At 46.6% G+C, this 144179-nt stretch overlaps 2 protein-coding genes across 2 annotated transcripts in view; both read right to left on the reverse strand.

The window, feature by feature from the left end:
- Positions 1–33828: 33828 nt before the first annotated feature.
- On the reverse strand, positions 33829–95251 carry C2H8orf82 (chromosome 2 C8orf82 homolog). Its single transcript, XM_075581232.1, has 3 exons — positions 94993–95251; positions 91588–91636; positions 33829–36818 (listed from the first exon to the last, which is right to left on the reverse strand). Exons 1-3 carry the CDS (start codon positions 95143–95145, stop codon positions 36385–36387), a joined length of 636 nt encoding a protein of 211 aa, XP_075437347.1. The 5' UTR covers positions 95146–95251; the 3' UTR covers positions 33829–36384.
- Positions 95252–132392: 37141 nt separating this feature from the next.
- ARHGAP39 (Rho GTPase activating protein 39) overlaps positions 132393–144179 on the reverse strand; it is a 346600-nt gene continuing 334813 nt past the window's right edge. Inside the window, exons 9-10 of the mRNA XM_075581235.1 lie at positions 143287–143456; positions 132393–137160 (exon numbers count right to left, since the gene is read on the reverse strand). Of these exons, the coding sequence (XP_075437350.1) occupies positions 136966–137160; positions 143287–143456 (365 nt within the window). The 3' untranslated portion in view covers positions 132393–136965. The remainder of the gene's footprint in view (positions 137161–143286; positions 143457–144179) is intronic.

A 144179-nucleotide genomic window follows, 5' to 3' on the forward strand; every position in this document is an offset into this window, starting at 1 on the left:
GTTATGTTATGGATTAATTTCTATCTTTGTTGGGGTGAGAGAAGGAAGGAATTCCTGGCCAATCTCCCATCATACATTGCCCCACTTAGAAGTCGAAGCTGGGTATTTTCAGTTTGCTGGCTCTGTTCCCCAGCTCTGGGCACCACAACTTCCCAGTGTTAATTAGCTGGCTTGGAAAGACGCTACCAATCCAATAATAGACTTTTCGTTAATTTCATTGTGTTATGTTTCAAGAACATTTAACATTGTTACTGGGGGATGGAGCTTATTCTCTGTTACATTATGGGCTCTTTAGACAGGGGATGCATTATTTGGAGTTACTAAAGTACAGATAAATCATTAGCAGGGGAGCAGAGCTTTAGGAGGTCTATGTATCGAATCCAAAGTGATGCAATTCTGGGTGGGAATGAACGGGAATGTGCAAGTATCAAATACCAAAATCCCATTGCAATTAATAGGATTTTATTCTTTGATACTCGTGGTGCAATTGTTTTGCCTCAGAACCGCTCCACTTGTGACTTGGTATGTACAGTCTGCCTGTTCCTTGTTGTCTGATGTCACGGTGTTCAACAGGAGTTTGCACTGGCAAAGCTCCCATCTGTCCCCCTCGTCTTATCTTTCTTGGATGTCTGATAAGGGCAGGGTGGCTAAGGGTTAATTCTAAAGAAACAAAACCAACTCTTTAGAAAAGGTTTTTTTTTCGTCTGGCTACATGGGATTGCACCATTAAAGTTGCGGTAGCCGGATTGGCCTGGAGAAATGTAGATTTGTTGTAGGTGGCGATACCTATTATGGGACCTACAATACAGTCCTTTCCAGGTGATATTGTAATCTACAGAGGTTTCCAAATGCCACAGGTCTCTTCTTCATGTGTACTGACGCAGCGGCCGTTATTCGAACACTTCACGCGTCATGTACATCGGAATCCCGATTTGAAACCGCGGGATGAATTCCAGCCTTCCCGCACTTAGATGCGAGCGCGGCGAGAGCAGAAAAACCAATTTTAGTGATCTGGCTTTTAAAAACATGAAAGTGACACAGTAGCACAGCGACACAGTAGCACAGTGACACAGTAGCACAGTAGCACAGTGACACAGTAGCACAGTGACACAGTAGCACAGTAGCACAGTGACACAGTAGCACAGTGACACAGTAGCACAGTGACACAGTAGCACAGTGACACAGTAGCACAGTGACACAGTAGCACAGTAGCACAGTGACACAGTAGCACAGTGACACAGTGACACAGTAGCACAGTGACACAGTAGCACAGTAACACAGTAGCACAGTGACACAGTAGCACAGTAGCACAGTGACACAGTAGCACAGTGACACAGTAGCACAGTGACACAGTAGCACAGTAGCACAGTGACACAGTAGCACAGTAGCACAGTGACACAGTAGCACAGTGACACAGTAGCACAGTGACACAGTAGAACAGTAGCACAGTAGCACAGTGACACAGTAGCACAGTGACACAGTAGCACAGTGACACAGTAGCACAGTGACACAGTAGCACAGTAGCACAGTAGCACAGTGACACAGTAGCACAGTGACACAGTAGCACAGTGACACAGTGACACAGTAGCACAGTAGCGCAGTAGCACAGTACTGTACACATTACAATTCATCAATGTTATTGCAAACGAAGAAACAGAATCCATGAAATTCGACCAAAACATCCGCGATAAGCGCGGGTGCCTGGGGCGATTAGCGCGGGTGCCTGGGGCGATAAGCGCGGGTGCCTGGGGCGATTGGCCGCGTTCATGCTGCGTGGGGAACAGCAGAGAAATCAAAATCTGCGCCGTGATGTGTTCGAATAACGGCCGCTGCATCAGTATACATCAAATCTCTCTTTCCGGGAGATTATAAAAAGGCCATATAGGAACCCGCACAGTGCTGAGCACTACATAGGGTCACTGTGACAGGAGGGGGTAACCAGGCTATCTAATAAAGGTTAAGCCCTCTGGTTACCCCTGAATCTGTGGGGTTCCTGGTAGCTCAGTAAACAAAGGACCAGGGATATACATGTGGAAAATAAAGTGACCCCGGCTTTTTCCTGTTTTTATGTTCCCGTAGCCCTAGAACTCTGAGATTTCGTGTGTGTCAGTTTTAGGTGGGGTATTTGGGTGGAAATACAATTATTTTGTTTGCAGGAGTTCGGGGGCCAAAGTTACCGGTCGTCCTTTAATTCTCCCCGGCGAGCAGGCATGATTTGCCGGTGCGCGGGGTGAATTACACCGGGGCTTCCCAGAGTCCCCCAGACTCCTGAGATATTTACCTTCAAAGGGGGTGCCGTATCTCTCTGCAACTTACGCCAGCTTAAAGCGCCCGCGTCTCCTGGGCCAATAGGAAGCCGGGCTGGATGGCGTTACAGCTTCCTATTAGCCCACAGCGCCCAGGAGCTTTGAAAAGCGACCATATAGCGAACCCTGAATGCGAGCCAGAGCGGCTACGCGCACCCACTTTGGAGGTAAGTATCTTCAGAAGTAGGGGGCCCTCGGAGATGAAATTAATGGGGTTCAGCTCCGGAGACCCCCTGCTTCAATCCAATTAAGTATAACAGCTTGGATTGCCGCCTTAACCATTTCACTGCCAAATGGGGACTGGTTCCTTTGGCTGCAAAATAATCACTTTCCTGTGGTTGTCTAAAAACGTTTTTCATCAAAGAACTGCAATACCGCTCTGGAAGCAATGGGGATGAATGAAATTAACAAGCATAAAGAGAAGCCGGTGCATGGTGAAGTGCTTTCCTTTTATTAGATCTCCAGCGTATACTCCTAATCCGGACTGCACCAAAAACAGGCCCGGGAGGAGAGGCGATATGGCTGGCTGGCTCTTTGCAGACAGGAATAGTGAATAAGTTAATAACAGTATTTGTCGCCTTACTCTGCAATCAGGGCCAGCTGTATCACTCCGTGCCTTGCATTTGTCTGTGTTTGTGGCTGATTTCTGTGAAGCGGAACAGCTGGTAAGAGCCTGGATGTGTTCCAGATTCTCATAGATAACACAGCGCCCGTAGAGGGGGCGACTGCTTGCAGCACGCAGCCAGTCACCTCCCTTAATTTCGCTGTGAGACGAGAGGGAGCGGTAATGCCAGCCGCAGTGGAAACTAGTGAGCAGGGTTTCAATGCCAGTGTCTGCTGCCCGTTACCCTGGGCAAGACGTTTTATCTCCCCGAACTTCAGACAACAAATTGTATTTTATAAAAAGGACAAGACGCCCATGTGCCACATCCAATATGACAAATTATATTGTTACATACTTCTGTTTCATACATCTGTTTTCCTTCTCATAAGTGAGGGTCAGTTATAACTTTATTGCATATAGCGCTTTTTTAACAATGGGACTCAGAGCGCGTCACAATTACAGTATAGCGCGCGGTACGCAACGCAAATGAATATTACAAGCACTGTCCTTGCACAGATGAGCTTACAACCTATGTTTTTCGTGCCTGAGGCACAGGGAGCTAAAGTGACCTCGCCCAAGGTCGCAAGGAGCAGCCGGCACCGGGATTTGAACCAGATTCCCCTGCTTCATACTCAGTCGTGGTTTTCAGAGTCAGTGGGGCTTATTCTGAAAACTCCGTTAGCGCTGTACCGAGCGATCTGCACGGAAAGTCCCACTGACTTGAATGCAGAGTGCACGGTAATGCAACAACGGAGCTTACAGAATAAGCCCCAGTGTTTTTACTCACGGAGCCGCTCCTTCAGGCCGAATTCTCAGGCCAAATGCTACAAATTGTAGTTCAATGGCACATTATGTACAGTCAGTGGGGTGTTTGCAGAGAATGATGGTGCTCGAGGCCTTAAATGAGCACTTTAAGCCTTTTCCTTCTGTAAAGGTGTTCCCCCTCCCCCCCCCAATCTCACATTGGCCCCTTACGTGAGGAAACTGCCCCATGTTACATGTACTATAGTGTGGTGCACCTGCTAGCTTACAGAACTCCTGAGTCTTCCGCGGTGATATGGGGAAATACATCAGGACTGGCTCATGAGGTAATGCTGAGAACTACTCACTTCTGGTACAGTGCCTCCATCTCTTCCAGGTCCCCACGACAGCAGGGAGGAGTCTCTGAAAGAGAACCTCTGGGTGCAGCTTCTCCCTGAATGACTCCACTCTCAGGCAAGAAGGTTCTTTCATGTTGGACATTCTTTATTAACATCATTAGTGGCCGACTGCCCATCATTGCGGCCGGTCTCTAGCCGCTCATCATAAAGGTTACCCACCTCAAGGACGTCCCTGTACACCACTCCTAGCCAGGGCCCTAGAAGCTGTCCTTGCTCTTCTCTTACTCTCTAATAGAGTAAGGGGAATAGTCTGCCCACCTCTCCCCTAGGGGAGGGCCACAATCCTTGCCAGAGCCCTGGCAGTGTGTTGGGTCAGACAGTCTCATTCAGGTGGGATGAGACACTCACACACAATAAATTCAGGAAGTGTTGCATATTATATAGTTCCGTAGGCACCACCCCTGTGTCACTGTAATTGGACACAGAGCATGATGTCACTTCCTTCACTACACAATACACATCACATGGGGATGAGGGCAAACCTCATGATTACTCCTGGCAAACCTGCCCTTTTAACAGGGATTATTGCACAGGAGGAGAGAGGCATGTAACCCCAAAATTACACAGGGCTACAATCTCCCTCTGGTGGATCCAATGGTCCCCACTTGGTCCTAAATTTGCAGGACCTTCCTTCAAACAGGCAACTGCAAAACATACAGGAAACAACAGTATCATCAATACAAAAATACATTGGCACACACCATACATAATTCAACATAACGCCTAATCACCATAACTGCATTACTGTATTCAGAACCATCATATTACCATAGATAGTGTACTACTAAGATTACTCCCTAGGAGAATCCAAACTTCAATAGTAATGTCTGGGGTCAGGCTTCTTTACCTCTCGCCCGTTGTGATCAATAATTGTAATACTGTATGATCTAGGCGGCCCATTTTCTGGTCTATACTCCATCTTATGCATGTAAATGTTGCGCCCGACACTCCAAACCCTCATCAGATAACATATCTTAGCCTCTGTTCGGTGTTCAGAGTAACTAGACTTTGACTTGAGGTAGTCCTCCACTGCTTCCCTTAGCCAGGTACCGCGATTGTCCTCTATCTCCTGCATTAGAGGCTCGGGAACATAAGGATACTCCAATCCATGAGATTGCTTATATCTCGTTACTATGGCCCTCTCAGACCTGCTAATCCTCACCAGCCTCTTATTCCCTGCTTTGCCAGGCAGTACCCATGACAGTAGTTCTTCAGGGGCAATGAGATCATATAGTATAGAGGACCCCTTTGGGATGACTATTCCCTTCTGGATTTCATCCCACCTCCTCACTAACTCCTCGTGGCTTTCCTCAGCCGAGTATTCACCCACATCCCACCAGTGATCAACTACATCTCCTCGCATTAAGATGAATCTGGTGCGGTCCAACCACTCAGAATACCCCTCATACAACGGAGCCCACCACTTGGTGCTATGCTCCGAGGACTGCTTCTTTACTGCTAACGCAGTCTCAGACTCCTCAGTCTCTCCACCAGAAGAGACACCAGATGTAGTATTTGAACGGGTGGCAGTCCCATAACATTTTGGCCTTCCCCTTACAATATGGGTATAATTTGTGGGATTCATTTTCGGGGGTGTCACAGCAGGTACTACTTCGCTCGCCGACCCCTCATCAGACGTAAAACAGTCCCCCCAGTCCATGGCCGACCCAGGCCGTTCCTCCGACGTGTCCCGTGACTCCCCAGACCCCCCTTAGCTCAAGCAGGACCCCGAGGGAGACGTGACAGGGGCAGGGATAGGGGCAGTGGCCTTGGGCAAAGGGAATGGGGAAGTGTTCTTACGTTGCAGCAGCGTAATTAACAACTTGGCTATGCCACGACCCGTTGTGCCTTTGGGCAGACAGACTTCTTGTTGCCCCGATTCTTCACCGCTTGCCGATAACTGTCCATTTCTTCCTGGGACAGACTGGTACTAATCAGCTGCGATGACGGATGCTTCCGGTCGGCTCCGCTGTGGCTACCGGAAGTGACATCATCATTCTCTCGCGAGGGTGCACCATCTTGGGTGGGGTCCCCCACCTGAACTTCCTCCTCCATATCGACGTCCAGCGCCGGATATTCGACATCGCCCCTCAGCTCCACTTGGGCCTTGGTCGGGCCTTTCTCTTCGGCCGCCTCCATCGGAGCCTGTGGGAGGTAACAGGGTATCTCACCACTCCACTGGCTTGCGATGGGATCTTCTTCCTCCGACACGCTGGGAGTCGCCACGGCCGTGGGACTCTTCCGCTGCTCTGGCCGCACCAGCGCGTGCTGTCAGGGAATTTCTATACTCAACAGCTCGAGGTCACTGGTAAGTAACTCTTCCTTCTTTTCAGCACTGCTATAGTGGCCTGCCGGTAGGCGCATCACCGCCGACGCACGGCTCCTGTTCTCATCGTCCAACGAGGCGGATGCTGAGGACGGTAAGGGTACTTCCACAGGGGACCGACAGCGAGGTTCCAGGTTCTCGCTGCGGTTGCAGGCCTCAGCGCCATCCTTCTTGGGCACCATCATTAGTAGCGATCCCCATTCTCCGGGATCGACCTCCTCTTTCTTGATTTTTGGCAAGGCCCCAGCTGTCAGCATGGCTGTATCTCCTCCCGCCTCCGCATGGCCAGGCACGAACGGCTCCACGGCCCACAAGTAGTGGATGCCGCATTGAGGGCATCTCGCCGTCGTACTGGCTTCTCCACCCGGTAGTCTACACTGCATACATAGACACCGTAGAATCTCTCGATCACCCGTCTTCATTACCAGGAAGCCTCCTGGAAGTTGGTAGGGGTGTATGTCAAAGTCCGACATGGCACAGCTATTAGTTGCACTGGTTAAGGGAGACACACGGCACAACAGTCTCTCTTGCTCACCAGCTCTTCGCAACTGATGGACAGGAAGCGCACATCCGGCTCCTCTCTCAGTCAGTTCAGACTTCCATTGGCAGATGCAGGGACCCCTCCCTCTGGTGGAGATTAGAGGAGGGTCCCACAGCTTCACGTCATGACCCAGAATCGGCTCTGAGCCTGTCACATCCCGGGAGGGCGCGGCCACGGCTTTCGCGCCACTTCCCCGATCAGGGTGGGGTTCTCTTTTTCGCGCCACTCCCGGCCAGGTTCCTGCAAAATCATTTACTGCACACAGCCCACGTGGTCTCCCAGGGAAGCGGGAGCCGCCATTTTGGATCGCTCTGCAATCCCTACTAACAGCAATTGTGACTTGAGTAGTAATCACCGTCTGGCAATCAGATACTCCATCCGCCTTCTCACACATAATTGCAATGTCCTCACAGCTATCCTCCTGGGTTGCACACCGGGAATTCAGGCAGGACAATAAAGGCGCGGCCACGGCTTTCGCGCCACTCCACAGCCTACTCAGTATAGGCGTCTCTGCACACGGTTCCTCCGCTGTCCACACAGCACGTGCGCTTCCTATCTCTGGCGCGAACCGCCATTTCGGGCTCGCCGCACTGCGCGGGACCTCATCCCTTATAGTCGCCATCTTTACTTTTTCTTTGCAATCGCACATGGTGCTCCTCTGCTGAGCAGTCGCCATTGTGATGCAATAAAGTATGCCAGTGCACCTCTACATGTATCGCAAGTGTGTCTTACTCAGTTGTGTTGCACTATCTCAGGCTAGGCTAAACTCTTTCTTGTGTATGCTGCACACAATATCAGTCCAGTATACTTACGTGCTCTGTGGTTAGTAGTCTAGTTACTGGCTAGAAGTACTCTGGGCTTCTCCATGCAGTACTTAGGGCGTCACCTACTGTTGGCTACACATAGCGCAGACCCTCCCAGGAGTTCCTGACCCAAGTTAACCAGGCTACCCCCTAAGGCATCCTACGACTAGCTGCCTCAAGGTGACTAGAACAGCAATAGCCCTGTCTCCAGATCTACTTCACACCATACAGGGGCATCTAGGGTGCACTTTGCGAGCAGACATTCTACCCCTGACTACCCCTAGGCTCCCTTCTCTCCGCAGCACTTTCCTGGTAGCATACATGTTCCTACATCAGTTGGCCTAGATAAAGCCTGTCCTGATGATCTCAGCAGCGCCTCCAAAAATGTAACGGTGTTTCCCTCCCCCAATCTCACATTGGCCCCGTACGTGAGGAAACTGCCCCATGTTACATGTACTATAGTGTGGTGCACCTGCTGGCTTACAGAACTCCTGAGTCTTCCGCGGTGATATGTGGAAATACATCAGGACTGGCTCATGAGGTAATGCTGAGAACTACTCACTTCTGGTACAGCACCTCCATCTCTTCCAGATCCCCACGACAGCAGGGAGGAGTCTCTGAAAGAGAACCTCTGGGTGCAGCTTCTCCCTGAATGACTCCACTCTCAGGCAAGAAGGTTCTTTCATGTTGGACATTCTTTATTAACATCATTAGTGGCCGACTGTCCATCATTGCGGCCTGTCTCTAGCCGCTCATCATAAAGGTTGCCCACCTCAAGGAAGTCCCTGGACACCACTCCTAGTCAGGGCCCTAGAAGCTGTCCTTGCTCTTCCGTTACTCTCTAATAGAGTAAGGGGAATAGTCTGCCCACCTCTCCCCTAGGGGAGGGCCACAATCCTTGCCAGAGCCCTGGCAGTGTGTTGGGTCAGACAGTCTCATTCAGGTGGGATGAGACACTCACACACAATACATTCAGGAAGTGTTGCATACTATATAGCTCCAGTAGGCACCACCCCTGTGTCACTGTAATTGGACACAGAGCATGATGTCACATCCTTCACTACACAATACACATCACAGGGGATGAGGGCAAACCTCATGATTACTCCTGTCAACCCTGCCCTTTTAACAGGGATTATTGCACAGGAGGAGAGAGGCATGTAACCCCAAAATTACACAGGGCTACACTTCTTTCTTCTTTTTTTTGTTTTCATTTTTGAATACAGGTTTGAAACAGGGGGTCTCCGGAACTGAATCCCGTTAATTGCAGCTCCGGGAACCCCCTGCTTCCAGAGATATTTACCTCCAATTGGGGTGCCGGTATCTCCTGCAGTTTTCTGCAGTTTAAAGCCTCCGGTTACAAGGGCCAATAGGAAGCCACCCTGGATTACATCACCACTTCCTATTGGCCCGCAGAGCCCAGGAGCTGTGAAAAGCAGCCATATAGTGAAGCCTGAAGTGGCTCCTGGCACCCATTATAGAGGTAAGTATCTCCGGAAGCAGGGAGTCCCCGGGGCTAAAATTAATGGGGTTCAGCCCCGGAGACCCCCCGCTTCAAACCTGCATTAAAAAAAAAATCCCTGGATTGCTGCTTTATTCAATCATACATTCAGTTACTGTATATCTAAACGACATTATATAATCCAGATGGCAATATGGCAGAAAATGCATTTATTCCTCCATATTTCACGATCATTATATGACATCTCTTGTAGCAGTGAGGTTATTTACTTTAATAAATGGAGTGCAGTTTTGCTGACAGGACTGTAACCCCTTTTTACCCGTCTCAAAAAGACAGCGTCACAGCAAAGTGTATTTACTTATGTATAGTGGGTGCTCAGCATCCCTCACACCTTCTCGGGGTGCTCAGCATCCCTCACACCTTCTCGGGGTGCTCAGCATCTCTCACACCTTCTCGGGGTGCTCAGCATCCCTCACACCTTCTCGGGGTGCTCAGCATCCCTCACACCTTCTCGGGGTGCTCAGCATCCCTCACACCTTCTCGGGGTGCTCAGCATCCCTCACACCTTCACGGGGTGCTGGCATCCCTCACACCTTCTCGGGGTGCTCAGCATCCCTCACACCTTCTCAGGGTGCTCAGCATCCCTCACACCTTCTCGGGGTGCTCATCATCCCTCACACCTTCTCGGGTAGCTCAGCATCCCTCACACATTCTCGGGGTGCTCAGCATCCCTCACACATTCTCGGGGTGCTCAGCATCCCTCACACCTTCTCGGGGTGCTCAGCATCCCTCACACCTTCTCGGGATGCTCAGCATCGCTCACACCTTCTCGGGGTGCTCAGCATCCCTCACACCTTCACGGGGTGCTGGCATCCCTCACACCTTCTCAGGGTGCTCAGCATCCCTCACACCTTCTCGGGGTGCTCAGCATCCCTCACACCTTCTCAGGGTGCTCAGCATCCCTCACACCTTCTCGGGGTGCTCAGCATCTCTCACACCTTCTCGGGGTGCTGGCATCCCTCACACCTTCTCGGGGTGCTCAGCATCCCTCACACCTTCTCGGGGTGCTCAGCATCCCTCACACCTTCTCAGGGTGCTCAGCATCCCTCACACCTTCTCGGGGTGCTCAGCATCCCTCACACCTTCTCGGGGTGCTCAGCATCCCTCACACCTTCTCAGGGGGCTGGTATCCGGGCTGGCTGGGAGGTGTAAGCGGTCGGTGGAATAAAAGGACGCCGGGAACTTTATTTAGACAAACAGGTTTTCTTTATTCTACATCTCAGACATCATACACTCTTCTTCCCTGGGTGCTCAGGCAGCTTCCCAGTGAGGCACACAGCTTGTCACCTTTCTATACACTTTGGTGGGATAAACGGCAATCCCTTGCAATAATGAACATGAGGTTTTCCAGACACCTACCAGGACTCTGTGCGTGGGGTGCACGGTTTCTATTAAGGGTCCCATGTCCTGTCGTCCTGCGCATATCCCTGCTAGTCCCTACTTTGGCTGTCAGGTGGGCGATTAGAGCTTGTTGTAGGCAAACCCCAGGTATGGCACTGTTAATTTATTTATTTATAACGTATTACCAGGAAGTAATACATTGAGTTACCTCTCGTTTTCAGGTATGTCCTGGGCACAGAGTTATGATGACAAATAATACATGGTTACAAATACATAGTTACATACTGTAAGTAAATACATACTCGGCAGAATACAGACGGTGTTGGGGGTAGCTAGCCAGGCTTCACCTTTATTTTATGAGGCCAGCTACCCCTTCGGTCACACAGTTATTGTATTATATCGCCCTATATTGTTTCTTTTGTAAATCCCTACGTACACTGTGGGCAATATATAAATAAAGATATATATTTAATACACATGGAAGCAGGGACACTTCACAACAAGCAATTGACAGCCTCACTGCAGACATCCAAATGGGGCGGCAGCTGGAAGGGGCGCAATGTTTTTAGGAAGGGGGCAGCTGCCTCCCCAGTCACCTCTATAGACATTTGTGTAGACCCCCTATGCTCCTCAATGAATGTTCTGCTGTATCTTTCGTTTTCAATCCAATTTCAGGCGCCGAGGACCAAATGGAAAAGGATAAATGTCAGCCCATGTTTCCATATTTGTTACTAAGTGAAATCAAGTGTATCACTTGTAGCACAGAGCCAGGTGTCCCTCGGACTTACAGAAAGGGATTTCTCTCTAGCAGAATGGTCCGTCCCCCGGGAAACAGCAAATGTACAAAACCCAAGGCCATGATTCATCCTCTGTGCTGCCTGCTTCGTTTGGAGCAGGAAGGCCATGTGGAGCTGATCAGTTCTGATACGTGTGCTGCAGTGAAGCCAGGTAATGTAATGGTGATTATTGTAGATTCCCCGGCCAGAGCTCATTACTGTGCTATACCTTCATTGCAGCTGGGAATCTCTTTATGGGATGTACAGCACTATAAATGAAGAAAAATAAGTTATTTTGTAGGTGTAGGAAAGGAGGAAATACTGCACTGAGCATCCACGTCTAGCCTCCAACTCTTCAAGGGGGTAAGTGTCACAATAATGCAGTTTGCTCCGCGGCAGAGAGGAGAAGAGGTTTGGAAATCTTCTGCGCACTCTATTATATTTATGAAGAACTCCCACGGTGACCCATTAAAAGGTATCACAACTTAAGACAAATAAACAATTCTACTGGGCCATTTTGCCTACAAGAACTATGCAGTACTGTAGGTCATTTTTTTGATTTATAACCGATTATAACTATCTATAGCAGGCTGACACAAACGTTATCAGAAATCCAAGTCATTACTCGTACATGAAAGATAACAGCTGGTGTTCTACATCTGGTCTGTAGAGCTGCTTAAAATGTGACATTGAGATATGAAAGCAGTAGGGTTATGTGCAGGATGGACGGCTGGAGTTCAGGAAGGCATTATCCGCTCAGTGACTGGTTATCTGTCACTTCTGACCAGCTGGTCTATACTGAGGTCTTCTCAAAGCATAGGAAGGGTTTCATAGGTTCACTTTGGTTCGAACCTGTAGACTAACATGTTGGCGCCCAGATTATATAGGAGGAATTAGAAATCCCCATACATCCTCGGGTAAGGATGTGGGTCACCATGTCACCAAGGCACTCGGGATAAAGGATAAAGCGAATGAGGCCTGCTTAGGACTGAGTATGGTAGTTAGAGACATTTTAAAGGTGCCCCTTTTAGTCATCGAACCTGGGACAACGGCATCATTGACACACCTGTTTTGATTTAGTTGAATTGGTTCTACAAATTGTCTTTAATATTATTTTTTTATTATAAAATGCTAATAGATTCCACAGAGCAGTACAATGGGGGATGCAAAAGGCATTAACATTATTAACCGTGGCTGCATTTATGATGTACCCTGTACAGGCATACTCCGCATTAACGTACGCAATGGGTCCAGAGCATATATGTAAAGCGAAAATGTGTTACGCCGGTGCTGCCCACATACCAGACCCGTCCCTTATACTGAGGTGGGACGTATAAAGACACGCACCCGCAGCAGAAGGAGCGTGTCCGGAGTGTGATGTTTTGGCATTGCCAGGCCAGGTGAAAATAGCCGTAGCAATACTTGCCGGTACCGGTACAAGAAGAGACGTCGTGTAGCCGTTAGCCAAGGTCAGGGAGAGGAGAGATCCGGAAGGTCGGTGTCCAAGCTGAGGTCAAGGGGCGAGAGAAGCAGCGAGGTCAAGTGAGAGCCGAGGTCCAGAGCCAGAGAGTGAAGTCTGCCAAGCCGGGTCGTAACCTGAATAACGAAGAGGAGAGAGAGAGAGCCAGCATAGGCATCCGCTAGAAGAAACTATGTCAAGCGATGTGGGAATGGCAAGACAGGCATTAAATAGTGCGGCTGGCGAATAGGCAGAGGGGGCAGACCTGGAGGAGTGCATGGTGCTGTCCTGGATAGGCTGCCTTGAGGAAGATGCAGGAGCAGCTTTGAGGCATAATTGCTGCCTGTGTGTGAGCTGGGAGCATGGCTTCACTGCAGGAGCAGTGAATAAATTAACATGCTTTGGCGCACGCTCCGTAATGAGGGGGAGCGCGCAACCATGACACATTACAGCAGCCGGAGCCCCAGCTGCCCGCGGAACAGCGGCCACCCGCCGGGGACGAAGGGGGAGTCCCCCAACCATGGGGACCGGAAGGGGCCGGCGAGGGGGGGCGTCCCGCGGCAGCGGGTACAATGAGAGGTGAGGGGGGGTCACGCTGCGACTGCTGTGACCCCTGAATCCTTACAAAATGTACTTAAAGTGAAGCACTACCTTCTCCCCACTTATCGATGCATGTACTGTACTGCAATCATCATATACGTGCATAACTGATGTAAATAACACATGTGTAACAGGCTCTGTAGTCTCCCCGCTTGCACACAGCTTCGGCACAGGTGGGGAGCCGGTATTGCTGTTCAGGACGGGCTGAAAGGCGCATGCGTGAGCTGCCGTTTGCCTATTGGGCGATATGTCCTTACTCGCACTTAAAGTGAGTGTCCTTAAACCGGGGTATGCCTGTATTTAATAAGGTCCGGACCGAGTGATGAGCAAACATATCGGCGATCGGCTCGCAAAGCTTTTGCCAACGTTTTGTAAATTTTGTACCAGCATATTTTTTATGGCTTCTGGTGTCGCATATAGGAACCCCCAAACATAATTTGCACCTTTTTATACTGTGCCATTTTGCAGGTGGAGGAGCCAGCAACATCCTGTTAGCAAAAGGGTTAAGTAACATAATGCACAAGTCTGTATTGGGAGCACATTTGGGGGTCATATAAATATACTAAGGGGTGCTATGAAATAAGTTTACTACCAGCATCATGTGTCTTATTGAGTGTCACAGACACTTACGGTAAGTACCTATTGGGGGAGCTGTTTGCTCTTGTTTTGATAAGTTCCCCCACTATTCTAATTCCCCAAATCCCTATTAGCCAAATGTGGCTAATAGTGGTTTTGGGCATTAAGCATAAAAAATACACATGTACCCAGTAAGAATACAGTATATATAATAAAAAAACATTAACAATATTATAATACAGAAATACATGCATATTTCCCCTTCATTAACTTAGCCGCTAACCGCTATGGTAATGAAGGGGTTAAACAGTCCAGCCCCCCCCCCCCCCTGCTCCTGGGAGGCATTATCACCCACCCCCGGGGCAACTCCCCAGGTGGTGTCCTCCGGATCAATTGTTTTACCAAGGTGTGATCCACCTGATTAGGGGTGATACCCTCATTCCTCACTACCTTCAGTAAGGCCACCTCCAGTCTGTGCAAGAACAGAATAGTTTCTCGCTTTCATGATGGTACATTCCCCGGAATCTAAAAAACAGTTCCTGTCCAATTTCAGTGGCGCCAAATGTATTTTCTAATACCCTCAGGTATTCATTAGAGGTGTCAACTGCATTTCCATCTCTGATAGCCCTCACTATGGCTAATGCGGGCCCCTTTAGGCTTTCCACAATCCGGACCTTCTTGTCTTGGTCGGGGCCTCCCCATTACTGCAACATCTGGGTGGCATGCTCTATCCAACTCCTGAGAAGATTCGTAGCCTCCTAAAATAATTGTTCCCCCCCTGTGGAGTGCGTGGATTTCTCCACTAACTGTCTCATGGCTGTGATAAGGGCCTGGGGGGTTATCGGTTGCTTCCCCCAATAAGAGGTGGATAACTCAGGTTACATCTCGTTACAGAACTCTTCACATAAGGCCTCCCAATCCTGGGTATTCAAGCCAATATTTGAGGTACTGGTACACCGTTGGAGCTCATGTCTGTAACTGCATGTAGCAGGCCTGCACTTCGCAAAGGTTTGTTTCGGTACCGCTATATCCGAGGATCATCGGGGGATCCCCTCCGTCGACTGTCTCTCCTCTGTACCGCTTCCGAATCTCGGCAGCTGGGCTGTCCGTCTCTTTAGGCTGCTCTCTGTCCTCTCCGCTGATCTGCAGTCACACCCACACGGGATGTGGGACGCTCCCATCACACAGGTTACTCTCAACTCAGCCTCACTCCTCCAGGCCCGCGCAGACCTGACTCTAACTGTCATGGCTGCCCCCTTTTAGCAACTCCTCTCTCTCTTAGTCCCTCCTCCTTCACCAGCCTCTCTACTGGCTCATCATTGTCACATGGCCATTGGAGAGGAACCTGCTAGGGGGCAGTGTGCATGTGTTGCTTGCCATACACAGGGGGTTACATAATAATAATAATAATAATAATAATAATAATAAACCCGAGACTTGAGAGAGGAAGTTATTTTTTTATTAAATAAATGAAAACCAAGAAGCAGATCAGCACAAGTTAAAGTAGCAGGTTATGCTGTGACTTAATTTTGCATTGTAAGCAAAAGATACAACAAGGTATCACGTTTAAATGTATATATTATTTAATGAAAGGAGATATAAATATAAGTACAGTAGATTACTCAACAAATAATAATGTTAGCATTGTATTAAAGCACGGTCAGTAGTACATTACTGTAAAGTGTTGTAACTGTTATGAGGAAAGGAAGGAATGAATAAATACATATAAATACATTGTACTCTATATAAAATAACTGGTTTAATCAGAAAATGAACCCATATATACACCTATCTGGCACCAGGTTATTACTGCTGTTCTGGAAGTGCATTCCAGATATAGCTTTTATATATATTTTTGTTGTATTATTTGTCCTGAACACTTTGGGCTCATTGACATTCCAGGAAGGGCTTTTAGAGGCTGCCATAAATTGCACACACACTTCTCTATTCAACTTACATGTAGACATACACAGTCCTGGCAAGCTTAGAACCTAAACCCCACTACATTGTGTGTGAGTGTGTATATATTTGTCTCATTTGCAGGGCTACCGGGATTTGTGAGCTAATGTATACCACAAGAGTCAAGATCCCCAATGCTACATCCAACATGACAAATGGTTTAGTATATTACAGTACTATGTATTTTATCTATATTCTTTCTTCATAAATGTGGCTCATTTAGTTAAATACTTTGGCCAAAACATTTTATGCCTACAACCACGTCACGGTAACCCCATTTCAGTAGGTCCTACACTACCAATATTATATTGTCTTATGTATTTCTTCCCCTGCATAGAGAGAAGGAGAACAAGATACTGCAGCCAACAGCATGGGGTGTGTGACATACACACAGTGCCTACAGGGTTAACATGTTAGAAGCACTATATGTGCTATGTATGAGCTACACGGCGGGTAAAACTGGTTACAAACCAGAAGTGCTAAACCCAGAGAATCCTAGCAAGCTCAAGAAACCCCAAAACATACCATACAATATATACAGAATCTATACTATAATTCTAAGTTGGATTCTGTTTTCCGTTTGTTTGTATGTCCGAAGCATCGATATCTAACAAGCGGCACCCGGTAGCACAATGAAACTTGGACTGGACATTCTGCGGTGGATTTGTAGGTCAACGCAACTGTTTTGAGGGTCCAATGTGACTCACCTCCTAAATTATGGACATTCGAAGTTTCCCTCGGCTGTCCAGCAAATCTGTTAGAGCAGGAGAAACGGGCGGGGGGGCGTGGCTACTAAGGGAGGGGGCGTGTCCTTGCCTGGATCGGGGCTGTGTGTGATGTGAGATGTGCGGAGATGTGTTAGCGGGGGGGGGGGGAAGAGAGATGTGCCAGCTAGCGGGGGGTGATGTACCAACGGGGGGGGGGGGCTGGGAGATGTGCCAGCAGCGAGGGGGGGGCTGGGAGATGTGCCAGCAGGGAGGGGACATGCCACAGCGGCGCGGGGGATGTTCCACCAGCGGGGGGAGGGGGGTGGCAAAGACATGTTCCAGCAGCGGGAGGAGACACACACACACAGACAGAGAAAAAAATCTCACCCCACACTACATCCAGCAGCGGGGGTGGGTGTAGGGGAGGGGGGGGGCGGGGAGATGTCCCGGCAGCAAGGGGGGATGCGGGGGGGGGGGCGGGGAGATGTATTAAATATTACATTCCCCGGGCAAAGTCGGGCACAAAAGCTAGTACAGTATGTATATAAGTGTCAAAAGGAGTGCTACTAAGCATGGCCAAATGTATACAGCAAAAGACAGAAAAGCCCAAAGCTACATCCAATATGACAAAAATACACAGTGAAATACCTATATATTCTCTTGAAAAAGGGTAATTTAGTTAAACCCTTTGTCCAAAGTGTTATAAGCCTGCAAGCCACATCAACGCATGACCAAATTTGCAGGTCCTAACACTACCTGATTAAAATTCTCATTTAACTCTATATTAGAAGGGATCCAATGTGATCATTCTCCCTCCTAATATAGAGGTAAATGAGACTTTTAATCAGGTAGTGTATATATATTCCCATGCCCTGTCGCAGCAGCAGCAGCAAACGCACCTCCCCGTTCCCTGGAGGGGTAGAGATCTTTTAATAAGCTATTCATTCACGGGACACACTGATTGAGTGGGAGGGGATGATCTTAAACTAAGGAGGATGGTCACGGGACCTCCCTAAATTATTACCAACTTACATATAGACACACAGTCTTAGCAAGCGAAAAACATAAACCCACTATATTGTGTGTTTAGGTGTGTCATTTGGAGTGCTGCTGGGTGTGTGACCTAATGTATATAAAAAAGACCAGATCCCCAAAGCTACAACCAACTTGACAAATTATTTATGAAGACAGAATACAGATAAAATACATAGCAATGTACTAAATAATTTGTCAGGTTGGATGCAGCTTTGGGGCTTTTCTCCATCCAGCTACTAATATTAACCCGTTTGTCGCCAGAGAGGTCTGCAGTGCATTGCTCCACAATGGGTTAAAAGCAAAGGACAAGGTTTCCAATGCAGGTTGATCGTTGCCAGTGGCCGAGGCAGCAATTGTGGCTCTAACAACAGCGTCCACTTATTGATGTGCACACTGGGCTCCCCAAAACATGGTGCTCAACATAGGGCTTTTAACGGGACTTCCCAGCGGTGATCACTGCTCACTCACAAGAAGATAGCGCAGCTTTTGAAACCTTGTCTTACAAAGATATTTTGTTAGTGCAAAAAAAATGTCAGCATAAAACAGGTACATCTATCAGCTGCTGTATGTCGGTTCTGGCGCAATTGTGCAAATGCACAAACACAGCCACCGCAATGTAATTCAGGATAAACTACAACCTGGTGTATTCAAGTAGGGACTTTCTCGTCACGCCTCGTGCCTGGGATAAGAAGGGAAAAACACACCATAAATAACAATTACACTGACATCAAAAGAGCAAGTATAACAAGAGGAATCATTTTAATTAGCTGTCAGAACAGTGCTATCTCGTTTTCTTGCATTATTTGTTAATTAATTCAAGGCAGCTTGAGGGGGGAGGGGGTGGGTTCCTTCTTAACCTTTCCAAAAATGACCCTGCTGCATTGTACAGTGATGTGTGTTTATACAGCTTCTTCCTCTTAGAGGAAGTAAAACTGTATCCATTTTCTCCATAACATGCAACAAATATTTGCATTCGTGTCAGGTTTGCGTAAGCGACGTACGTACGAGTCTGGCTAACCCAGCTTCTTACGAGTGGCGCAGATCTGCAGATCTCTCTGGTGCACAGGCTATCGCCACCAAAACCAGCAGATTTATTTGGCCCAAAAGAGACGCCGGTTATCAGCGAAAACTTGGATACTGTACAGTACATCTCATGATTATGCTCTGATAATCTCCCTCTGGGGTTGCCAGGTGTCCAGTATTGAACCAAACTGTCCTGTATTTGGACACTGTCCAGTAAAAAATACTGGACATGTATGTGTATATCGGTATTACCTCTCTGGACATAGTGACCTGACCGGCTTGGGGGGGCGGGAGGGGGGAGAGGGATGGGGGCATGGGCGTATCATCTTAGGAAAGGGAACCCGTGTCAGCAGGGGGGTTCTGAAGCGTTGTCTAGACCCAATGGAAACCCACCCAGGGGATTGCCCCTACGACAGACACTTCAGTATCCTGTCAACGTATACAGCTGACACCATTTTATGCAAAGTAACAAGCCTGCAACTATCAACACATTCACACGAGCGCCAACACTGTACTGGTACCAACAGTGACTCTTTAGGCCTGGGATATGGTGCAGGGAGCGACGCTGGGCAGCTCTGACGCTCATGCTCTCCTGCTCAAGCAGGAGATTTTTCTTGTCCCTGCATGAGCGTCAGCGAGCGCTCTTGTGTACCGGGTGGGAGGCTTTCGGGAGGCGGGCCTGGAGGTGGATCGGGAGGCGGGGCTAGCGCGCCACGTCACGACGCCGACGTCACGGACTGCCATTGGCTTCTGGCTTCAGGCTTCTGGCAGTCACGTGACCGGCCCTGCACTTGCATGAGCGGCAAAATTTAAACTTGCCTGTCTCCTGCATTTCCACACGCCTCAGCACGCTGATAGGGATAATGTTTCCCCTCAGCGCGCCTCAGCACGGTCTTTTTGACCATGTCCGAGGCCGTAGTTAGCTGATGGGCCACTGGGACTGAATAAGAGACTTTGTGGGACAATTGTCCAGCGGGGTACATTACTATTCTCTCTGTACGATTGCCATAAGTAGTGTTCATGGTCCTCCGATTCCGGGGGCCATTGTATGTGATCCCTGTGTGCTTCACTTTTAAAGGACCGTTATTCAAAAGATACTGCACTTGTCCCGCTGCGTTGTCTGACCCCTGTCTGGTTTCTAGGTGGCTGAATATTTTCCCATGGGTACAGTGGAGGTAAACTCAGGCCCTACATATTAATACTAGGGAAATAAAGAGGGGTAACAATTATATAGCACTGACTGTGCACGTGGTGCTGTACATAGCATTTTGCTGGCACCTTGAATCATTGCTATATAACGCTTACATTCTAGTAATATAAAGGAAGCATTACCACCTGTTATAACCTATACAACCTATACAAAATATATATCACCTATACCCCATAAATGAGGAGTGCTCCCTCAGATATATAATATGCTAAGATTACAATAAGGGAGTCCCCGTGGTGCAGAAATCTCCACGTGAGGAGCACTCCAAGGTGCGTTCAAATATATATAAATCATTTATTACAACAATCAAAAACAGCGGCACACGCATATCAAACATGTAAGGATCACCACAAGGTGCTACAATATCTAAATAAAGTCACATGGATAATAAGACAAGTGATCTCCGGCGGAGACACCCCCAATGGACCCCACACTAGAGATCAGGTATCCGGATACTCGGGGGAGGGGAGGGGGGAATAAGTCAGTGTGGAAAAGAGTGGCAGTGCATTCATTCCCGGGTTTAAAAGTATCCCCAGGGGTAGGCTGACAATGTTATGGCGGAGGTAAGAAACACCACTAGGTAGCAGATATATCATACTGCACATACACACATAGTCCTCTCAGGCCAAGATGGACATTTCTGTTAGGAGCACTTCTGGTAAAAGACCTGGGGCCGTACATCACCGGGAGATGAATACATTAATTCTGGGGTTTGTTCTTCTTTTGATGGGTAGGTCTCATGGCCAAGGGACACTGATAGAAAAGACAGAGAGCGAATCGGCACCTTGTTTCCTGCCATCCACCCATACTGTCGTGTATTTGCATTGTTAGTTTGCTGGTTAGATGGGGATCATTATTGGATCGGTGACTTACTGATGAGCTGTCACCTTTATATTTACTACACATTCTATACATTTACTGTGTTTGTCGTGGTGACGTCTATTTTGCAGAACAACTTTAAAGTACCAACTTGGAAACCCCTCGGGGATCGTCCTGCAGTATAAATGTACTCGGTTAATATGGTTTTCTTCTTTCCCCGGAGAGAAAATTGGAGGTTTTATTGGGTTTACTGCTGGAACATTTTAAGACAAAACGGCTAAGCTACAAACCAGATGTAATAAATTGCAGTGATGGAAGTGGAGCCTGACACACAGGCGTTAGGATAACTAGCCCAGTGTTGCCTCAGTGTGATGAGGACACGACAATGAAAATGAATCTCTCCCCAAGCAAACATTATCCCTATTTCTTTCTCCGCTCATTCTGCGCACGTGTATTTCCCGCCCCGGTTTTATCTTCTGGGATCAGCTTCCCCTACGTTCTTTATCTTCTGCATTCCTTTAGGATAATGTGCACAAGGGGACATCCATAGTCCAGTGTCCACAGCCCGTACCTAGGTCATGTAGTGTCGAAGGGCTGTAATATAGTGCGCGCGTGTGCACTACCGTGCGTGCGCGTCAATGATAATTGGCTGTGTAAGCCTGATGTTTGTATACTTGTGACACGCGCGTGCGCGGCCGTGAGCGGTGGGGCGGCAGATCCGAGAAAATGCAAGAAAATTTTATTTTCGCGCTGTTGCCGTGCCGCGTCACGCTATGAACCAACCACAGCGCGACCTAACGCTGTGATGTCATAGCCACACCCCATAGCCGCGTGCGTCACCGCTTGCACTTTAGAAACAAAACGCGCCCACACGCGCACCAGCTTTCACTATATTACAAGCCTAAGGAGGGGCAGTTGAAAGATGAGGGTTGCTTGTCTGGAGATTTACTTCCATTCTGTCAGCCTTCCTGACCTCCCGTATGGTCTAGCCCACGAGTGGCCAACTCAAGTCCTCAAGGTCTACCAACAGGTCAGGTTATCAGGACATCCCTGCTTCAGCACAGGTGGCTCAATCAGTGGCCAAGTCTGAGACTGGGCCAGAATCAAACTGAACATTAACCCCTTTTGTGGCAGAACGCAACACACCAGGTCATACGCCTGTCTCTTTTATTGTGGTTCCACAATCCAACATGCCATTACTCAGGATACGCCTGCTTCAGCACAGGTGGATCAACCAGTGGCTCAATCATTGACAGCTACCTGTGCAGAAGCAGGGGTATCCTTAAACCCCGATCTATCGGTGGCCCGTGAGGACTGGAGTTGGTAGTGGTCTTTGACTCAGTCACTGATTGAGCCACCTGTGCTGAAGCAGGGATAGCCTGAAAACCTGACCTGTTGATGGCCCTTGAGGACTGGAGTTGGCCACTCCTGCTGTAGATGAAACGCTCCTATTATTATAAAAAAATATATCATCTTATTTGATTTTAAAAGTGAAAAATGTAATTAATTTCAGCACAATGATTTCAATGACACAGCTGCAATAACCGTTCTGAAGCAGATTAGGGAGAGAGAATACGCCTCTTCTTTCATTCTTTAATGAGTATCATTTTTTATTTAAATAATTAAGTTAAAAAAAATAGATGAAAAAAATAGTTTTCCTAGTTAATTCCTAATCTTTGTTTAATTTTACTGGGGTTTTTTTTTTTTGACGATTCTTTATTCTTTGATCATTTTCAGGTAGGTACTGTGGGTGTATTTTGCCCTTAAATCCAAAATAAACATTGAAAATATGGTACAAATCCAAATAAAACAAACACGTTGCTATTCAGTCCTTTCATTGCTAGAGAAACAAATGTTATTTATACCTTATCCTAGGGGGGCTCAACTGCAGTCCTCAAGCCCCCTGTCCCCCCCAAAAGTCAGGTTTTCAGGATATCCCTGCTTCAGCACAGGTGGCTCAATCAGAGGCTAAATCCCGAGTCTCTATCTGAGCCACTTGTGCTGAAGCAGGGATATCCTGAAAACCTGACCTGTTGGAAGGGGGGCTTGAAGACTGGAGTTGAGCCTCCTTGGCTTATCCTATCATACTGTTTGCATTCTTCCACACCAAGTCCCTTTACCTCTCCATTCATCATCGGCTTCATCCTGCGGAGAACATACCGACAAACCCAGAAGAATTATTACCATCGGCAAACAAAAGGATGAATGTCTGCTCAGCGTAGCTGATTATACCGAGGTTATCAGGTTACATTCATCATTTCCTGTGAGAGTCAGCACGGCGACGGCGGTGAGAGCAGGAGGAGGGAGCAGGCGTCTCTGTACTCGGTGAGCACTGAGAAATGCTGTTTGTAATTGTATGTACTGTATGTATAGCGTTATTTATATAGCACTGTCCCTGTACTCAGCGCTTCACAGCAGTGATACACGTGTCATACTAATATAACACATAGTGGGAAGAAGCGCTTCAGACATAAAAGTAACATTAGGAAAAGGAGTCCCTGCCCCGAAGAGCTTACACTCTAATTGGGAAATTGGAGGAACATACAGAGACAGGAGGAAGGTGTTCTGGTAAGTGCGTCTGCAAGGGGCCAAGGTCGATGTATGAGGTGTAAAGTATCGGTCATGGAGCTACAGTACTCGTATACTTCGCCAAGCAGGTGTGTTTTAAGATGGGTCTTACAGGTGGGTAGGGTACCAGTTGGATATTGAGGAGGAGGGTATTCCCGAGGTGTGGGGCAGTAAGTGAGAAAGGTTCTAGGTGGGAGAGGGCTTTAGATACAAAAGGGGTAGAGAGAATTACCTTCTGCTCAAGGAAGTAGAGTCGGGCAGGTACATAGCAAGAGATTAGGGCAGAGATGTAAAGAGGGGCAGAAGAGGGTATAATGAGAGATTGGGGTTGATATGTAAGGAGGGGCAAGGAGGGTATAATGAGAGATTAGGGCTGATATGTAAGTATGGGCAGAGGAGGGTATAATGAGAGATTAGGGCTGATATGTAAGTATGGGCAGAGGAGGGTATAATGAGAGATTAGGGCGAGATGTAAGGAGGGGCAGAGGAGGGTATAGTGAGAGATTAGGGCGAGATGTAAGGAGGGGCAGAGGAGGGTATAATGAGAGATTAGGGCGAGATGTAAGGAGGGGCAGAGGAGGGTATAGTGAGAGATTAGGGCGAGATGTAAGGAGGGGCAGAGGAGGGTATAGTGAGAGATTAGGGCGAGATGTAAGGAGGGGCAGAGGAGGGTATAGTGAGAGATTAGGGTTGATATGTAAGGAGGGGCAGAGGAGGGTATAATGAGAGATTAGGGTGAGATGTAAGGAGGGGCAGAGGAGGGTATAGTGAGATATTAGGGTTGATATGTAAAGAGGGGCAGAGGAGGATATAATGAGAGATTAGGGCTGAGATGTAAGGAGGGGCAGAGGAGGGTATAATGAGAGATTAGGGCTGAGATGTAAAGAGGGGCAGAGGAGGGTATAATGAGAGATTAGGGCTGAGATGTAAGGAGGGGCAGAGGAGGGTATAATGAGAGATTAGGGCTGAGATGTAAAGAGGGGCAGAGGAGGGTATAATGAGAGATTAGGGCTGAGATGTAAGGAGGGGCAGAGGAGGGTATAATGAGAGATTAGGGCTGAGATGTAAGGATGGACAGAGGAGGGTATAATGAGAGATTAGGGCTGAGATGTAAGGAGGGGCAGAGGAGGGTATAATGAGAGATTAGGGCTGAGATGTAAGGAGGGGCAGAGGAGGGTATAATGAGAGATTAGGGCTGAGATGTAAGGAGGGGCAGAGGAGGGTATAATGAGAGATTAGGGCTGAGATGTAAGGATGGACAGAGGAGGGTATAATGAGAGATTAGGGCTGAGATGTAAGGAGGGGCAGAGGAGGGTATAATGAGAGATTAGGGCTGAGATGTAAGGAGGGGCAGAGGAGGGTATAATGAGAGATTAGGGCTGAGATGTAAGGATGGGCAGAGGAGGGTATAATGAGAGATTAGGGCTGAGATGTAAGGAGGGGCAGAGGAGGGTATAATGAGAGATTAGGGCTGAGATGTAAGGAGGGGCAGAGGAGTGTACAGTATAGCCATAAAAGAGAGGAGGAGAATTTTAAACGTGATACGGCATTTAATAGGAAACCTTCCAAGAACCTCGAACTATTGAGAGGCTCCACAAATACTATGGCCCAGAATTGTATTTTCAATACGTAGTTCTACCCAAATGCAGCAAACATTACTTAATTATCATTTCAAAAAATTGTATTTGTTGCTGTGATTACAACAGTATATTGCTTTTCATTTTATAAAAAAAAATGTATTCAAAGACATTGTTTCTACAGTTTTGTATGGAATATGTAGTTTGATTGGTTTGTAAAAAAAAAAATTATGCACAACAAAAACTAGATACATCTTTAAAACTATAAAAGTGAAGGAGGCCAAGCACAGTATGCCGAAATCTGCTACCCCACACATTGGGTGAGGCTGCGATACTTTGTGGGAGGGCCCCTCCTAATTTACACAGCCCAGGGCCTCAAACATTCTTAAGCTGGGTCTGCCTGTTCCTCTGAATAATGCAGCAAAGGGTGAACAAATCTGTAATTAATGTAATTTGATCACAAACATGCTGGTTCTGTTTTCCCAATGCAAAAGGCATCCAGAAATCAGAGCAAGGGCAATGATGCTGAGGCAGTCCCGGAAATAACAGCAGTGTTCATACTGCAATAACTTCTAAAGATTCATTAGAAGTGTGCAAATAAATGTCCCACCTTTCAGTGATATATCAAACAGTCCCCGATCCGGGTCTTTTCTCAATGTATTCAGAGACAGACAGAAAACAGCTTTTACAGCACCATTTCAGCCGGTTACATCAGGTTTGCAGGCACACATACAGAATTTGGTGATGGAGTGCAGAATCCTTCGTTTGGCTGGTGTTAAATGATTCCGCTTCAGCTCGGTGATAATGATTCTGAATTCCATACACCCAAGCACAAACTTTTATACATTTATCTTAACCGAGCAATCACCTGTTTTCCTCACTGTCGGCCAAGCGTCCGTAATCACGCATCAATGTTAGAACAATGTTTCTTCATTTAGCAATATTTACTTTGATTTACAAAACTCCCTTGTTCTGTCGCTAAATATCTATAGGATTAACTGTGCTCCTAATCTTCAAAATGGATCTCTATTGCATTGTTTTACTAACTATTTCAAACTTCCCCAATATAATTTGCAACGTAATACTATATTCCTTATTGTAACTGGTTACATACTAAATATATATGTACATATACAATGTAGGGTGATTATAATTCAGGCTTGACATTGTCCTATCTTCAACTGTTCCTGCGCAAAGTTGGAAATGAACTCGGTGGTATGAAATATTTGAGGTTGTTGTGTTGATTGGCTTTTAGTGCATATGCTTATTTGTGGTATTATTAGAATTTGGAGAAGGAGCGGCTCAGTGAGTAAAGACACTGACTGGCACTGAGTGTGAAGCAGGTGAAGGAGCGGCTCAGTGAGTAAAGACACTGACTGGCACTGAGTGTGAAGCAGGGGAACCTGGGAGAAGGACGGCTCAGTGAGTAATGACACTGACTGGCACTGAGTGTGAAGCAGGGGAACCTGGGAGAAGGACGGCTCAGTGAGTAATGACACTGACTGGCACTGAGTGTGAAGCAGGTGAACCTGGGAGAAGGAGCGGCTGAGTGAGTAAAGACACTGACTTGGCACTGAGTGTGAAGCAGGAGAAGGATCGGCTCAGTGAGTAAAGACACTGACCGGCACTGAGTGTGAAGCAGGAGAAGGAGCGGCTCAGTGAGTAAAGACACTGACTGGCACTGAGTGTGAAGCAGGGGAACCTGGGAGAAGGACGGCTCAGTGAGTAACGACACTGACTGGCAGTGAGTGTGAAGCAGGGGAACCTGGGAGAAGGACGGCTCAGTGAGTAATGACACTGACTGGCACTGAGTGTGAAGCAGGTGAACCTGGGAGAAGGAGCGGCTGAGTGAGTAAAGACACTGACTGGCACTGAGTGTGAAGCAGGAGAAGGAGCGGCTCAGTGAGTAAAAACACTGACCAGCACTGAGTGTGAAGCAGGAGAAGGAGCGGCTCAGTGAGTAAAGACACTGACTGGCACTGAGTGTGAAGCAGGGGAACCTGGGAGAAGGACGGCTCAGTGAGTAATGACACTGACTGGCACTGAGTGTGAAGCAGGGGAACCTGGGAGAAGGACGGCTCAGTGAGTAAAGACACTGACTGGCACTGAGTGTGAAGCAGGGGAACCTGGGAGAAGGACGGCTCAGTGAGTAAAGACACTGACTGGCACTGAGTGTGAAGCAGGGGAGCCTGGGAGAAGGACGGCTCAGTGAGTAAAGACACTGACTGGCACTGAGTGTGAAGCAGGGGAGCCTGGGAGAAGGACGGCTCAGTGAGTAAAGACACTGACTGGCACTGAGTGTGAAGCAGGGGAACCTGGGAGAAGGAGCGGCTCAGTGAGTAAAAACACTGACTGGCACTGAGTGTGAAGCAGGGGAGCCTGGGAGAAGGAGCGGCTCAGTGAGTAAAGACACTGACTGTCACTGAGTGTGAAGCAGGAGAAGCAGCGGCTCAGTGAGTAAAAACACTGACTGCCACTGAGTGTGAAGCAGGGGAACCTGGGAGAAGGAGCGGCTCAGTGAGTAAAGACACTGACTGGCACTGAGTGTGAAGCAGGGGAGCCTGGGAGAAGGAGCGGCTCAGTGAGTAAAGACACTGACTGGCACTGAGTGTGAAGCAGGAGAAGCAGCGGCTCAGTGAGTAAAGACACTGACTGGCACTGAGTGTGAAGCAGGGGAACCTGGGAGAAGGAGCGGCTCAGTGAGTAAAGACACTGACTGTCAGTGAGTGTGAAGCAGGGGAACCTGGGAGAAGGAGCAGCTCAGTGAGTAAAGACACTGACTGGCACTGAGTGTGGAGCAGGGGAACCTGGGAGAAGGAGCGGCTCAGTGAGTAAAGACACTGACTGGCACTGAGTGTGAAGCAGGGGAGCCTGGGAGAAGGACGGCTCAGTGAGTAAAGACACTGACTGGCACTGAGTGTGAAGCAGGGGAGCCTGGGAGAAGGACGGCTCAGTGAGTAAAAACACTGACTGGCACTGAGTGTGAAGCAGGGGAGCCTGGGAGAAGGACGGCTCAGTGAGTAAAGTCACTGACTGGCAGTGAGTTGGAATTCCAGGTGTCGGCTCCTTGTGACCTTGGGCAAGTCACTTTATCTCCCTGTGCCTCAGGCACCAAAAACATAGATTGTAAGCTCCCCGGGGAAGAGACCTGCAAAATGTCTCTGTAAAGCGCTACATAAAACTAGCAGCGCTATACAAGAACATGCTATTATTATTATTAAATGCCAGACCTTGCTTCCATTATCGCCTCAATTACCAGAACAAATAATTATTGATATTATTGCAAAGTAATTGCTCTTGCGGTTTACATCAGCAATCCCCCTTATTAGAGGGATTATTTTGCTTTTAGGATTTTATTTAATCTCCCACCGAGCAGGGTTTGGGATTGGTCCTGATCAACAGAACTGATTAAGCGGATAATCCCTCCGTCCGGGCAGAAATTCAACCCCTGAATGCCTTGGAAGAACAGCTTCCCCTCACATTATCAGCGGAGTGCTAATCCCTGTGAGGAATGCTGCTACAGTGAGTGTTTGGCACTCAGACATGTCCTGGACCACAGGGCTGGTCACCGTTAAAAACAAAGCAGCAATCTTCCTCTCCCCAGTGCAGGTAATGGGCCCTACAGTACAACGTATTGGTGAATACAGTGTATCACTATCGAAAGATGCAGTCCCAAAGAGGATCAAATTAAACTATGGACTAGATTAACGATGCTTTAAAACCATTTCTAAGTATTTTTACATTCTTCTTGAAAGACTGAAAATAATCTTCCTTTTTATGACAGGGAACCTGGTCGGGAGCAGGAGAGCTGCAGCGGTTACAGTAATTGAATGCATCACACCCCTGTCTGGCCCCCAATCAGTTAAGAGATATGGGTTCTAAAAAAAAAAAAGCACTGGTTTGACCCCAAAAGGTCTATAGTTTAAGACCTATTCAGCCTTATTGGGGTTAATCTTGACCCTCTTGTGATGTCCATTGGGGCAGAAAAGAGAGGAGATGGAGGCATGGCAGACACACCTGCTGTTCTTTCCTCCCCTGCTCTCCTTGTGCTGTGATGACACATACTGTACATCTCAGATAATTTCCCAAATACCGCTCTTCTCTAAATGGGCTCTTACAGCGTCTAAGCAGCACACGCTACACACCCTGCCGCTCCCGCCACCCCAATTTCCCAACCACTTCATTGGGCTTCTGTAGCAAACAGACATCTCCATACCGGGAGTGGTCAACTCCAGTCCTGGAGGACCACCAACAAGCCAGGTTTTAAGGATATCCCTGCTTGAGCACAGGGAGTGTAGTCAAAGATTGAGCCCCCTGTGCTGAAGCAGGGATATCCTTAAATCCAGCCCTTGGGGACTACAGTTGCCCACCCCTTCTCTATACACTTTAGGGCAGGTCCATACTGCCTTTGCCCGCGCGGAGGCGTGTGCGTCCGTGACGTCACCCGCGTGAAGCGGCTGCATTTTTCAGACATGCTAAATGCGATGTCGGGGGCGTGTCTAGGGGCGTGTCAGTGACGGAGCTGGTTCACCCTCATTGGGCAAACCGCTCACGTGACTTGCCTGTCGCGCCGAGAAAGCAGTTTCAACTGATTCCTCGCGCACCGTGCGCCCCCCTTCCTGCTGTCGCGCGTTCTCCCGCGCAGTCTATGGGCGCGATCCATGCCTTAAGGCAATGTGATCACGCCTCCGCACGGTCTGCGGCAGCATGGACTTAGCCTTACCCTGACAGCGGAAAGTCTGCAGCCGGCTGGGTTACATTGCAGGTCATTGCTCTAAATTGATTTCCAATTAGATATGAAAACCGTGCTCACAGCACACAGATGTTTACCCAGCACACGTACAGATGTATTCCTTGCTGAACCCAAGGCTTATTGTGCAATTAATAATTCTGCTGCACACCGTTGCCAGACAACAAAGATTTTTACCCTTTTGCTGCCATAATCGGTGTACATGTAGTCAAGCCCGGTCACGTACACGCTCTCGCCCACGTGGCCGTGTGCATGTTAGAAACGGGTGAAGCAGTTTGTCTCCCACCTCCACGCACTGAAACGAGCATGCTCACCCCCCCCCCCCAAATCATCCCACCACACCCCAATTACGATGCAACCCGCCAATATTCTTCTTAGGGCGATCCACCTCCCTAAAAGAATATACACACTCAACAAAATCTCAAATGAGAAAACAGGACGGTAAAATGGATCAGAACATTGGGACAATCCCGTCCCAGGAACAAGAGTGGAATTAAAGCTCAAAGACAGAAATAAAAGCAGCAACTTCCTCCAGTAGCCTACGATTAACTCATACAGTATACTGCTGGCATTTTGTCCCCTTAGCATGTCCTGCTGGGTTTTTTTTTTTAATGTGTTTTATTATTAAAAATGATGATTTACTTAATCTCTGGCTCTTGAAGTTGCGATGGTAACTTCGGAACGCACTGGGCTCTGGAGAGAGCTCCATTTTGACCTCCTGGACACTCAATATGTCAAATGCTTTTATCTCCAGAATGAAGCATCAGCTTCAAGAAATAAAAACAGCATTGAAAAGGAGAGATCTCTTAGAAAAATGGCGGTCAGCGCAGACTGCTGCTTCACACTCTGGGTGTAATATATAACTGGAACAGTTACAGTACTAATACAAAAACATTACAAAATAACATACAGTAAATACCGTAGGTTCAGACCGTTTAAAATAAAAGGGAATAAAACCGTGTACACCCAAGATGAGACTGCTTTCTGGGTTTCAGAAATGTATCTTATACCAAATGTCTCTTTTTGTACTGTACCAGAACACCAGACCCTAACAAGCCTGTTAGAATGTGTCCTGACAGTCATCAATCACTCTCCCTCAGCTATACGACAGTTTCATGACCTGCGGTCAGGGAGAACAATTTATTTTATTTCAAGTTTAAATCATAGAGTATATAGTCACATAGTTACATAGTTACATAGTAGATGAGGTTGAAAAAAGACATACATCCATCAAGTTCAACATATGATATAAATTTGGACGACAGCTACTTTATCATATATTTGTGCTTACAGTATATTGATCCAGAGGAAGCAAACAGAAATCCCCAGTGACACATCATCTAATTATATCTTATAAGGGGAAAATACATTCCTTCCTGACTCCAAATATTGGCAATCAGATAATTCCCTGGATCAGCATCCTTCCCATGTTTACTTATTTGGTATATCCCTGTATACCTTTCCTTTCTAAAAAGATGTCCAACCTATTTTTTTTGAAGATATCTATTGTATCTGCCATCACAGTTTCCATGGATAATGCACTACACACTGTAACTGCCCTTACTGCAAAGAACCCTTTCCTTTATTACTGGTGAAATCTCCTTTCCTCCAACCTTAAGGGATGGCCCCGAGTCCTTTGTACTGCCCGTGGAATGAATGGTTATTTTTAAAGCTCCTTGTACTGTCCCCGAATATATTTGTAAATAGTTATCATATCCCCTCTTAGACGCCTCTTTTCTAATGTAAACAAATCTAATTCAGCTAGCCTCTCCTCATAAATCAGATTATCCATCCCCTTTATTAATTTGGTGGAAGTAAATATAAAGTCTCAATAACTCCCTCCCAGTAGTTAGTAGGTTAATTGTAACAATGAGGAAGAAATTGTCCAAGTTAGGAATATGGTGCTGAAAGAGGATAAAAGACAGATGTTGATTTTTCCCATATATGAAGAGGCAATAATAAGGAGTCCCTTGTTGAGTGACCAATACAAAATGATGATATGACTTGTGCCTAGAAAATAGCGACTACCTGCACCTTTCACAATGGAAAAACACAGCAATCAGGAATAACAGCGCCAGAGATTTCTTCTTCAGACATCTGGTTTAAGACACAGCCGTTATGAGAATAGACCAGATGAATCGTATAAATGGCCAAACACTCACATGCTGTAGTTGACAGTATGTTTTAGACAGCTCTGTGGTCAGGAAGAAAGCCTCCAGTGTACAGGTCCGCAGAGAGCAGGAATCACGAAGAAAAAAATAAGGAGAAGCGGTAGAGCGCCATGGCGCAAAACGCGTAGGTGGGTCTTTGTGTGCCTCCGTTTTTTTTGCATATGACCAAATAAATATATTTTAATGGAAGTCGCCCTCTCTGTTACTTTATGGTGGGGCACATTTTTTCTTCATACTGTAATTGTAACAATGACAACATACTCCAGATAACCTCGCTGATACAGTACATACATAGATGGTACTGCAGATATGCGAGAAAAGCTTTTGTAGCCAGCCTAGAACAAAAATGTAACTTTTTGGTCTAAGATCCAAGCATTATATATCTGGGCCAAGCTCAACACTGCACCCAGTCACCACCATCCCAACTGTCAGGCATGGTGGTGGTAACATCATGTTATGGGGATTCTTCTCTTCAGCAGGGACTGGGAAGCGTGTGAGGATAGATGGGAGAATGGATGGTGCAGAGTACAGGCGAATCGCTGGGGAAAACCTGTTTGAGTTCAGTCAAGACTCTGATACTGGGGAGGAAATTCACATTTCAGAAAGACAATGACCAGAAGCACAAAGTCACAGCCCCCCTGGAGTGGTTGAACAAGAAGAGAATTGATGTTCTTGAGCAGCCCAGTCACAGTCCTGACTTTAATCCAATCGAACGTTTACGGCGAGACTTCCAGATCGCCGCCCATCGCCAATCCCCAACAAACTTATCAGAACTGGATCCATTTTCCCAAGCAGAATAGGCAAACATATCACCATCCTACTGTGCAAAGCTAGTATAGAGCGATCCAAAAAGATATGCCGCAGTAATTGCAGCAAAAGGGGCTTCTACCAAGTACTGACTTAAGGGGCTGAATACTTATGCAAAGAATACGTCACTTTTTTCTTCTCTCCTTTTCTTTCATTTAACCTCCTGCTCTTATAAGACTTTCACCACTGCAGCTCGTAGCTTTGAATAAAAATAGTTCATTTAAATAAAATGCACATACCTGTACAGTACATTATTTATAATTCAACAATGTGTGACATTGTGGGTAGGGGGTGAGTAATTCTGCAAACCTCTATACATATGCAATGTGTCAAGTGTCTTTTTTACCCTGAGGGTGAAATGAATTATTGGCCACTTGTCATAGCGGTGGTTTATTTATTTATATGCTATAGTCAGATTATACATTGTTAGAATTGACGCTGCCGCAGGCTGTTCAAAATTCAATGTATTCATGTTGGCCTGCTCTGAAATGGATATATCATCCTTTGTATAACCTTTTAGAGGCTGATCTTAGTGAGCATTTTATAACTCTATGAAGTTACCAAAAAGCAGATAAGCATCACTCACATAAACACATTTGGGTACCTGGGATAAGTCACTCCGCCCCAGCGGTCATCTAAGTATTGACAGCTAGTTGTAAAACTGCCTTGCGTCCTTTTCAGAAGACAGAGAACCTCAACTGTGAATTACTAGTACAGGAGTGGCCAACTCCAGTCCTCGGGTCAGGTCTTAAGTCTATCCCTGCTTCAGCACAGGTGGCTCAGTCATTGACTGTGGTCCTGATTGAGCCACCTGTGCTGAAGCAGGGATATCCTGAAAACTTGACCTCTTGGTGGCCCTTGAGGACTGGAGTTGGCCACTCCTGTACTAGTGTCACGGGGACTCCAGAAGAAGGTAGGACGTCGATGGCCGGAAAAGCAGGGAAGGCAAGGATTGTTGGAGTCACGGGCTGAGGTCGGTGGCAAGCAGGATTGGCGGGGTCAGAGGCAGGGTTCTGTGGCAGGCGGCAAGCAGGATTGTTGGGGTCACAGGCAGGGTTCAGTGGCAGGCAGCAGGCAAAGATCGTCGGGGTCCAGGCAGGGTTCGGCAACATGAAGGCAGGAACAGGGCAGGGGAGCAGGAAATGAGACCAGGGACTCACAAGCAGGAAACAAACAGGGACAAGTCAGAACACTAGAAAGGGCCTTTAATATGTACAGGACTAAACAGGAACAGAAGCAAATCAGGGCATGGCAGAAGGAGTCTGGACACAAAACAAAGGCAAGGGAGGAACAGGAAACTATAAAGGACAGAAGACAGCACCAACAAGATGAGACAGACAGACAGAGGAAACCCAGAACAAACAGAAACAGCAGCACACCCGGTGGACAGATAAGGAACAGAAGGGGAGAGGAAGAATTAGGAATACATGCCAGGGCCATTTCCGGACAACTACAGTAGGAGCTTAAAAGAACATACTAACCCCTCAAAAGTCAACCCCCTCTCTGCTAGAGCAGGGCATATTACTTTTTGTTGGTTAATCCCTTGGTTTCTATACTGCACTACACATGGCTATATCGTGATACCTTGAAAATGAGCAGGCTGCATACCCAAGCAATTGTGAGTATAACATTACATTCCCCCCATCTAATGTTTCCTTCTGCAGTTCTGGCTGCAATTCCTCCCCACCTCTATTTTATCGCAGGACAGTAATCCAAAATTGTAGATGTGTTCCTAACATTGGCAAACACAAGGCCACGTGGATGTGCAGGGGTTAGTGGATTTGGTGGATGCAGCCCTTGTGAAGAGTAAAGTGTTTAGGCGTGGTTTGCTATTCAGGCAAAGTTCACATTGCATCTACTGGAGCTTCTCCGGGAGTGAGTTTCCCTCAGCAAAGATCCATTCATACATCACCTCCTAATTTAGTTCTCTCTGTGCACTGTCTACTTTTTTGTCTTAATTGCAGTTTTTCTTTTGCTTCACACCCCTCTAGAGCAGTGCTTCTCAAACCTCTCTCCAGGGTCCTGACTCAGGTGGGATTTTAGAGTTTAGACAGAGCAACCAACCAATCTGTTCATTGGCATGTAAGGTATATTCCTGTTTCACATGCAACATGTTATTTATAAAATCCTGGTTTGACCAGTGGTCCCTAAGCAAGGGTTTTAGATCAACTGCACTAGAGGTGGGCCAATCAGATGCTGTTTCTTGGTTGGCTGGTCTATACAGAGCCAGACTATTCCCAATTAAATATTATTCTTGAACATTTCTGTCCACATTTTTATGACCCAGAATGGTAAGGCAAGGGATCCCTTAACGACCTTCTTATGATTGGACACCGTTAAGCAGAGTCTGGTACGGGTGATCCCCAGGAGAGGTGTCGCTGTTTCTGGCGAGTACGCACCTGAGAGTAGTGTACACATGACATATCTATCAGGATTGTGTCTCAGTATGCCAGATCTATCAGGACTGTATTCTCAGTATGTCCCTGTTTGGCTTGAACTGTATAACTGTTATTTCTGGTTGCTTTTAATTGTACTCCTGAGACATGCAGTTCAACCCAGCAGTAGAATCCTTGTACATTGAATTGGTTGACCTGTGTTTGGAAAGTGTTGGAGAGCGTTAGGGAAGAGTAGTGGGAGTTAATAAGTAACATTTACAGATGGGGGTTTTGGGCTATCTAAATGGTGCTCATCATCACTTACTAAATGTAAACCTTTGTGTCTAAAATCCCTAGATGTATTTTTGTATCCATTGCTATTGTATTTATTAGGATATATTACCAGGATAGATACATTGTGATATAGTCATTGAGTTTTGATATGTCCTAGGAATGCACAGGGAAAGTTAAGTTATTTGCCCAAGATGACACACAGAGCAAAAGGGCAGGAATTGAATCCACAAACCTGTATAATTAAGACCCTCACTTTATCCACTCCACAATTCCTCCTCCCCTAATAATGTGTAATGTCTTCCGTTTCTGCATGCTCATTCTCAGGTGTGTTGTGGGGTACGGGAGGTATTGCAATACCCCTATAAAGGTGCATCAGAAACTCACTGTTATAAATTCATAGGGAAACAGAATACCTTCATTATCATGTATAACATTTTAGGAAGCTTGGTCATTATATCTGACCATGACAATACCACACCTAACTCAGTGTCTTTTCACGCACCCGCTTCTTTTCTCTTTTCCTGTTATACTTCCTAAATGTTTCTATCAATAAGCTACAGATAAGACAGAAACACTGTTGTGTTTAATAGTTTTAAGAAGGGAAAACACATGGTGACTATTTGTGGTGACATGGTACTAATGTAATCTTTAATGCAGGTTTTGATAAAGCAGACTACAATAAGGGTAACCTGGATGTAAGGACATGGCAACGCATACAGAATCTTCTTTTATTGCAAGGCAATAGATTGCTGAACCCTATGGCAGTGTAGGGGTTAAAAAATACTCTGGGGAATTTGGACCTCCCTGAGTAGCATGGCAGTAGTCCTAAACTGGGAGACCTCCTGGCTTGCCCTTCACAAACATGGTCATTGGGAAACGGCTTCCTGTAAAATGGTCTTTCCCTATTACTGACGGCTTGTTGGCAGGAAGCTGCTCGGCTGCCATTTTTGACTATTCCTCTAACCTCTCTAGTTTGGAAATTCTTTGCACTGTGAATTTTACCCAACACCCAAACCAAAAGAACAAGTGGAGCAGGCTGAAGCTGTAGGGGCTTGTTAGTTTGTCAGTACCTGGCTCAGTTGATGAGCCGAATAAGGTCGTTCGTGAGGGTATAACGATTACCGTTCCAATGGAAAGAAGTGGGAGGACCACTGTCGGGGCCTGAAGTGTATTCAAAACCAGGGCTCAGCTCAAAAGCCAGAGATGATTTCACTAGCCCCACGCTACCGTATTTCTCAGGGGCTGGGTGATAAACCCGTCCGTTTTCTGGTAACATCACGAGCTTCTCTGGCTCAAATTTCACGGCCAGTTTCTCTCCTCCTCCGCAGTAGGACAGGAGCTGGTTTCCTGAACCCCCGTCAGGAAGGAGGTGAGTGAAGACGATCGGGCGGTCGTCACAGCGGATGAAGTTCCGCTCTCTGCCGCAAGGGGAGACGTAAGGAAAGTCCTCGTATCGGCCGGTTTCGTTTCGCCTCACTTGTTTGAAGAAAAACACTAGAAACTGCTTATCTGTGAAAAGAAGAAAAAAAAACACGACATTGTGGTACAGTGTCCATCACCGAATGTTATTAGATGAAATATTATAACCATACGCTTTATGTAATATAGAAAACTGTTCGTTTCTTTCATAAACAGAAGACCTACTGCAGCTTTAAGATCTTTAATTCCATGGGGAAAGTGTTCAGCGGTCCGACGAGGTCACAGTAGATTTGTAAAGGGTTTTGCAGCTCTCAGAAGGTTGAAAACCACTGATCTGTAGGACTAACGACCTGATTCAATATTGCCAAAAGCGGCAGTCACAGAAAACCCCCAGTGACTGTTCTGTCGGCCCCAGCTTCGCACAATGTTGAATCAGGAGGTGTATGCCGTTGTTTGATTCTACTGATGTTTTAAAGGGGCATTCATGATACGGCTTGTTGTTTTTCATATTGCCTTTATAAATCATTCTGTTTTCTAAGTCTCGCAGTGCTCGTGTTGTGCGTAAAACTGATGTAATGAGAGAGATTCTTAGTCATCATTGTACAAATGCCTTTATGACTCAACCCTAAGCATTGCAGCTTTGGAGGTACTTTCAAGTCTTACAGACAATAAAACTTCACAATGTTTTCAAAGATAAAAACACGTTTATACTATTGGTAACTTGTTTAATTAATACTCGGTCTGCATTTCACCTCTCTGATGCAGGTGGAAGCACACTGAGGAGCATTATACCACACTATTGAGCTTACTCAATCAAGTTCAATGCTGTTTATTCGGTGTTGCCGCTCAGAAAATGCTCTTGAAGTCATGCCCCTATAAGCGAACAGCTTAGTACATGTGTTTTGCAGGTGTTCTGTATTTAATAATAAGCAGCACTGAATGGTGTATAAGCTGTCCAGGAGCATACAATACATACACTGGTGAGAATGCAAGTTACGTCTGGACAACACGATCCACAATCCAATGCATGTTTATTTTCCCAAGATTTATTCACCATACTGTACACACAGTCTGTCTTCACCTCTAGTTTATATCCAGCTCATTGATTTATAAATTGTTTTATTCCTAAAAATTAAGCCAAAACAGAACTAAAGATTATTACTTGTTGAGCTGTGGGAGGGGAGGGGGGGGAACTTGTTTAGCTGGGGGGATAAGGGGAGGGGGGGGAGTTTGAGTGTGGTACTGTACCTACTGGTTTCATTTTGGCCCGGAAGTCCAACTGTCCGGAGCCACCCTTAACCATTGGACCCAAGACAGTTAGCCCAGCATTCCCCTCCCCCCTGGTGTTGGCCATGTCTATACCTCAGTCAGATAAATGTATAACAAACGCACATCAGATACATGTATCACTTATGCACGTACACCAGATACACATAGGGTTGCCAGGTGTCCAGTATTGAAATCAACTGTCCTGTATTTGGACACTGGCCAGTACAAAATTAGAGGTGATACTGGACATGTATGTGTATACCGGTATTACCTCTCTGGACAAAGTGACCTAATTGGCTTGGGGGGGCCACGGGATCTCCCCGAGCAGGGATAGAGCAGGGCTGTTGCTAGGGGGCTGGGCAGCTGCCTCCATCCTGATTGGCTGCTACTGGGTAACAAGCTCCCAGCACTCCCCCTCTTTACCCCTCACAACAGGTTCTCAGCACTCTCCTTTTTCCCCACTCAACAAGCTCTCGGCACTCCCCCACTCAACAAGCTCTCAGCACTCCCCCTCTTCCCCACTCAACAAGCTCTCAGCACTCCCCCTCTTCCCCACTCAACAAGTTCTCAGCACTCCCCATTAACAAAATAACCCTTACTCATGAGAATACTAACATTGAAGTATTTTACTATGTATTTTGTCACATTGGATGTATCATTGGAAAATGTTTGCCTTGTAGTGAAAGGAACAATATATACACATATTTCTCTTATTTATGCCAGTATGTTATTGCACAGACCTACAGATCCCATTATGCCGCATTCATTTAACCCTTTGGACACTTTCACATATTTCACCAAGTTTAGTCCACAGGACAATGAGAAATAATACACATTTAGTGCAGGTACCTGCTATATTGGAGTTTACCTTCACGGGGTTTGCCGGTTTGAATAATTTTTTGATGCAACTAAATATCTCCTTTGTTATTAGACTTAGGATCAAAATGTAGAAATCTCCCTAATAAATTGCAAGTTAACATGAGAGGAGGCCAGGAAGTGCATATTTGTTTTCCGTGACTGTAAGGCCAATCTTTTTAACCAGCAGCATACTACTAAAGAGGAGCGCAGGTTCGATGTATTTGCACTCCACTCCATGTCTACTGAACAAGCTCTCAGCACCCCCTCCCGCCCCATAAAAACCAGGGTGCAGACTTCTGCACCGAGTCCCAGGATTGCTGATGGTGGGGCTGTAATGTCACATGATAGACCCCTATTAGTTATGCTGGGAAGCTGATTCTCCGTGTCAGAGGCTTATTCATTTGAAAGGGTCTCCGAACTTTCCCCGACATGGAGAACCCACTTTACAGCATACTGCACAAGGGCCACAGAGTCAGAAAGGGAAGAGGCTCTAACAAACGCAGCATACTCTGCTACATTTGTTACTGTGAGTATGTAAATCTACTAACCATCAAATTAAGCATTATAACATACGAAACATGGTACAGAATGTATGCATGTCGTTATTTATATAGCGCCATTAATGTACATAGCGCTTCACAGTAGTAACACACGTGACAATCATATAAATAACAAATAACTACAAATAACAGATCATGGGAATAAGTGCTTCAGACATAAAAGTAACACTGTGGAAGAGGAGTTCCTGCTCCGAAGAGCTTACAATCTAATTGGTAGAAGTTACATACAGAGACAGTAGCAGGGCGTTCTGGTAAGTGCGTCTGCAGGGGGCCAAGCTTTATGTATCGTGTATACTGTATAGTATTAGCAACACTGCTACTCATATGCTTCTGTAAGCCAGTGTGTCTTAAGGTGGGTCTTAAAGGTGGATAGAGAGGGTGCTAGTCGGGTATTGAGGGGAAGGGCATTCCAGAGGTGCGGGTCAGTCAGTGAGAAAGGTTTAAGGCGGGAGAGGGCTTTAGATACAAAGGGAGTAGAGAGAAGACATCCTTGAGTGGAACGCAAGAGTCGGGATGGTGCATAGCGAGAATGTGTTACATGAGTCCTACAGTGTCCCACATATATTATATTAGGGATGCTAGCTCCCTGCATTGTCTGGTCGCCATTCTATTTTTACTTCACACGTCCCATTCCTGTCCTCCACCACCAGTGCCTATCTTCAAGTCCCAAGTTGTCCTCTTTGGTCAGAGGAAGCATCGTTTTCTTACTGTCCTCAGTATTCCCAGCCTGTGTCATTATGGAACTGAAGTATAGTCACTTTCCATAGAAATCCAGGACTACTCAGAACCAAAATGCATTGGGTCTTGTTAAACGGAGGGAAGAAGCCAAGGACTGTATTAAGATCGCATGATAACATGGAGTCAGGTTGGCAGTAGTGTTGCTAAGTAGGGATGCTCCTCTGGAGTAGAATATTGTGTGTGGGCTGTGTGAAGCACGTAGGCACAGTTCGAATTGCTTTTTCTCTATGCTGTCCTTTATTCAGTGAAGTGCTATTGTCATCGCCTTGCACTACATAACCTTCTGGTGTCTGCCGTCACAATGAATGCGTTTGTAGAATTGCTGAGCTGTTTGGGAGCCGTGTTCTCTGCTCCCCATTAATACAGTACACGGTTATATCTGTATTTAAGTGTAAGGGGAGTGTCAGCCGTGCAGAAAAGCATTACCAAAGTAATAAAGGAATGGAAAGCATATACTGTACCATATAGAAACCTTTCCTTTGAACGCCACATCTATAAACAGCAGCTATAAAAGTAGGTATGCACAGTGTACATCTGTCCGCTACACTTCTAATTCCTTCGTTGAGGGGTCTGTGTATATTTCAGGCCCCTTTTGCAGCAGAGGGGTTAACCCAGGGCTTCTGAAATCCAGACCTCAGGACCCCTCAACAGGTCGGCTTTTCAGGATATCCCTGCTTCCGCACAGGTGGCTCAATCAGTGGCTCAAAGACTGCACCCCCTGTGCTGAAGCAGGGATATCCAGAAAACCTGACCTGTTGGGGAGTTGGGTCTGGAGAACTGGAGTTCCCCCCTGGGTTAACACTGTGGAGTCATTAACACATGGACCGATGGAGAACTGAAATCTTAACCCAGTTGTAATAACAAATACGCCCAGCCCTTCCGTCTGGTATCTTCAAGGCTATCCGAGAAACACAATCTCGTTTGAATTCACAGGACATTTTGATTTCACATTGAAATTCCACTGCAAGTCACTTCCCTGTGAAATTATCAAGTCTGCTGCGACTCCATATATCTCAGGGGCTCTGGGAAATAGCGAGGACCATTGACTTTTGACTTGTAATTAATTCTTCCCCACTCCGAGCCTTTTCATTTATATTTGCTGACTACATGTCATGCATTTTGAGCAAACCTGTGAGCAGACGACAGTGCTCTCTGTATGTTATTAATATACTGTATAATGTGGTATATCTGGATTTCACTGACATTTTGGCATTTGGATTATGGATTCAATTTATAAGGTGCTAAAAAAAAGAATAATAGAAAAACGAAGGTGTTTAAAAGGCACAGTTAAAAAAAAAACAGAGAGAAAAATGTACATAAGCCCATTTCCCCAGATAATACAACATATTCCAGTAGAACTGAGTATCATAGATCTTCTCATATCAATGTTCCAACATATCACACCAGAGAATGAACCCCCCCCCCCCCACTACATCTGTACATACTCCTTATTTCAATTACAAATGTAATTACATTTTCAAAAATATAAAACATTGGAGGAATTCTTACATGATGTTCCAACTTTTCAATATAACAACACATTTGTAGAATATTGTTTATTAAAGCATCAAACTCTCCCTTTTTATATACAGAGGTACTGGAATTGACCCTTTCTATTTCCAGCTCCAACAAACTCTCATTGTCGAGATACTAGTGAAGTTACTGGTATTAGTCACTGGTTTTGAGCGAGGAGATTTAAATGCCATCCAATAGGAAACCAATAATGTTGGGTCTTCCTATTGGCCTATGGTTTAGAGACCATTTTGATTCCCCTGGAGGGAAATTTAAACTGGATAACTTCCCTGGTAAGTATCTTGAGAACCAATTGGGTCCTTGGAGCAGAAAATAGAGCGATCCAGGTCTAGGGTCCCCATGAGTCCTATCATTTAAAAAAAGGAGGAGGAATAGCGGAATTGCTCCTTTAGGATCTTATACTATATCCACCAACGGGGACGATGGAACGTTTTTGGCAGAAATTCCCTATTGACTTCAGTGGGTAACGTCGTATGAAAACAACCCGATGTGCCCGCTTTGGCAGATGTAGAAAAAGCTCCTTAACCTTTTTGGTGTCGGAATGCCCAAAGCACCATAGTACCATGGACACTCTAGCACTGGGTCGTGTGATCTCTTGTGATGTCACTCCAGGGCCATGTGATCACAATGTCAGGAACGGAGGGTCACCTCCATCATTCCAATAAAGCAGTGTTTCTCACCCTGGGTTCTGCGGTACACTGGAGACCCATGAGAGGATCAAAAAGGACCCAACAGCCAATCAGGAAGAGGTATCATGAGCCTGGGAGGCAAAGTCAAGCAGAGAAGGAAGCAGCACGGGCAGGAGAGTTGTGAGCAGAGGGAGGTGAGGTTTGTTGTCTGTCCTATGTGTATCTGTTCTGCTGCATGTGTGCAGCTGTTTGTACTGTTGTAGGGGTTCCTCGGCAACGGAGCATTATGAATAAGGACCGAGAGAGAAAAAAAAGATTGAGAACCATTGTAATAAAGCATGTAGCTTCCTGCTGACATGTCCATGCTGTTCTGGCAATGTCATAAGAGTTGTATAAGACTACGGCACTTTAAATACCAGTCACAAAAGGAGGGTGCACAATGACAGACAGGATACGAGGAGGGGGCACAATGACAGACAGGACACGAAGAGTGGGCTCAGTGACATACCGGACATACAGTATGAAGAGTGGGCTCAGTGACATACCGGACATACAGTATGAGGAGTGAGCTCAGTGACATACCGGACATATGAGGAGTGGACTCAGTGACATACCGGACATATGAGGAGTGGACTCAGTGACATACCGGACATATGATGAGTGGGCTCAGTGACATACTGGACATATGAGGAGTGGGCTCAGTGACATACCGGACATATGAGGAGTGGGCTCAGTGACATACTGGACATATGAGGAGTGGGCTCAGTGACATACCGGACATATGAGGAGTGGGCTCAGTGACATACTGGACATATGAGGAGTGGGCTCAGTGACATACCGGATATATGAGGAGTGGGCTCAGTGACATACTGGACATATGAGGAGTGGGCTCAGTGACTTACCGGACATATGGGGAGTGGGCTCAGTGACATACTGAACATATTGGGAGTGGGCTCAGTGACATACCGGACATATGAGGAGTGGGCTCAGTGACATACCGGACATATGGGGAGTGGGCTCAGTGACATACCGGACATATGAGGAGTGGGCTCAGTGACATACTGAACATATTGGGAGTGGGCTCAGTGACATACCGGACATATGGGGAGTGGGCTCAGTGACATACCGGACATATGGGGAGTGGGCTCAGTGACATACCGGACATACACTGGCGACACACTTTATTCGAGCTCGGCTAGTCCCACGAATTCGGGTATACCCGGGTGTATTGAGGTTTGTGACTGTTTTCTGCCCGAGTGCATTGAGGTATTTTCCAGGCAGGGATTGAAGCATTTTATTCCAGCTGGCTGCAATACTGCACAGTATATATATATACTGCATTACAATTCATGAATTTATGCCATCTGGTAGACACGCGAAGCATTGCAGCCTATTATATCCTAATCATTATCATTTAACAAATCAGCCGCCCATCAGCCAGGCATGAACCCAGGCTGGGAAGGCAAATGCAACGGGGCTTGTCAGAGGTGAGGAGCGGCGCATTCCAGGTATCTGCCAGGTACATACCGGGTATTTGCTCGAATAAAGTGTGTCGGTGCAGTATGAGGAGTGGGCTCAGTGACATACTGAACATATTGGGAGTGGGCTCAGTGACATACCGGACATATGGGGAGTGGGCTCAGTGACATACCGGACATATGGGGAGTGGGCTCAGTGACATACCGGACATATGAGGAGTGGGCTCAGTGACATACTGAACATATTGGGAGTGGGCTCAGTGACAGAATACAAAACAGGCTGCATGGTGACAGAAGGCAAAAGAAGAGGAAAGTACAGTGGCAAGAGAACAAAATAAAAGGATGCAACTCTGTATGTAAATAAAATAACGGCATATACACATACAGTAAATATGAAAAAACACGAGAGAATAGAAGAGCACGCCAGAAACGCCTGCATGGTGCAGTATCTTTAATACAATGGTTAAAAAAAGGACAACAACACACTTGCAGTATATCAAAATATTCTAGGCATATTTCCCCTGGCGAAGCAAGCGAGGCACGTGTGAAATGCGTAGGATGGAGCGACACTGCAGGAGGCGGAGGCTAAGCTCGGGCTCCCCGTGTGATATCACCCCCTGAATTTCCTCCCCACGCAGCGGCTGTAGCCATTGGAGCGCTCGGGAGAGTTCAGGCAGAGAGGACACAAACGGAGGAAAACAGAGACTAATGAGAAGATACTGGAAGCCCATGCAGCCCTCTCAGATGTGCCTAGAATATTTGGATATACTGCAAGTGTGTTTTTGTTATGTTTTCATAATCATTGTATTAAACACACTTCCCCATGGAGGCGTTCTAGTTTCTCATATCTTTCTTTACTTTTGTAAGTGCTTGGGGAATGCACTTGAGGAGGAAGCACCCAGTTTCTAGCTGAGATTACAGACTGGTCTCGGGAGCACAGTCCCGAGGCTTCCGCTCTCCTCCCCATGCTGCCGGGTGCCATCCGCCTTCCAGGGTTTGCCGGCCGGCCGCAGCACACTGCATGCTGCCGGACTTCATAGCTTCACCCAGGGCGGGGACCTGACGGGAGGGGGTAACCAGGCTCTCTAATAAAGGTCAAGCCCGTTTTGGTTACCCCTGATTCGTGTATAAGGTTCCCAGAGAGTCAGCTCTTGGAACCAGTAACAGTATCACTGTGTTATACTGTATGTAATAAAAGCATTTTTTGTGTTTTTCCCTTTCCATGCATGCACTCAAGCAGGGATTGCTGGGGTATGAATTTCAAGGGGGGGTTTTGCAGAGGAACCATTGACAGAATTTGCCTAGAAGGTTGGGGTCCGGAGTTGTCGGTTCCCCTATAAATGTACCCGGGTTTTATTCCTGATTCTCGGATACATGTAGGCACATTGTCCCGGCAATATCCCCCTGTAAGAGATGTGTGCAGAGGTACCCAATGGAAACTGGTTTTAAGGTGAAATTAAATAAGGCTTTATTGCGCCTGTTGCTTTAAACACAGCAAACATGTGAAAATCCACAAAACAGAATCTGCTCCACATTGGAGTATATTTACACTTGTAGTCCAGCGATTCACCAGCCCAAATCATAGAGACATTTATATATATGCAAGACATGCAGATGAGCATACAGTTGTATTTACATTTGTGTATATATATATATATATATATATATATATATATATATATATATATATATATATAGACAGACATAGATAATCAGTCTTATAAGAAAAGTCTTATCTGTCTCGTAGTTGTAGGGGGAAGGCTTCTCTCTTTCCTGGGTTGCTGCCTTCTCCTCAGGTTATCTCAGCGTTCAGGTGTAGAAGTCTTGTGAGCTCCAGAGATCTGTGATCCCTCTGTCAGTCTCATCTGTGAGACTCAGGAACCTCTGCTCTGTCTGTTTCCTTGGTCAGCCCAGTTGTGGACTAAGGAATCTCTCTTCCTGTCTCAAAGGCAGGCTTTTCTAATCAACCTCTAATCAGCCAGGTGGTGTTGGTTAATTGACTACCAGCAGTTAACCACCACACTGCTGGATTAGAGACACATTTTTGAAGAGGGACAAATCCCCTCTTACATACCTCCCCTGTTTGTGGGAAGCTCGGGCTTGCCACGGCCAAAGCCCATCCTTCCACTCTCATTCGAGATATCTCAGTGACTTGAATGAGAGTGGATGGAGGAGGAGAATCCTCAGTCCCACTGGGATTGGAGCCCTTCCTCCAGTTTAGTAGTGTCTCCTCTAGAAGGTGCTTGAGATCAGCAGTCCTCAGTTGCTCAAGGAGAACCTTTTCCAAGTCCAGTGTTTCTACTGACCACATGGTCATGAGCTTTCCCCTGTGTCGGGTGCTCCTCTTTTTGTAGGCAGACTGTATGGCGACAGTCGCAGAGCATATATGGATATTGCTTTCTTTTGCCATCTTTCCCATATACTCCACTTTAGCACCAAATGTCCACTTCATGGTATCACAAGAGCGCCCAAGAACAGCCCCCTGAGCCCTCAGTTCTTGAAGCTGTCTTCCTGCACTTTTCCCATTCAATGTAGTTGCCAGTTCAGTTTCTTTGGGATTGAGTTGCGATTCCAGCTCCATTTCCAGAGAACGTCCTATCTTTTCAGCTTCCTCAGCTAAGGATTCTTCTGGCTCAAACTTCGTAATCTTGTTTTGAATCTTGTTTAATGCCCTCACGGGCATTAGTTACTGTGGGATACCGATGCTTGGGCAGAGCCAATACCTTTTTCCGTATTGGAGGCATCTGTAAGTTACTGGTCTGCAGACTCTCACTCTGTTTCTTGAGTGTATCCTGCCATTCTCCTTTCAGGGTCTTTATTTCTTCCCTGTGCTTTGTCTGAGCTTGCTTCCACCTAACATTAATTATTTTTTCAAGCTCGTGCAGCTTTTCATTCTTTCCATTGACGTAGTCTGTCAACTCAGAATTTTCTTTTTTTAATCTTAAATTTTCTCTTTTTTCAGTTTCTGTACTATTCAGGGCCTCATTGTAGGTCAGCCTTCCATTTTCGCACCTCTGTTTGGAGACTGTCTCCTGGCATGAAGAGATGGGAAATGAATCCCCAATAGGTGCTTCCAATAGCCATGATAACAGTATCAATATAGCTAAAAAGTCCAGGGAATAGTATATCTTCTATGCGATAGAACATGCATTGTATAGGCATGAAAGCTCACAATATAGCCATGATATGGGACTCCAAAATTAGGATAAAAGCCCCACAGTGCATGTGTGAAATGAATACTCCACAAAGAGAACCCACCACACACCCACTAATGGGAGCAATAAACCTATATCCCTAGGCTAGAACACATGGAATAGCCTTTCTGCAAATACTGCATAAATTGAAATGAAAGTCACTCACGATCTGTGAAGCATCCTGGTAAGCATGGCGTGCCTCCATCCAGTAGTAATGAATCGAAGTGAAGAAAGTGTGGTGGAGCACTGCATAAGAAAATAAAGGGCTGGAGGCCCTTTATTTTCTTAGGCAGTGCTCCACCACACTTTCTTCACTTGTCTCCTGGCGTGAGATTTTCTTCTTTAGGTTGAGGGTCTGAAGCTCCTTCTGAGAGACTTTAAGATCTGTATTAAGATTGACAATAGTTTCTTTAGAATTGTCCAGCTCCTCTGCGAGACTGTGACGTTCCTTTTTGGAGACTTCCAGTTTTGTCGGCAGATGCCGATCTCGTGGTGTGAGGCATCCAGTGCTATGCGGAGTGTATGAATCTCCTTCTTGGATACGTCCAGCTCTGTCCGGACACTGTTGACCTCTTGTTGTGAGGCATTCAGTTGTACGCGAAGAGTGTGAACCTCTTGCTGAAAGACTGTAATCTCCTTCAGTGCCTCCTCATACTTCTGCTTCAGCTTAGCCATCATTTTATCAGATTGGCTCTGCTTTTCCACCATGGTGGTATTAGTAGTGTTTGTAGCATCTAGCTCAGTCTTGAGATCATCCAATTCTGTCCTGGCCAAAGAGTACATTGTGAGCACATATTTCTGTAGCTTCACGTTATTTTTCATTAGCTCTGCATAATCATCTTTCTTTTGTTTCAATTGTTCACGGAGCAGATCACAGTCACGCCTGGCAATTTTCAGGGCATCTTCAGGGCTGGTCAAGGGATCGTCACTCACTGGTTCCGGCTCCGCTTCCCTGGTATGGTTGGTTGAGGGTTTCTCACTATTAGCACCGAACAGACACTTCTTTGGGGTACATGACTTCTGCCTTGGGCCCTCTGGATAGTCGGTTATCTGTGGGACAAATTCTCCATTTTCTCCAGGCTGCAGGGCATCTTGGTCCCCCTTTTCCTCTGCAGGATCTGCGGACATGTCTATTCCTTCCACGGTAAGTGAAGACCCACTTTTCTTTTTCTTTTTTCGCCTCTTTGTTTTGGATGACTCCGTCCCATCAGGAATACTGGAGTCTCCATCTTTATTTGGAATTTTAGCAGCTTCACTGGATCCACCATGCTTTTCTTGCGATTGTATTAGCTGGCGTATATATTCGGTGATCTGCTGCTCCTGCTCTTGCCGATCGCATTCGTCATCATAGAGAGCGGTCTTTTCGGTTCGTAACGAGTTCAGGCACCCCCACCATTCTTGGGGTTTTTGTGGGTGTGACTCGGTTCGGGTTCCCCATAAGAGATGTCATCCTCCTTATCGGACTGGAGGGCCACTCTTCCATGGGGTACGGTTCATTACAGGAACGCTGTATCTTGTCCTCCATTTTGGGGCTATCAGGTGTATTTTTCTTCCTGACCTCTGGAGGCGCTATTGCAGCTGTTGCCACTGTATTTGCTAGAACCCCAAATTTTGGCAGTCCTACAGGTGGGCAGACTTTGCTTGTAGAGTTCATAGTTCTCACAGGCGTCTCTGTTGACTTTTTCTTTTCTTTGGTATGTTTTACAATATTAGCATTACTGTGCATGCATTCACTCTCATCGTCTGAATAAGGCCTGAAGGGACACTGCTCCGTGTGGTGGGGTTCTTTACACCAGGAACACATTTTCTTCCCCATTTTTGCAGAGTCTGTATTTGACTTCAGCTGGGTGGCCATTTTAAATTCCCAGAATCGGTACCTTGTGTCGGTCACCGTCTGTAAAAGTTTCCCTGCTTCAGCACAGTCGTGCATCAATTTTCACACTTTTCTGCATATACTCCATTCACAGCTGGTAGTCCTATGCGGTGTGGCAGCTTTTACTTCCAGAATCCGTACCTCTTGTGGGTCACCGTCTGTATTCACTGCTTCAGCGCAATTTATTTATTTATTTTTTAAAGAAAACAACAAAGCCTAGCTCCTCTGGAGCGCTAACTCACTTCTTGAACCCTGACTACGGCTGGAAGGCAAAGCCCCTTTTTCAACAACCATATTACACATTATTGTGATAGGCAAGTAAGGTTTACCTGCTTCAGCAGTCTCTCTCTCTCTCCTCTTCGGATTGTGGAAAAGAGTCCATCTGTGGTTTTGTGGCTTTCTTCAGTGCAGTGTAGATTTCCTGCCTGGATGTGTATCCCTTTAATTCTGGTCTCTGCTGCATGTGATTCTTTGCTTTGTTGCTCAGGCTGTTTGCAGGAACTATGCAGGCAAAAGCACAAAAAATTTCACAGGCAGTCCCCGGAGCCCCTTTGAACTTCAAGGGCCACCTCTCATCCCAACTTCTGACACCATATGTAAGAGATGTGTGCAGAGGTACACAATGGAGACTGGTTTTAAGGTGAAATTAAATAAGGCTTTATTGCGCCTGTTGCTTTAAACACAGCAAACATGTGAAAATCCACAAACAGAATCTGCTCCATGTTGGAGTATATTTACACTTGTAGTCCAGCGATTCACCAGCCCAAATCATAGAGACATATATATATATATATATATATATATAGACAGACATAGATAGTCTTATAAGAAAAGTCTTATATATCTCGTAGTTGTAGCGGGAAGGCTTCTCTCTTTCCTGGGTTGCTGCCTTCTCCTCAGGTTATCTCAGCGTTCAGGTGTAGAAGTCTTGTGAGCTCCAGAGATCTGTGATCCCTCTGTCAGTCTCATCTGTGAGACTCAGGAACCTCTGCTCTGTCTGTTTCCTTGGTCAGCCCAGTTGTGGACTAAGGAATCTCTCTTCCTGTCTTAAAGGCAGGCTTTTCTAACCAACCACTAATCAGCCAGGTGGTGTTGGTTAATTGACTACCAGCAGTTAACCACCACACTGCTGGATTAGAGGCACCTTTTTGAACAGGGACAAATCCCCTGTTACACCCCCCTTGAAAACGCAAGCGCGACTCACCACTAGGGTACCCTGCTTCAGCACAGCCCAGAAAGGAGAATGAGGCACAGGAATAAAACATGTATTCCTGTAGCCGAGGGAATCCCTAGGTTAAGGGGCGTACCCCAGATAGTGCCAAGGTGACCCACAACCAGTATAGGGCTTGTGGGTGCCCCAATGTATATAAGGTTGGGGGGGGGGGGGGGCGACTTGGAGTCCAAGGGAAAGAGTGTGGGGGAATAAGGCAGATAGAAATAAAACTACCATATTTTTCCTTTTCATGTCCCCTGTACCCAGAGACTCAGAAGTGTATTCAAATAAACTTTAATATAATGTAATCTACTTTTTACATTCGGAACCGATGTCCAAACAAGCTGCCCGAGCTAACCCATAGGCGCCGGTAAGTCTGCTGGACATCGGAGTTCAAAGCAGTCAGAGAAAGCCCAGAGGTGTGAATAGCGTTTGGTCGGTGGGGAAAGGCGGAGTACTAGGTCAAGAGATCAATGGCAGTCCTCCGGGATGCCACTTGCTCTGCCAGACCTTGTGGAGCCTGCCCAGCGGGTGGCATTGAGATAGCCAGGGAGAGAGGTGGCAGGCTTGCGCATATCTCTTGGCTATTTCAGATTTCCCACTGACCCAGCTTTTCTAGCCGGCTTGGCTCTGATTGGCTGCTTGGGAAAGTTCCCAGGTGATGATTAGCTGTTCAGTTTGTGAATTAAACTGAAAATACTACAGGCATACCCCGCATTAACGTACGCAATGGGACCGGAGCATGAATGTAAAGCGAAAATGTACTTAAAGTGAAGCACTACCTTTTTTCCACTTATCGATGCTTCGGCACAGGTAGGGAGCTGGTATTGCTGTTCAGGATGTGCTGACAGGCGCATGCGCCAGCTGTCGATTGCCTATTGGGCGACAGGAATCAGCGCGTCACTACTACGGCGGTCTGTAGGGCAGAATAATTGTCCGTACTCGCGAAGCGAGCGTACGGACACAGTGGTATAGAGCAATTGAAAATATGTCCTTACTCGCGAGTGTACTTAAAGTGAGTGTCCTTAAACCGTGGTATGCCTGTATAAGAATCGATGAGCCAATCAGATTCGGGGTTTCCTGTAGTAAGAGCGCAGGTGGGCTTCTGTGTGAATAGCAGAGCAACCAGCTTCGATTTTGAGCCTGAAAAGCCTGCCCGCCAGAGTCCCGACTCTTGCAACAAGTTCTCAGAAACTAATGTTGCGGTCGCGGCCGGGATTTTATGCCGATTTTAGTTCCAGGAGATTTGGACTAACTCACGGTCAGGAGGGACCAAGTTCTCAGAAGAGAACGTACAGTAGCGGTGGCGTGTGGTACTTTATGCCGATTTGGGTTCCAGGAGATTCCAGGCTAAGTCCCGGTCAGGGTAAAACTCTCCCGTAGGGTTCCCTGCCCCTAAGAAAGTCTAGTTTTCGACCCCAGTCCCAAAGTAAGTGTGTGTTTTTGTCTGTATTTTGTGTATCATTGTGTGTAAGCGAATGTATGCGAATAAATTACAATTTTTTTCTCTACCTTGTTTTGCTCAATGAATGATCCCGGTAAAAAGGTGTCAATAACCTGGTCTCCCGTGACAGGGGATGCGGAGCACAAAGTCACAGTCAAGACCGGAGCCTTGCGGGGGACGGGGGATTAAAAAGGACCTGAAGCCAAGGGGGCACGTGATGAAGCCGTGTCTGATCTTGGGCTGTAAAATCAGAATCTCAGAATCTAGCCGACACCACATTGCACTGGATTCTGGTCTTTTTTATGAGCCTTTTATACTGTTTTTCAAAAGCAAGCACTCATTAAAAGCCATGTTTAATGTTAAGAGCTGGAGAGGAGCAGCCAGTTGTGTGATTAGCATTTAACACCTTTGTAAACACATTTTACTGCCTCGCTCTCTATGCAGCCGTGAAATCGCTCCCTTAATGTGTTCTCGTAAATAGTATTTCGCATAAGCTCTCGCCTGCTAATACCTTCCTAATGCCAGGCAGCTGTTTGAGGCTCTCGCGCGGGGCTCGGAGAACATATTTTATCCAACCCGGAGTTTACCTCTGACATTTTTCAACATTTCCTTGATGCGCTAAATTGAATTTTAGTGCGGTGCTCCTGTGAGAAGCTGGAGAGGACATTGGGCCAGTTTCCGACAGCTCCCTCCTCACGCCGGACTCCGTATGCTGCAAAGCCACTTCCCAGTGCTGGAACAACGCTTAGCTCCATTACAAAATACTAGTGGTGGAAGTGTAATGGTGTGTGGGGGAACTGAGCACCCCTGCTTTTTTTATTATACATACTGACAGAGTCCTGCTACTGTATTATATATACTGACCCAGAGTCCTGCTACTGTATTATATATACTGACCCAGAGTCCTGCTACTGTATTATATATACTGACCCAGAGTCCTGCTACTTTATTATGGTGACTGTAGGGCGTAACCAGGCTCTCCATAAAGGTCAAGCCCATTAATGCTTACCCCTGATCTGTATAAGGGTTCAAGAGAGTTAGCATAAACTGGAATAAATAGTATTTTTTGTGTTTTCCCTTTCCGGCATGTCAGCGAGCAGGGATTGCTAGGCCATGAGTTTCAAGGGGGTTTTGCGGAGGAATTGTTGTCAGAATGTGCCTACACTGGCGACACACTTTATTCGAGCTCGGCTAGTCCCACGAATTCGGGTATACCCGGGTGTATTGAGGTTTGTGACTGTTTTCTGCCCGAGTGCATTGAGGTATTTTCCAAGCAGGGATTGAAGCATTTTATTCCCGCTGGCTGCAATACTGCACAGTATATATATATATACTGCATTACAATTCATGAATTTATGCCATCTGGTAGACACGCGAAGCATTGCAGCCTGTTAAATCCTAATCATTATCATTTAACAGATCAGCCGCCCGTCAGCCAGGCATGAACCCAGGCTGGGAAGGCAAACGCAACGGGGCTTGTCAGAGGTGAGGAGCGGCGCATTCCAGGTATCTGCCAGGTACATACTGGGTATTTGCTCGAATAAAGTGTGTCGGTGCAGTAGGTAGTTGGGGTCCGGAGTTGTTGGTTCCCCTGTAATTGTACCCAGGAATCATGCCTGATCCCTGGATACATGTAGGCACATTGTCCCGGCAATATCTCCCCTTGAAAACGCTTGCGCGACTCACCGCTAGGGTTCCCTGCTTCAGCATAGCCCACACAGGTAAATGAGCACAGGGATGAAAAGTGTCCCTCCTTGCAACCTTATATACCGTTGGAGCACCCCCAGAACCCATATACCAGGTTCTGGGTGATCAGGGCATTAACTGGGCATCCCCTCTTATAATAGGGACACCTTTACCGCTTCAGGGATACCACACATCCCTATGCCCCATTTACCTTTCTGGTCTGTGCTGAAGCAGGGAATCCTAGCGGTGAGTCACACAAACGTTTTCAAGGGGGAATTTTGCCGGAGCAATGTGTCCCAATGTATCCGGGAATCCGACCTGATTTTCGGGTTCATTTTTGGGGTATCCAGCAACTCTGGACCCCGACTAGCTAGACACATTCTGACAAGACTTTCTCCGTTAAACCCCCCTTGAAACTCATGCCCAGCGTTCTCTGCTCGCTGGCACTCCCTGCACGCTGGCACTCCCTGCTCGCTGGCACTCCCTGCTCGCTGGCACTCCCTGCTCGCTGGCACTCCCTAAATCTTTATGGTCACATAGTTTTCAGAATGCATGTACAATCACTGGGCTCAAGAGCTGACACTCCGGAACCCTAATACATGGATCAGAGGTAACCAGGCGGGCTTAACCTTGATTGTTGAGCCTGGTTACCCCCTCACCGTCACACACACCCACTCACACACACTCTCTCTCCCTCCCATTTACACACTCTCTCTCCCTCCCATTCACACACACACACACTATCTCTCCCATTCACACACACACACACACACACACACTCCCATTTGCACACACACACACACACACACACACTCTCTCTCCCATTTACAATCACTGGGCTCAAGAGCTGACACTCCTGAACCCCAATACATGGATCAGAGGTAACCAAACGTGCTTAACCTTGATTGTTGAGCCTGGTTACACCCTCACCGTCACACACACTCCCTCCCTCTCCCATTTACACACACACTCCGATTTATACACTCTCTCCCATTTACCCCCCCCCCCCACACACACACACCCATTTTCAGACACACACACTCCCAGTTACACACACTCTCCCACTTACACACACACACACATTCTCTCTCCCACTTACACACACACTAACACTCCCACTCCCACGCACACTTACTTACACAGCACAGGTGGCTCAATCAGTGCCAGCTTCTGCACAGGTGGCTCCGACTGAGCCTCTGATTGTACTGAAGCAGGGATATCCTGAAAACCTCACCTGTTGTGGGGGGTCGGGGGGGAGGGCCTTGAGGACGAGAGTTGATCACCCATGACCTAGAGCAGGGTGAGCAAACTGAAGGGGGGTGGGGGGTGGGGGGTGGGGGGCGGCATGCGGCGCTTACAGATGCCCCGTGCTCTTCCCCCAAAGCATTTACATTAGATGCCGGAGGAGCATGCGCGAGGCCTCTGTAACTCCTTTACCTGATCTCCGGGAGCTTCTGGCGACGTGTCTCCACGGCAACGAGGCGGGATCACATCGTGATGTCAGAAACGCCAGTGACAAGGTAAAGGGGGGGGAGTGGAAGGGGGGGGGGGGGCGGCGAACAGGGAAGGAGAGCAGACAGGGGGGCGCAGACTAAAATGTTTGCGTACCCCTAGCCCAGGGAATACTCGCTGATATTATACACTGCACGGAGGCCTTTTTTTGCAGCCACTGGAAATCCCTGTAATGTCCTTTTTATGTGAAAGCTCACGGCCTGCTCTGGCAGAGGCCGTGTTACGGGGTCTCAGACTAAGGCTGTGTCCACTGTGCCGCTGACCACGCTCATGCTTGAGAGCGGTGACATCACCAACTCTCCACGCATGAGCGCTCGGCTGTCCGGCATATTTTTTTTCAAGCATGAACGGGGGCGCCGTGGGCAGGGCCGAGCAGTGACTGACGCGGAGTGGTTGAGGTCATGTGACCCTTCAGCGCCCCTAGAAGGCAATTTAATCTGTCGCACCTAGCACCTGTGAGCGCCACGTGAGTGTGGCCGGACACATTCACATCCATTGTACTCAACGCGCTAAGCGCCAAGCCTGGTCAGCGGCAGGGTGGACGCAGCCCGACAAGTGTTCCACCACAGGAAATGAAAGTATGGTGCCTGTACAGGCATACCCCGCATTAACGTACACAATGGTACCGGAGCAAGTATGTAAAGTGAAAATGTACTTAAAGTGAAGCACTACCTTTTCCCCACTTATTGATGCATGTACAGTACTGCAATCGTCATATACGTGCATAACTGATGTACATAACGCGTTTGTAACAGGCTCTATAGTCTCCCCGCTTGCGCACAGCTTCGGTACAGGTAGGGAGCCGGTATTGCTGTTCAGGACGTGCTGACAGGCGCATGCGTGAGCTGCCATTTGCCTATTGGGCGATATGTCCTTACTCGCGAGTGTACTTAAAGTGAGTGTCCTTAAACCGGGGTATGCCTGTATATAAAACATCTCAAGATGAGCGTGTATAAAGTGGCCATCGGTACATTTTGAGTACTGGAGCGCTGTTTTCTTTATGCGGGTATTTCTTTTTCCAAGTTACATCCGTGTACACTGTAGTATTTCAACATCTATAGTCAGAAGAAATGCGCCGTCTGTCTGCTTTGCAACGATAAGGAAACGAGACTCTGACATTTTATTTGAGCATTATTTTGAACAATTTTGAAGAACTTTGTGAACAAAAATCGGAATCCAATTCAAACAATTAACTGCACATAGCGCCCAGTCTCTGGTTTTAATTAAACCTCTCATCGTCTTATTTCCGCCCCTTTCCACGGCTGCTCAATAGACCGATTTTACTGTATTGTTGATGAGGCGTTTTGCATAAGTCTTCAATAATTGCAATAATCGGAACGTATAAACATTGTAATTGCAGATGCAATTATAAACGCAGCAGTAATAAGGTTCCTCATTTTATTCTCTAAACAAGACTTAAAGGGATTTTAATGGCTGTAACTACTGGTAGGGTGCCTCAATAATTGAATAATATAAATAGTCACTGTGGAGGGGGAAGGTGAACAAACGCGGGGTTAACCCCTTCCCTGCTTTGCTCTCACTTTGCTCGAGGCGACTCTTGCAGGAAAAGGCTTAGTTACCTGTTTTTCTACAATTGGTTTCTAAGACTTGCAAGATCCTTATTAACGTTTTCATGCTTTAAAGCCTGGATTCAATCACCTGCAATTATAAAGGCAATACAGGGTGCCAGCGATGGGTTTAACAAGCGCATGATGGGCCTCATGCAAGTAATTGGGCTGGATTTACTAAGCAGTGTTACTCCATAAGACACCCAACAGTCCATTCACTTGAATGGGTCGCAAAGGGCCATTGTGACGGCAGACCAGGCGTTTACACCTTTTACACGGGATCATAACATTGAGCAAAACAAGGAGGTAAAACACAGTGTCATTTATTCCTTAGAAACAGACGTACACACAGTGGATTACAATATACAAGAGAAAGACACACATACTGGGGGTCAGGGGGGAAAAAACTAGCCTCTCCTAGCTTCTACAGTCCATATAACAGTCCTAGAACTCCAATCGGCAGGTAGTTCCAACCGCCACCGCTGGATCTGCTCCGGCGATGCCAAAATTCCTTGACCGGGAGATAGTACCAAACGTCCTGGTACTCTTTTCGGTGTGTAGTTTCAGCCGCGACCGCTACGTTCTCTTTTCAGAACTTGGCCCCAAAAATGTCTTGCCTTGAAATTTCTGAAGCCGGCACGTGTCTATTTCTCACAGAGCATCTTTTGGTGGTTTCAAATTTGCCGCTGCTGTCTTGGCGCGTAGAATCTGATGACCGGATTGGCTGCTGGGATTCTTATAGTATTTCAGTCCCATTCATGAAATACTCCAGCCAATCCGAGCGAGCCAATCAGAGATCGTCCAGTATCCTGAAGCCGGGCTAGGATGGATTCGAAATCTGACAGGGGCATGCGCCAGCTTGGCACCTCTGCCACCTGTGAGTCAGAAGCCACCCGTGGAGTTAGGCGTCTCAAGGTCTGGGCAAATGGTCGGCCGATGGCTTCCATTCAGCCCAGGACGAGGATACTTGAGGCCAACTCCTCCGGCCACATGGCTTTCACACCTTGGCAATTTCTGTGGCTTTCAACTCCGGGACCCGAGCAGACGTGGTGGCACCAACTTGGTAGCCAGCTGGTCTCTCGGAACCACGGACTTGGAAATCCTAGCTCATATACAGTGCATAAACATTTATCATTACACACAATGTTAAAATACAAATATTTCACAAGTTCTTCTAAGTCCCTCGTTTACTAGGTTTGACTGAAAAGACGCGCACGTTCAGATTCAGCGCTCCTAGACCTTCCTATAAGAAAATGTTTTAAAAGTTGAACGAAATAACGCTTAGGTTCAATTTCAGAGATACTTTTCTAAATACATACGCATTTGGACTTAGACATGAAATCAGCCTTGCAACCTTATCGATGGTTGAGGCAACCCAAAACCTCTATACCTGGTTCTGGTGATCTGGGCATATACTGGGGGACCCCCAATAACCTTAGGACCCCTGACTGTACCCAGGATACACATATCACTATGCCCCATTTACCTTTCTGGTCTGTGCTGAAGCAGGGAAACCTGGCGGTGAGTCGTGTAACTGTTTTCTAGGGAGGATTTTGACCGGAGTGATGTGTCTATATGTCCCAGGGAATCTGACCTGATTCCCGGATGCATTTTTGGGGTGACCAGCAACTCTGGACCCCTTCTACCTAGACACATTCCGACAACACTTTTACCACAAAACTCCCCCTGAAACTCATAGCCTGAGAATCTCCACTGGGTAGCACTCCTGGAAAGGTAAAAATATACATAAATCTTTTATTGCAACATACATTGCAGGTACCATACATGGGTTCAAGAGCTGACACTTTAAACTACCCAATATACCTCTGAGGTAACCAGCTTGGCATAATACCTGTATTAATGGCCTGCTTACCCCCTCACCGTCACAGCCATATTTACTCAGCGCTGCTGGAGAGTGTCATATGCTCATAGTCACTAGAGGGTGCAAAGCGTCAGCATGCAATAACCCCCATACAAATGAATGGGAGCTAAGGCATTGCAAAGCCTAGCATCCTTTATTTATCAAATGTGTTACCAGGAAATAATAATATAACAAGAGAAGTTGCCCACCACATATAACAAAATCGAAATACTTGCAAGGACCGGTGCTCCTGGTTCAAGGATATCTGCCTAAAAATCCAGTATATGGAGAAAAAAAGATACTTGATAAAGTCCCCTCGGAGGGATGAAACGTTGCGTTCTTTTGTGCTGATTACATTTTTCAAAGAAATCCGAAGTTGCACTGGATCATTCTTTTTTTTTTTTTTACCAGGAAATAATACATTGAAAGTTACCTCTCGTTTTCAAGTATGTCCTATAGTGAATAAAGGCCATATGGAATAGTACAGCATAGTAAATGTAACCCTATACGTCTTCCACGGGTTCACAACGCGTCCTTACAATTTAGTACTATGCATGGCCTAGACCAGGGGTGCGCAAACCTTTGCCTCTGCCTGCTCTGCCCCCTACTTGCGTCCTCCCCACTTGGCTTCTGCCCCACAACACAGAGAGCCCTGGATATTCTAAACTAACCAGACTTCAGAAACCCTGGATACATCATCTTCCACACACGTACCAACGACCACCCAACCCAGCAGAGACCTCTTGTTGAGAATCTGACACGAGTAGCGCAGAGAGCAACACAACCATTTCCCATCACAAAGATAATTATGTCTACCCTACTATCAAGAAGAGATATCCCAACTGATACACCCAGAACATCAACACAGAGTTGGCAAAAACATGCACATCTGGCTCAGCATGACTCCGTCATACCCCAACATCTGTATGACCACGTGCACCTCAAACAGCAAGACTTGCGCTATTTTGCACAGACCTTGAAAGATGTCACCTTGGAGAGAATAGCCAAATACCCCCCGAAGGACAGGGCACTGCATCAGGGACCCAGACTACACAGATCTCATGAGACACAGGGATACCCACATAGACAGCAGTATTGGGACAACCACACAGCATCACACCGACAACCTCCAGAACCAGACTAACGGCTAGCAACGAACTAAAGGAAATCCGGGAACTGCTCACTACCATCTGCACCAGACTGATGTAAATATGCATAATCCTACCAAAATCACTACCACAAACAAGCATACAGCACTACATGCAGAGAAAGAGAAGTACAGAAATGCTAAGAATGAATGTACCCACATTTATTGTATCAACAAAGACTAGTGTAAAAAAATAAAAATAAAAAAAACAACACTTGCAAATTAGCTCACTGGAAGGCATAATATATATCATTTATACTGTATCCAAGATGAAATCTTTTAAAATTAGCAGCTGGAACATTCAAGGCCTGAAAGCGTCAGCATTTGGTTCTAAACCACAAGATCCAGACTTCATTAACAATTTGACGAACGTAGACATTTTTATTCTCCAGGAAACATGGATCCAGCACATCGAGGAGGAGATGTGTCTCATACCTATGGGTTATAGGCAGCTCCTAGTCCCAGCCCGAAAACACAAAGGTGTGAAACGAGGCCGCCATTCAGGAGGAATCATAACATGGTACAAGGAGGAGCTTAACAGCCAAATAAACCCAATAAAAAGAGGAGATACCCACATGTTGCTACAAATAAAAGACTCCGTGTTCACCCATTAATATGACACATACCTATGTGCTGCATACAGATGCAGCGGCCGTTATCCGAACATTTCACGGAGCCGTTTTCATGAAGTCTGCTTTATTCCACGCGACATTTACTCGCTATTCTTCCGTGAACGCTGCCATGAATGCCGCCAATCACACCTATCCCAATCCAGCAATGTGCCAGCGCTGGCACCAGCTTACAATAACAGTCCGACCATCAGTGAAAACCTGTTGCACGGCAATACATGCTCCTGGCAGACAACGCTAAAATGTAATTTCTACACCCGATAAAAACACGCATCTTAATGTGGGAAAGTTTGGAGAAATCATGCGGCACGACCTGGGTATGCCCAGGAATACAAATCACGAAATGTTCGGATAACGGCCGCTGCATCTGTACATCCCTCCCCTCCGACACCCCATACTACAAACCAGACATCTTTGAGATCCTGCAGACAGAGGCAATCCACTTTCAGACCCTGGGTAAAGTGCTGATATGTGGAGACCTGAACGCCAGAACAGGCAGAGATCAGGACTACATATCTACAGAGGGAAATAACTACATCTTTGGAAATGACACCTGTTGTCATAGCTCTGTGACACGTCAAAGAACCAGCTACGACAGCGCAATAAACAAGAACGGTAAAGAGCTCCTAAACCTGTGTTGCGGTCTGGGACTGTACATTATCAATGGACGGGACAAGAGGAGACTCTTTGGGTAGATACACATACAGCTCTGTGCTGGGCAGCAGCGTAGTGGACTACGCAATAACCGACAGACTCACAAGCCATCAGTGCTTTCATAGTTACACCAGCATCACCCCTATCAGACCACAATCAAACCCTGCTCTTTATTAAGAGACCAGACCAACCAAGCACACCACAAAAAACCCTCTCCAACCTTCATAGCCTGAAAGCCACCTACAAATGGACAAAACAGCGTGACATACACAGAAACAATCAACAGCTCAGAAGTCGGAAACCTACTCCAAAGCTTCCAGAACACACACTACAAGCAGAACAAACACGGTGTAAACCTGGCAATAAGAAACCTCAACAAAATATTCCATCTAATAGCAAGAAAATCAAACCTAAAAAAAAAAAAGTCCTAATAGACCAGCAACAAACACCAAAATCAAAGAAAAAAGGTTTGCTAAGGAATGCAACACCCCTAGAAAAAGCCTGCAACCAATATCAAACCAAAACACAGAGACTCAACACAGAGACCCAAACAATACAGAATTACGAATAAGGTACCATTGTCACGGGAGACCAGGCATTTACACCTTTATACCGGGATCATATCACTGAGCAAAACCAAATAGTAAAACAAATTGTCATATTTTTTTATTCCATTGAAACAGGCGTACACACAGTGGATTACAAAAGAGAAAGACACACTTACTGAGGGTCTGGGGGAATAGACTTTCCTAGCTTCTACAGTCTATAAAACAAAGTTTGTAGTTGACCAAAGTGTCCTGGAACTCAAATCGGCATGAAGTTCCTGACATTTCTGAAGCCGGCTCGTGTCTATTTCTCCAAGAGCATCTTTTGGTGATTTCAAATTTGCCGCTGCTATCTTGGCGCTCAAAATCTTACAGAATCTCCACACCGGATTGGCTGCAGGGTTTCTTATAGTATTTGAGAGTTCATTCACAAAATACTACAGCCAATCCCAGCGTGGGAACTTTACAACCAGCCAATCAGAGCGCTGCCAGTCTTCTGAAGCCGGGTAAGCAGATCTTCTGAATGAAACAAGGGCATGTGCGAGTTTGCCACCTTAGCCACTTGCTATGCAGAAGCCACCCGCAGGGCTAGGTGCCTCCATGTCTGGGAAGGCAAATGCTAGCCGGAACGGCTTGCTTTGATCCCAGGACGTGGGTACTTCACCTAGCCATCCTGCCCAAATGTTCTTTACGCCTCTGGCAGCATCTGTGGCTTTTAAGTCCGGACCTCGAGTAGCCACAGTGGCACCGCAGTTTGGTATCCCCCTGGCTCACTCAGAACACCGGCTTTGAAAGTCCCAGCTTATTTTACAGTGCACAAGCATAATACACTTTAAACATACCTGTTTAATAAAATATACCATACACTTTTATACCGTCTAAGTCTGTTGGTTATGAGGGGTAGAATGGGACTCTTTACTTTAATTCCCACTAGCCATATCCCTGGGGCTATTAAACATTTATGAAACACAATATTTTTCCCCATATTTCTTCCACGTCCCAAAGTAGAATGAAAAGACGCTTAGGTTCATTCCCAGGGCTGTAACTCACTCCCTTATGAACAACAATCTTAGTTAGAACTAAAAAAACACTTAGGTTCATTCTCAGAGCTGTATCTCCTTCCTTTACTGAAAATAAAACTTAGGTTTCATAAAAACCCTTGCAACCTCATATATGGTTGGAGTATCCCCCCAAACCTCTATACTGGTTCTGGGCATATACTGGGGGACCCTCACTAACTTAGGGACCCCCGACTGTACCTGGGATACACACATCCCTATGCCCCCATTTACCTTTCTGGTCTGTGCTGAAGCAGGGAAACCTGGCGGTGAGTCGCGTTTTCAAGGGAGGATTTTGACCGGAGTGGTGTGTCTATATGTCCCCGGGAATCTGACCTGATTCCCAGATACATTTTTGGGGCAGCCAGCAACTCTGGACCCCGGTTACCTAAACACAATCTGACAACACTTTTACCGCAAAACCCCCCTGAAACTCACAGCCTGAGAATCTCCCCTGGTTAGCACTCCTGGAAAGGTAAAAACACACATACATTCTTTATTGTCATACAATCATATGCATTTCATGTACAACAAAGATTGAAGAGCTGACACTCTAAAACCCCAAATATGGCTCATAGGTAACCAGCTGGGCATAATACCTTTATTGATGGCCTGGTTACCCCCTCACCGTCACAACCACCAACACCTGAAGCACTACAGGCACACCCTAAGAAAGAAAAAACACAACCACATTGCCAAAAAGTTTGAAAGAATTGAAGCAGCATTGGATGAAAATACTTTCTGGCAAACCTGGAAACATCTTGAAACAAAAACAGATTAACAGACACCTGGTCATTCAGAATGGCAACATCTGGAAAAACTACTTTGAGGCCCTTTACCAAGAAATCCCAGAAGAAAACCTGACGCAAGAACAAAAACAAATTCTCACCAAATAAACAAAATATTTTGACTTGAAATTTCTGAAGCTGGCTCGCTGCTATTTCTCCTTGAGCATCTTTTGGTTCATTCAAATTTGCCGCTGCTGTTCTGGCGCTTAGAATCTGATGACCGGATTGGCTGAGGGATTCTTATGGTATTTTGGAACTCATTCACAAAATACTACAGCCAATCCCAGCGTGGGAACTTTCCAACTAGCCAATCAGAGGGCTGCCAGTCTTCTGAAGCCGAGCAAGCACGGAATCTGAATCAGCCAATTGCATGCGCAAGTTTGCCACCTCAGCCACTTGCAATTCAGATGTCCCCTGCTGGGTTAGGCTCCTCCATGTCTGGTGGGGCAAATGGTAATCCCAAGGACTTCCATTCACCCCAGGACGTGGGCACTTAAGTCTAGCCCTCCTGCCCAAAGGGTCTTCACACCTCCAGCATCCTCTGTGGCTTTCATGTCCGATGTCTGAGCAGACTTACTGGCACCAAGTTGGTAGCCCGGTGGCCTGTCAGAACATTGGATCTGAAAGTCCCAGCTCCTAATACTGTGCACAAAGCATACATGTATTTTAAAACACTTTGTTTATAAAATATACACTTTAAACTTCCCTAAGTCTTCTGGTTATGGGAAATAGAATAAGAAGCGGCACTTTATTTCTTACTAGCCATATTCCCCATACACTATAAAATAGACTTGGACTTTTAAAATCCTCTCTCAACCTCATGTATGGTTGGAGCACCTCAGAACCCCTATACAGGTTCTGGATGACCTGGGCATTAACTGGGTATCCCCCCTTGACAAGTTCAGGGACACCTCACATCCCTATGCCCCATTTACCTTTCTGGTCTGTGCTGAAGCAAGGAATCCTAGTGGTGAGTCGCGCAAGTGTTTTCAAGGGGAGATTTTGCCGGAGCATTGTGCCTATAAGTATCCGGGCCCGACCTGATTCCAGGGTAGATTTTTCGGGTATCCAGCAACTCTGGACCCCGACTAGCTAGGCACATTCTGACAACACTTTCTCTGCAAAACCCCCCTTGAAACTCATAGCCCAGTAATCTCTGCTTGCTGGCACTCCTGGGAAGGTAAAAACACAAATTCTTTATTGTCGCATAATTTTACAATATGGTTATACAACAGTTGGGCTCAAGAGCTGACACTCCTGAGCCCCAATACATGGATCAGAGGTAACCAAACAGGCTTAACCTTTATTAGTGAGTCTGCTTACCCCCTCACCATCACAAACAGAAACTGGCAATACTAGAAAATTCAGCCAGATCTGGGCACGCTCTGTGAACCTAAAAAAAACAAAAACAAAAAAAAACAGAATAATGGAATTCCAGAAAAAATAAATATCTAAAAAAAACACCCAAGCATATCGCAATTCCCACTGAATGACAATGCACTGGAACAGACAGCGAGCTACACATACCTCGGTCTAACAATCAGCTCATCAGGGAAATTCAACCTGGCCATAAATACACTGAAGGAGAAGGCCCGCAGAGCATTGTATGCAATAAGGAAACAGATGTACCACCTCAAACCACCAATAAGAATCTGGATGAAAATATTTAACAGCATCATCACACCCATCCTTCTGTATGGCAGTGAGGTGTGGGGCCCTGTAACATACCCAGACTCCACAAAATGGGATACCAGCCCAACAGAAATACTGCATCTGGAATTCTGCAAACACCTTCTCCAAGTACACAGGAGTACATCAAACAATGCATGCCGGGCTGAGCTGGGCCGCTTTCCTCTACTGCTCACTGTACAGAAGAGAGCACTGACATTCTGGGACCACCTAAACACCAGCCACCCACAGTCTTACTACTACAGAGCAATGCAAAACCAGGACCTCCTCACTAAACCCTGTGCCATCAAACAACTTGTCCTCTCACTCCAAGGACAAAACCCCACACAGATCAACAACCTGCGGAAAAAAGAAATCAACTCAATCACCAATGAAATGAAGGAGCAGTATGTGACTGTGTGTGAAAATGATATCCGTGCTCAAAGAAGCTGGAAACATACTACAGCCTACAACAGGGGTGAGCAATTTTTTTATGCAGAGGCCCCCGTTTCATCCATTAAATTTCTCGGGCCCCCCCTGCCTGATGTAATCAAAAATCACATGAAAAAAAAACCTTTATTAAAACGGTATACAATGTAAATACAAATATGTCTAAATACTTATATATTTCAACAGCTACCGCTTTCAAAATTAGGCTGCGTCCACGCTGTCGCTGAGAACGGTGACATCACCATCTCTCCAAGCATGAGCGCAGGGTGTCGTGCATAATTTTGCAAGCACGAGCGGGAGGGCATGGATCAGGGCTATTTTTGTGTGTGTGTCTACGCATGTGGCTGTGTGTGCATTGACTGCTGCTGAGCGGGCTTCAAAGTCAATTTTGTTTGTCTCCAAGCGCCAAGCTTGGGAGAGCGTATGTGCACAAAGGCTATCCTTTTGGGGGGCATTCATCCACCTCTTTGCTACCTCCCTTCCCTCTCTCCCCCCCCCCCCCTTTATTTTCCCTTCCCGCTCCCTTTTTTCCTTCTCCCTGCTCTTTGGCTTGCTGTCCCCAGTGTCACACACTCCTACATACCTACAGTATTATTATTATCTCTCTCTGACAGACACACATATTCTCTCTCTCTCAGACAGACGTACACATATATTCCTTCTCCCTCTGACAGACACACACATTTTCTCTCTGACAGACACACATTCTCTCTCTGACAGACACACATTCTCTCTCTCTGACAGACAGACACACACATTCTCTCTCTGACACATATACCCTCTCTCAGACAGACACACATTCTCTCTCTGAGAGACACACATTCTCTCTCTCTCTCAGACAGACACACACATTCTCTCTCTCTGACAGACACACATTCTCTCTGACAGACACACATTCTCTCTCTCTCTCTCTGACAGACACACACATTCTCTCTCCGACAGACACATTCTCTCTCTCAAGACAGACACATATTCTCTCTCTGAGACAGACACACATACAGTATTCTCTCTCTCAAACAGAAACACATTCTCTCAGGGATAGTTTGAGTTTTTACTAAAGCTTGTATGTGGATTTGGCCCCGCCAAGTGGAGGAAGAGCACAACTACACCATTATTAAAACAGTGAGAAAGAAGCTGTAGGTATTGGAAGAAAAGATAGTTTCTACGTTACCAGCTCCCAGGAATGGTTATCAGGTATGTAATACAGTAAGTACAGAAACATAAGATATATATATGTAGCCATGCATAATAATGGACTGCAGACATCTTCCCTGTTGGCAGTAAACCCTGGTAAGTACAGGAATGCCAGCAGTAGATATGGAGGTTTTCCCTCACACCCTGGTGAGGTGCCCTATGTATGGATGGGAGTGGCTGCATGCTCTGAGTCCCTGGATAGTGACATCAGAGATGTGCCTGCCCCCTGAGGTATATAAGGCACAACACTGGCAAGTTAGTGTGGTTGTTGCTGATGTGTTTGGCTCCTGTGAAAGGGATTGCAGGATAGCTTTGTGACCCTAGTGCTGTAACTAGTGGCACGAGTTCCAAATCAAGCCTGTCAAGGCCACACTGTGTCCAGGGACCTGGCACAGGGGTGATCTCCCTACAGGGAGAGGGGATCCCACTCCAATTAGGAGGGCGGCTAGAGCTGAAAGCTGCATGGGGCAGTCTACTACCTCCAGATCATCAATAAAGATGCCCTTGTTAAAGATACCCCCACTGTGTGAGTGTGAGATTACTCTACAGTGGCAGTCACCACCGAGGAGTTCCTCATCAGGACCATCTCCCTGCGGAAGCATAGATCCTGATGAGGTGAAGGCGCTGCACATGATGTAAGTTGGACTCACACCCACTACCTCAGCTACCTGTCCTGATGACATCCCCTAATACCATCAAGCGGGAGACTCAGGAGTCCTGTTACTTGCAGGTGCACCACCATACACGATCACGTAATGGGGACCGGTTAGACCACACAGGCCAATGTGAGATTGGGTGGGTCAGACAGGAGGGAATACCCGTTACATTTGGAGGCGCTGCTGAGAGACCTGTCAACAGGACAGGCTTTTGCTAGGCACACACTAGGAAACAGGGAGAGTGTCTGCTGCCACTTTGTGCTGCGTGGGACGGAGCCAGGGGTAGTCAGGGAGCTGCTGGAGCTGCAGACCGCACAGACGCCTTGGGATTCTGTAAGGGGTTAGTGGGTCTGGAGAAGGGGGCTATTGTTGTTCTAGTCACCTTGAGGTAGCGCTGGTGGGGGACACCTGAAGGGGTAAACTGGTAACTTAGGGCAGGAATTCTGGAAGGGTCCGCGCTAGGCTAGCCAACAGTAGGTCGACGCCCAAAGTACTGCATGGAAGAGCCAGAGTACTCTAGTCTCCATTCCAGACCACTTACCAAGAGAGGAGCACAGACTGGAAGGAAGGAGAAAAGTAGACACTGAGAGAGTGAGCCTAGCCTGAGGTAGTGCAAACACGAGTCAGATCTACGTTAGGTACACAAGGTGGTGCACAAGGCATTTTTATTGTACTGATGTGGTAGCTGCCCCGCAGAGCGGAGCTCCATGTACAAGAATCCTATATTCAGTGATCGAGAGAGAACCGCAAGAATGGAGGATCTGCAAAGCGCAGAAGGTCCAGGATGGCGGACAGAGGAAGAGCTCGCACCTGTTCTGTGCGAGTATGAAGAACAAGCTACAGAAGAGACTTTTGTGAGCCTGTTGTGGACTGGCGTGAAAGCCGTGGCTGCGCCGTGTTTGTCCTGCTTATGCTCTTGGGATAGTACCCCCGAGAACAGTGAGGACGAGAGTGTTATCCGATGGGAGTAACGAAATGGACTTGCTTATCATTGCTTATCATTCGATACACAAACAACCAAACACTACCTCAAATGTGATGCAAAAAGATAGTACGAACCAAGATGGCGGTTCCCGCGTTCCCGGGACACCGCGTGGGCCATCTGCAGAAAGTCTTGCAACTTTGCAGTTTGCTAATTGTTGGCCAGGTTTGGCGCCAACGACAAGACCCCACCCACCCTGTTGGGGAGTGTGGCGCGAAAGCTGGAGCCGCGCCCTCATGGACTATGACTCACTCCGCCCCTGTGCTGGGTCAGCCTACAAGTCTACGAGACCTCCCCCTAGTTTCAACCAGGGGGAGTAGTTTGCAGTTCCACCGGATGCAGATGGAGAAGGTAGGAGGAGGGGTTGCCAAACCAGCCCCTGCACTCCAGTTGCGAAGAGCCATTGACCAGTACAGACCCCTGAAGCGAGTCCCTCCACTGGTGAATATGGCTGGTGTCTCTGAGCAAGTCGAACAGAGTCCTTTGATTATGACACATCCCTACTCGGCTCCAGGAGGCTTCCTGATCCTCCGGGTAGAGGGTGTAGAGACTGTGGCGTGTCTCTGCCTGCAGTGCAGACTGCCGGGCGGAGCCGTGGGCAGTGAGTCCCGATGCCCTCATTGTGGACTGCAATATCTGTGGCCCATGCCGACTTTTGTGCCGGTGCAAGCCATGGAAGCCAAGGAAGATGTCCCTATGCTGGCGGCGGAAATTCCGGGTGCATTATGGCGAGAAACCATGGGTCCCGCAGAACCGGGTCTGGTTCTCAAGAAAGAGAAAACCAGTCACCGACGGGGTGACAAGAGAGGGGCCTATCGGCGATCACCTAACGGGATGCCCCGCCCGAATGCGAAACTAGAGTCCTCGGACGAGGAGTGTGCCAGGCTGTCAAGTGCGATGGATCTAAAGACAGACTACCATACTATTGGTACGCCTTTGCGAGATGCTATCCCTCGTGGTGTGGAGACACGGAGTCGAGTGTCACCCGTACCGCGCCAACCCGAGCAGCGGAGTACCACGGCCGTGGTGACTAGCGGTTCGGAAGGAGGTCGATCCACCCCGACACTATGCAGTAGTAAGCCAAAGCAGTTCTTATCGCAGGCTCCGGGGGTGGTTGTGATTAAAGAAGAGCGGAGCCAGGCCCAGACGGGATCGGTGGAGGAAGAGGTCTCGATTGGGGACCCAACCCAAGATGGCGAAGAGGCACGTGCGTACACGGAGATGATTTCCGTTGACCAGAGCGGGGACGAATGGGAAATGATCGCGCCTCTACGGTCGAGCAGCGGAAGCCGGTCGCCTAAGTCGAGGAGGAATGGGCGATCGAGTCGGAGGGTGAAGAGCCCCAGCACGGGTGAAGAGCCACAGCACTGGTGAAGAGGAGAGACTTTGTTGTGGAGCGGAGTCAAGTATTGTCGAGGAGCAGGTCGTAACCATGCCGATACCTACTGTCCAGTCCCGTCCCCAAACCCCATCCACTCCCAAAGTTAGCCCCAAGGCCCTAGATAAAGTCCCTGCCCCAGTCGTTTTCATGTTTGGGTCAACTTCTAGTCTAGGGATGTCAGGGGAGTCCCGGGGCGCTTCTGAGGAATGGACTGGAAGCCTGGACTGGGGAACGACGTCCGATGATGGATCGGTGGGAGGTGGGAGGATTTCCCGACAAGTGTCGGTGTCTAGTGACTGTCCTAGTGCCATGAGTGTTACCATTGGGAATAAGTCACAGCGCCGGGGAATTACAGCACCATCAGAGGGTACCTCGGGGATATCTTCTGGGGGGCCCGAGGAGGAGGACTCCCTAGCGTCAGGTCAGGAAGAGCTTAGGGAGACCAGATGGTGGGCGCCTCTGTATGAGGGATATGTAGCATGGATTGACCGCACCCGATTCATTTTGGAAAAAGATGGGGTGGTGGATCATTGGTGGGCTACAGGCGAAATTCGATGATGAAGCTTTCCTTAAAGAGTTGCGAACGAGGTGGGGTAAGATTAAGCGAGGTTTAATTACGCCCAAGGGTTCCGAGGGGTTAGAGGATCCCGTGGAAGCAGACGAGCCCCTGTCATGGGTGTTGCCGGGGAGGGCGGGCTATGCTAGGTTGACCCGGTCCTGTCGAGCCGAGCAAGCCATCGCTGCTAAATATAAGAGGTCTCATGGGCTTGAGTACCCTTATGTCCCCGAACCTCTGATGAGGGAGATTGAAGATAACCGGGAAAGGTGGCTCCGAGCTGACATTGAGTACTATATTGTCAACAAGGGGGGTGCCATTACGGGAGTTCAGGCTGAACAGCGAGTTTCTCAATTAATGAGGGTTTGGACAATTGGGCGCAGTATCTACATGCATAAAGGAGTGTACCGCAATGAGCGAGGTTTGCCCCGAGAGTACAGCGTTACGGTGACTGATGCAGCGGGAAGGGACGTGAAGAAGCGAGACACTAGACACTATTATTAGGTTGCCTAACTAGATAGCGTCTGTGTTTAATCTAGCGCTCCCTGCTGGTCAGAGTGTGCTCTACATTGCATTATTATGAAAAATCAATGATGTTTGAAATGTAATTTGTGTGTTCTTTTGCAGTGTTTCCTGGCGCAAGGTACACCAAATTTAGGTCCCAGCCGGGACAGTGGGGATTCACCAGGGGGAGTATGTAGCCATGCATAATAATGGACTGCAGACATCTTCCCTGTTGGCAGTAAACCCTGGTAAGTACAGGAATGCCAGCAGTAGTTATGGAGGTTTTCCCTCACACCCTCGTGAGGTGCCCTATGTATGGATGGGAGTGGCTGCATGCTCTGAGTCCCTGGATAGTGACATCAGAGATGTGCCTGCCCCCTGAGGTATATAAGGCACAACACTGGCAAGTTAGTGTGGTTGTTGCTGATGTGTTTGGCTCCTGTGAAAGGGATTGCAGGATAGCTTTGTGACCCTAGTGCTGTAACTAGTGGCACGAGTTCCAAATTAAGCCTGTCAAGGCCACACTGTGTCCAGGGACCTGGCACAGGGGTGATCTCCCTACAGGGAAAGGGGATCCCACTCCAATTAGGAGGGCAGTACCTGGCAAAGGGACAGCACGGAGAAATGTGCGGCTAGAGCTGAAAGCTGCATGGGGCAGTCTACTACCTCCAGATCATCAATAAAGATGCCCTTGTTAAAGATACCCCCACTGTGTGAGTGTGAGATTACTCTACAGTGGCAGTCATCACCGAGAAGGAGTTCCTCACCAGGACCATCTCCCTGCGGAAGCATAGATCCTAATGAGGTGGAGGCGCTGCACATGATGTAACTTGGACTCGCACCCACTACCTCAGCTACCTGTCCTGATGACATCCCCTAATACCATCAAGCGGGAGACTCAGGAGTCCTGTTACTTGCAGGTGCACCACCATACACGATCACGTAATGGGGACCGGCTAGACCACACGGGCCAATGTGAGATTGGGTGGGTCAGACAGGAGGGAATACCCGTTCATATATATTTGTAGATGGATGGTATCTGGTTACTGTGGATAAGGAGGGGATTATCTGATAGGGCGGCTGCTGGGAGGCTAGTGTGTATGTTTAGGCGTACGTGTATGCAGGGCCGGTGCAAGGGTATTTGGCGCCCTAGGTACCTTCAGCTTGCGCCCTCCCCCACCCCTCCCCACACAATTAACTCCAGATTTTGTTTTTTATATCCAACTGAAAAATGTAAATGCGATACTGCAAATGACAAGTGAGCGCTGGTCTTGTGGTCTCCTAGTATCCCTTAATGTGTCCATCCTACTGCTTCACAGATAATTTACCATTATAAATGAACACAGACGCTCCGGTTCACTTACTGCACCAGCAAAACGGCACGGTTGTACTATTTTTAAATGAAATAAGAATGATTGAAAGAGCCAATTGGAAATCAAATCAATCAAGTATATTGTTCATGCACAATGTTCCGGACAGCGAGGGGAGATTAATACCCGTCTTAAAACAGGACTACCTATGGCCTGACATGAGCATTTCCCCAAGGCTGGGCTGGCTTAATATACTGACCCTTTTAAAAGAAATAGAGCCCTGATCTTAGCCATGAAGGTCATCTCAAGCGCACGTCTTCCATCGGCTTAAAAAAAACATGCATTGACAAAAAGTATCTGGGGACTTAATACGGCGATGGGGTTTTGTGACACTACTGGTCATCAAGAATGGAATGTAAAAATAAAACAGATCAGTCCATCTCAGTACTTTAACAAACCCGAACGGGATCTGCAAAGAGTGGGAAGGATGCAAGCAAAAATCCCACCAGCAAATGAAACGTGAATAGTGAACCAGTTACTGCATGGGACCTGCATGGGACGTGACTGGGACGTGACCTTCTCAGCTAAAAAGAGTAAAGCAGCAGGACACATTTTTTTTTAAGCAAGTGGCAATGTGAATTTATGTGGTTTGATTATGATGAAAAAAATTGAGATGTCCCACAAAAATGGAAGTGGTCATGCAACAGGTGGGGCGGCCACACTGCAGGCGTCACAACATCTGTGCATTGTGAAGGCACCCCGGAATATACAGCATCAAGGGCTTCAGCAAGAGCTGGCCGTTCTCAAAGCTTTACATACATTAGTAAAAGAAGAGAGGCCTACAGAAATGCAATGTAAGCCAATGACCATGGGAAAACGATGCAATCAGGAAGCTGGGCTGCCACCAGCACTGATGAAGTACAGGATAACGCCCGCATTTCTTCGTTAAATCGACTGATACTGCAGCTCTTCATAAAACGGTACATTTATGTCACAACAGTTAGTAATGGAAGAGAGCAAACCCATTTCAGGGCCACTTTAGCAGTAAGTGGGGAGCGTTAAGCGGAGGTTGTTGTTTTGACCACATTTGTGTAACTAAAGTTATAGGCCTCGTTACTGACGGTGCAGCTGTGCTGTTTGGGAGACACAATGATGTTGTGAAAAAAGTGTGAGACCCGGTGCCCATAATTTAGCATTTTCATGGCAGCGCCATCAGTTGGCACTCGCTATACCGCAGTCACCTGAAGGTGTTCCTGAAACAGGATCTGCACAGACTGGGATTGCTGGTCTATATTTACATGGTTCTACAATAAGACAGGACTTTAAAAGTCAGGAATTGCCAGAGCAGAGGTACATACAGTGAGACGCTTCCACTGGGAGGAGCTGGAGAAGCTCTGCATACATCACTATAGTTACATAGTAGATGAGGTTGAAAAAAAACATGCATTTATACAGTTCAATCTATGCTAAATTTAGACAACAGATACTTTTTCCTATATCCGTACGTAAAGTATATTGATCCAGAGGAAGGCAAACAAAAAACCCCAGTGACACATCATCTAATGATATCTCATAAGGGAAAAATAAATGCCTTCCTGACTCCAAAAATTGGCAATCAGATTACTCCCTGGATCAACATCCTTCCCATGTTACCTATTTGGTATATCCCTGTATACCTTTCTAAAAAAATGGATATCCAACCTTTTTTTGAACAAATCTATTGTATCTGCCATCAGTTTCCATGGGTAATGAATTCCACATTTTAACTGCCCTTACTGTAAAGAACCTTTTCCTTTGTTGCTGGTGAAATCTCCTTTCCTCCAACCTAAAGGGATGTCCCCGAGTCCTTTGTACTGCCCGTGGGATGAATAGTTCTTTTGAAAGCTCCTTGTATTGTCCCCGAATATATTTGTATATAGTTATCATATGCCCTCTCAGACGCCTCATTTCTAAAGTAAATAAATCTAATTTAGCTAGCCTCTCCTCATGAGTTAGATCCCCTTTATTAATTTGGTGGCTCTTCTCTGCACTCTCTCTAGTTCCATAATGTCTTTTCTTAGGACTGGTGCCCCAAATTGTACTCCATATTCAACGTGTGATCTTACTAATGCTTTGTAAAGGGGCATAATTATGTTTACTTCCCTTCCATCCATTGCCCGTTTGATGCAAGATAAGATCTTCTTTGCCTTTGCAGCTACTGCATGACATTGGGCACTATTGCTAAGCCTGCTGTCTACAAGCCCTCCTAAATCCTTTTCCATCAAGGATTCCCCCAATTTATCCCCATTTAATTTGTAAGTTGCCTTTTTATTCTTGCATCCTAAATGCATAACCTTACATTTATCTGTATTAAACCTCATCTGCCATTTACCTGCCCACGTTTCCAGTCTCTCCAAGTCCTTCTGAAGAGAAATTACATCCTGCTCTGATTCTACTACCTAAGGCCAGGTCCCCGGTGGTGACGGTGGCACGTGCGGCGCCGCACACCAGTCACTAACCTCTGTTGCTGCAGGCCCCGGTGTCTCCTGTTTAGGCTCACGAGGCGCTGTGGCACGTCAGCCAGCAGGGGATACAACAAGATTGTGTTCCCATGCGGCTACGCGGTCACATGGTGCACTGGGAGCCAATCAAGAGGGGAGATCGCCTGAGCCAATGGGAGTGCAGCAACTGGAGAAGATTGAAAAGGTGCAAAAACGGGCTCAGAGTTATATACTAGGAAACAGAAAGGGGGCGAGTCTTTCCTAGATAAATCCCTTTCCTAATACAGTACAAATAAAAGTATGGGTACTTTGTATGTGTAATAAAAAGTATTGACGTCCACCGCCATGGCCGCACCCACCCGCCCCGTTAAGGTCACGCCCCCCCCCCCAGTTCCTCCGATTGCTGCTAAGAAACCGCAGATCGCGGTTTTCAGCTGTGCACGCGCCGCCAGAACGCCAGGCGCACGTGCAGCAACCTCTAGTGGGACCTTAGCCTTACACAATTTATTATCATCAGCAAAGATGGAGACTTTGCTCTCGATGCCAACCTCAAGGTCATTAATAAACAAGTTAAAAAGCAGGGGTCCCAGTACCGATCCCTGAGGTACTCCACTCACGACTTTAGCCCAACCTGAAAAAGTTCCATTTATGACAACCCTCTGTTGTCTGTCCTTCAACCCGTTTTCAATCCAGGTGCATACATTATTACTGAGTCCAATTTGCTTTATTTTGTACACCAACCTCTTGTGTGGAACCGTATCAAAAGCTTTTGCAAAATCTATGTAGACCACATCAACTGCATTACCCTGGTCTAAATTCCTACTTACCTCCTCAAAGATACAAATAAGGTTAGTTTGGCATGATCTATCCTTCATAAATCCCTGCTGACTATTACTAATAATTTTGTTTTCCATTAGGTATTCCTGAATATTATCCCATATTAAATCTTCAAATAGTTTCCCCACTATGGAAGTCAGGCTTACAGGTCTGTAATTCCCTGGTTGTGATCTAGCTCCCATCACGCAGTCATATGGCCATTAACAAATTGTAGTTCCAGACTGCTTAAGCGCAGATCCCAATCTGATTCCTCTGCCTCCGTTTCTTTCCTTAGAGATGTGCTTCAAGTAACAAGAGAGCCGACAGAGAATTTAAAACTGAAAACATAAAACGTTCTCGGTGTTGCTCAGTGAGCTTACTTCTATCGTTCTTTTATTGCAGAAAATAAAAATAAATTAACGATACTCCAGGAAAAAATCTAGCAGATTACCGGTCCTAAATGGCTGCAAAAAGAAGTTATGTTAGAGATTAAAATTAATGTCGTCTCTGCAGCAGAACATGAATTTAAAAACTATGAAAGAAAGGTTTTGGTGTCAATTTATGAAACCGAATTTAACAGACATGTCCATCATACGTGATCTGGATCTACTTTTAAATTCAGTGGCCCTTCCCCAGGACCAGGTATTTCATAAAATGTCAAACAGGTGTGTGTGAGTCTCATTTCCCAGAATCCCTGGCTGCGTGGAAGCACTGTATGCTAAGAGATGATGGGGAGGGGCAGGGTTGTAGACTTGTCTGAGAGGTGAATGTGCTCACAAGTGATATTTTTATTTGCTGTTAATTTTTGATGAAAGTTCTAGGGGATGCAGTTCTTATTTTCCAGCAGCAGTAAAACAGTATGTAAGAGACATGTGCAGAAGTACACACAGGGTTAATTCCCTGTTACACAGTGTGTAAGAGACATGTGCAGAAGTACACACAGGGTTAATTCCCTGTTACACAGTGTGTAAGAGACATGCGCAGAGGTGCACAGAGGGAGACAGGGTTAATGCCCTGTTACACAGTGTGTTAGGCCATAGAGGGGAAAGCCGCGCTCCTCCGCGCAGACGCTGAGGCTCGCCTGCTCGGTCAGGAGCGATTCCATGGACTGGCAGGCGAGCCAGCGTGCGCGATCGGGAGGCGGGGCAGTGACGTCGCTGGGCCAATAACCCCCGAAGCGCCGACGTCAACGTCACGGCTGACGTCATGACGCTGCTTGGCGCTGATTGGGTGTTTTCAGCCGACAGCGCGCTGAGAAACAGTTTCGGCTGTCGGCTGGAAATCCCTGCGCCTTTCAAGACATCCTCATTGAGGATGACTGGGCTCATCGTGGAGCGTCCGCACGGCTCAGCGCAGCTTCCCCCTCTATGGACTCAGCCCAAGAGACATGCGCAGAGGTACTGATGCAGCGGCCGTTATTCGAACATTTCACGCGTCATGTACATCGGAATCCCGGTTTGAAACCGTGGGATGAATTCCAGCCTCCCCGCACTAAGATGCGAGCGCGGCGAGTGCAGAATAACGAATTTTAGTGTTCTGGCTTTTAAAAACATAAAATTGACACAACAGTAATAATAGTTCCAGCACTCACTGGCTAGTAGAATGAATCTCAAGAGTAGGTAATTGCCAAATCAAAAAAATATATTTAATGTCAACACAAGTCAAATCCACAGAGCGATGTGACCAAAACAAAAGCGTCTAAAATACATACCGCAAAAAAACATAGTATGCAAAAAACAGAATATCACACAATGGGGGGTGGGGTGGAGGGAGAAACCCGGGGGGGGGGGGGGGGGGCAAAAAATGGGGATAAGCAGGGGGGGGGGGGCAACGTTTCGGGGACAAACCCCTTCCTCGGGCCCGTTCGCTCAGGACCCCAAAAGGGGACACAGAGGTACTTCCCTTCCCCAAAGCCCCAACACAATGAAACAGCAACCCTAGCAGATTAAGCACACAAAGCACCTCTAAGTAATCAATCTAAGAGTATGACAAAGAAAAAGTGGAGAGAATATAACTAGTGTGAAATCAGACCACAGGGTATAAGGCTAAGGCCCCGGTAACGCCGCTGTAACACGCGCCCGCGAGATTGGCGGCGCGATCAGCCGATTCCCCGGTCTGCAGCTCACTGCAGGAGCAGAGACCGGGGGGGCGTGGCGGGGGAGTGACGGGGGCGTGGCCATGACGTCACCCGGCAGGTTCGCCCTCATTGGCTGAACCGCCGGGGGGTGTGCCAAATCGCTCGACGCGAGTCCTGCTCTCAATTCTATTGAGAGCAGGAGCAACTCTCGCCCGAGCGCTGTGGCCCCCCCTCGCAGCGGGCCCGGCGCCATTGAGGGGAGGGCTCTTGTCCGTGCAGCGTCCGCCACAGCGGACGCAGTAGTAGGCAGCGGGGGCAAGGCCTAAGACATCTAGCATAATCACAAGCACTTCTCCTCTCCTGCTGCAAGGGTGACTGCTGACTGGGACTGAATGAGACAGTATATAAAGGGTAGGGGTGACATCATCATTGGTGGTGTAATTAGTCCAATAGCAGCAGCTGTGTGGGTAATCAACCAAAATCAGGAGCAGCTGAGCCCCTTAACGTCATATGCTAAACACAGTACATGTATCTGATAGGCTGGAATGTCCTCCTGCTTCACTCCTGCTGGGAATGGCCGTCCAAGGCTGGCGCCTGAGCACTTCGGCTAATGAGGGAGTCCTTCTGTGTAAGCACATCAGATGTCCACGGGAGCGCGCAGACGCGCACGGGTGCACATGCGCATAATGGAAAACGGCAGTCCACATCACAGATGCTGCTGTTGTAATAGCAAATGCTGCCGAGGTGTCCCTTCTTCAACTGTGTGAGCTCAGTGAGCAGATGATGAGCACTTCCATCAGGCAGCATACTGGTTCAGCTCAGAATCAATGTCCAATGTGCATAGGGTAATGTAATCAAACATGTAGCTCAATAATGTTACCTATAATAAAATATCAATGAAGATAAGAAAACAAATAAAATTACAGTTCATAAGAGTGTGAAACTTGTTGACATATAAACTAATAATACTTGTAATAATACACTATAGTAAAGGATATTATCCTGGTGCTGAGAGGGTACTCCCCTATACAGAATAGATGATAGGGGTATTGTTGGACAAGAAGTAGAGGTGGAGCAAGACTACCGTGTGTAAAGGATGGATCAATCCACCAAGACTGCCACTAGTGACCCATACTTGACCAGCCACATCCCTCATCAGGAGGGCAATACTGTACCAGGTCAACCAAAGTTCTTCAAAGAGGTAGCCGGCTAGCGGTGCTATCTATAGATCAAAGGATCAGCCGTGAACAGAATACACCAGTATATATTAAAAGTAACAGCTCCAGTCCAGTTCCTTATTCAATCCCCTTGGGGCCATGGTACCTAGGAGCCAGATCCATCTAGATTCCTTCTGGAGTAGCAACCTTTGTGTATCTCCACCACGGCGACTCGTCCTCATGCCATCAATGACCTGGTACCTTAGCTGGCTAGCATTATGCTCAGCTAGTGTGAAGTGATGGGTCACGGGTGCTTCTGGATCACATCTCCGGATGGCAGCCTTGTGCTGTCTAATCCGATCCTTCACCAACTGTGTAGTCTCCCCCACATACCCCATGCCACAAGGACACTTAATCAAATAAATGACATGTCTTGATAAACATGTATAAAAGTCCTTAATCTGAAACCTCTGACCCGTGAGTGGATGTACAAATACGGAGCCTTCCTTAATACTATTGCACTGGCTACAGGCGAAGCATCTGCAGCACCCTAGTTTAGGTGTTCCCAGAAACATCTGTCTAGGGCCCACCCCCCCTATATCAGCTTTTACTAAGCGGTCACGTAGGTTCCTGCCCCTTTTATACGAAAATAATGGTGGTACAGAAAAAATGGGAGCCAAAGTTGGGTCACTACATAAGAGAGGCCAATGAAGCTTAATTATGTTTTTTATACGTCCACTATTCGTATTGTATGTGGAGACAAAAGGGACTGAAAACGTCTTACTGGGGAGTGCCACAGATGTAGTAGCGGGCCACATCTCTGCCTTTTTGCGCAGGCTCCTGAGTAGTTCTTTGGGATAGCCTCTTGCTAAAAATTTATTCTGTATATTGTCTAGGCTATCTACAACCAAAGTTGGAGTACTAATGATGCGCTTAGCCCGCAGAAACTGGCTATATGGTAGGCCTGTGGTGGTCCCAGGTGGATGAAAGCTAGAAAAGTGCAATAAATTATTACGGTCTGTACTTTTAGAGAACATATCGGACTCCAATGTACCATCCACTAATCTGATTGTGGTATCTAAGAAATTGACCGTAGTGTGATCGTAAGTACATGTGAAACCAATGGTCCTATGTGCAGAATTGATATCTGTGACAAAGTTTAACAATGAAACCACATCACCCTGCCACACCATAAACACGTCGTCAATGAAACGCACCCACATACGCCCATGATCCAGAAATAATGAATGACGAAATACATGTTCCGTTTCAAATTTGGCCATAAAGATATTGGCGTACTGTATGTGGATGCGACGTTGGAACTCATGGCCGTTCCTTGTGTTTGGACATAGAAGTTATCTTCAAATAAGAAGAAATTCTCCTGCTAAATTATTTCTAATAAATCTATGATCAACATTCTCTCTCTTGGAATAAACATTTTCCTGATCCAACATTTCCTTGACTGCCAATATCCCATCCACATGTGGGATAGATGTGTAGAGACTATTGACGTCTAAGGTCATCAGAATGGAGGACTCCCCTACTGTAGGTAAGCCCCTAATTTTTTCAAGGAAATGAGAGGTATCTCGAATATATGATCTTGTATTCGTCACTAATGGTCTGAGCAATTTATCAAGAAAAATAGCACAAGGCTGAAAAACTGAGTCAGTCCTTGTCACAATGGGTCTACCGGGGGGGAGATTCCAAGTTTTTATGAATCTTGGGTAATGTATATAATACAGGTGTTATAGGATCCTTTTTGAGTAAGAATTATTTTTGTTTCTTAGACAATACGCTACTCTCAAATGCTAAGCTAACAACTTGTGTGATTCTCCTTGTTACGTCATGTGTTGGATTCTCCTCAACTCGTCTATAGCTATTAGTATCCCCTAATTGCCTCACGATCTCCGTCCTATAGTCATCCTTATTCATGACGACTATAGCACCGCCTTTATTGGCCGGTTTAATGATAATAATGGTGTCAGATTCAAGATCTCTGATAATTTTTTGTTGTTTCTTAGTGATGTTCATAGGTTTATATGGGGGTTTCCTTTAAAAGAGAGTCTCCATGTCAAGTTGTACCCGGGTTATATATGTCTCGATAACGTGGTTGGTGGCGGGTGGATTAAACCTACTTCTGTTCTTACACTCACCAGTCAACAGATGAAAATTAGTGTCAGTCTCTACATCATCACTAGTATGCTGCCTGATGGAAATGCTCATCATCTGCTCACTGAGCTCACACAGTTGAAGAAGGGACACCTCGGCAGCATTTGCTATTACAACAGCAGCATCTGTGATGTGGACTGCCGTTTCCCATTATGCGCATGTGCGCGCGCACCCATGCGCGTCTGCGCGCTCCCGTGGACATCTGATGTGCTTACACAGAAGGACTCCCTCATTAGCCGAAGTGCTCAGGCGCCAGCCTTGGACGGCCATTCCCAGCAGGAGTGAGCCCGGAGGACATTCCAGCCTATCAGATACATGTACTGTGTTTAGCATATGACGTTAAGGGGCTCAGCTGCTCCTGATTTTGGTTGATTACCCACACAGCTGCTGCTATTGGACTAATTACACCACCAATGATGATGTCACCCCTACCCTTTATATACTGTCTCATTCAGTCTCAGTCAGCAGTCCCCCTTGCAGCAGAAGAGGAGAAGTGCTTGTGATTATGCTAGATGTCTTATACCCTGTGGTCTGATTTCACACTAGTTATATTCTCTCCACTTTTTCTTTGTCATACTCTTAGATTGATTACTTAGAGGTGCTTTGTGTGCTTAATCTGCTAGGGTTGCTGTTTCATTGTGTTGGGGCTTTGGGGAAGGGAAGTACAGTACCTCTGTGTCCCCTTTTGGGGTCCTGAGGGAACGGGTCTGAGGAAGGGGTTCGTCCCCGAAACGTTGCCCCCCTGCTTATCCCCATTTTTTGCCCCCCCCCTTGTTTCTCCCTCCACCCCACCCCCCATTGTGTGATATTCTGTTTTTTTGCATACTATGTTTTTTTGCAGTATGTATTTTAGACGCTTTTGTGTTGGTCACATCGCTCTGTGGATTTGACTTGTGTTGACATTAAATATATTTTTGGGATTTGGCAATTACCTACTCTTGAGATTCATTCTACTAGTCAGTAAGTGCTGGAACTATTATTACTGTTTTGTAATTATTTAGGAGGAATTGGGTCCTTCTTTTTGTTCCTTTATTTGCACCCTGCAACCTGGATGAGATAATCTTATTTTTTGAGTGCTGTCTATCACTTGTTTTTTTCTATAAAATTGACACAGTAGCACAGTGACACAGTAGCACAGTAGCACAGTACTGTACACATTAAAATTCATCCATTTTATTACAAACGAAGAAACAGAATCCATGAAATTCGACCAAAACAGCAGCGATAAGCGCGGGTGCCTGGGGCGATTGGCCGCGTTCATGCTGCGAGGGGAACAGCAGAGAACTCAAAATCGGCGCCGTGATGTTTTTGAATAACAGCCGCTGCATCAGTACACACAGGGAGACAGGGTTAATGCCCTGTTACACATTGTGTAAGAGACATGCGCAGAGGTACACACAGGAAGATGAGGTTAATGCCCTGTTACACACAGTGTGTAAGACTGTGATGGAACGGCCTGTAGGCGAGGTTAGACAGACGCATAGAAACTGTATAAAGCTTAACTTTAGTGGTTTATTTGCCACCAAACAGCAACCAAAACATTGGGGCTACTGCCCCTTCAAGGCAAAACACAAAACACAAAATAAAATCCTATTCCCATTAAGGAAACTAACTAGACTTTGTTGTGGCCCTTTCTAACGGTGCTGGCCAACTAACCTGGTTCCCAGCCCATAACATATGAAACGGTATAATAAGAAAGTCTCTTATCTGAATTGCAGGGATTCCTTCACAGGGTTTCCGTGCCGCTCCTTCACTCCTTCAGGAACGCCGGTTCTGGGAAGCAATCTTAATCCTGGGTGTGATTCCCAGCTGGACCCCACAGGTCTGCTTCCTTTAGTCCTAGGGTCCATAACAGCTAGCCTCTCTCCCGACTGGATCTCTGGATCTCTCTCTCTCACTCTGGATCTCTCTCTCTCTCTCTCTCTCTGTAACAAGGGATTTATCCCTGTTCTGGAAATGTGCCTCTAATCCAGCAGTGTGGTGGTTAACTGCTGGTCGTCAATTAACCAACACCACCTGGCTAATTAGGTTTGTTAGAAAAGCCTGCCTTTGAGACAGGAAGTGAGATTTCCTGAGTCTCACAAAGTGTGTGACTGACCATAGGAACAGATGTCTTGAGACTACCAGAAGAGGCTGCCAGCAAGACACAGGGAAAGCACCTCTAAACCTGAATGCTGATATAGCCTGAGAAAAAGGCAGCAACACAGGAACAGAGAAGACTTTCCCTCCAACTACAAGAAACAGATAAGACTTTCCTTTATAACACTTTTTGTATATCTGCACATATCAAGATATATGTTTGGGGCTGGGAGACATGCTAATCTAAAGGGAGTTATGGACTGCATAGGTTTCACTAGAAATACTCCCAAGTGGAACAGAAGCTTTGTTTGACCCCTTATTTGCATATGTTTGGATGATTTTCTTATGTTAAAGAAACAGGCGCAATAAAAGCCTTATTTAATTTTACCTTAAAAAGTCTCCATTGCATACCTCTGTGCACGTCCTCCTACACACTCTCTTTCTGTATCTCTCTTTCTGTATCTCTCTCTGTCTCTCTCTCTGTCTCTCTCTCTCTCCTTGGATCGCTCTCTGGATCGCTCTCTCTCTGGATCGCTCTCTCTCTGGATCGATCTCTCTCTGGATCGATCTCTCTCTGGATCGATCTCTCTCTCTGGATCGATCTCTCTCTCTGGATCGATCTCTCTCTCTGGATCAATCTCTCTCTCTGGATCAATCTCTCTCTCTGGATCAATCTCTCTCTCTGGATCAATCGATCTCTCTCTCTGGATCAATCGATCTCTCTCTCTGGATCAATCGATCTCTCTCTCTGGATCAATCGAACTCTCTCTCTGGATCAATCGATATCTCTCTCTGGATCAATCGATCTCTCTCTCTGGATCAATCAATCTCTCTCTCTCTCTCTGGATCAATCAATCTCTCTCTCTCTCTCTCTCTGTGGATCGATCTCTCTCTCTCTGGATCGATCTCTCTCTCTCTGGATCGATCGATCTCTCTCTCTCTCTCTCTGGATCGATCGATCTCTCTCTCTCTCTCTCTCTCTCTGATCGATCTCTCTCACTCTCTCTCTGGATCGATCTCTCTCTCTCTCTCTGGATCGATCAATCGATCTCTCTCTGGATCGATCTCTCTCTCTCTGGATCGATCTCTCTCTCTCTCTGGATCGATCAATCTCTCTCTCTCTCTGGATCAATCGATCTCTCTCTCTCTCTCTCTCTGGATCGATCTCTCTCTCTCTCTGGATCGATCAATCTCTCTCTCTCTGGATCGATCTCTCTCTCTCTGGATCGATCTCTCTCTGGATCTCTCTCTCTCTCTCTCTGGATCGTTCAATCTCTCTCTCTCTCTCTCTGGATCGATCGATCTCTCTCTCTCTCTCTCTCTCTCTCTCTGGATCGATCGCTCTCTCTCTGGATCGATCGCTCTCTCTCTGGATCGATCGCTCTCTCTCTGGATCGATCTCTCTGGATCGATCGATCTCTCTCTCTCTCTCTCTGGATCGATCTCTCTCTCTCTCTGGATCGATCGATCTCTCTCTCTCTCTCTCTCTGGATCGATCTCCCTCTCTCTCTCTCTGGATCGATCTCTCTCTGGATCGATCGATCTCTCTCTCTGAATCGATCGATCTCTCTCTCTCTCTGGATCTCTCTCTCTCTCTCTGGATCGATCTCTCTCTCTCTCTCTCTCTCTCTCTCTGGATCGATCAATCTCTCTCTCTCTGGATCGATCTCTCTCTCTCTCTCTGGATCGATCTCTCTCTCTCTCTCTGGATCGATCTCTCTCTCTCTCTCTCTGGATCGATCTCTCTCTCTCTCTGGATCGATCTCTCTCTCTGGATCGATCTCTCTCTCTCTCTGGATCGATCTCTCTCTCTCTGGATCGATCGATCTCTCTCTCTCTCTCTGGATCGATCGATCTCTCTCTCTGGATCGATCTCTCTGGATCGATCTCTCTCTCTCTCTCTCTCTGGATCGATCTCTCTCTCTCTCTCTGGATCGATCGATCTCTCTCTCTGTGGATCGATCGATCTCTCTCTCTGGATTGATCTCTCTCTCTCTCTCTGGATCGATCTCTCTCTCTCTCTGGATCGATCGCTCTCTCTGGATCGATCGATCTCTCTCTGGATCGATCGATCTCTCTCTGGATCAATCGATCTCTCTCTGGATCGATCGATCTCTCTCTGGATCGATCGATCTCTCTCTCTCTCTCTGGATCGATCTCTCTCTGGATCGATCTCTCTCTCTCTCTCTCTGGATCAATCTCTCTCTCTCTCTCTGGATCGATCTCTCTCTGGATCGATCGATCTCTCTCTCTGAATCGATCGATCTCTCTCTCTCTCTCTGGATCTCTCTCTCTCTCTCTGGATCGATCTCTCTCTCTCTCTCTGGATCGATCTCTCTCTCTCTCTCTGGATCGATCTCTCTCTCTCTATGGATCGATCTCTCTCTCTCTCTCTCTGGATCGATCTCTCTCTCTCTCTCTCTGGATCGATCTCTCTCTCTCTCTGGATCGATCTCTCTCTCTCTCTGGATCGATCTCTCTCTCTCTCTGGATCGATCTCTCTCTGGATCGATCTCTCTCTGGATCGATCTCTCTCTCTCTCTCTCTCTGGATCGATCTCTCTCTCTCTCTCTGGATCGATCTCTCTCTCTCTCTCTGGATCGATCTCTCTCTCTCTCTGGATCGATCGCTCTCTCTCTGGATCGATCGATCTCTCTCTCTCTCTCTGGATCGATCGATCTCTCTCTCTCTCTGGATCGATCTCTCTCTCTCTCTCTGGATCGATCGATCTCTCTCTCTCTGGATCGATCGATCTCTCTCTCTGTGGATCGATCGATCTCTCTCTCTCTCTGGATCGATCTCTCTCTCTCTCTGGATCGATCGATCTCTCTGGATCGATCGATCTCTCTGGATCGATCGATCTCTCTCTGGATCGATCGATCTCTCTCTGGATCGATCGCTCTCTCTCTCTCTCTGGATCGATCGATCTCTCTCTCTCTCTGGATCGATCGATCTCTCTCTGGATCAATCGATCTCTCTCTGGATCGATCGATCTCTCTCTCTCTCTCTGGATCGATCTCTCTCTGGATCGATCTCTCTCTCTCTCTCTGGATCAATCTCTCTCTCTCTCTCTCTGGATCAATCTCTCTCTGGATCGATCGATCTCTCTCTCTGAATCGATCGATCTCTCTCTCTCTCTGGATCTCTCTCTCTCTCTCTCTGGATCTCTCTCTCTCTCTCTCTGGATCGATCTCTCTCTCTCTCTCTCTGGATCGATCTCTCTCTCTCTATGGATCGATCTCTCTCTCTCTCTCTCTGGATCGATCTCTCTCTCTCTCTCTGGATCGATCTCTCTCTCTCTCTGGATCGATCTCTCTCTCTCTCTGGATCGATCTCTCTCTGGATCGATCTCTCTCTCTCTCTCTCTCTCTCTGGATCGATCTCTCTCTCTCTCTGGATCGATCTCTCTCTCTCTCTCTGGATCGATCTCTCTCTCTCTCTGGATCGATCGATCTCTCTCTCTCTCTGGATCGATCGATCTCTCTCTCTCTCTCTGGATCGATCGATCTCTCTCTCAGTGGATCGATCGATCTCTCTCTCTGGATTGATCTCTCTCTCTCTCTCTGGATCGATCTCTCTCTCTCTCTGGATCGATCGCTCTCTCTCTGGATCGATCGATCTCTCTCTGGATCGATCGATCTCTCTCTCTCTGGATCGATCTCTCTCTGGATCGATCTCTCTCTCTCTCTGGATCAATCTCTCTCTCTCTCTCTCTCTCTCTCTCTCTGGATCGATCTCTCTCTCTCTCTGGATCGATCTCTCTCTCTCTCTCTGGATCGATCTCTCTCTCTCTCTCTGGATCGATCTCTCTCTCTCTCTCTGGATCGATCTCTCTCTCTCTCTCTGGATCGATCTCTCTCTCTGGATCGATCTCTCTCTCTCTCTGGATCGATCGATCTCTCTCTCTGGATCGATCTCTCTCTCTCTCTGGATCGATCTCTCTCTCTCTCTGGATCGATCTCTCTCTCTCTCTGGATCGATCGATCTCTCTGGATCGATCGATCTCTCTGGATCGATCGATCTCTCTGGATCGATCGATCTCTCTCTGGATCGATCGATCTCTCTCTGGATCGATCGCTCTCTCTCTCTCTCTGGATCGATCGATCTCTCTCTCTCTCTGGGTCGATCTCTCTCTCTCTGGGTCGATCAATCTCTCTCTCTCTCTGGATCGATCTCTCTCTCTGGATCGATCTCTCTCTCTGGATCGATCTCTCTCTCTCTCTCTCTGGATCGATCTCTCTCTCTCTCTCTCTCTGGATCGATCTCTCTCTCTCTCTCTCTGGATCGATCTCTCTCTCTCTGGATCGATCTCTCTCTCTCTGGATCGATCTCTCTCTCTCTCTCTCTGGATCGATCTCTCTCTCTCTCTCTGGATCGATCGATCTCTCTCTCTGGATCGATCGATCTCTCTCTGGATCGATCGATCTCTCTCTGGATCGATCGATCTCTCTCTCTCTGGATCGATCTCTCTCTCTCTCTCTGGATCGATCGATCTCTCTCTCTCTGGATCGATCTCTCTCTCTGGATCAATCTCTCTCTCTCTCTCTCTGGATCGATCTCTCTCTCTCTCTCTCTCTGGATCGATCTCTCTCTCTCTCTCTGGATCGATCGATCTCTCTCTCTCTGGATCGATCGATCTCTCTCTGGATCGATCGATCTCTCTCTGGATCGATCGCTCTCTCTCTCTCTGGATCTCTCTCTCTCTGGATCGATCGCTCTCTCTCTCTCTGGATCTCTCTCTCTCTGGATCGATCGATCTCTCTCTCTCTGGATCGATCAATCTCTCTCTCTGGATCGAGCTCTCTCTCTCTCTGGATCGATCGTTCTCTCTCTGGATCGATCGCTCTCTCTCTCTCTCTCTGGAACGATCGATCGCTCTCTCTCTCTCTCTCTGGATCTGCTCTAGAACCCTTCCAAGTGAAGACAATATCATCTGTATACCTGCGCCATGTGACTAGGTTCGCGTCGAGTCCCGCCCACGACCAAATATGATCGTCCTCCCATGCGCTCATAAAGAGGTTGGCGTAATTCTGACAGATTGGATGTCATAGAACCTATGCCTGATATTATCGGCTGGGTGGGTGTTGCTTGTTTTTATGCAATTTGAGCAAAAAATAGAATATCGGGAACTTGGGGTGTTCTATATTCAGATAGTTAAATTCTCCTTCTTCCAAGATTCCTTTATTTTAACCCTCTGTTAGAAGTTTTAATTATTTTCTAAATATCTCCTTATCTGCCTGTTTTATTACTATTGTGTTATCTGATGCCAATTCTTCCAGGGCTTCTTTTTCTTTCTTAGTCAAATTATTTATTTTGGGGCCTGGATTTTCCAGTTTGACACCCTGTCCCCTTTAGGTCTAAATGCGGATTTTGATTAAAATGTTTTTCTCTAAATACTTACATTTGTCTCCTTTTTGTGTCCTTGCAGACCGCATACCAATCATTTAGAATTAGTTTATTTAGGTCCTTCTATCTTTTTAATATGTTCTGATGTTTTTTTGGACTCTGTGTATGTTTACATAGAGTTTAACATTATGTTACCATGTTGCATTAATTGAAAATCTGCTGGTCCAATAACGTGTGGGCACTTGTTACACCCTGAAGTGCACACAGTTGCATCGTTAATTATACCACCAATCATAAAGCTAGACAGAGGTATATATGCCCAGAGATAGCCACACAAAACACTCCTGATGAAACCTCAGCAGAGGAGAAACGCGTTGAATGTATCCTGTATCCTGTACCAAGAGGAAGGCTGATTGCAGCGCGACCTGTTTGTCCAAGCGCGTCATCCGGGGATTCCACCGGAACAGACACAGACGGGAAGAGCGATCAGCTGGGAGAGCGGACGGGGTGTACTGTTCCAGCCACGAAGCTTCTGTTTGCCGGCGTGGATCATTTTATGATCAAATTGCTATTTTACCTACCAACACCATGTGAGTGTGTTTTACCATATTTTTAAGATAAAGCTTTTACTTTCTGATCGCACTATGGTTGGTTCTCTTGCTTCATTATAGCAGTAAGGAAATTATCTGTATGGAGAAGCCAGGTACGATGCCATAAAGATACCATAAAATACCCCACACAAGAGAAAGATTTGTGAGTACACACTTCACCAGAATCTGAAGAAAAGCATCACTTTAATTTAACACAGACATATTGCACTATATTTTGTGTGTTTTTTGTCTTTTATATATCTGCGCTCCCCAAACACACCTGGATTTCTACAACTTTCATTTGGATTGCGAGGACAATCTAATATTAGGGTTTAAGCTGCATATTTCAATTTGGGTGCATTGGTCACTTTCACATTATTATATGTAAATTGCACGGTTTTTGTATATTTATTTTAAATATCACGGATTATATTTAAGCGCCACATTGATAACTACTTGTTTTTTCACCTATTTGTCTCACATTTGAATCTGGTCTGTAACGGTTATAAGCCTATAATATATTATCTCTAACTGTGCATGCAATGTATACCCTGTTCACTTATGTAACTGTATTTGTAACCATGTATTATTTGTCATCATAACTCTGTGCCCATGACATACTTGAAAACAAGAGATAGCTCTCAATGTATTACTTCCTGGTAAAACATTTTATAAATAAAAATAAAATAAATAAATACGAGCACACAACAGGAAAAGGCATCGCTGTCACAGAGAGCTTACAATCTAAGAGGTAGCGGAGAACGATTTGGCTTAAATGTGTGATCAACAAGCACCCCCTCATTTACAGGCCCCAATAAAGAGGAAAGAATATTGTCGCATTAAACAAGATTACATTTAAGGAAGATATTAACTAAAATAAACTGTTACATACTGTACTTCCCACCATGAACTGCAGCCAAGTTAATCAACAAGGATACGTGTTCTGTTGTGATCATTATCACACGGAATCCCACCTTTTTGGAACTCTGCCAGTAAACCAAGCCATGCCTGTTTGAATTAAATACTAGGCTGTTCACTGACACATCAATCATCTATAATGAGCCCCGTCACCTCCATGAGCTAATGGCAGCGGCACGCCATGTGTAAGACCCCGACACCAGTTCTAAACAAATCAAACAAATATGTTTTAAATGTTTCATAAAATGTGAATGTCTCAATGGCGACCAAATGTTCTGGAGTGTTTTATCAACCCTTACCTAATCTCTTTTGTAAAGTGCTGAATATACAGGTAAAGTGCTGAATATACAGGTAAAGTGCTGAATGTACAGGTAAAGTGCTGAATATACAGGTAAAGTGCTGAATATACAGGTAAAGGGTAAACTGCTGATCCGGACCTCTTCCCCTTTGTGTTTGACCAATGATGGCGGAATATTTAGTTTAAAACCGATATGGGGAAAGAACGTTGATCACCAGATAAAGTTTGTATACAAAACATACCCAAAGAAAACTGAAATGTACTCACCTGCCCCTTGTGATGAACGAGGTGCTGGGTATCAGGTCCAACAGGATCAGAACCCACAATCTCTGCTATTCTGGGCCGCAGCTCTAGCATTGGACTACACCTGGTGCCTGTCACCGCTCACACCCCCTTCCCCTAGCTGAAAAGCAGACACTTCCACGTCCTGGCTGCCAGTTGAATGTGTCTTGAACACAGAAATGCACAGAGCCGAGACCCCTGGGAGATGTGGAATAGTGGGGGCTTCCCAGCATCTGGTTTAGTCCAATGCTAGAGCTGCGGCCCAGAATAGCACAGGTTGTGGGTTCTGATCCTGTTGGGCCTGACACCAGTACCCCACTTCTTCACAAGGGGCCTTAAACTTGTTAGTTAGTATCAGTGTTTTGGAAATATTTTATGAGTAAGGCAGTGAGATTATACTTTGCCCATCTCCCAGGCACCCAAGGTGTGCTCCTTTCTGAGCACAGGTGGCTCTACCTATGTTGGAGGGGGATCACACACACAGACACACACAGTTAGGTTAGTCTCAACCTTCCTCCCTCCCCCCTAGGTTACACCGTGACGCAGTTTGTTACTTTTTATATTATAGACGCAGTTTAAAAGAGGCGATTTTTAACGCAGATCTTTGGCTCGCTTTAAAGCTGTAGTTCAATCTTTTTTTTTTTTTTAATTCAATAGTTTCATGTGTGCAATCTCTAATTACTTAAAGAACTGTATAGCTGCCAGTCAATTCGTTCTCCATGTATTGATCGGTGAAATTTGGCAACAGCTTTAGATATGGGATATGTTTTTCCTCTGCTTCTGTCACTCAGTGGAAGCTCATGAATATTCATGAGCACTCCTGCACTGACATGTGCAAGAGGGAGGACAGGGCTGACAAAGGGGTGTGCCAGGGCTTGTGACAGGACATGAAGGGGCAGTGCCTTAGTAAATGGTTGTTAAAATAGAATACAAGAAAATTAGTCTTTCAAAGTTGTTTTTTTAAAAACAGAAAATGCTACAAGTATTTTTTCTTACTACAGAACTGATTTATTAAAAAAACACACATGCAGGATATTGACTGAACTGCAGCTTTAATCCGCTACTTATAACCATGTCAAACCGTGCGGTTTTGCAGAGACAAACTCGCAGCTTCTATAATATCCCCCAGTGTCTTTATTTGGCTACAGCTGTCTGTGTGTTCCTCCTTTCTTTCTTTGCCACTTAATTAGTCTATAAATATAGTCTTCAATTTCTATAGTAAAATGTCCCAGTAACAGAAAAAACTACTTTAAGATTTCATAATGAAATTGCCCAATCATATAAGGCAACGTTTTTCCCCAATAAAGTTAAGTTTAAAAGTACATAGTCGCCATATAAATGGAACCCACCCACTTTACCAGCCAATCAGCAGTCGGATGTATGAGGTAGGAAGGTAAAACGGAGGAAGCTCCGCCTTGGGGGCCTGAAACAGCCATGTTGCTTGTGGCAGGGGAGAGGGAGAAAAAACCTTTTTCTTTCCAGCTACTACTTAAATTAGAGGGTCGCCTTATATTCAGTGTCACCCTATAAAAATCAGGCAAAAACAGTATTTTAATTCTGAAAAATGAAGACTTTATGGCTTTATATTGCAAAAATAAATAAAAAAACATTAGCATAAAAAACATTACATTAAAGCAGACATACATTTTAATTTGATAGCGTCCACAAATGTGTATTATAGAGGTACTAAAAAGAGCCAAAGTTCATACCTTTAAAACAGGTGATGAAATTCTTTACTTTAGTATCGTCTAAGAAAAGCTGGAAAATATGAAATGAAACAGAAAGGGTTAAAAGAAAACCTCACTAATTAAATGTGTTTTTTCTTATATACAAGCAGAAAAAGTTTATTACGTCCTGCCCGGATTGTATGTGTTTTATCTTCACTAATGGTGGCATCCAGGGTGACTGTTCCATTTATTCAAACAACACACAGAACCCCAGCAAGCTCTTTTTAGGAACCCCTGAGCCCCCATAAAATATATATGTATATAAGTGTCAAAAAGGAGTGCTATTGAGCGTGGCATATGTATACAACAAACGACAGAGAAGCCCAATGCTACATCCAATATGACAAAAATACACAGTAAATACTTATACAGGCAGTCCTCGTTTTACAACGCTTCATTTTACAATGAATGGCTTATCCAACGCTATGCAATGCTTACCTATATTCATTTTTACAACGCCAAAACGGCTTATCCAACGCTCTTACGACGCTTTGCAAAGTTGTTTGTGTGTGTGTATATATATATATATATATATATATATATATATATATATATATATATATATATATATATATATATATATATATATATATACACATAATATTATATTATACTATATATTATATATTATATATATAATACTGTATATACGCTATATAATTTGTGTGTGCTGCATATCTTACTGCCTGCGTAAAATATTTGGTGTATTTTAGTGTTAAAAATGCCTTCAGGAACGGAAACTTTCATTTAAACAGTGTTCCTATGGGAAAACGTGTTTCGCTTTAAGACGTTTCGCTATCCAACGCCATTTTGAGTAACACATTGTGTCGGATAACCGAGGACTGCCTAGATATTCTCTTGAAAAGGGTCATTTTATTTAACCCTTTGGCCAAAGCATTGCGAGCCACAACAAGGCAGACCCAGTTTGCAGGTCCTAACACTACCAGATAAAATACTAATATACCTCTATTAGGATTAAAATTCTCATTTACCGCTATTAGGAGGGAGAAAGACCAGCATTGGATCTATATCCAGTAGAATGAAAAAGACCTGCTGACGTGGGGAGGGGTGAGCTTCAAACCTGGGAAGGAGGGGCCACTAATCTCCGACAGAGGAAAATAAGTTAACAAACAACACACAGGGGAGGGGTGAGCTTAAACCCTGGGGAGGCTTACAATGCTTTGGCCAAAGGGTTAAACTAAATGACCCTTTTTTAAGAGTATATACAAGTATTTTACAGTGTATTTTTGTCATATTGGATGTAGCATTGGGCTTCTCTGTCGCTTGCTCCATTTATTCCCCATATGGGAGTTGAACTTGATCAATGTCCCCCTGCCTTGGAAACCCCCTTTGAAGTAGATGCCAAGTACGGGCATAGACCTTAAACTAAGAGCTGACATTGCTGTCTTCTTCTATGTTTTCCCACATGGTCTCTTGGTACTGTACATGGAGGCAGCTGTCCGCCAAGAGTGAGGTGCTGAAGTTAATCTGGTCTATTCAGATAAAAATAAAAAAAATTATTGCTCATTTAAAAAAATTTCAAAAATAAGCACAAAAACATGACACGCTGAGGGGGACCAAAATACGAACATAATAATACACAATAACAGTTATACTAGTGATCACACGACCGGTGTCTATGCGAATCTCAGCGGAAAGAGCCGGGCTCGCAATCTTCCCTACAAATGAGCAAAATGTAATGGTGGTGAGGCAACGTCGTAATGTCACTTATTATGAAGTTGCGCCAACGATATAGAGCACTTAATGGGTTAAAAAGGCCTGTTCACTTATTTATTTATAAAATATTTTACCAGGAAGTAATACATTGAGAGTTACCTCTCGTTTTCAAGTATGTCCTGGGCACAGAGTAAAACAAATAATACATGGTTACAAGTACAGTTACATAAATGAACAGGGTATACATTATATACAAGACATTGCGTGCACACTTCTTTGTATTTACAGCACACGTATTGCATAAATCAGTGTTTCCCAGCCACCGGCTCCCCAGGGGCACCGAGGATCCTTACACAGACACTGGGAGATACTGTAAAAGAAAGTGGCAAAGAATCGGGCACGAATTGAGTGAGAGAGGGAGTCACCGAGTGACAGAAAGGAGGGCAGGTTTCCTGTAACCATTACACAATTATTGTGAAATCCTCATTCTTTTAAATGGGATTATTTAGGAGTCTTAAGCCCCTAAAAAACATGGTTCTCTCTTTGTACACAAAGAAGACCCAAAGGCTAAACTTTTTTGGGGGGGTGGGGGAGAGTGTTGGAGGAGCAGTTTACAGGGATTGGGAACCACTTGTATAAATCAGTATCGAGAACTATTTCCCCGGTTTAGAATTATTCATCTCCGCTGTGACGCTTTATACGGGCACTGGGGAAGCTGTGGTCTAGAGCAGGGGTGCGCAAAGTTCCTGAGCTGTGCCCCCTTGTCTGACAACCCCTGGGTGACGCCTCCTCTCCCTGTGCCTCCCCAGCCCCGGGTGTCCCCTCACCCTGGTGTGTCTTCTCTCCCTGTGCCTCCCCAGCCCCGGGTGTCCCCTCACCCTGGTGTGTCTTCTCACCCTGTGCCTCCCCAGCCCTGGGCATCCCCTCTCATCCTGTGCCTCCCCAGCCCTGGGCATCCCCTCTCACCCTGGGCCCCCCATCCCCTGGTGTATCTTCTTACCCTGTGCCTCCCCAGCCCCGGATGTCCCCTCTCACCCTGTGCCTCCCCAGCCCCGGGTGTCGGCACCTCCCCCTCTGTCCCCCACTCCCCGGCTGTCACCTCCTCTCCCTGTGACCCCACCGGGTGTAACCTCCACCTCCTGCGCCCCCCAACCCGAGGTGTCCCCTCCTCCCCCTGTGACCCCATCGGGTGTCCCCTCACCCTGGTGTGTCTTCTCTCCCTGTGCCTCCCCAGCCCCGGGTGTCCCCTCACCCTGGTGTGTCTTCTCACCCTGTGCCTCCCCAGCCCTGGGCATCCCCTCTCATCCTGTGCCTCCCCAGCCCTGGGCATCCCCTCTCACCCTGGGCCCCCCATCCCCTGGTGTATCTTCTTACCCTGTGCCTCCCCAGCCCCGGATGTCCCCTCTCACCCTGTGCCTCCCCAGCCCCGGGTGTCGGCACCTCCCCCTCTGTCCCCCACTCCCCGGCTGTCACCTCCTCTCCCTGTGACCCCACCGGGTGTAACCTCCACCTCCTGCGCCCCCCAACCCGAGGTGTCCCCTCCTCCCCCTGTGACCCCATCGGGTGAAACCTCCACTTCCTGCGCCCCCCACCCCGAGGTGTCCCCTCCTCCCCCTGTGACCCCATCGGGTGTAACCTCCACCTCCTGCGCCCCCCACCCCGAGGTGTCCCCTCCCCGGCTGTCCCTCTTCCCCCTGTGCCCCCTCTCACCTGGCCCTGGTGGTCGATGTAATAGAAATACTCCCGGACGCGGGGCTCGGGGCTCTGACCCTGCACATAACTCAGCCGCCGGGGGGGGAGGAGGAGACCCCGGAGCACCGGCAGCCGGCCCAGGGAGCCCCGGAGCAGCGCTAGAGATGGCATGAACAGGACAGGCCGGGGATTCACAGCACTGGTAGGCCGCGGGTTGCTATGGAAACGGCGCGTCCGCGTGTCTCTCGGCTCCGGGCGGACACACGGGAAGGTGCAAAACAGTTCCGGGGACAGACAGCCCCACCCCCCTCCCCTGCCAGACATACCCACGCGCGGGAGAGTGATCCTCTGCCATTCTCTACATAACAGCCAGGCGAAGCAGCAATATCACTTCTATCCCTGTCATATTACATTCCTGGTGTATATGTCATATTACATTCCTGGTGTATACAGTATGTCATATTACATTCCTGGTGTATATGTCATATTACATTCCTGGTGTATATGTCACATTACATTCCTGGAGTATATGTCACATTACATTCCTGGTGTATATGTCACATTACATTCCTGGTGTATATGTCATTACATTCCTGGTGTATATGTCATATTACATTCCTGGTGTATATGTCATATTACATTCCTGGTGTATATGTCATATTACATTCCTGGTGTATATGTCATATTACATTCCTGGTGTATATGTCATACCGTATCCGTGAATATAATACCAAAGTAATGTCATAAATATCAAAAATATCTATTTAATCACTAATGTAGCGCACTTTCCCTCACCCCCTGGGAGATATGGCGACTACGGCGTTTATGGTGCGTTACCTGTGGCTCACATGAGGCCTGAACCTCCGCCACTGGGAGCCTGGGGTGTACCTGATTCGATGGGCGACAGCGCCTCCACCTGTGCAGGATCCTAACTATGTGGGATAGCCCCGTGAAGAACCATATATACACAATACACACTGATGTCATAAAATAATAGCACTTTACTGTAGATATATGAACAACTATAAACAATGACACTACTACTGTAACACTAGGCCTCGCAGGGCTGCAACCCCTCACCGTTCTTTCCTAACACCGTGTCCACACCCCTGCGGGGTTACCCCAATCTACTGAGGTGCTCCGGGCATCGTACCATCCCAGTGTCCACGGAACCAACCACCCACCCAAGTGTGTGAGACAGCGCTGCCCCACCAGCCCGTGTATAGTTGGTGCACTTTGGTGAGATGAGGTTCCTGCCGGGTGCTCCAGTCCCCGGGAACGCCGACAGAAAAGAAGACAGGATCTGCTGTTCCAGCGATGGCGTCGTCCGCGATGAGTCCACCTCCGCGTGGGGTGGTATCCGGTTGGAGTGTCCCACCATGAAGAGAGTCTCTGTGTCTTTGAGTGATGGTCTGGTCCCAGACCACAGGCCGCAACTGCTGCGCAGCTTCTGCTTTGTCCCGCTTAGCGTCCATAGTGTCAGGGACAGTGTCCCTATCTAGGGGGCTTATCCCTATAGCAGCCACAAACTGATATGAGTCAGGGCCTAATAGGGGGTATCTGGTCACAGACTCCTGCACCTACAACCTACCCCTTCCTTGTCCTAGCTCTGACAGGCGTGGTCCCTGGCGCACCAAATGTATCCTTTCCCTGGTGCAGGGAATGCTGCAGCTCTATTGGCTCTGCTTGGGCACCTGACTGCCTGCCTCTGTGCATTCTGGGGTCTGTAGTCCCCGCAGAGCCTCTTTGTCTATTGGCCACCGCTGCAGCTCTCTATCTGCGCATGCGAGGGAAATCGCAACATGGCGGCATCCTGCAAAGGGAGCCGCTTGAGCCTCACAAGTCGCCAGCACCTGCTCGCCCCCGCAACACTCCCGCACTTGCCGCAGTAGCGGAGGTGAGGGGTACTAAGGGGAGCCCAGAGGGAGACTCTGTCACACTAAATAAAGAGAGATACATTATGAGGCCGTCTTCCTACACATGAAAAGTATTATTATTTAATAATTGGTATTTAATAATAGTGTATAATGAATAGGAATTTATATCTGTATTACAAGCATCAAAATGTAATAAGAGCTGCTTAATATCTGGAAGGTTCAACCAAGAATGGTTCATATGATGTGACTATTGTATTATTATGTAGCCATGCCACCTGTGGCTACTAGTCTGCTCCACTCCTGGCAGTAAGCCCTGGTACAAGTAGGCCTTGCCAGTAGTCAATATGGGGTTTCCCCCCTATAGGTGCTACACGCGGTGACATCAGGCCTGAGCATGACCAATCATGGGACAGATCTGGTGCCCCCCCTCCTGGCAGTATGTAAGCGCAGTGCCACCCCAAATTCAGTAGTGCTTCTACTCCCTTGATAGGGGCAGGTCACACAATAGAGAGGCTGATTATTGAGCCTTCTCTGGTCCTCTTCCCTCCGGGGGCGAGTGAGTGTGGACCATACCTCTGCCTCTGCTGGAGGGGCAGGGAAGAGCTGGGACGGCTGCTGGTGCCCTTGACCTGTAGAGAAGGTCCAGGGACCATCCTTCAGTGGGTAGCTGAGAGTTGCTGATGTGGGCAGAACCTGCCGTGTACTGTGTGTGACAGTGATGAGGTTATCCAGGCTCACTAATAAAGGTTCAGCCCACTTGGTTACCCCTGATCCGTGTGTTGAGGTCCTAGAGTGTCAGCTCTTGGACCCAGATGTCCCAAATGCATTACTGTGACTGTGTGCAAATTATGCGACATTAAAGATTTGTTTGTGTTTTGCCTTTCCTGGGGTGCTGGGACCAGGAGATTTCTAGGCTGTAAGTTTCAGGGTGGGTTTGCCGGAGAAAGCCTTTACAGAATGTGTCTATGTATCGGGGTTCCAGAGTTATGGGATACCCCAGGAGTTGGATCCGGGAATCGAGTGAGATTCTCGGATGCAGCCAAGCACATTGCTCCGGGCAAACTCTGACTCTGAAAACATTATTACGACTCACCGCCAGGATTCCTGCTGCAGCATCATCCAGACAAGGTAAACGGGCATGAAGAGGTTAATGTATACCTGCAATCATGTTATAGGGGTTCAGGGGGTGCTCCAGCTAAGTGATAAAGCTGAGAGTGATTTCCTGTGTGTAAAAGTTTTTTAAAGTTATTTTCTAAAGTGTGCCAAGAATGAGGCTGGTGAGGGTAGGCAATATATACTCTCATTCCATACCTGACACCAGAATAGGGACTTACACATTTTATCACACAAGATACAGGACACAGTATATTTTATTAACGGGTTATATTTAATAGGTATATGTACTGATACCCTATGAATGAACTGTGGGATTTCCAAGTCATGGATTCCGAGGGACCAGGTGGCTACCAAGCTTGGTGCCTATGGGTCTGTGTGGAGTCCGGACTTGAAAGCCTCAGGGATGCCAAGGTGTTAGAACAGGAAGGGTACTGCAGTTCTGCTTGAGTACCCACATCCTGGGCTAACACAGGGCTATCCGGCCACCAATTGCCAGAGCCCAGACTCTGTGGAGCTTGGACAGCGGGTGGCCTCAGTATGCATGAGGCAGAAGTGCCAGGTTGGCACATGCCCCTTTGCAGAGTGAGAAAAGGTACCCACCGGCTTTACAATACCATCAAACCGGTGATTGGCTGGCAGGGAAATTCCGACGCTCTGATAGGCTGTAGAGGTTTGTGAATGGGACCCTGAAACCCATAAGAAACCTTGCAGCCAATCAGGAGCATAGATTCCAAGCGCCAAACCATCAGCGGCAAATTCAAAGATGCTCTGTGCTGAATAGACGCGAGGCGGCTTCAAGGATTTTGACTCAAGAATTCTTCTAAGTCCCACTTCTGAAGAACGTAGCGGTAACGTCTAGCATTGCATGTCGAAATCAGTTCCAGGACTTTCGTGAGTACCTCCCGGTCATTGGAAAGGGCTCCTACAGAGGTCATTTTTGTGAATTTCGTTTAGAGGATAGATTTATTCATTAGCCCCGTACCCAGTAAGTGTGTTAACCCTGTAAATTGTGTTACATTGTAATTTATTTCAGGAAAAGACACACAATTTATTTTATCTCCTTGCTTTGCTCAATCAATGATCCCGGTATAAAAAGGTGTTGATACACCTGGTCTACTGTGACACTGTGCTACGCGGAGAGAGAGACAATAAACCGTTCCTGTTATTATACCTCCTTATTTCTACACCACCCCTGAAATATACAGGCAAATGATCACAGTCTTTCAGTGACGTGGTACCAGCAGCTTTTCTGAGCTGGTAGGGCGTCTGATATCTTTGTACAAGCAGTGGGTTGAGGGCTAGAAATGGAAAACTTTGAGGGGTTATTGGATCTCATAATTCAAGAGCAATTTGTAACCCTGCGCCCAACTGAAGTGGGAGAGTGGGAGAGTGGGTTAAGGAACGAGGTCCATAGTCAGCCACGTAAGGTTGGCCATCTTGCAGATTCCTATGTGGCTAACAAGGAGGTCCCTGGGTGGAAGGTGGGTAATTTCAGAGAACCCCCACAACAACCTCCTCCTCCTATTGAGGCTTCTTTTGGGGGGGAGGTGGTTGGCACACCGGGACATGGAGACACCTGCCAGTGGTTTGCCTGCAAACCGCTGGGGCATATCCGCACCGACTGCCCAGAAAGGAAGAAGCCTGCAACTGCCTCTGGAGTGGATCCCCCCTAGGTGCCTGTGAGGTATCCAGGCAACAAGAAAACAATGGTGCCCACTCGCAGCCAGTCCTGGTTGGTCAGAAACTCACCCAAGGATTGAGAGACTCAGGTACTCCACTGTCCATGTACTTACACCTTTATACCGGGATCACATCACTGAGCAAAGCCAAGAAGTATAATAATGTATTCCGTAGAAACAGGCAAGCACACATTGGATTACAATACGCAGAAGAAGATACACTTACTGGGGGCCTGGGGTTGACAAACGGACTTTCCTAGTTGAAATAAAGTCTTTAAATAGTCCACTCCAAATGGTACTGAAAGAGTGACTTAGAACTTTTCTGCTTAAAGTCCTGTAGCTGTTTCCTTGCTGACTCTGCAAGGCTTCTTTGGGTCGGTCCGACCCCTCCGTGAAGGTTACACATTTTGGACCTTGGAAATCTTGGAACACACTTTAAATCACTTTATCAATCTCTGGGTAAAAATCCTGCTCTCTGGGCTGGATACTAACTTTTTTATAACATTTGCAAAGTCATCCCTGCAGTATTACAGCCAACCCACAAGCGTGGGAACTTCATCTATAGCCACACACACTTTGCCAGGTTTGTGAAACCTGGCACCTGAGCTTCAGCATGGCAAAGGAGCATGTGCGAAAAACGCCATCTTGCCTATTTGTCATGCAGAGCCCAGAGGCCTCTCAGTCTAGGGAGGTGACTGTTTGCCAGGATCGCCTGTCTTCACACAACCATCTTATTTAAATGGCTTTCACACCCCTGGCAGCTGGTGTCACTTTGTCCTATGGACCTAGGATTAGACTCACTGGCACCATAGCTGTGGTATCCATAAGCCCCCCTTTGTCCCTGAGATGAAAGACCCTGCCTTATGTTTAATGTATAAAGTCAAACATATTTTAAAACACTGCCGCTCAATAAAATATACTCTTATACATTCTGCTGCTAAAATGTGTTACAGTCCTTTGGTGAATGTAATAGAGTGTAACCCTAAAGTGTTTCCTTTACATTAGCCTTTATCCCAGCCTGGTCGTCTCCACTGGCTAGCACTCCTGGCTCACAGCCTGGTCGTCTCCACTGGCTAGCACTCCTGGCTCACAGCCTGGTCGTCTCCACTGGCCAGCACTCATGGCTCACAGCCTGGTCGTCTCAACTGGCTAGCACTCCTGGCTCACAGCCTGGTCGTCTCCACTGGCTAGCACTCCTGGAAAGGGTAAAACATAAAAAAAAATTGCAATTGTCGCATATTTTATTACATGTTACAGTAATGCATGCACAATACACGGGTCCAAGAGCTGACACTCTTGGGACCCCAAAACACAGTTCAGGGGCAACCAAGTAGGCTTAACCTTTATTATAAAGCCTGGTTACCCCCTCACGTAACATGCACTTACCCTGGTGCGGCCAGGACTGGTACGACCAGAGGAAATCATTCCTGGAAGGACTCTGCATATGGGGGTGGTGGGAGGGGGCTGCCACGTTTTGCCGGTGGAAAACATACTTGAATTGGGGTACTGAGCAGGGTGCGAGGAAGGTGGGAGTAATTGAAGTTATTCCTGCTAATGTGTTAATAGGTAATGATCTTGGAAAGATGGTTACCCAATATGAGACCGCTGTTACCCAACAAGCTCAGGAAGCGCTGAACAATACCAGGTACTGACGCCCGGGGAAGGATGACTGACTGGGGTTGTACAGAAGTGGGGGGCCATGGGGACCAACTGTACCAGTACAATTTATCACCACCATCCAGATGGGCGCAGGCTGCGTATGTATGACATTTGTTCCGGTTATTGCCGGGACAAATTTGGTCATCGTAAGTAAAGGGTTTCATTTTAATATCGTGACCCTTCCCTTTAAGGCTATCCATGGACTAGCCCCCCATTACCTTTAGAACGGCCTAATCAGTAACACCCCCAATCAGCTCTCAGATCTGCCAACGCCCCTCAAATGATTTGAGCCTCGGTTTAAGGTCAGTAAAATTGGGGGGAGAGATTGTACAAGGGCCGTTCCCAAGACTGTGGAATAATCTCCATGCTGCTTTAAGAAATTGGGAAGCGTTACATTCAGAAAGGAATTAAAACCCTACCTTTTATACAGAGCCAGGCAAACAGACCCCAATACCCTGGCAGCCATCTTTCCAGCTCCCGTTCGTGCTTTCTGCCCTTTGTTGGTCTTCCTCGTCGTTCCACTATATGTTTTCGGCAGGTCCGGGGTTGTAGGTCGGGGGTGGGTATCCTCCCTAAGTTCCGACGTGCTCTAGTACCGAGATTCTTGGTGAGTAGCACGTTAGAAAAAAATCTAAATAAATATCTTTCTTGGTCAAATACTTTGTAACACAAGCAGAAATAACAGTGATGTTCTCATCTTTGGCCACCAGGTGGCGCTGTCTCCCATATAAACACAGAACATTATATTATATTTTATTTGTAAAGCATTCCCCTCTGGGTATTATGGTGGAAGCAGCTATCCGGCTATTGCATCCTGTGGCAAGGCAGGACGTAATGCCCGTTATCATGTGACACGGCAGGAAGTAATGCCCGTTATCATGTGACACGGCAGGATGTAATGCCCGTTATCATGTGTCATGGGAGGATGCAATGCCCGTTATCATGTGTCATGGGAGGATGCAATGCCCGTTATCATGTGACATGGCAGGATGTAATGCCCGTTATCATGTGACACGGCAGGATGTAATGCCCGTTATCATGTGACACGGCAGGATGTAATGCCCGTTATCATGTGTCATGGGAGGATGCAATGCCCGTTATCATGTGTCATGGGAGGATGCAATGCCCGTTATCATGTGACATGGCAGCATGCAATGCCCTTATCATGTGACATGGCAGGATGTAATGCCCGTTATCATGTGACACGGCAGGATGTAATGCCCGTTATCATGTGACATGGCAGGATGTAATGCCCGTTATCATGTGACACGGCAGGAAGTAATGCCCGTTATCATGTGACATGGCAGGATGTAATGCCCGTTATCATGTGACACGGCAGGATGTAATGCCCGTTATCATGTGTCATGGCAGGATGCAATGCCCGTTATCATGTGTCATGGCAGGATGTAATACCCATTATCATGTGAAATGGCAGGATGTAATGTCCGTTATCATGTGACATGGCAGCATGCAATGCCCTTATCATGTGACATGGCAGGATGTAATGCCCGTTATCATGTGACATGGCAGGATGTAATGCCCGTTATCATGTGTCATGGCAGCATGCAATGCCCGTTATCATGTGTCATGGCAGGATGTAATACCCATTATCATGTGAAATGGCAGGATGTAATGTCCGTTATCATGTGACATGGCAGCATGTAATACCCATTATCATGTGACAGGGCAGGATGAATGCCTGTGTAACCCTGTTTCCCCCCGCCCCCCCAATCTCATGTTGGGTACCCTAGTGGAAATGGTGTACTGGTTACGTTGTCTAAGGTGGTGTAAACCTGCTGGCAACAGGGGGCCCTGAGTCTCACGCGATGGCATAGGGGATAACAGGACAGGCTTTTAAGGTAGAGCTGAGTAATACTCACTGGTACAGCGCCTCCATCTCCAACAGATCCCCAGCTTGGTAGGGAGGAATCTCTGCAGGAGAACATCTCTCTTTAACTTCTCACTGAATGATTCCAGGCTCAGGCAAGAAGTCGTTTGAATCATAAGAATACTTTATTTCTCCAACACACGGCAGACTGCCCATCTTGCAGCAAGGTGCTTCAGCCGCACATCAGTAGGTTGTCACCTGAAGGAAGTCCCTGGACAATCACTCCTAGTCAGGGCCCTAGAAGCTGTCCCAGCTCTTCCCTTATCGCCTAGCGAGATAAGAGGAACGGCCCCCTATGCTCCCCTAAGGGAGAACCTCAGACTGGCACAGCCCTGCAGTCCAGATTGGGTGGACCAGTTTCTCTCAAGGGTAGAGACAACTCACTAAATTAAGGAAGTGCTATGCAGTAAGTAGTTCCAATAAGCACCACCCCTGTGTCGCTGTGATTGGACACAGAGCCTGATGACACTATCTTCACTGACTCACTGCACAGCATGTGTGTGGGAAAACCCATGATTACTCCTGGCAAACCTGCCCTTACCAGGGATAACTGCACAGCAGGAGAAAGAATCATAGCCCAAAGTTACCCAGGGCTACATTCGTTATGTGACATGGCAGGATGTAATGCCCGTTATCATGTGACACGGCAGGATGTAGTGACCGTTATCATGTGACACGGCAGGATGTAGTGACCGTTATCATGTGACACGGCAGGATGTAATGCCCGTTATCATGTTACATGGCCAGGATGCAATACCCGTTATCATGTGACATGGCAGGATGTAATGCCCGTTATCATGTGACACGGCCAGGATGTAATCCCCGTTATCATGTGACACGGCAGGATGTAATGCCCGTTATCATGTGACACGGCCAGGATGTAATACCCGTTATCATGTGACACGGCCAGGATGTAATACCCGTTATCATGTGACACGGCAGGATGTTATACCCGTTATCATGTGACACTGCCAGGATGTAATACCTGTTATCATGTGACACGGCCAGGATGTAATACCCGTTATCATGTGACACGGCCAGGATGTAATACCCGTTATCATGTGACACGGCAGGATGTAATACCCGTTATCATGTGACACGGCAGCATGCAATGTCCGTTATCATGTGACATGGCAGCATGTAATACCCGTTATCATGTGACACGGCAGGATGTAATTCCCGTTATCATGTGACACGACAGGATGTAATGCCCGTTATCATGTGACACGGCCAGGATGTAATGCCCGTTATCATGTCATGGCAGGATGCAATACCCGTTATCATGTGACACGACAGGATGTAATGCCCGTTATCATGGGACATGGCAGGATGCAATACCCGTTATCATGTGACACGACAGGATGTAATGCCCGTTATCATGTGACATGGCAGGATGTAATACCCGTTATCATGTGAAATGGCAGGATGTAATGTCCGTTATCATGTGACATGGCAGCATGTAATACCCATTATCATGTGACAGGGCAGGATGAATGCCTGTGTAACCCTGTTTCCCCCTGCCCCCCCAATCTCATGTTGGGTACCCTAGGGGAAATGGTGTACTGGTTACGTTGTCTAAGGTGGTGTAAACCTGCTGGCAACAGGGGGCCCTGAGTCTCACGCGATGGCATAGGGGATAATAGGACAGGCTTTTGAGGTAGAGCTGAGTAATACTCACTGGTACAGAGCCTCCATGTCCAACAGATCCCCAGCGGTAGGGAGGAATCTCTGCAGGAGAACTTCTCTCTTTAACTTCTCACTGAATGATTCCAGGCTCAGGCAAGAAGTCGTTTGAATCATAAGAATACTTTATTTCTCCAACACACGGCAGACTGCCCATCTTGCAGCAAGGTGCTTCAGCCGCACATCAGTAGGTTGTCACCTGAAGGAAATCCCTGGACAATCACTCCTAGTCAGGGCCCTAGAAGCTGTCCCAGCTCTTCCCTTATCGCCTAGCGAGATAAGAGGAACGGCCCCCTATGCTCCCCTAAGGGAGAACCTCAGACTGGCACAGCCCTGCAGTCCAGATTGGGTGGACCAGTTTCTCTCAAGGGTAGAGACAACTCACTAAATTAAGGAAGTGCTATGCAGTAAGTAGTTCCAATAAGCACCACCCCTGTGTCGCTGTGATTGGACACAGAGCCTGATGACACTATCTTCACTGACTCACTGCACAGCATGTGTGTGGGAAAACCCATGATTACTCCTGGCAAACCTGCCCTTACCAGGGATTACTGCACAGCAGGAGAAAGAATCATAGCCCAAAGTTACCCAGGGCTACATTCGTTATGTGACATGGCAGGATGTAATGCCCGTTATCATGTGACACGGCAGGATGTAGTGACCGTTATCATGTGACACGGCAGGATGTAGTGACCGTTATCATGTGACACGGCAGGATGTAATGCCCGTTATCATTTTACATGGCCAGGATGCAATACCCGTTATCATGTGACATGGCAGGATGTAATGCCCGTTATCATGTGACACGGCCAGGATGTAATCCCCGTTATCATGTGACACGGCAGGATGTAATACCCGTTATCATGCGACACGGCCAGGATGTAATGCCCGTTATCATGTGACACGGCCAGGATGTAATGCCCGTTATCATGTGACACGGCCAGGATGTAATACCCGTTATCATGTGACATGGCAGGATGTAATATCCGTTATCATGCAACACGGCCAGGATGTAATGCCCGTTATCATGTGACACGGCAGGATGTAATACCCGTTATCATGTGACACGGCAGGATGTAATACCCGTTATCATGTGACACGGCAGGATGTAATACCCGTTATCATGTGACACGGCAGGATGTAATACCCGTTATCATGTGACACGGCCAGGATGTAATGCCCGTTATCATGTGACACGGCAGGATGTAATATCGGTTATCATGTGACACGGCAGGATGTAATATCGGTTATCATGTGACACGGCAGGATGTAATACACGATATCATGTGACATTGCAGTATGTAGTGCCCGTTACCATGTGACACGACAGGATGTAATGCCTGATATCATGTGACACGGCCAGGATGTAATGCCCGATATCATGTGACACGGCTAGGATGTAATGCCCGTTATCATGTGACATGGCAGGATATAATGCCCGTTATGTGACACGGCAGGATGTAATGCCCGATATCATGTGTCACGGCCAGGATGTAATGCCCATTATCATGTGACATGGCAGGAAGTAATGCCCGTTATCATGTGACACGGCAGGATGTAATGCCCGTTATCATGTGACACGGCAGGATGTAATGCCCGTTATCATGTGACACGGCAGGATGTAATATCGGTTATCATGAGACATGGCAGTACTGTATGTAGTGCCCGTTACCATGTGACACGGCAGGATGTAATGCCCGTTATCATGTGACACGGCCAGGATGTAATACCCGTTATCATGTGACATGGCAGGATGTAATGCCCGTTATCATGTGACACGGCAGGATGTAATATCGGTTATCATGTGACATGGCAGGATGTAATACCCGATATCATGTGACACGGCAGGATGTAATACCCGTTATCATGTGACACGGCAGGATGTAATACCCGTTATCATGTGACACGGCAGGATGTAATACCCGATATCATGTGACACGGCAGGATGTAATACCCGTTATCATGTGACATGGCAGGATGTAATACTCGTTATCATGTGACATGGCAGGATGCAATACCCGTTATCATGTGACATGGCCAGGATGTAATACCCGTTATCATGTGACATGGCAGGATGTAATATCCGTTATCATGCAACACGGCAGGATGTAATACCCGTTATCATGTGACACGGCAGGATGTAATGCCCGTTATCATGTGACACGGCCAGGATGTAATACCCGTTATCATGTGACACGGCAGGATGTAATACCCGATAAATCCAGTCTATTCAATACCAGTCAATAACAAGTCAATAACAAGTCAATAGCTGACTTTTCAAATTTACTTTGCCGAGGAACCTACAACTGAATAACGGATGGAGCCTCTTCCACGCCGACATCTCACATCTCGTGGCCGAGTAGATATGAGTCACCAGTTTATTCTCTTTTGTCCGGGGCGTATTGTTGGGTTTGCACAATAAGGCCGATCCTGGATCCAAAGGGAGAGAGACATCTATGATGATTTGTAACATTCCCTACGTGATCGTCTCGTCGTTGTCGTCCCCCCCACCCCCCACGCTTTCACTGCCACCACATATAGAGGAAGGAGACCACCTGACCGGGACATTATTTATTTGGAGATAAAGAACATTTGTGTATCTCTGTTACTATTGTGCAGAGTCGCATTGTAGCAGAAAGGCTGTTCATTTGTCTTCTGGGAGAAGGAGCGGCTCAGTGAAGGCACTGAGTTTGGAGCAGGGGAACCTGGTTCAATTCCCGGTGTCGGCTCCTTGTGACCTTGGGCAAGTCACTTTATCTCCTTGTGCCTCAGGCACCAAAACATAGATTGTAAGCTCCACGGGGCAGGGACCTGTGCCTGCAAAATGTCTCTCTAAAGCGCTACGTAAAACTAGCAGCGCTATACAAGAACATGCTATTATTATTATTCTGAGTTGTCGCAGGGCTGGGCGCAGTTGTGTGTCACTAACCTTTCACCAAGTCCCCCAGACGCTCCCAGCTGGATCCAAGTCCTTTAATAAACAGGAACAAAAACCCATCGCTAACACTTCCCGGTGATCCCGCGTCACTCTCGTTTCACATCACAGAGAGTGAAAGGCGAACAATGTAACGCGTCCTTCCTAACAAACCCCGTACGTCTTCCAAACATCAGCAGCAAATAAAGCGTTTGCTGAATAGATCTATAAAGAAAGAAACAAACAAAAACGCGGTACTGGGGTTAAATGGCAAATTATCCTAAAAAACAAAGGGTTCACAATGTAAAAACTGATTAAAATGGAACACACAAAATGTGTATAGTGTACGCATGAAGAAGAGACCTGTGAGGTTTGTAAAGCTTTGTACTCCTATAAGAGAAGATATAGGTCTATTTTTGGCCTTTTATTAGTTAAGAATAAGCGCACGGCAGGGTTTGGAAATGAGCAGTATCGGTATTCTGTACCCATAATAATGTTCTTGTATAGCGCTGGCAGTGTACCCAGCACTATACATAGAGATTTTGCAGGCATAGGTCTCTGGCATGTAGAGCTTACGATCTAATTTTTTGGGTGCCCGAGGCACAGGGCGATAAAGTGACTTAATTAACAGTACGCCTGAAGAATAAAAGAAAGGGGGAGGTGTGCCGAGCACGCGCATTTGAAGTGAAACTTCTTTGTCTTTTGTCAGAAAATAGAGTATCTTATTGTATAGTCTCTGTGTTGTGGGAAGGAGCTGAGGCTTCCGAGTAAGGCTTTGGAATGGATTATGCACTCATGCCAATTGGGTGTTGTACGTGCAATCGAGTCCCCAACCCTGCTCCGGTGCGGGGAACTGGCCAGTTGCTCTGTGGGATCCCGCGTGATCAGGGGGAACAGCACAGCGACCAATTCGGAGTTCGGCGCTTGCGCAGTGGCTGCCGAAGAGGTGGCCATCTTGGATTGCCTGAAAGGGGCTCTACCAGACTACAAGTCCTAGAAGGACTTGCGAGAAAGCGTGCAAGCGGCCATCTCGGAGTGAGGACACCCTCCGAGGGCCCCGGAGGGATATCCAGTCCAGCAGGAGCCGGCAGAGAGGACGAATGTGTCCAGGGTGCCAGTAAGTCCCTGGACTAGCAAAGTCAGGTTTGGGGAGCGCAGATTTCACCATATGTGAAAAAATAAGAATAATATAGTGCAATCTATTTTTAAATAGGAGACATCATGGCATCAACAGAAATGGGGACTCACACTTTCCCAGTGTTTAAACAGCAGTGGATATCAATATCAGTCTCAGCTCAGGAAGAGCCCACGGGGTAACTCTCGGTGCAAAACAGAAAAGTGCACACTTAGTGCAACTGTGTATGTTCAATACTGCATTGTATTGAAATGAATAGTATCACACTTACATTCCCACCGCGTCACGTCACTTCCGGCAACAATCCGCGTCACTGTCGGGCACGGATCCTCCCGTTGTTTGGAGCCACGGATGCCGACAGTGCAGGGCAGTTTTGGGAGCTTGTTTAACCTACTTGTGACCGGAAGTGACGCGGATTGTTGCCGGAAGTGACGCGACGCGGTCGGAATGTAAGTGTGATACTATTCATTCTAATACAATGCAGTATTGAACATACAAAGTTGCACTAAGTGTGTACTTTTCTGTTCTGCACCGAGAGTTACCCCGTGGGCTCTTCCTGAGCTGAGACTGATATTGATATCCACTGCTGTTTAAACACTGGGAAAGTGTGAGTCCCCATTTCTGTTGATACCATGATGTCTCATATTTGGAAATCTATAAAAAGAGATCTGGACCGTCTCAAAAGGGTTGAGCTGCGTTTTCCAAATCCTTATGTTGTTATAACACATTTGCACGGTTAATATATAGTAGAAGAGCACAAATTATTGTTTTATTTAAGCATTTTTAGCTATATATAATCACTATTCACAATGTATTGCCTCATAGAGGAGCACCTTAATCACACCTTTTTTGTATTAGTCCCTAGACTAGGCCAGAACTCTGCCCCTACGCCCCAGTTAGGCCCTGAGACACCTGCAGAGCAGTATTGTAGGGAAGGCCTCAGATAGGGACCCTTCCCTTTAGAACCTGCTGCGGCTATCCTACGTTGGTGGACGGACGTCCACGTGGCGTACCAGGTCGCATGTGGCAGCGCAGGAGAGGACTCCTCCGGCTGGAGCTCGCGACGCGGACCACTCCTCGGCTTAGGCGTGAGGGGATTGTTGAAGGCCCCGCGGCGTGGGACCAACTCAAAACATGGCTGAAAGCAGCACCTGGAGTACTGGAGTACCCAGGCAGGTACCCAACATGCACCAAAATTCACAGGGGGTAGCGCCAACTCACATTTGGGTGGGACGGACACCAGGGGTTATTGGTGCCATGGCACCCTCAGTACTTTTGGGGAACCACTCAGTTTTGGGGTCACTGCACTTTACTGTGTTACCTAGTGTGTTTCGTATTGTGGACAGTAAAGATCAGTTATATACATTGTGTGGTGTTATTGCTTACTACTGTTGTATTGGTGACTGTGAGGGGTTAACCCACTAACGCTGGGATCCTTCATAGGTGGAGGCGCTGCACGCAAGGAGATATAGCTCACCCAGGCTCCCAGAGGCGGAGGCTCAGGCCTCCTGTGAGCAAACAGGTACAGCAGCACACGTAGTCGCCGCGTATTTCCCTTATGCATAGGGGAAGGGGGCTACATACGTTTATTGCACATTTTCCATATTGTATAGCTATATACTGCAGACACTTTGTTCCTTTCTCCATCTGACAGCACTTCCGTTACACACTTCCGCCTCCATGAAGGAGATTTGTGCCGTGAAATGTTCCTTGGTGCCAGCAAAGACGTTTCACTTCAAAATCCTGAGGTTCCACACGCTTTGTGCACTATATTTTCATTTACAAAGAAACCTGATGCTGGAATCACAACCTACAGCTCTACACATCTCCTGGACCATTATAGCTCTGAGAACTTTGTACTTCTTTATATTGCAGCATTTCCATTTTCATGAGCGGGATTGCTTACATACAGAGCTGCTTGAAACGGAGGCTCATTTGGTGTATCCCAACGAGATGGCCGAGGGTGGAAAAGTGGCCGTGCCTCGGAAACCTTGAATGAACAAGACTAGAGACGTGGAAATTAGTCCAAATCCAACCCACGCACGGATATCCGAAGGCAGATAGGACGGATTCTCCTGAATCCGCCATCAATTTAAATCCACATTAATTTACCTGAAATATGCGATGCAAAGGAGCCCTCTCCTTTATAAAGGCAGTTCTCTGCCAAAACGTTGGACCTTTTGGTGGCACATTAAATATTCTTTGCATAAGACCGTGTGCCTGCTTCCATTTTGTCTATACACCGCACAGAACCGGATCTGGGTCTGACCCGCAGTTTGACTGTCCAGCCTTAAGGTTGTTGCTGCTGCGACATTAAAATATCCTTCTACTTCATTGATCAAGAAGTGAGGCGGGATCCTGAAGGGATGCTGGTCTCTGGGCTATGTTGTTAACAGCCCTGCCCATATGGTCAAAAATAGAACAAATGACAAACATGATGGTATGACAGGTGCTCTGCACAGAGGCCGCTCCCATGCCCAGCCTTCCCTGCAGATATATCCGTGCCTTATCTTTTCAGGTCCCCTTGAAGGTCAGAGAGATGATGTGATATGCTTTTAAGGATACAGTGAGGATTATTATGCATTAAAGTGCTCCAGAAGCAAAACTGTATAAATCGGTCTTAGTTTTATAAAAGAAAATATTCCAATTTAAAAATATTCCTGCCAAATCTGGTGCCGTTTTTTTTTTTTTTTTTTGCAGCAGTAGCGGATACCCTGTAGTTTACTTAAAATTTATTTTATTAGTAATTGATTAAAATAAAGTTTGGAGGTAACACAAAATAGAGAAAACAAACGAATAAAAACACTTAAGATGGAGGTGAAACGTACGTCGGGTACGTCAGACGTCTCTCCCTGGTGACGTCGGCTCATCGAAGAGGCGTGGGCGTTCGTTTGGTTAGAAGCGTTTCATAGACTGCAGTCGTGGGCAGCAGCAGCAGCAGCAGCACTCTAACTTATGTATCTATTTCACTTGTTTGCTACACACTAAGTGTTTGCAATAAATGTATCTATTTGTATATACTCTATAGTTCTAATTAGCTCCAAGCATCATACATCTGGGGAGCTGTATACTATTGTGGCTACTTTGTGAGTTCACGGACGTGCCATTCTTAGTATAACCCAACTAAACAGTTTCACAGTAACGGTTTAGTGATGAGAGGACTAAACATCAGGGTCTGCTCACAGACTTTGGGTTACTATCTATGTTCTCCAAGCCACTAATAGAACAGGGTATTTATTTATCTAGTGTAACTATACATCTACTATCATTAATTATTTGATAGGATACAGTATAGTCAGATTTGTTCTAGCTACATCTGTGGCATTTCCGGTGCAGCTTTTTCAGCAGTGGTTATTATACTAGATAGATGCCAGGGAGAAAGAGCGGCTCAGTGAGTAAAGACACTGACTGACACAGATTGTTGCAGGGGAACCTGGTTCAATTCCCGGTGTCGGCTCCTTGTGACTTTGGGCAGATTGTAAGTTCCACGGGGCAGGGCCCTGTGCCTGTAACATGTCTCTGTAAAGCGCTGCATAGAACTAGCAGCGCTATACAAGAACATGCTATTATTATTATTATTACTACTATAAAGCGATGCAAATCACTAAGAGGCTGAATCACTAGCACATTTACGTCCCCACGACCACCTCCATTTTAAGTGTTTTTATTATCTTGTTTGGTCTATTTTGTGTTATTATCTCCAAACTTTATTTTAATAAATTAATTAAGTAAATTACAGTGTGTCCTCTAGTGCCGCAACTATAGGGATTCTTCCTTTTTCAGTCAATATGTTACGTTTCTTCCCTGTGAGCACCACCCAATTTTGAGTTTGGATCCTATTGTCATTATATTAGTCCCTCTATATGTGGTGCAGGGCTACAATACACCTTCAACAACTGGGTCGTGTTTGTATAGCAGGTATTTATTTTTTGCTCCAGTTTTGCAGCTGGGAGAGTTTGGCCGGCTACATAACAAAGTTTCCATGCTACAAAACGGGCAAAATTGGAGCAAAACACATGAATCGTATTTACCAAAGCCACAAAATCCCACTGTATCCTATGGGATATTTTCCTGTTGTTACATTTAGTGCCATTTCCTTGCTCCAGTTTTGCAGCCAGGAGACGCGGACACAACTCCCTGTAACTAGCCAAAGTTGCACTTGTACAGTATATGCACATTTATACAATTCCCAGTGTAAATAAGCACAAATTTGTATATGTAAATCCCTATAGTTTTTATTACATCAAGTGAGTGTATTCTAATACCTAATACAGCTCAAACCCATTATAGCACGATTCGCTACAACGCGGATCGCTTATAACGTAGTGTGAGTGTGACTCCTGTTTAAAAAATTTTTTAATTTTTTTTGGCAAACTTCCAGGGTTTGGCGAGTGGAATGTCAGTGTTACAGAGGCGGTTTACTTACACTTACACACCAGTAGGTATTGTGATTGTGGAGGTGGTTTCAGGAATAGGAGGCAATGCTAGGAAGTGGCTAACTTACTTACAGTCTCGTGTGCGTGCAGTTTTGAACAGAATACCACAATAAAGTGGCAGATTCTCTTGCCTAGTTGGAGGATGAAGTTGAATGGTTACTGTCTTAGAGGGATGCAAAGGTTAAGTTAGTGGTGGGTCATAATGGATTCAACATGGTGACAGGCCTACTCAAGGGCAATCTTATTCAAGTACCCTATTTTGCCTATATGATAAACCTGGAAGTCATTCACTTGGTCCCTAGGAGAGATATGACAGCATGGGAACCTCCAGCTGAAGGGAAATCTGAAGGCAAGCTAGCATGGAGCAGCAGTGGCTGCTGCTGTCCCAGACCCAGAGAAAATGACACTTTTTTTTCCCAACCACAGCTGTGGGGAAGATTAGATGGATTATTGCCTGTTTGTCATTCTATTGTCATAGGAATGTAAGTCTGTCCTGCCACAGCCCAAAGTGCACGTACCCACAGATTTAAACTCTATACACTAGAGCAACTCTGGTAACAGCATGTGGCAGTGAATGATTACATTGTGAAGTATACCAAGCTCATTAGGGGGCCTACGTATTGCTGCATTTCATGGGGGAGTTGTGTGGGCTAAGAACAGTTAAAGAGACTTCTGCTTTGGTCAGTTCTCACAAGGCTGGCATAAGTCAAGCGGTCTCCTTATTTTCTCCAGATTAAATTTTTTTTTTTTAAGATTAAAAGATTGTTTAGATAGAAAAAAACCCACAAGGACCTGTGACATTCTCTGCTGCCCATGATGTAATTGCCATCATTTGAAATAACTAACAATTGCAGTCATAGCTGCTCCTTCGGCTGATACATTTGCAAAGTTGGAACAGACCCAAGGCTTGGAGATCAGGCACCAACACTGATGATGTTGTTGGAGGAGATGGTCCTCTGCCTCCTCGCAGTCATCATTTCACATCACCCATCACCACTGCTCTTCACCGTGCCTCCTCTTACTTACTCTTTTCCTCGTCCTCCCTCCTTTTTATGTGTTCTCCTCCTCTCATTTTCCTCGAATAGTCAAAATAATAGGTTAGGGAGTAAAATCAGATAGAAAGGGAAGTATGTGTTGTATGTATATGCATTTTGCAGTATGTGTATGTGTAATACGTGTACTGCGTGTGCTGGGTTTCTATGCTTCATAATATCTTTTCTTTTCTTTCGGTTCAGTTATTCATTAGCCTCACCTGCCACCTGATAGCCTCATGTTTGTGTTATTTATGCAAATATTGCTAGTCTTCATGCAACTCAAAAGATGGCAAATTATTCTTGCCCTGAAAGCTGGCATGTAACTTTTGCTGTTTTGCGCAAACTGAATAGTAGCAATTAGTTCACCACAAAGTTTCATGAATATGCAATTTCCAGCCCAAAAATGTGACAATGTATACAAACTCTGCATGACACACACATGCTGTTATTTGGAATAAAAAGTAATCTGACTTCTTTACCTTCAGTATTTCCAATACAGTATAATTAATATACAAGCCTGTATCATGGTTAGGATGAGGTTTCAAAGTAGAACTGAATAAAGTAAAATGTAATATCTGGTGAAATGTTTAGCTGCGGATGCAGCACGTCTGCGCTGCATGGTGGCAACGTGCTTGCAATGCAACAGAATTTAAAGAAGCAGCTCCTATTTTGTTGATTTTTTGTGTGTATTACCGGGGTCCCTTGACCTTTGGTGAACCCCCCGTACCCACTTTCACTTGGTTGGAATACTGCCTGGTGGAGACAATGTAGTGACTGGGTCACTATCTGTAGTTTTTTTTTGTGTTAGAAATCAGCACAAAGAATTGCAGGAATCTCGAGAACCGTTAAAGTACCAAATGCTAATTTATTTTATTTTTTAATCTGAGGCAGGAGAATTAATTGGAGTCAATCTCTGATCCCCCAAGGCCCATCTGATTTAGGCAATAATAATAAATCAATATTGATAAAATAAGGAATTTAACAGTTTTGGTACCCAATGAGACAGACAGACACACACACACACACACACACCCTACCTCTCAATGCTGGGGACCGTCGGCTGCAGGTGCTGGGGATCGTGGTGCTGGGGCTGCCGGTGCCTCCACCCCCCTCCCCTCTCCCCCTCCCACAGACACACTCCCTCTCCAGCGGAACGCCTGATCGGGCGCGGCAGCCATTTCTTTTCCGCTATCCCCGTTATAACGCGTGGCAATATGTGGACCCCAAGTACCGCGTTATTACGGGGTTCAGCTGTATATAGCATTTTGTAAATTTTGATTACATTTACCAACCTGTTTCAAGGTGTCACCAGAATTTAAACTCAAGGGGATCATTATTCAGTGTATGTTAGGGAGGTATAAGCAAGTGAGAGGCAGGATGAGATGTTACACAATCCATCTAAACTGAATGAGCCTTAACGCAGTGTTTTCCTGGGCTTCTTTAAAGGATTCCCTGTAATTTTCATGTCATTTGAAAATTGTACTAAATAAAGAAGAATTTATAATGCATCTGATCTCAGACGCGCTATTAGAGAGGGTTGGGGATCCTTACAATGTATCTGATCTCAGACGTGCTATTAGAGAGGGTTGGGGTTCCTTACAATGCATCTGATCACAGAAGCGCTATTAGAGAGGGTCGGGGTTCCTTACAATGCATCTGATCTCAGACGCACTATTAGAGAGGGTTGGGGTTCCTTACAATGCATCTGATCTCAGATGCGCTATTAGAGAGTGTCGGGGTTCCTTACAATGCATCGGATCTCAGATGCGCTATTAGAGAGGGTCGGGGTTCCTTATACTTCATCGGATCTCAGACGCGCTATTAGAGAGGGTCGGGGTTCCGCAGAGTTTCACATTATACTGTAATTATAGGGTTCCTTAACAGAAAAAACGTTGAACATCACTGCCCTGGAGTTTAGAAATAAAACAGATCCGGGGATATATGTTGTGTTGCAAACTGAAGCATTGCTCCAAAAACTCTGCCACTTTGTCAATGTATCGAATGCTTCATTGGGACCAATGAGCATTTTGGGGACTGATTACAGGAGGAGATAAAACAACATAATGAGGTATCAACATTTGTGCCAATAACTGGGTCCAGTTTTATTTTCTTTGTGTGTCAAATAAATCCTCCAGGTCTGCGGTGGCATAAACCTCTGCATCAAATGCAAGATTAACAAGCTTCACACATATGTCACTGGAGCAAAGTGATAAACGTAGAAACGTTTGCTCCAGGCTTTTCAGCCAGTTGCACCATGATACATATCTCCCGATATTGTTGTTGCTTGCGGGCGTCCGAATCACATTATGTCTAAGAAAGAGAAGTCTGGAGATGTTGGATTCCAGAAATAAAGAAACACACGCTGGGAATGCACATTGCTTTGTTCAGATGTCATTTATTCAACATGGAATCGCCGCTACATGTCCATGCTTCAGAAGGACAGAGTTAGACAGACAACTTTACACTGTAGGTAGGTTGCCCGACCCCCCCCCCCCACTTTCATCTTCAAGGTCAGTAAAGGTCAAATGTTTGCCAGCATATTTCATTACTCATCTCTCCAGGGATTACCGGGCACAGAGAGTGGGTACTGTACCTGGAGATCACCCTACAGAATGAGGACACTGAATGGAAAGAGGACCACCTAGAGATCACAGTGCACAGTAGATTTTGGATGCAGGATAGTGCAGAGGTTGGGTCCCATTTTCCAGTAGACCGCTGCTTAGCACGGCCCTCTATAAAGCAGCAGTGCCACTGATTTCTGCTGTTAGAAGATCAAATAACGTGACGAGACAGTCATGCCAAGTCCCCGGAATACGACCCTTAGGTGCTGATGGGACATTGAGTTAGGAGAGGAGATTGGAAACCTTTATTGCAGGGGTTCTCCACTCCAGTCCTCAAGATGGTCAGGTTTTCAGGATATCCCTGCTTCAAGCACAGGTGGCTCAGTCTTTGAGCCACTAATTTACCAACCTGTGCTGAAGCAGGGGTCCCCTAAAAACCCAACCTGTTGGGGGAGGGGAGGGGGGGGGGCTTGAGAACCCTATATATAGTGAATTCTGTATAAAGTGGATGTCATCGCAAGCTTGGTGTGTTGCTTTTGAACACCTTCAATGTGACTATAAGAATGTCCGATATGAATAAATACCTGGGGGCCTATGCAGAGAGCAGCGCTATTTCGAAATTCGCCATTTTTTGGAGAAAATCGCGCAGAAAGCAGCAGAAAATGGCGAGTTCCGAAAAACGCGCCAATTTTTCTTTTCTAGTTATAAAACTCGCCTCGCGGCTGGCGAGAACCTCAATCTCGCCAGTTTTAAAAATATCCGTATGCAGAGAGGCGCGAACGGCATCTAGCGGCTGTTCGCGCCAATAAAATGGCGCGATTGTCTCAGTTTTAACTCGCCAGAAAAAACTGCCGCTCGCGGCCATTGCAAAGGGAAAAAAAAAGCCGCGAATTTGTTTTAACACATTTCTGAAGCGCGCATCTCGCCAATTTAAACTCGCCACACGCATCCATGTTAAACATAGCAGAATTCGCACTTTTCTGCATATGGAGATTAAAACTCTCCAAAAAAGCTACTTTTTAATAAATTCGCCAATTTTAAAATTCGCTGCTCTCTGCATAGGCCCCCTGGTGTTTTAAAGCGCTCTCTAACATCGGTGGGTTACCATGTGGCTCTGCTGCTTTACATGGACCTCGGCTTCCACCAGCTGTATCCCAATAACCATGGAATTCAATAACCGACATCGTGGGGTCTGGATAAATGGCCGGACATACGCCAGTTATCAGGAAATAAGCCCAGATATCTTTTAATAGATAGTTTGTTACATTTTATCCCCCGGTGGATTTAAAAAAAAAAAAAAAGGTTTCTATACAAGAAAATATAAAGTGTCAAATGTATAAAGTCAGGATGACAGTTCAATTAAACGTACTGTTTCAAGAGAGGACGGCAAGATTCCCTTAGTGTAAGGCACGAGTACACTGGAATGTAATGCACGTAACGAGTTCTGTGATCACGACAGTGTTCTTGGAACAGAGACTTGCCCATTTAAAGCTGCAGTTCAGGCAATATCCTGCATGTGTGTTTTTTTTAATAAATCAGTTCTGTAGTAAGAAACAATACTTTTAGCATTTTCTGTTTTTAAAAAAACAACTTTGAAAGACCAATTTTCTTGTATTCTATTTTAACAGCCATTTGCTAAGGCACTGCCCCTTCATGTCCTGTCACAAGCCCTGGCACACCCCTTTGTCAGCCCTGCCCTCCCTCTAGCACATGTCAGTGCAGGAGTGCTCATGACTATTCATGAGCTTCCACTGAGTGACAGAAGCAAAGAAAAACATAACCCTTCTCTAATGATGTCACCAAATTTCGCCTATCTATACATGGAGAACGAATTGTCCTGCAGCTATGCAGTTCTTTAGGTAATTAGAGATTGCACACATGAAACTATTGAAGTAAAAAAATAAAAAATAAAAAAGACTGAACTGCAGCTTTAAGTGCAACATGATGTAGTTGGATATAAATGAAACATTTACTCATTTCTGATAGAGAATTCCATTTTTATTCGGGTGGGTACATTGTGACATATACTTCTACTCAATAGTTTGTCAAACAATAGCCAACAAGCGGTACAACAGGAGGCCGTGTGTACAACTGTTTGTTCGTAAGACAAAAAAAAAAATGCAATCTTTTTACAGTGATTAGTATTTAGAATAAATAAAACAATTGTTCAAAATAAAAACAATTAAATATAATATAGATCTGTAAAAACTGGGGGATGGGGGGGGGAAATCAACACACGTACACAAGGACTCGGAAGGAGGCCGCTATTCATGTACAACGCTGAGAAACGCGACATTAAAAAATAAGTCATGTACACAATCCAATCATCTGTTGCGCACAATTTCTAGAGCTGATATTGTACCGTTTGTGGTTGCGCACATACACACGTGCGTGTATATACACATACATATATATACACACATACACACACACACACACACACTGCCACACACCATTCTGGTCCAGTGTTAGAACATAGCTGCATAACCCCGTCGGAGGTGCCCAACAGTAGTGTTGGTAGCAAACTTCATGTTTTCAACAAGTCGCTTTCATTATACTCTCTGTAGCCAATATACTATTTCCAATATAACACACCCGGATACTGTATCTTTCATGCACTATCCTGTAGAGTAGAAGGCTCAGTTTGGGGAGATGGGAATGAAATTCTGCCATACAATGCAACTTCACTTAACATTTTCCCTCGGAGGACCCAATAACTCTCCTGCGCTATATCATCAATACCCTTGTTTGGCAATACATGGCTAACCCCGGTGACCTGGACAAAGGAGAGGAAGTGCCGAAAATTAACCTCTTCTCTGCCAGACAGGGCCTGCAAACGCATTGCAAGGCCGCTCTGTTAGTGAAGGGGTTGAGGATTGGATGTAGGGACCAAATTGTCGTACTTGTAATGATGTCTTTGGGACAGACGTGCAGGAATCACAGAAGTAAAACAGGAGCATAAAATCAGTTATCAAGAACAACCCTACAAAGCCAACAAGGGCATTGTCCCATTCTAGGTGGAGTATCTTCTCCCTAGCCACTATCACAGGGTAATCCATGAACTGCAGACACCCATTCTGGAGGTCCTACTGCAGACAGAATTCACAATACAGAAGAACCTGGAATTGTCTGAAGTCTACTGGTTGTACATTATTACGGATTTGCAGGCTGTTTAGATAAAGGTTTGACGTCTTTTGTTGTTGACGATTTTGTTCCATTTTTCATGGCATGATGGAGAACACAAAAAAAATGGAGAGGAATCAGAAGCAGGTGCACAGGGGGCACGGATTTTATTGAACTGACTTTGAAGGCCTTTTCATCACTCCATAAAGTCCAAAGAGGGCATTTGGGAACTATAAATGGAGATAAAAATCCCTCGGAGTGCTGTAGTGAAACGGCCTCGGATCATTCAGTTTCACGGCATACTAAAGAGGCGAAATTAATAGCGCACATTAAATTGCTTAGGTACACAGATGGGATCTGTTTAAGGACCGAGGTGATAGGTGTGTAACTGCGCTAGTTATTGATAGCATTTTATTCCTTTTATGAAGGATCACAAGGGGAAACATTTAAAAAAAAACAAAAGCATAGTATAGTTAGAAAGCGCTCGATCGCCTCCACACGCCTGGACCAGTCTCTATAGCATTATACAGTGTTCAAACTGAGCACCCCGAAGGGGGGGGGGGGTTTCGCTGGAGATCCTATATGCCGATAGGCTGCTTCCCCCATGACGGAGAAGTGATGGGCACCCTACAAATAAATGGGACACATTTTCCCAAGTGCAGGGAAGCACAGTACATTAAAATAAATGCCTACGGCACATTAACTGGGAATCTGGCCCAAAACTTTCTGATCGGCCGCTTCCATGGATATAGAATAAGCCGCTAAGAGGGATATAGAATAAGCCGCTGAGAGAGATATAGAATAAGATGCTGAGAGGGATATAGAATAAGATGCTGAGAGGGATATAGAATAAGCCGCTGAGAGAGATATAGAATAAGCTGCTGAGAGGGATATAGAATAAGATGCTGAGAGGGATATAGAATAAGCTGCTGAGAGGGATATAGAATAAGCCGCTGAGAGGGATATAGAATAAGCCGCTGAGAGGGATATAGAATAAGACGCTGAGAGGGATATAGAATAAGCCGCTGAGAGGGATATAGAATAAGATGCTGAGAGGGATATAGAATAAGATGCTGAGAGGGATATAGAATAAGATGCTGAGAGGGATATAGAATAAGCCGCTGAGAGGGATATAGAATAAGCCGCTGAGAGAGATATAGAATAAGCCGCTGAGAGGGATATAGAATAAGCCGCTGAGAGGGATATAGAATAAGCCGCTGAGAGGGATATAGAATAAGCCGCTGAGAGGGATATAGAATAAGCCGCTGAGAGGGATATAGAATAAGCCGCTGAGAGGGATATAGAATAAGCCGCTGAGAGGGATATAGAATAAGCCGCTGAGAGGGATATAGAATAAGCCGCTGAGAGGGATATAGAATAAGCCGCTGAGAGGGATACAGAATAACCCGCTGAGAGGGATATAGAATAAGCCGCTGAGAGGGATATAGAATAAGCCGCTGAGAGGGATACAGAATAACCCGCTGAGAGGGATATAGAATAAGCCGCTGAGAGGGATATAGAATAAGCCGCTGAGAGGGATATAGAATAAGCCGCTGAGAGGGATATAGAATAAGCCGCTGAGAGGGATATAGAATAAGCCGCTGAGAGGGATACAGAATAACCCGCTGAGAGGGATACAGAATAAGCCGCTGAGAGGGATATAGAATAAGCCGCTGAGAGGGATATAGAATAAGCCGCTGAGAGGGATATAGAATAAGCCGCTGAGAGGGATATAGAATAAGCCGCTGAGAGGGATATAGAATAAGCCGCTGAGAGGGATATAGAATAAGCCGCTGAGAGGGATATAGAATAAGCCGCTGAGAGGGATATAGAATAAGCCGCTGAGAGGGATATAGAATAAGCCGCTGAGAGGGATATAGAATAAGCCGCTGAGAGGGATATAGAATAAGCCGCTGAGAGGGATATAGAATAAGCCGCTGAGAGGGATATAGAATAAGCCGCTGAGAGGGATATAGAATAAGCCGCTGAGAGGGATATAGAATAAGCCGCTGAGAGGGATATAGAATAAGCCGCTGAGAGGGATATAGAATAAGCCGCTGAGAGGGATATAGAATAAGATGCTGAGAGGGATATAGAATAAGCCGCTGAGAGGGATATAGAATAAGCCGCTGAGAGGGATATAGAATAAGCCGCTGAGAGGGATGCCTTTGAATAAATGCTTTGCCCCGTGTATTTCAAATTGTGATTTGGGAAATGTTAAGAGGGATTAGAAGTTACATTATGACAACATCGGCGACCGGAAATATATCATTGATTTGACGCTTTTCTTAGAGTCAAAAACGTTGCTGTGTCTGAAGTGCAAACGCTGTAATCTCCTCCTGCTGGTCATCGGACGCAAAGGTCAAGAATTGGGCAAACTTTTGATCTGTCCAATAATATTCATCCAGAAAGGTACCAGCTGGATCCCATTATGCTCCCACAGAGGGTAACGTCACAAACTAAATGCTACGGGGATGTCTAGGAAACCCATATAAAAGGGTACACCAGACCCCCAAATTGCTAGTGAAAAAGTCCCTTGAGCTGGATCAAGGAATGTGATATATTGTATTTACTCGCGGCTTCGTGAATGTAGAATGAATTCCTGGAAGAGCGTGCAGACAGTCCGGTTAGCGACAGCAGAGAAACGTTCTCCCACACAGGAAGAGACGGCTGTGCATGAAACGCGTCGGAGGTTCCTGTCGTTTTTCTATGCTGCAGTGACTATAATAAAGTATTCGTGTTAGTGACCCGGCAGTTATCAGCTTTTTTTTTGGGGCACGCCTTTCCACGCAGTGCACAGCTGTCTCTTCCTGTGGGGGAGAACTTCTCTCATCAGTCACAGTAAACCCGTTCTTTGTGACGATACACGGACCAGTAAGAGTAACGCCCGGGGGGGGAGGGGGGGAGCTAGAGGGATAGTTTTATTATCCGTTCCCGTCATTTTCAACTAGAGATCTCATTTTGAACGCGACGGTTTCTCTTTAGTCTTGAACAGTAGAGTATCCCCTTTACAACCGCTGATTTCCACACTCTGACTTATTTCCTTTCAACGTTTTCTTTATTTAGTCACATTTTGCTGTGGGCAGGAGCACCTTTTCCTTACAAGATTTTCATGCAAATGAATATATTCCATATTCCGATCTTCTGAAACCTGCGTGAGACGGGTCAGAGGCGGATATTTATTACAGAGTAACACATGGGGCGGAGATCCGTGAGTGAGTGAGAAGTGGGTGGTTATTTGTACACCTGCAATGCCTCCGAGCGCTAATGATACATTCATCTCATGGACAGTACCTAGCAAAATGCTTTTTCATGGTCCTTATGTATAATAATTAAATAGTTACAGCTGGTTCCCGCCTGCCTGCGTGTCTTTAATGCATGTTAAATGCTTCAGAGAAACCTGAACTATTATACACAAGGACAGAATCTGAAATCAGAGAAATCTTGTTAATAATACAGCGCTATTCTTCGAGTCAATAATATAACCCATACATTAAATTGCGTGGGTTACATATAGGGACCCTAGACCAGGGGTAAGCAACTCCTGTCCAGAAGGGTCAACAGCAGATTGGGTTTTCAGGATATCCCTGCTTCAGCACATGTGGCTCAATCAGTGGCTCAGTCTTCGTCTGAGCCACCGGATCTGACGCAGGGATATCCTGAAAACCTGCCCTGTTGGTCTGCCCTTGAGGATTGGAGGACTGGAGTTGCGGTCCCCCTCCCCCCCCCCCCGACCCTATACCGACCTCCAGTGTATATACTTGTGCATGATCGTCACATCCAGTGGGGGGGGGGGGAAACAAGAAAATATTCTTAACACTGTCTTTTTTTAATCCAACAAGCCAATGGAATTCCCCACACTACCAAATAATGCAGCTGTACACATAGTGGGTATACAGGGAATAAATAGAATGTGCATTTAACATTAGAACTGCGAGTCTCTTTCTTTTCTATATACATAGTACACGTTAGCTGTATAGGTCTGTAGGATTGAGAAATTCTGCATTTACAGCTGTGGGAATAAAAAATATTGGTTTGCCCACTTGGTCAGTGTCCCGAGTCCGGTAGCAATTTTGCAAGCGCCCGCTCCGCGCATTCTAACGCGCTCTGTGCTGCAGCTCCGCTCAATGACTCTGCAAGGAGACGTTGCACCCGGGAAGAGGTAGAAGTTACATTATACTCGGCAGTCCCATTAAGAGAGGTTTTTTTTATTTATTTCTTTAGAAGTGCCATACGTTTGCCGTGCCTCACGGTGAAGTCAATCGTTTGCTGTGCAGTCTAATTAAGATGATTCTTACCCACGCGGCGCTGATCACTGCAGCCTAGATGCTTTCTTTCCTCCTTGGGTATGAGCGTGCTATACTTTCTGTATATCACGAGTACCATTTATTGCACCGTCTATTCTGGTTCTTATGAAGCTTTTTGCACTTGGGACCCGGGTCCCACGTTTGCCAAGTTATCTGACCTGGTGAAGAACACGATGATCCATGTTATCGCGCCCGAATAAGCGATATCTGTCATTGACTTTAATGACCGGTATCGCCGATTTGCCCGCGATAGTGCGGATTGCACTGTGATCTAACCACACAAATATCATTACTGTGCATCAGACACACAGCATTTGTCTAACATACTGCAGCCTAAATGTATTTATACTGCTGCTTTGTCTTAATTCATTTAATTAAAAAAAAATTGGAACCCATACAAAAAAGTCCATGCTCAAACAAGCCGGCAGCACCCGGCGGTGAGCGACTCTCACCAAGGACAAGCTCAAACATACCGGCAGCATCAGGCAGTGAGAGATCCTCACCAAGGACAAGCTCAAACATACCGGCAGCATCAGGCGGTGAGCGACCCTCACCAAGGAAAAGACAAGCTCAAACAAACCGGCAGCACCCGGCGGTGAGTGACCCTCACCAAGGACAAGCTCAAACAAGCCGGCAGCATCAGACGGTGAGAGACCCTCACCAAGGACAAGCTCAAACATACCGGCAGCAACCGGCGGTGAGAGATCCTCACCAAGGACAAGCTCAAACATACCGGCAGCAACCGGCGGTGAGAGATCCTCACCAAGGACAAGCTCAAACATACCGGCAGCACCCGGCGGTGAGAGATCCTCACCAAGCACAAGCTCAAACATACGGGCAGCAACCGGCGGTGGGAGACCCTCACCAAGGAAAAAACAAGCTCAAACATACCGGCAGCACCCGGCGGTGAGAGACCCTCACCAAGGAAAAGACAAGCTCAAACATACCGGCAGCATCCGGCGGTGAGAGATCCTCACCAAGGAAAGGACAAGCTCAAACATACCGGCAGCACCCGGCGGTGAGAGACCCTCACCAAGGAAAAGACATGAAACACGATTCAAAGGAAGTAAAACCGGCGCCACGCAGTCTGATAAACGGACGCCAGTGTGATGATACAATGGGGCAAAGTATCACTAGTTAGATTTACAAACCTACAGCTGCACTTATATCTTTTTTTAAATATGATAGGGGTGTGATGGAGGCGCTCTTTCTGCGCAGGACGGTAAACATTTTCTTTTTGCCCCTCCCTCACCCTACCTAATGCCCATGATCTCCCCATCCTCACCCCTTCCTAAAGCCTCTCCAAAACCCTCCACTGTCACCCACCTCATAGATCCAATTGTCCCCACTGTCAGACCCATCACCATGCCACTGACAAGATTAAAACCAGAGAGCTGACCCCAACCCCTGCCCACCAACCAAGCCAAGCTCGTAAATGCTCCCAACCCATATCCCGGTCCATAATGTCCCCTACATGCCCACCAACCAAGCCAAGCTCGTAAATGCTCCCAACCCATATCCCGGTCCAAAATGTCCCCTACATGCCCACCAACCAACCACGTTTTACTAACTAATGTACAGCGCTCTGGATAAGGGCGCTAAATAAATGTTGTTATAAATAAATGAATAAATAAACTTTCGGCTCCTGAGGCACGTAAACAATCGCTGCTATGTTCATTCATTGGAAGACATGAGGTTTGCTTCCTATTCAATAGATGCTTCCTAAAATTTCAAAGGATATATGTATATTTTAAAAAAAGGCAGGAAGTCCCAGACAAAGAACGGCAACTAATACAAAATTGAATAATTCGCTACATTTGGCGAAACAAAAAAACAAGGATTAACAGATCCATTCTGTACCGCCCTAAATCAGAGGGGGGATTGGCGCTCCCAGAGATCAAAAGATACTACAAAGCAGTCCGCCTAGGACAATTAATCAATTGGCACAATAACCCAACCGAGAAAAGATGGGTAGAGGGGGAGGATTTGGTTTGCCACCCTGAGGAGCTCCAGAATATCCTTTGCTAGAAAATACCAGCAGGCCACATTCCGTATATAAAAATCCTTCTCGTGTAACTTGTGGGATTCCCTTAAATCCAGAAACAACTTTACCGCCCCCTTCTCCATGAGGTACCCTTTGTTCTCAAAATCTTCTTTTTCGCCAGGATACAATAAGAACCAACCAAATCTATGGGCGCCGCATGGAGTTAGCAGGGTGAGAGATGTGATGGATTCACATACTATTGACACCTTCCCTACAATACAACCAAAATTCAACATCCCAAATACCCAATTGTATAGCCATTTACAGCTTAGACACCTTATCCAACCTAAGTACCAGGTAACTACCATTAAAAATGACCCAATTTGAAGCCTGGTGTAGCACCCAATCTCTAACCAAGGGAACCACCTCAGTCCTCTCCCATGCAACCCGTATCATCCCCAGTGACCCTAAAACAGACAATTATATGTTGGCATGGGAAAGGGATCTTAATATAACTAGAGATATAGATACTTGGCGAGATATTTGGGAGGCAGCAGGTAAGAACTCCATCTGTGTAGTGATTAAGGAAAATGTATATAAAAGTCTATATCGTTGGTACTACACCCGGTAAAACTAAATTCCATCTATCCAGGTGTCTCGCCTATGTGTTGGAGGGAATGTGGCGACCTGGGCCCCATCCTACATATCTGGTGGGAATGTCCTAAAATTAAACCCCTATGGAACAAAATTCTTCACCTGGCAGAAGAGGTGACTGGCTTCCGTATTCCTAGAGACCCCCTCTTTATGATTCTGGGGGCGCCAAGCCCCAATTTAAGCAACTTGGAGTCTAAGTTAATCACTCACATCTTCAATGCAACAAGATGCTCCATTGCTCGTTTCTGGAAACACAAACTCCCGCCCCCCTTTCCAGTGTGTTTGCAATAAAACACGGGATATATGGCATATCTCGAGAGATTGGCGGCTTATCTCCATGACTCCACCAATAGATTTATTGATACTTGGGAGCCCTGGTTTACACACTTTCATAAGCCAATAAGATTCTAGGTGACATATAGATCTACGAGAGTCCTAATGCTGAGGGAGTATATATGAATGTTAATAGTAGCACCATACAGTATGTATTGTATTTGTCTTGCAACCCGCGTCTCCCCCTTCCCTTTCTCTCCCCCCCCCCCCCCCGCAATACCATTTAACCCCCATTTTACTTTATTTTGTTCTGTAAAATGTGTTATGTGATATATGTTAAATATCTTGTGAATCTATCTTGAAAATGCTATTAAATAAAAAGGGCTGAGAAGGGTGGGGGGCCGCGTTGATCCTCTCTTCCATGTAGTAACAGAGGAGGGAGAGGGAGGTATGATACTTTTTATTGGATCAACAAGTAGTTGATCTATACAAGTTTTCCAGCCTCTCAGGGTAGGACCCTGATGAAGGACCCCGAGAGGTTGGAAAGCTTGTAACAGATCAACTACTTGCTGGTCCAATAAAAGGCATTGTACCCCGTCCTCCCTCTCCCTCCTTTGGTAGTACTATTAAAAATAAAAGTAAACAAGCACATAATATTTATTAGCGGTTTCAAATGTTTTTCGAGACTTACACAGCAAAACTGCATCCGGCCTCTTAATCTCTATTAACGGATCGGTTCGGCGAGCTCCGTTGTAGGGTGGCGTCTATGGTAATCGCACTGCATTCTGGGATTGCCCGTGATGCAGGACCGACTCCCGCTTGTTGTACTGCAGGGGTGATTAGGCTTGTAACACCAGCAAAGATTTGAGTCCCTTCACTCTTCTCAAGCACAGGGAAAAGGCTTCGCAGCGAGCCGGAGAGGGGCCTTTATAGGAACGGCTGGATGGGGGGGGAGGGATCGCTGCGCTATACTTCGTTATGGGGACGTTATGAGCAGCACAGGATGGCCACAGCATCTCTGCCTCAGCCTCAAATACATATTATATAAGCCCTCCAATTCTTGTTTGCATCAAACACAATGAAGAAGCAGAGAAAAGCCGTCATACTGTACATAGTGCAAACCTGTCTAATGCCCGCGCGAGTTTAACTCAGGGGAGGCCAACTCCAGTCCTCAATGGCCACCAACAGGTCAACTTTTCAGGATATCCCTGCTTCAGCACAGGTGATGCAGCCAAACACTGAGCCAGTGATGGAGCCAACTGTGCTGAAGGGATATCCAGAAAACCTGACCTGTTGGTAGCCCTTGAAGACTGGCGTTGGCCGCCATTGGTTTAACGCATATAATGTTGGTATCTCGCCCCCTGAGCACGTCCTGTTAGTAAAAAAAAAAAAGTGTTTTAGTGTTAAAAAAAACCCCCAAGATTGTCCAAATCTCTAGCTTGAGGTTACCATGGTAACCTTAAACGTACTCTGGGGAGGCTTCCTTAAAACCCGGTCACGTCATATTTATAACTCTCTATCTCCTGAACGGAGACGCAGGTTTTCTTTGAAGACCGGCTAAGGAGAGATCTCGTACAGAACGCAATAAAGAGCGCGGCTGTCATAACGTCCGGGCCTCGCGCATCGCACGGGGCGTTTACTGGGGGTTATACCGCGTCTCTGCGGGGATACTGCCGGGTATATGCATCGCACGGGGCGTTTACTGGGGGTTATACCGCGTCTCTGCGGGGATACTGCCGGGTATATGCATCGCACGGGGCGTTTACTGGGGGTTATAGAATTGCCACGTCTTTTCCTCCGTTTACAGGTGCCCGGAGGCTCAACTAAACATCTAAAAATAAGATCTTAAATCCAGAGGAAGAAGAAAAGACAGCAGCAAGCGGCTCCACTTTTTGTGCACGACTGATTGGCGGCGGCTGAAGTGTTAACCAGCCACTAAAGTGTCGGGTGCCACGTTTGTCACGTAAAGATGCCGTCCCTGATAGCTGACATTTTGCAAAGATGTTTCACAATCTAATGGTGTTCCTTAAATAAATGTAACCATAAGTCAAGCAAAGATATGGCTACTTTTGTTTCTCTGAAATTAAACACCTGATCTCACCCACGCCTCCCTGTCACCTCTTCCCCTGTAAATTGTGTTAACACTCATTTTAATACTGACTAACCTTAAAACTTGCCCCACAAATCAAGCATCCCAACAGCCTGCACTCATGGTTACTGTCCCACACTCAGTCACTCATACCACCCATTGTGACCAAGCACTGCCATCTACAGCCCTTATCCCCTCACCTGCCGTCTCTGTAAGTTCCCAATCAAACCTCTTAGATTGTAAGCTCTTCGGGGCAGGGATTTCCTTTCCTATTGTCTGATTTTGCTGCGCTTATTGTATTATTATAATTCCCTGTACTTTGTGAAGCGCTGAGTACACTTTTGGCGCTATATAAATGGAGACATACAATGCAATACAAATGAATTTTCTTGGGCGCCTCTAAATGGGAGACGGTCAGTCAAATGTGTTGTTTACTCTTAGCCCACCCTGTCGGGATCAGCAAGCGAATAAAGATAACGGGAGGGGCACAGATGGGGGCTTTGCCCGTGCAAACTCTTGTTGAACACCCAGCGACAGACAAGAGAGCAAGCAGAGGAAATCGCCCCCCTCCCAAGTCTCAGCTCTGCGCGTTTACAAACTCACTTTAACAATGATTCACAACATTCCTATAGGTGCCGGATATTTATATGAAAAAAAGGCAACCGCCACCCAAATACACTCCCTTAAACATGCCACTGCCGTTAGTGCCGTGTGCAGATTCTGGGAGGGCCTGCCCCTTTAATTCCTCGCACGTAAGGATGACATTTAGACCGCGATTAACAAGAGTTATATTGCTTGTCCTATTGCTGAAAGGTTTCAGGGCCCATCAATTGCACCCAGTCTAATGCTGTTACCCGCTAGGAATGGCGCAGGGAGCCGGCCTGGCACCTGCGCACCCGGCGGCATCTCAACCTGAGCTACAAAGTTGGACAATCTGTACTTTTTAATAGGGTTTCCAAGCCCATGCAGGACCGGGACTGAAATGTCATTAAGTCCTATTTACTGGGCTGTAAAAAAGAAAGACACGGGCGATATATCCAGAGACACTTCCCCCGGTCTCACACCAGCTCACGGAATCGAGAGCGGCAGCTACTAACGGATTTGGCATTTGGCCGGCAATTTAAAAGCAACAGAGATAGTCTCTTTCTTTTCTTATTAAATGAGGTGCCGCTGTGCCTGATTTATTCTATTTCCCACCTCAGCCCCAGGTCTAAAAACACCACAGGAAAAAACATTGGAATCATATTGTACATGGACATATTAGTGATGACTCGAAGATTGTCGATGATTACGTGAAATGTGTCCCCCCCCCCCCATCCCCAAATAAAACCCCAGAATCTGGCAGCCACAAGAAAGCGGTTATACAATACGTGGGGGTCCGCTTAGCACTAAGCAAGTTGCATCAGAAAATGAAACAATACATACAATTAACACCCCTTCTGCATTACACGGAACTTGCCCAAACTTTACAAGTGGTTACCCTGTTACTTCAGTTAAAAACTATTTACAGTCTGTACAGTAAGCGGCTATATACAGATCACAGGCGCGAGAAGCTCATCACATGGCTCGCTCACTCTAACCCATGGTTAATGGTTCTTCAAGTTCAATGCAGTCTCCCTTACTACTGTCACACATAGCAGACGCGGCCAGTCTTATGGAGTCTCGCTCATAGGAAGCGCGCCTAACTTATTATTTCACACGTCCGTATCATAGCAGGGTCACTCGTTACTAGCAATAATATTCGCATTAACCTACAGGAAATGGCGTCTCGCTTGCAACTTGAATCAGAAGCCTCATCGATCAAAAAGGAAGGCCACCATTATTATTATTATCATTAATAACGGTATTAACAACCATAATGGAGTCTCAGTCATTGGAAGGCAGTCTCACTCCTAGTGTCAAAAGGCAACGCAACCTCAAGAGAGTCTCAGCCATGGAAAGGAAGTCTCCCGTATTGGGAATATAAAAAGCCTAACCAATCTCAGTATAATCTCACTCCAAACGCCCCCACTCTCACTCACTGATGTACTGTAGCTCAAGTACAAGTAATTGAGAAAGGTCTGTGGGACTCCCTTGCACTCGGTATATGCCAAACGTCTTCTCTCCCCCATCTTCAATTCAAACCTAAGAACACCAGCAGTCCAATAGGCAGGACTCCCCGGTCACAGAGGAACTAGCCATTGTGGCCACCCACTGCCATTTGCTGCATACTGTTGTAAGTGTCCCAACATCTCCAAGGGACGGGTTCAGTTAAAGCCCAATTCAATAACCTGGTGATATGTTACAGCCATAATCGAGCTCATTAGAAGAGCTTGGAGCTAAAACCGCCTTCTTCAGGTCCCGATAGTCGTCACAGTCAGACAGTGACCCTGGGCTTTTGCTGGAGGAGGGAGAGGGGGAGAGAGGGAGAGAGAGAGCGGGAGGGAGAGCGGGAGGGAGGAGGGAGGGAGAGAGGAGGGAGGGACAGGGAGGGAGAGAGGAGGGAGGGAGAGAGGAGGGAGGGAGAGAGAGAGGAGGGAGAGAGAGGGAGAGAGGGAGAGAGGGTGGGAGGGAGGGAGAGAGGGTGGGAGGGAGGGAAGGAGAGGGAGGGAGGTGGAGGGATGGAGGGGGAGGGAGGTGGAGGGATGGAGGGGGAGGGCAGGACAGGGAGGGAGGGGGAAGGACAGGGAGGGAGGGGGGGGGGAAGGACAGGGAGGGAGGGGGAGGGAAGGACAGGGAGGGAGGGAAGGAGAGGGAGGGAGGGAAGGAGAGAAAGAGAGGGAGGGGGAGAGGGAAGGGGGAGAGAGAGGGGGAGAGAGAGGGGGAGAGAGATGGAGGGAGGGAGGGATAGAGGGAGGGAGGGATAGAGGGAGGAAGGGAGGGATAGAGGGAGGGAGAGAGGGAGGAAGGGAGGGATAGAGGGAGGGAGGGAGGGAGAGAGGGAGAGAGGGAGGGAGGGAGGGAGAGAGGGAGGGAGAGAGGGCGGGAGGGAGAGGGCGGTAGGGAGAAAGGGCGGTAGGGAGAGAGGGCGGTAGGGAGAGAGGGCGGGAGGGAGGGAGGGAGAGAGGGCGGGAGGAAGAGAGAGCTACCAGAGATGCAACCTGGGAATATATACAAATAAAGTGAACGCAACAATTTTAAACAAAAATATATATTTGCATATTCCCCAGGTATGTTCACAGTTCGCATTAGGGAAGTAATTCTCTCAAAGCATTCATTTCTGTCGGGATACTTAAGCAAATGGGACGATTGTTAAATCGGTCTCCTTCAAACTCTCAGTCTGGCGGCCCGAGTTCCGTATGATCTGACGCCCTGAGTGCTCTGTCACGTGGCTGCCACACGGGATTAGGTCAGGCCCGCCACGGGCCCCAATCACGTGGCTGCCACACGGGATTAGGTCAGGCCCGCCACGGGCCCCAATCAGTTACTTGCTTTAGTGAATACTGTGTTACTAGTAACATGCGTTAACGTCGGTTAAATAGGCGTAGTGAAACGGGCCCTGCGGTTAGAATCCCCGAGCAGCGCCCCTCCTTCTTACAGTGTGCGTTGCATGGCTCCCTATAGCCTAATGTGTAAAGCACTCAATACATTGCTGGCGTTATATAAATAAAATTACATATATATCTAAACACACACTATACATATATATATATCACGGGGTCCAGGTACATTCAAATCTGTCTCGGAGTCCAAAACAGCCCCCCCGTGTACGAGAGGCAGCGATCTGCAGAGATACGTCACCAGCAGCCATCAGGTCCTCAGCAGACAGAGAGAGAACAGTCTGGGAGCAGAAGCCGGGCTGTCAGTGTCACCCTGCCCACTACGGGGCCAATTAAGGGAAGAACACGCTGCCTGGCAGCTCTCCGCTCAGCCGGGCATAACATCTGTCTGCAGAATAGCCCAGAAGCCGGCATCGGCGTCGGCGGGGGACTTCTCAGCGGCACGACCACGGCATGTAATAATAAAGAGAGAAACCGCCGCTGGTTTCCTTTAGGATTAGGAAGAAAAGAAAGAACCTCGATAACAAAAACAACGTCACAAACGCCTCCGAGAGCTGTAAAACCGTTTGGCGGAGACGCAACACAGTGAAAGAAATGACCCCACCCCCCACCCCGAACACCGTGATCATGTTCAATGTGTGCGATGTGTGGCAGATCACACTGGCCCCCTGTAACGTGACGCGCGGCGCCAAGAAACGCATTCAATGTCGCACGCGGGCCATTCATTTCAACGGCGCTGCCTTCCGTTCTGTGTCTTGTATCGCAAAAACCAAACGCGACATCTGCACTTCAACTGTTTCTGGCAGGAGGTTCGATCAGCGGGGCTCAACTCCAGACCTCTAATTCCTCCCCAACAGGTCAGGTTATCACTGCTTCAGCACTGGTGGCTCAATCCTCCCTGCTTCAGCACAGGAGGCTCAACCAGAGGCTCAATCTTTGACCGAGCCCCCACCCACAATTCTCCGCACTTCCCATGCCAACAATATAATACATGGGTGGCCAACTCCAATCTTCTATTGCCACCAACAGGTTAAGTGTTAAGGGTATCCCTGCTTCAGAAATGTTGGCTCAGTCACTGTGCTGAAGCAGGGATATCCACCTGTGCTGAAGCAGGAATATCATTAACACCTGACCTGTTGGTGGCAATAGAAGACTGGAGTTGGCCGCCCCTCAAATAATACATTCAATGCAAAACCTTCCCAAATAAAGACATGAGCAGTCGCCAGTCATTTCAGTCAATGGCTTGTGACCATCACTAATGCACCGAGCTGGTGAAAATGGCTTCACCGCCAACTGAGAACTAGTATTTCTCAACTGCGACCAAAAGGCACAACACAGCTGGGTGGATTGATAGGGTGTGTGCTCCCTTTAGAGATACCCGATGCGAGCTTAATCAATAATAATGTAAATAACAAAACCGTGGACAACCGGCTAAATATTAAAACCGGATGTCAAGAAGCAAAGGATAAAAGCAAAGAACCATCAGGGAAATCAAGGCTGCAGCACTGCTCATTAACGTTACCAATAGCCCACGCCACACAGTACAGATGAACACTCACATTTACCCTGTCCACGGGCAGAGGGGCCTGCAACCGCTTGTATTTTCCTCTGGCGCCTCTTATCCAAATGTAAACGCCGACATTGTTCTCTCACTTTCTTCTGCGTCACACTGTGCCATGTCTGAGATCATTAGGGTCACATGTAAGAGTAAGAAGCCTGTGCGTCAACATAGTTACGCTACCGCTTCTTTCCAAACTGTGAGCTGAATAAGATATTATGGGGCCCGTGCATCAGGTGCCCGTACGGGATACCGCACCTATTCTGAGGTTGACTGGACGGGAGGGAACGCTGGGACCGGTGCAATAACCGTATGGGCCATGTTCCATGGCTGGACGGGAGGGGACGCTGGGACCGGTGCAATAACCGTATGGGCCATGTTCCATGGCTGGACGGGAGGGGACGCTGGGAACGGTGCAATAACCGTATGGGCCATGTTCCATGGCTGGACGGGAGGGGACGCTGGGACCGGTGCAATAACCGTATGGGCCATGTTCCATGGCTGGACGGGAGGGGACGCTGGGACCGGTGCAATAACCGTATGGGCCATGTTCCATGGCTGGTTGGAAAGGGACGCTGGGACCGGTGCAATAACCGTATGGGCCATGTTCCATGGCTGGACGGGAGGGGACGCTGGGACCGGTGCAATAACCGTATGGGCCATGTTCCATGGCTGGACGGGAGGGGACGCTGGAACCGGTGCAATAACCGTATGGGCCATGTTCCATGGCTGGATGGGAAGGGACACTGGGACCGGTGCAATAACCATATGGGCCATGTTCCATGGCTGGACGGGAGGGGACGCTGGGACCGGTGCAATAACCGTATGGGCCATGTTCCATGGCTGGACGGGAGGGGACGCTGGAACCGGTGTAATAACCGTATGGGCCATGTTCCATGGCTGGACGGGAGGGGACGCTGGGACCGGTGCAATAACCATATGGGCCATGTTCCATGGCTGGACGGGAGGGGACGCTGGAACCGGTGCAATAACCGTATGGGCCATGTTCCATGGCTGGACGGGAGGGACGCCACCGCTCGGTGAAGGTGGGCCTAGATATGGTTATTCTCAGATCTGCACGTGGTGTCACCCTTGGACTGTTAGCTCTTTCTTATTAACCTTTCCCGCTCGCTGTTCTTGTCCCTGTATTTTATTTGACATTCCGATATCCCAACCTCTGCATTGTGTAACGTGCCGAGACGCGGGGCCCATCTACTGCACCTACCAGGCTCAAACCTTTAAGTAACGACGCTGCGGTATCACAAAAAGGATTGTGTCCGAGTGCAAAGACGCGTCTTCATAATCATTCTCAAGTACGACATTTCGGATCAGTACATTTTCAGTGGTTTTTTTTTATTGTTATTTAGTTTCCGCTTGTTTTCGGCTTCAGCATTTCTCCTCCTCCCCAGTCTCTCCCCACATCCTACCTCTCTTGTCCCAGGTGTCCCCTCATGCACTATACCAACCTTGCCATACCTAACCCCCCCCCCATTGATTACTCACATATATTCGCTATGCATGGGCGGTTCTGTTACATGACCAGCTAGCTCTTCCTGGCACCTTCTGTGAAGGACGGAGCAGCACCACTTGACATTGGAGAACCTCCAAAATGAAGAGCGTTAAATAAAGGAATATCTGATTTGCATTACAATACTGTACATCCTTTCCGTAGCAAACCAAAACCAGTTCCCGTCTGCTTCTATAATAAAGGGAATGGGTGCGGTGGATCTGCCCAGTTACTTCATACTGGACCTTGAGCTAAGTGGGTGAGGCCCTTTACTGGTGATGATATTACAAATAGTTATGGCAATGTTCCCTTTCACAAGCACATCACTCCAATGAAAGTGGCAGTGTAGATGTTATCATGTCAGTGGATCACTAAAGGTTAATTACGCAGCTGAACAGAATCACGACTCTTCTCTATCCCAATAAATATCTATATGTAGCTCATAGCAGCGCAGTCACAACTGGAACGAAGAATGACACCAATTTGCAGTCCTTAAACGTGACATACAGTACGTGTGTGCATATTAACTGAATCTGATATCGTTGTAGACTTTAGAAGAGCAAACACATTGGACGTGCTGTTTATGTTCGATAAATCGCACAAATAACAGGTCTCAGAAATTAGTATTAACACCAACCAGCCTTGTGTTTTGGGAGGTTGTACATGTAACTGAAGCCCCTGGAGCCTCGTTGTTTAGTGTTAACGTCCCGTCTTCGTATCCCTCCTCCATCAAATTTGCTGAGCTTTGGTCCGAGATGGAGGCAGGGGAGTGTCCAACTACTTAGGTTTCTAGTTGTTATTGCCACAGTGGATGAACCAAAAAAAAGGTGTCACTTCACCATTCACTCCATGATTACTGTACAAAATGAGAAGGCAGATGGTGGTGGGGACCTCTTCTTGGGTTCACAACACAGGACGGTCCCTTCTGTACCTGTAACATGGTGTGATGAATGATGAGATGTGAAAGTCAGACAGGCCGATGAGCAGAAGCTCTTCCTGTATTCACTTGTCTTGTGATACGATGTCTTTATTCTGCTATAGTGCTGCCTCCATGAAGCTCGTGTCCAGGTGCTGGATAAGGACCCGGATGAAGGACATTTCTTTCCTGGTGTTCTCAAAGATGATGCGTGGGTCATCCGACTGGCAGCGCAGGCAGTTGGGCGCCATGACCATGGCTAGGTTACTGACGTCCATCTTTGTAACAGCCACGTTGGCTGGCTGCACAAATACCTAGGGGACAGGAGGAGAACACAAGGGACACAAATAGTTATGGAGACACTGGAGAGCGCGGAAGAATATTTACACTACAAATGTACAGCACGAAATCGGGATGTCAACCAAAGTCTTTAGCCTTACAGGTGGACCCTTTGGAAAATGCTTAGGGCAGGGGTTATCAACTCCAGTCCACTAGACCCCCCCCAAAAGGTCAGGCGTTCAGGATATCCCAGCTTCAGCACAGGTGAGTCAATCAGAGGCTCAGTCGATAACTGCACCCCCCTGTGCTGAAGCAGGGATATCCTGAACACCTGACCTGTTTGGGGGTCTTGAGGATTAAAGTTGAGAACCCTGCTTAGGTGAATATTTATCAAGGCAAATATAATTCTGGGGCCAAAAATCACACAAGAAGTAGATATTAAAAATAATAAAAAACAAAACGCTGAAATCAGTGGGATATTTCCTTTGGTTTGTGCTGTAATTGTTCTGCCCCAGAACTGCACCACTTTAGACCCCTTAAGTTCAGTATTTATTCAACTGCGAAACAAAGAAGTCCAGAGCAACATCCAATGTGACAAAAATATACAGTGAAATACCTATATATCTCTTGAAAAAAGGGTCATTTAGTTAACCCTTTGGCCAAAGCGTATAAGCCTGCGAGCCACTTACAAGGCATGACCATAATATCGCAGGTCCTAACACTAACTGATTAAAATCCTTATTTACCCCTATAATTAGGGGAAGGATGGTCCTGGCATTGAACCTGTCGCAACCAGCTGCGTGAAAAGAAAACCTGCTTACCTGGACAGTGGGGAGGGGTGAGCTTTAACCCCTGACCTCCAAAACAGCTGAGACCAGCTGGACAAAGTTAACAAACACACAGATACCCAGCAAGCTCTCAGAACCCTCCCCCCAAAGGGGGTTTCTGAGAGCTTGCTGGGTAGAACCCCCCCCACCCCCCCCAAAGGGGGTTTCTGAGAGCTTGCTGGGTAGAACCCCCCCCACCCCCCCCAAAGGGGGTTTCTGAGAGCTTGCTGGGTATCTGTGTGTTTATTCAACTGTGGCAGGTTGTGTTCAGTATGAAAACAGACAAAAAGCACATTCTCCATATTCAATAGACACTTGAAAGAAAAAAACTGTATACTTGTCCCCCCCCCCCAGCCTCGTCATATTATTTTAGTGCGATTCATACATTTCGAGGCTTGAGTTTTTTGTGCGAAATGAAATATTCACCATGATACGGTATTTAAACTGCACTTGTCAGTGATATCTGAACAAACAGACACAATGTGGCAGATCTGTACCTGCTACTTCAGGCAGACGCTCTATAGAAAGAGATGATATATTGAGAGATTCATGTGTACGATACACATGCTGTAGGTAAAAGGGGTATTGTGCTAGAAACATTTCAGTATTAGGAGAAGCAGACATATAAATCCATGTGTAGCCAAAGTATTCACCAATTCACAAGGCCTTATATGCATAGCTTGCCTTTATAGCAAACAAATAGGACAATAAAAAAACACAAGTAATATACAAAAAATGTAACAAAACATTACGTATAATGTGACCGCTTCAATGTAAGGACAGCTTAATCAATGCTTAGAATGATAGACTGACACACAAGGGTTAACACTGCAGTCTCTCGTATGGTAACATGTCACTGACATTTTTCTATGTTATACCTATATGATGGACGAATTTAACAAGTACAATAATTCTCTACAGTCTACAATGTTCCTGTGTTGTTGTTTTCTATGGGGATTCAGATTGCGTGGGCATTGTCAAAACCGTGTGCTCCAGTTTTTGGATTACAATATTTTTGAACGTATAGTTCAATAAGTGCAGGATTGTATCATAACTAGCCTTTTCCCATTTTCCCCGTACTCATCGCTGCTGCAATGAATACGCTCCTCAGAGCGAAGTAAACATGGACTGAAATGACTATACCACTCCCAAAGTTCAAAACGAGGCAACAATACCAAATAACACAGTGTCCATCTATTATATTAAATAATTTTGTCACTTCAACACATTCATTAATTTTTTAACTTGTACAATTCATTTTTATACCTTGATCTTTGGGAGAAACCGTAATTTCTCCGTCAGACAAATAAAATCTCCCGTTTATCTTTAAATATTACGGTAATCTACTATACATGTTGGGAAGCTGTTTGTCTGATCGCAAGGCATTTGGAAACCTCTTAAGATATCGTAACCACATTTTGCATAATTGTTCCCGAGATCAGGGAGCAGGTTTCTGTCTGTTTGCATACAATTCACAAATGACATCAGCAATGACATCACATATGATATCACAAATTACATGAGCCCATCACACAACACTCAGGCTGCCACTTAATCTTCGTCTCTCTGAAAACCCAATTTGCAACATTAGCAAAAATACCGGAGCAGCCAAAGTTCTTCCAGACTGAGTGTGAGATCGGTGTTTGGGATGGGAGTGCCATGTCCCGCACACACATATATTAGAGGCTCTCGCTCGCACACTTCAGGACCTCAGAGGCAATGAAAGTATTGTGTGTGGAGTTGTATTACCAGGGGATCTCACATGAAGAAACTAAAAAATGTAATTTGCGATGTATTTTTGAGTTTCTTAGCATTCCCGAGCTGCCACACCGGGTACTTTAGCTAGTAATTCTATAAAAAGATGGTGTGTTGGTCATAGAGAACACTAGACATGCACCTGCAGAGCCATCAGCATACAGTATTCCCCTAACATCAGAGATCATTTGATAGATGCCAGAATCACTTTTTCGGCAGATAATCTTCCTGCCCATCTCATTCGGAGAGAAGACATTCTCCATTACAAATAAAATGATAAAACCATCTTCTCTTGTAATAGGCGCTACAGTATTTCACGGGAAGGAGATCACACTACACATTACTGCCTGAATTGGATGTTGCTGTAGGGAATGGCACTTTTTTGTCCTTTTCGGAGAAGCTGCACTGCCCGTACACTACAATAACTGTAGGGAGTGTGGATTTGTACTTTTTAAGGATGAATCTCATGGATTGCTTAATAGATTTGTTTTGATTCACTGGTAGTTTTGACCTGCAAATGATAACAGATAGTACTAAATATTTTTGTGCCCGTTACCATTTACGAGGTAATACCATCCATCACCGGATCTAAGCACCATTCAGCACAAACAAGACTTTCTATTTCCATCAATTGCATTGAGCCTTCCTGCATCTCGCTGCCTTTGCTTCCCTCTTGTTCCTATACTTCTCATGTATCTGTGTTTATCTGCATATTGCGTTTACTGCACACACCTTTTGAAATCTCTTCTACATTTGGCTGCGGAAAAAAAAACCCCACACAAAACGGCGCTCCCTAATAAAATATAGTGAGCCGGAAATAGTCCAACTGAATGGCACTAATAATAGTAAAACATGCACAGGGGAAGGACACACCAAACAAATGGTAAGATACTGGCCCAAATCAGTGATGCAATAAGTCACAAATATGGTTGAGTGCAAAAGGGGAGAAAATAATGAGTGCAGTTACATAGTTGGATGGACAATGGTTAACATCGGTTAGCGGCACAATGGCATGCAAAGGAGACCGGGAAATGGGGAGGGGGGAGGACGGGAAGAAGGGAATGGGGTGTGAGGAGTGATAAAATGAATATAATGGATATCACTCACACGGCCATGTGTGGAGTGGTGTACACAACTCAGGTCTTGACAGGAAACCTCTAGCGTCTCTCCTGCTGATGGAGCAGTCACTCCCAGTCATCCACATATCACAACGGGGCGATAAACAGCCAGGTTTGTAAAAGATGCAATTTATTAAAACAACACAAAGTAATTATAAACTCACATATTAAAATCACCCGCTTCAGCCACTCGCAGCTCTCCGCATCACCCTGGTGGTTGTGCGCTCCCACTTCCGCGTCCGGTGAGTGGGCCTAAAGCCAAGGGATTCCAGAGGACTACGGTGGCCGCTGAGGGACAAAATGCCTCCGTCTCCCGCAATAGAACAACGCGTTTCGTTGATAATAAGATGATTCGAAGATAATATATTTAAGTGTATTTGTCCATTTATACCAGCAATGGGTTTGACATGTCATTCAATGTTTAACAACGTTCAATTTTCACCTCTTATGAAACAAACTATTAATGATTTTATACTTGACCATGTACTGGCGTTCTTCAGTAAGGTTAGTAAGTGCATATGCATATTGCCACTTTGTAAATCAAAGATGTTGTATTTTGTTCAACTGTATGAGTGTAGGTTGGTAGCCAAGACACCCACAGGTCAATCCACGATATGTGCCTGAAATCTAAAGCATTTTGTAAACACCTTGTGGTTCTTTTCATTTTTTATGATCTTCACACTGATTTATATCAAAGGGAAGTATCCGTTTTAGACTTCAGAAACCCCCTAGAATTATCCTATTTTTAACGATTTGTCTAAGGATGTTTTGATTTGAACTATTGCAGTTTGCGCAAGGCAGCGTTTGTATCAGCGAGTATGAGGTACTATCAGGTTTATTGCTAATAGGAATCTCTGTAACCCCTCGCGCACCTGATAGCAGTAAGAATCGTTGCCATTTAATTTTCAAGTGTGTATATAAGAAGCCTTCACCCTGCAGCCCACATGAACCTGAGGAAGCACCGTAGTCGTGCGAAACGCGTTGTTCTATTGTGGGAGACGGAGGCATTTTGTCCCTCAGCGGCCACCGTAGTCCTCTGGAATCCCTTGGCTTTAGGCCCACACACCGGACGCGGAAGTTGGAGCGCACAACCACCAGGGTGATGCGGAGAGCTGCGAGTAGCTGAAGCGGGTGATTTAATATGTGAGTTTATAATTACTTTGGGTTGTTTTAATTGCATCTTTTACAAATCTGGCTGTTCATCGCCCCATTGTGATACTTGGATGACGGAGAGTGACTGCTCAATCACCAGAAGAGACGCTAGAGGTTTCCTGTCAAGACCTGAGTTGTGTGCCCCTCGCACATGGCCGTGTGAGTGATATCCATTACAGGCATACCCCGCATTAACGTACGCAATGGGACCGGAGCATGTATGTAAAGTGAAAATGTACTTAAAGTGAAGCACTACCTTTTTCCCACTTATCAATGCCTGTACTGTACTGCAATCGTTATATACGTGCATAACTGATGTAAATAACGCATGTGTAACAGGCTCTATACTGCTGCGGCCGAGTTTATTCGAGCATTTGCCCGTTCTCGGCCGCAGCAGTAACCTGGCGCGCGCCGGAGGGTGCCGGGCGCGCGCCGAAGCAGCGGAGGAGCGCCCTCCGATCGGGGCGCTCTCCCTCCTGCTGCCGGGTCCGCCGGGTCCCCCGGAACCCCCTGCCGCCGTCCCCCACATCGCAGGACACCAGGGCTCCCTCGGGGAGCCCTGGAAGCGCGTGCAGGGGGCGCAGGCACCCGATGACGCGTGACCGCGCATCGGTGATGTGCGGCACGCTGAGGGAGTGCGGCTAGCACGCCGGGGCATCCCCCGGCTTGCGGTGCTAGCCGTGCTCGGATAAAACGTGTCGGTAGTGTAGTCTGCCCGCTTGCGCACAGCTTCGGTACAGGTAGGGAGCCGGTATTGCTGTTCAGGACGTGCTGACAGGCACATGCGTGAACTGCCGTTTGCCTATTGACCGAGATGTACTTACTCGCGAGTGTACTTAAACCGGGGTATGCCTGTATATTCATTTTATCACTCCTCACACCCCATCCCTTCTTCCCGTCCTTCCCCCCTCCCCATTTCCCGGTCTCCTTTGCATGCCATTGTGCCGCTAACTGATATCAGGCTGTGGCCTCCTCTATATGGTTTGAGTCCTCGACTCCGACCTCTCTTCATGCAGAAGCATGGCAAGTGGTTATCTGCCACAACCCAGTGACGGAGGAACGTGCTTCTCAGCCTCCCCTGAAGCTGGGCTTTCAATGCGGCCATTGTTTCTGTTATAAGCTTTCGAACCTCTTGGGGTCCTTCACAGAGAATGGCTCGCCATATGGCTCTGCCATATACAATGAAGGACTCGAGAAGTTTCAAAAGCTTGCGACATAACTACTTGTAGGTCCAATAAAATGTATCATTCATATCACCGACGTCCTCTCCCTCCTCTCTTATATACAAGTTAGAGCGGGGTGACTGTACCTGTAGGAAGCGGATGAGGTAGCAGAGAACCATTTTGTTCATTCTGGGAAGTGAGTGTACGACAGCGATGGCGGCTTCTGGATTCTCGTAGTGTGTGATGCACTGTTCATAAAACTCGTGGGGTATCAGAGGCTCCTCCAGCTCCCGGTACCACAGCTTCAGCAGTGATGCTGCGGAGACAGAGATAGAACGCACAAGGTCAATGGAGATCTGTAGCTAAGCAAACATACATGGATACATGTTGATGCTATTAAGGAACACAACAAGGAGATGTTATTCCCAAACATTGGTTGTTATTTCATGTAACGACCATCACTGCTCTGTAAATACAAAGCGTGTCCATTTCCTCTACTCAATGTGCAACCCCATCGCCTCTATCATTTATACCAACTACACAGCCACTGAACACACAACTTCACAAACACTTCTAGGTGTCGGATCTCCCACCCGATGAGACCCCTCACACGTCACTGGAATTGGTCCAGTTTCATCTTAGGAGGGATCGTCCAATTAACCTCTTATTTCTCACCCGATCCAAATAAGTACGTTGATGCAAGTTCCTCTCCTGCTTGGCGCCACCATTACATTAGAAGTCAGAATACCTCCCACACTATCGCACAGTTCAATGAGAGAGAGGAGAAGCGGCTTGCAAGGCCCCGTGGCGGTGAAATGGTTAAAACTGCAGTCACCTTTCAATCACTGCACTTCAATTAAGACCGTTACCTGCATGTTACAAGCGCACCTCCGTGCAGAGAAGGCGTGTAGCGCTCCAGCCGCCTGTTTAACATGCAGCCTGGAAACGCGGCGTTCTGCACACCGCAGGTGAGTGACAGTAAGTGCTGGTTTTAGGGATTCTGTTTCATAGAAACTGCTTCCTCATGCACAAAATGCGC

Source organism: Ascaphus truei, chromosome 2, assembly GCF_040206685.1.
Source record: "Ascaphus truei isolate aAscTru1 chromosome 2, aAscTru1.hap1, whole genome shotgun sequence".
In the NCBI taxonomy this organism is placed as follows: Eukaryota; Metazoa; Chordata; class Amphibia; order Anura; family Ascaphidae; genus Ascaphus; species Ascaphus truei.

What these genes read in the sequence shown, in the direction of transcription:
- C2H8orf82 (XM_075581232.1), bottom strand. Translation starts at nt 95,145, where the DNA reads ATGCCATCTCTAGCGCTGCTCCGGGGCTCCCTGGGCCGGCTGCCGGTG. An exon ending in ACATCGACCACCAGGGCCAG is followed by an intron (nt 91,637 to 94,992) that starts GTGAGAGGGGGC and finishes CATATTTTCCAG; the next exon opens with CTTTTCTTAGACGATACTAA. An exon ending in TTTCATCACCTGTTTTAAAG is followed by an intron (nt 36,819 to 91,587) that starts GTATGAACTTTG and finishes TTCTTTTCACAG; the next exon opens with ATAAGCAGTTTCTAGTGTTT.